At 45.5% G+C, this 144,179-nt stretch overlaps 1 protein-coding gene across 4 annotated transcripts; it reads left to right on the top strand.

Moving 5' to 3' along the window:
* Window positions 1-79,822: 79,822 nt before the first annotated feature.
* Window positions 79,823-143,691, top strand: LOC106593032 (transducin-like enhancer protein 4). Of its 4 annotated transcripts, none has more exons than XM_045707022.2 (18): window positions 79,823-79,883; window positions 82,315-82,359; window positions 98,973-99,035; window positions 101,506-101,580; window positions 108,105-108,357; window positions 116,619-116,635; window positions 122,052-122,171; window positions 122,419-122,472; window positions 124,472-124,627; window positions 124,804-124,861; window positions 130,041-130,231; window positions 133,238-133,314; window positions 133,422-133,671; window positions 138,825-139,072; window positions 140,971-141,118; window positions 141,256-141,406; window positions 142,052-142,128; window positions 143,418-143,691. In XM_045707022.2, the coding sequence occupies exons 1-18, from the start codon at window positions 79,863-79,865 to the stop codon at window positions 143,523-143,525; spliced, it is 2,112 nt and encodes a 703-aa protein (XP_045562978.2). In that variant the 5' UTR covers window positions 79,823-79,862; the 3' UTR covers window positions 143,526-143,691. The 4 variants fall into 4 exon arrangements, with proteins under 4 accessions (XP_045562978.2, XP_045562977.2, XP_045562981.2 ...); XM_045707021.2 differs by having other exon boundaries at window positions 108,102-108,357; XM_045707025.2 differs by lacking the exons at window positions 79,823-79,883; window positions 82,315-82,359 and adding an exon at window positions 94,440-94,739.
* Window positions 143,692-144,179: the final 488 nt, after the last annotated feature.

Raw genomic sequence — 144,179 nt, 5'->3', positions numbered from 1 at the left:
AGGTAACTGACTTATTAAATTAGTGTATGTACAGGTAACTGTTCAGGTTACTGACTAATTAAATTAGTGTATGTACAGGTAACTGTTCAGGTAACTGACTAAATAAATTAGTGTATGTACAGGTAACTGACTAATTAAATTAGTGTATGTACAGGTAACTGTTCAGGTTACTGACTAATTAAATTAGTGTATGTACAGGTAACTGTTCAGGTAACTGACTGAATAAATTAGTGTATGTACAGGTAACTGACTAAATAAATTAGTGTATGTACAGGTAACTGACTAATTAAATTAGTGTATGTACAGGTAACTGACTAAATAAATTAGTGTATGTACAGGTAACTGTTCAGGTAACTGACTGAATAAATTAGTGTATGTACAGTTAACTGACTGAATAAATTAGTGTATGTACAGGTAACTGACTAAATAAATTAGTGTATGTACAGATAACTGACTAAATAAATGAGTGTATGTACAGGTAATTGACTAAATAAATGAGTGTATGTACAGGTAACTGACTAAATAAATTAGTGTATGTACAGGTAACTGTACAGCTAACTGACTAAATAAATTTGTGTATGTACAGGTAACTGTTCAGGTAACTGACTAAATAAATTAGTGTATGTACAGTTAACTGACTGAATAAATTAGTGTATGTACAGGTAACTGTTCAGGTAACTGACTAAATAAATTAGTGTATGTACAGGTACCTGACTAAATAAATTAGTGTATGTAACTGTTCTGTTAACTGACAGTATAAATTAGTGTATGTACAGGTAACTGACTAATTAAATTAGTGTATGTACAGTTTACTGACTGAATAAATTAGTGTATGTACAGGTAACTGTTCAGGTAACTGACTAATTAAATTAGTGTAAGTACAGGTAACTGACTAAATAAATTAGTGTATGTACAGTTAACTGACTGAATAAATTAGTGTATGTACAGGTAACTGACTAAATAAATTAGTGTATGTACAGGTAACTGACTAAATAAATTAGTGTATGTACAGGTAACTGACTGAATAAATTAGTGTATGTACAGGTAACTGACTGAATAAATTAGTGTATGTACAGATAACTGACTAAATAAATGAGTGTATGTACAGGTAACTGGCTAAATACATTAGTGTATGTACAGGTAACTGACTAAATAAATTAGTGTATGTACAGGTAACTGTTCAGGTAACTGACTAATTAAATTAGTGTATGTACAGGTAACTGACTAAATAAATTAGTGTATGTACAGGTAACTGACTGAATAAATTAGTGTATGTACAGATAACTGACTAAATAAATGAGTGTATGTACAGGTAACTGGCTAAATACATTAGTGTATGTACAGGTAACTGACTAAATAAATTAGTGTATGTACAGGTAACTGTTCAGGTAACTGACTAATTAAATTAGTGTATGTACAGGTAACTGACTAAATAAATTAGTGTATGTACAGGTAACTGACTAAATAAATTAGTGTATGTACAGGTAACTGTACAGGTAACTGACTAAATAAATTAGTGTATGTACAGGTAACTGTTCAGGTAACTGACTAAATAAATTAGTGTATGTACAGTTTACTGACTGAATAAATTAGTGTATGTACAGGTAACTGTTCAGGTAACTGACTAATTAAATTAGTGTATGTACAGGTAACTGACTAAATAAATGAGTGTATGTACAGGTAACTGACTAAATAAAATAGTGTATGTACAGGTAACTGTACAGGTAACTGACTAAATAAATTACTGTATGTACAAGTAACTGTTCAAGTTAACTGACTGATTAAATGATTGTATGTACAGGTAACTGACTAATTAAATGAGTGTATGTACAGGTAACTGACTAAATAAATGTGTGTATGTACAGGTAACTGACTAAATAAATTAGTGTATGTACAGGTAACTGACTGACTAAATTAGTGTATGTACAGGTAACTGACTAAATAAATTAGTGTATGTACAGGTAACTGACTAAATAAATTAGTGTATGTACAGGTAACTGTTCAGGTAACTGACTAAATAAATTAGTGTATGTACAGGTAACTGACTAAATAAATTAGTGTATGTACAGGTAACTGACTAAATAAATTAGTGTATGTACAGGTAACTGACTAAATAAATTAGTGTATGTACAGGTAACTGTTCAGGTAACTGACTAAATAAATTAGTGTATGTACAGGTAACTGACTAAATAAATTAGTGTATGTACAGTTTACTGACTAAAAAAATTAGTGTATGTACAGGTAACTGTTCAGGTAACTGACTAAATAAATTAGTGTATGTACAGGTAACTGACTAAATAAATTAGTGTATGTACAGGTAACTGACTAAATAAATTAGTGTATGTACAGGTAACTGACTGAATAAATTAGTGTATGTACAGTTTACTGACTAAATAAATTAGTGTATGTACAGGTTACTGTTCGAGTAACTGACTAAATTAATTAGTGTATGTACAGGTAACTGTACAGGTAACTGACTAAATAAATTAGTGTATGTACAGGTAACTGTTCAGGTAACTGACTAAATAAATTAGTGTATGTACAGGTAACTGACTAAATAAATTAGTGTATGTACAGGTAACTGACTAATTAAATTAGTGTATGTACAGGTAACTGACTAAATAAATGTGTGTATGTACAGGTAACTGACTAAATAAATTTGTGTATGTACAGGTAACTGACTAAATAAATTAGTGTATGTACAGGTAACTGACTGACTAAATTAGTGTATGTACAGGTAACTGACTAAATAAATTAGTGTATGTACAGGTAACTGACTAAATAAATTAGTGTATGTACAGGTAACTGTTCAGGTAACTGACTAAATAAATTAGTGTATGTACAGGTAACTGACTAAATAAATTAGTGTATGTACAGTTTACTGACTAAATAAATTAGTGTATGTACAGGTAACTGTTCAGGTAACTCACTAAATAAATTAGTGTATGTACAGGTAACTGACTAAATAAATTAGTGTATGTACAGGTAACTGACTAAATAAATTAGTGTATGTACAGGTAACTGACTGAATAAATTAGTGTATGTACAGTTTACTGACTAAATAAATTAGTGTATGTACAGGTTACTGTTCAGGTAACTGACTAAATTAATTAGTGTATGTACAGGTAACTGTACAGGTAACTGACTAAATAAATTAGTGTATGTACAGGTAACTGTTCAGGTAACTGACTAAATAAATTAGTGTATGTACAGGTAACTGACTAAATAAATTAGTGTATGTACAGGTAACTGACTAATTAAATTAGTGTATGTACAGGTAACTGACTAAATAAATTAGTGTATGTACAGGTAACTGACTAAATAAATTTGTGTATGTACAGGTAACTGACTAAATAAATTAGTGTATGTACAGGTAACTGACTGACTAAATTAGTGTATGTACAGGTAACTGACTAAATAAATTAGTGTATGTACAGGTAACTGACTAAATAAATTAGTGTATGTACAGGTAACTGTTCAGGTAACTGACAAAATAAATTAGTGTATGTACAGGTAACTGACTAAATAAATTAGTGTATGTACAGTTAACTGACTAAATAAATTAGTGTATGTACAGGTAACTGTTCAGGTAACTGACTAAATAAATTAGTGTATGTACAGGTAACTGACTAAATAAATTAGTGTATGTACAGGTAACTGACTAAATAAATTAGTGTATGTACAGGTAACTGACTGAATAAATTAGTGTATGTACAGTTTACTGACTAAATAAATTAGTGTATGTACAGGTTACTGTTCAGGTAACTGACTAAATTAATTAGTGTATGTACAGGTAACTGTTCAGGTAACTGACTAAATAAATTAGTGTATGTACAGGTAACTGACTAAATAAATTAGTGTATGTACAGGTAACTGACTAATTAAATTAGTGTATGTACAGGTAACTTTTCAGGTAACTGACTAAATAAATTAGTGTATGTACAGGTAACTGACTAATTAAATTAGTGTATGTACAGGTAACTTTTCAGGTAACTGACTAAATAAATTAGTGTATGTACAGGTAACTGACTTATTAAATTAGTGTATGTACAGGTAACTGTTCAGGTTACTGACTAATTAAATTAGTGTATGTACAGGTAACTGTTCAGGTAACTGACTGAATAAATTAGTGTATTTACAGGTAACTGACTAAATAAATTAGTGTATGTACAGGTAACTGACTGACTAAATTAGTGTATGTACAGGTAACTGACTAAATAAATTAGTGTATGTACAGGTAACTGACTAAATAAATTAGTGTATGTACAGGTAACTGTTCAGGTAACTGACTAAATAAATTAGTGTATGTACAGGTAACTGACTAAATAAATTAGTGTATGTACAGTTTACTGACTAAATAAATTAGTGTATGTACAGGTAACTGTTCAGGTAACTGACTAAATAAATTAGTGTATGTACAGGTAACTGACTAAATAAATTAGTGTATGTACAGGTAACTGACTAAATAAATTAGTGTATGTACAGGTAACTGACTGAATAAATTAGTGTATGTACAGTTTACTGACTAAATAAATTAGTGTATGTACAGGTTACTGTTCGAGTAACTGACTAAATTAATTAGTGTATGTACAGGTAACTGTACAGGTAACTGACTAAATAAATTAGTGTATGTACAGGTAACTGACTAATTAAATTAGTGTATGTACAGGTAACTGACTAAATAAATGTGTGTATGTACAGGTAACTGACTAAATAAATTTGTGTATGTACAGGTAACTGACTAAATAAATTAGTGTATGTACAGGTAACTGACTGACTAAATTAGTGTATGTACAGGTAACTGACTAAATAAATTAGTGTATGTACAGGTAACTGACTAAATAAATTAGTGTATGTACAGGTAACTGTTCAGGTAACTGACTAAATAAATTAGTGTATGTACAGGTAACTGACTAAATAAATTAGTGTATGTACAGTTTACTGACTAAATAAATTAGTGTATGTACAGGTAACTGTTCAGGTAACTCACTAAATAAATTAGTGTATGTACAGGTAACTGACTAAATAAATTAGTGTATGTACAGGTAACTGACTAAATAAATTAGTGTATGTACAGGTAACTGACTGAATAAATTAGTGTATGTACAGTTTACTGACTAAATAAATTAGTGTATGTACAGGTTACTGTTCAGGTAACTGACTAAATTAATTAGTGTATGTACAGGTAACTGTACAGGTAACTGACTAAATAAATTAGTGTATGTACAGGTAACTGTTCAGGTAACTGACTAAATAAATTAGTGTATGTACAGGTAACTGACTAAATAAATTAGTGTATGTACAAGGTAACTGACTAAATAAATTAGTGTATGTACAGGTAACTGACTAAATAAATTTGTGTATGTACAGGTAACTGACTAAATAAATTAGTGTATGTACAGGTAACTGACTGACTAAATTAGTGTATGTACAGGTAACTGACTAAATAAATTAGTGTATGTACAGGTAACTGACTAAATAAATTAGTGTATGTACAGGTAACTGTTCAGGTAACTGACTAAATAAATTAGTGTATGTACAGGTAACTGACTAAATAAATTAGTGTATGTACAGTTAACTGACTAAATAAATTAGTGTATGTACAGGTAACTGTTCAGGTAACTGACTAAATAAATTAGTGTATGTACAGGTAACTGACTAAATAAATTAGTGTATGTACAGGTAACTGACTAAATAAATTAGTGTATGTACAGGTAACTGACTGAATAAATTAGTGTATGTACAGTTTACTGACTAAATAAATTAGTGTATGTACAGGTTACTGTTCAGGTAACTGACTAAATTAATTAGTGTATGTACAGGTAACTGTTCAGGTAACTGACTAAATAAATTAGTGTATGTACAGGTAACTGACTAAATAAATTAGTGTATGTACAGGTAACTGACTAATTAAATTAGTGTATGTACAGGTAACTTTTCAGGTAACTGACTAAATAAATTAGTGTATGTACAGGTAACTGACTAATTAAATTAGTGTATGTACAGGTAACTTTTCAGGTAACTGACTAAATAAATTAGTGTATGTACAGGTAACTGACTTATTAAATTAGTGTATGTACAGGTAACTGTTCAGGTTACTGACTAATTAAATTAGTGTATGTACAGGTAACTGTTCAGGTAACTGACTGAATAAATTAGTGTATTTACAGGTAACTGACTAAATAAATTAGTGTATGTACAGGTAACTGACTGACTAAATTAGTGTATGTACAGGTAACTGACTAAATAAATTAGTGTATGTACAGGTAACTGACTAAATAAATTAGTGTATGTACAGGTAACTGTTCAGGTAACTGACTAAATAAATTAGTGTATGTACAGGTAACTGACTAAATAAATTAGTGTATGTACAGTTAACTGACTAAATAAATTAGTGTATGTACAGGTAACTGTTCAGGTAACTGACTAAATAAATGAGTGTATGTACAGGTAACTGACTAAATAAATTAGTGTATGTACAGGTAACTGACTAAATAAATTAGTGTATGTACAGGTAACTGACTGAATAAATTAGTGTATATACAGTTTACTGACTAAATAAATTAGTGTATGTACAGGTTACTGTTCAGGTAACTGACTAAATTAATTAGTGTATGTACAGGTAACTGTTCAGGTAACTGACTAAATAAATTAGTGTATGTACAGGTAACTGACTAAATAAATTAGTGTATGTACAGGTAACTGACTAATTAAATTAGTGTATGTACAGGTAACTTTTCAGGTAACTGACTAAATAAATTAGTGTATGTACAGGTAACTGACTAATTAAATTAGTGTATGTACAGGTAACTTTTCAGGTAACTGACTAAATAAATTAGTGTATGTACAGGTAACTGACTTATTAAATTAGTGTATGTACAGGTAACTGTTCAGGTTACTGACTAATTAAATTAGTGTATGTACAGGTAACTGTTCAGGTAACTGACTGAATAAATTAGTGTATTTACAGGTAACTGACTAAATAAATTAGTGTATGTACAGGTAACTGACTGACTAAATTAGTGTATGTACAGGTAACTGACTAAATAAATTAGTGTATGTACAGGTAACTGACTAAATAAATTAGTGTATGTACAGGTAACTGTTCAGGTAACTGACTAAATAAATTAGTGTATGTACAGGTAACTGACTAAATAAATTAGTGTATGTACAGTTAACTGACTAAATAAATTAGTGTATGTACAGGTAACTGTTCAGGTAACTGACTAAATAAATGAGTGTATGTACAGGTAACTGACTAAATAAATTAGTGTATGTACAGGTAACTGACTAAATAAATTAGTGTATGTACAGGTAACTGACTGAATAAATTAGTGTATATATACAGTTTACTGACTAAATAAATTAGTGTATGTACAGGTTACTGTTCAGGTAACTGACTAAATTAATTAGTGTATGTACAGGTAACTGTTCAGGTAACTGACTAAATAAATTAGTGTATGTACAGGTAACTGACTAAATAAATTAGTGTATGTACAGGTAACTGACTAATTAAATTAGTGTATGTACAGGTAACTGTTCCGGTAACTGACTAAATAAATTAGTGTATGTACAGGTAACTGACTTATTAAATTAGTGTATGTACAGGTAACTGTTCAGGTTACTGACTAATTAAATTAGTGTATGTACAGGTAACTGTTCAGGTAACTGACTGAATAAATTAGTGTATGTACAGGTAACTGACTGACTAAATTAGTGTATGTACAGGTAACTGACTAAATAAATGAGTGTATGTACAGGTAACTGACTAAATAAATTAGTGTATGTACAGGTAACTGTTCAGGTAACTGACTAAATAAATGAGTGTATGTACAGGTAACTGACTAAATAAATTAGTGTATGTACAGGTAACTGACTAAATAAATTAGTGTATGTACAGGTAACTGTTCAGGTAACTGACTAAATAAATTAGTGTATGTACAGGTAACTGACTAAATAAATTAGTGTATGTACAGGTAACTGACTAAATAAATTAGTGTATGTACAGGTAACTGACTGAATAAATTAGTGTATGTACAGTTTACTGACTAAATAAATTAGTGTATGTACAGGTAACTGACTAATTAAATTAGTGTATGTACAGGTAACAGTTCAGATTACTGACTAATTAAATTAGTGTATGTACAGGTAACTGTTCAGGTAACTGACTGAATAAATTAGTGTATGTACAGGTAACTGACTAAATAAATTAGTGTATGTACAGGTAACTGACTAATTAAATTAGTGTATGTACAGGTAACTGACTAAGTAAATTAGTGTATGTACAGGTAACTGTTCAGGTAACTGACTGAATAAATTAGTGTATGTACAGGTAACTGACTGAATAAATTAGTGTATGTACAGGTAACTGACTAAATAAATGAGTGTATGTACAGGTAATTGACTAAATAAATGAGTGTATGTACAGGTAACTGACTAAATAAATTAGTGTATGTACAGGTAACTGACTAAATAAATTAGTGTATGTACAGTTATCTGTACAGCTAACTGACTAAATAAAAGTGTGTATGTACAGGTAACTGTTCAGGTAACTGACTAAATAAATTAGTGTATGTACAGGTAACTGATAAATAAATTAGTGTATGTACAGGTAACTGTACAGGTAACTGACTAAATAAATTAGTGTATGTACAGGTAACTGTACAGGTAACTGACTAAATAAATTAGTGTATGTACATGTAACTGTTCAGGTAACTGACTAAATAAATTAGTGCATGTACAGGTAACTGACTAATTAAATTAGTGTATGTACAGGTAACTGACTAAATAAATGTGTGTATGTACAGGTAACTGACTAAATAAATTAGTGTATGTACAGGTAACTGACTGACTAAATTAGTGTATGTACAGGTAACTGACTAAATAAATTAGTGTATGTACAGGTAACTGACTCATTAAATTAGTGTATGTACAGGTAACTGTTCAGGTAACTGACTAAATAAATTAGTGTATGTACAGGTAACTGACTAAATAAATTAGTGTATGTACAGGTAACTGACTAATTAAATTAGTGTATGTACAGGTAACTGACTAAATAAATTAGCGTATGTACAGTTAACTGACTAAATAAATTAGTGTATGTACAGGTAACTGTTCAGGTAACTGACTGAATAAATTAGTGTATGTACAGGTAACTGTTCAGGTAACTGACTGAATAAATTACTGTATGTACAGATAACTGACTAAATAAATTAGTGTATGTACAGGTAACTGACTAAATAAATTAGTGTATGTACAGGTAACTGTTCAGGGAACTGACTGAATAAATTAGTGTATGTACAGGTAACTGTACAGGTAAGTGATTAAATACATTAGTGTATGTACAGGTAACTGACTAAATAAATTAGTGTATGTAAAGGTAACTGACTAAATAAATTAGTGTATGTTCCGGTTAACTGACTAAATAAATTAATGTATGTACAGGTAACTGTTCAGGTAACTGACTGAATAAATTAGTGTATGTACAGGTAACTGTACAGGTAACTGACTAAATAAATTAGTGTATGTACAGGTAACTGTACAGGTAACTGACTGAATAAATTAGTGTATGTACAGGTAACTGCACAGGTAACTGACTAATTAAATTAGTGTATGTACAGGTAACTGACTAGGGTATGTAAACATTATATACGGTGGAATTGTTTAAATTGACTAGTGATACATTTATTACATCCAATTTTTAAATATTAAAGTGGATAGAGATTGAGTCAGTATGTTTGCAGCAGCCTCTCTGTGTTAGTGATGGCTGTTTAACAGTCTGATGGCCTTGAGATAGAAGAATAGAAGAAATAGATAGAAGCTGTTTTTCAGTCTCTCGGTTCCAGCTTTGATGCACCTGTACTGACCTCGCCTTCTGGATGATAGCGGGGTGAACAGGCAGTGGCTCGGGTGGTTGATGTCCTTGATGATCTTGTTGGCCTTCCTGTGACATCAGGTGGTGTAGGTGTCCTGGAGGGCAGGTAGTTTGCACCCGGTGATGCGTTTTGCAGACCTCACTACCCTCTGGAGAGCCTTACGGTTATGGGCGGAGCAGTTGCCGTACCAGGTGGTGATACAGCCCGACAGGATGCTCTCGATTGTGCATCTGTAAAAGTTTGTGAGCGTTTTTGGTGACAAGCCAAATTTCTTCAGCCTCCTGAGGTTGAAGAGGCGCTGTTGCGCCTTCTTCACCACACTGTCTGTGTGGGTGGACCATTTCAGTTTGTCCATGATGTGTGCGCCAAGGAACTTATAACTTTCCACCCTCTCCACTACTGTCCCGTCAATGTAGATAGGGGGCTGCTCCCTCTGCTGTTTCCTGAAGTCCACGATCATCTCCTTTGTTTTGTTGACATTGAGTGTGAAGTTATTTTCCTGACACCACCCTCCGAGGGCCCTCACCTCCTTCCTGTAGGCCGTCTCGTCGTTGTTGGTAATCAAGACTACCACTGTAGTATCGTCTGCAAACTTGATGATTGAGTTGGAGGCGTGCATGGCCACACAGTCATTGGTGAACAGGGAGTACAGGAGAGGGCTGAGAACGCACCCTTGTGGGGCCCCAGTGTTGAGGATCAGCGGGGTGGAGATGTTGTTTCCTACCCTCACCACCTGGGGGCGGCCCGTCAGGACGTCCAGGACCCAGTTGCACAGGGCGGGGTTGAGACCCAGGGTCTCGAGCTTAATGACGAGTTTGGAGGGTACTATGGTGTTAAATGCTGAGCTGTAGTCGATGAACAGCATTCTTACATAGGTATTCCTCTTGTCAAAGGTGGGTTAGGGCAGTGTGATTGCGATTGCGTCGTCTGTGGACCTATTGGGTCATGTTACCGGTCGCCTTGCCCTGATTAAAAGCTGTGGTTCGCGCTTTCAGTTTTGCACGAATGCTGCCATCAATCCACGGTTTCTGGTTGGGGAAGGTTTTAATGCAACCGCTGTGTCAGATTTCAAAATAGCTTTTTACGGCGAAAGCACATTGTTCAATATTCTGAGAACAGAGCTCAGCCATCAAAGCAAGCTATACAGTTACCCGCCAAGTTCTGGAGTCAACAAAACTCAGAAATAGTATTATAAATCTTCACTTACCTTTGCTGATCTTCGTCGGAATGCACTCCCAGGCTTCCCACTTCCACAAGAAATGTTAGATAAACTCCATATTTATGTCCAAATACCTCCCTTTTGTTTGCGCGTTCAGATCACTATTCCAAAGGCACAATGCGCGAGCGCAAAACCCTAGACGAAAAGTCAAAGTTCCATTACCGTTTGTAGAAACATGTCAAACGATGTTTACAATCAATCCTTAGGGTTTTTTTAATCATAAATCTTCGATAATATTCCAACCGGACAATAGCGTATTCATTACAGAGGAAAAAGAAGGAACGGCACGCCTGTGTGACTGCGGAGTAAACAACTCATTGGCCTCAGGCAGTCCACTGCTCTTATTCTCTCCCCAGTAACAGTAGAAGCATGAAACAACGTTCTAAGACTGTTGACTTCTAGTGGAAGCCTTAACCTCTCTAGGGTATGTGGGACGAAATCGTCCCACCTACTCAACAGCCAGTGGAATCCCGTGGCGCGTTATTCAAATACCTTAGAAATGCTATTACTTCAATTTCTCAAACATATGACTATTTTACAGCATTTTAAAGACAAGACTCTCGTTAATCTAACCACACTGTCCGATTTCAAAAAGGCTTTACAGCGAAAGCAAAACATTAGATTATGTCAGCAGAGTACCCAGCCAGAAATAATCAGACACCCATTTTTCAAGCTAGCATATAATGTCACAAAAAACAAAACCACAGCTAAATGCAGTACTAACCTTTGATGATCTTCATCAGATGACACGCCTAGGACATTATGTTATACAATACATGCATGTTTTGTTCAATCAAGTTCATATTTATATCAAAAACCAGCTTTTTACATTAGCATGTGACGTTCAGAACTAGCATTCCCACCGAACACTTCCGGTGAATTTACTAAATTACTCACGATAAACGTTGACAAAAAACATAACAATTATTTTAAGAATTATAGATTCAGAACTCCTTTGTGCAATCGAGGTGTCCGATTTTAAAATAGCTTTTCGGTGAAAGCACATTTTGCAATATTCTGAGTAGATAGCCCAGCCATCACGGCTAGCTATTTTGACACCCACCAAGTTTAGCCCTGACCAAACTCCGATTTACTATTAGAAAAGTTTGATTACCTTTGGTGTTCTTCATCAGAATGCACTCCCAGGACTTCTACTTCAATAACAAATGTTGGTTTGGTTCAAAATAATCCATAGTTATATCCAAATAGCGGTGTTTTGTTTGTGCGTTCAAGACACTATCCAAGGGTGACGAAGGTTCACGCGCACGACGCATTTTGTGACAAGAAAATTCTAAATATTCCATTACCGTACTTCGAAGCATGTCAAATGCTGTTTAAAATAAATTTTTATGCAATTTTTCTCGTAAAAAAGCGATAAAATTCCGACCGGGAGTGGTGGTTTTTGTTCACAGACGAAAGAATAAAAACATGGAGTCGACTCGTGCATGAGCCTGAGTCTCATAGTTCTGTGACCGGCCACTATCCAAACGCGCTACTGTTTTTCAGCCAGAGCCTGCAAAGCCACGATTCAGCTTTTTGCCGCCGTCTGAGAGCCCATGGGAGCCGTAGGAAGTGTCACGTAACAGCAGAGATCCCCTGTATTGGATAGAGATAAGAAGGCCAAGAAATGGTCAGACAGGGCACTTCCTGCATGGAATCTTCTCAGGTTTTGGCCTGTTATACTCACAGACACCATTCAAACAGTTTTAGAAACTTGAGTGTTTTCTATCCAAAGCTAATAATTATATGCATATTCTAGTTTCTGGGCAGGAGTAATAATCAGATTAAATCGGGTACGTTTTTTATCCGGCCGTGAAAATACTGCCCCCTAGCCATAACAGGTTAACAAACTCCATCCCTCCTGGTTGATCTTCCATCAATCTTGTTAGGAATTTCACCAGGCGGGCCTGGGGTATTCTCTTTGACCACTGCCTCCATAGCTCACCCAAGGTGGTGCCTTCCTTTTAAAGACCAAGAGCCTGGTCAATCATGACCTCCTCATCTTCATCTTCCATGACCAGCTCAGTGATAACATCTTCTTTTTGGCCCGTCTGGCTCATTATCCAGAACTTCCTCTTCAGATGCTCCCACTTTTCTTAGTGTACTTCCTAATCTCACCAAGCACTCGGCTGCGCTTTCTCCAATTCTCTTTTGCGGGGTAAGCATGTCTTCAAAAATGTAATTTTGCTCATACCAGTTCCCGTTACTGGCCAGTCCTGGGTTATTTTCTCCATTCGGCCCTGAAAAAGAGTGCCACCTACTGGTGGTGGACTCTGATAGAGGGGCTGGTTTAGATATAGGTGCAACTGTCCCGGCAAGAGGACGGAATTTACCGGTAGAAGACAGGGATACAATTCACACTTTATTGCTACACTCAAGACAGGCACACACACACACACACACAGCAAACAGGAAGTGGACTAGGTGGAAGTGTTGTAGTGATAATGATATTAGTTGTCCAGAACAGACAAGAGAGCAGCATTTATTAAATCATGGCATTACATAATGACAATGTAATAGCAATGAGAATGACAACAGTCTACTATAATGGTTAGGTATTAGCATAGGCTAATGTGGTGCACATTAGGACACAATAGTACACCTATGGACATAGCTACTAGCATGAATTAACAGCTAAGCTAACAGTACGGTTTACACAGAGAAGCTAGGAGCAACCAACTAATGTAGCACACAAAATGACAGCATATACAGTACGGCTAGCATAGCATAGGGTAATACACAGGATACAATTAGCGGCTAGCAAGATAAACAACATATACAAAAGAAGCTAGCATGCTACGCTAGCAAGGCACAGCCTGTGGGTAGTAGCACAAAGTATATACAGTGGAGGCTAGAGTTCTAGGCTAGTAGCTCTCAGGCTATAGGTAATAGCATACAGTATATGCAGTACAATAGTGACCAACAAACTAGGCTAGTAGGCCAGGGCTAGTAGGCCATAGGCTAGCAAAGAGAGCTGTGGAACCCCATGCGCAGTACAGATAGCAGTAGGTGGCTAGTGGGGCTAATGGTTAGCGGTAGCATGCTCGAATGCTAAGATGTAAACTGGCCAAAGTAAAGTGGCCATTTTGGATGTGGCTAGAAAGTGACTGGGATGTGATGACATCATAGGCTGGCCATTTTGGTTGAGTGTGTCCAATGACTGGCTGGCAGCCATCTTGACCCATAGTAACTAATGGGAAGAGATTTTACCTAATGACCTGAATAGCTATGAGGGCCAGATAAACAGGAGTAAATAAAATGACTAATACCCAGGCATGAATACCAACATGCTAACATCAATAAAGCATGCAGAAACATGCAGTTATAGTAATATGGAGCTTATAACGTACAGACAGATAAAATATACACATGAACCCTCACAACGTCCTCTTACATGTTCAGTGACGCACTAACACACAGGTAGGACATCCAGGGTGGAGGATTGTCAAGGAAGAAATGTCCAGCTGATTAGTTGGTGTAGAGCCAGGGGTTTACAGAGGCTGTGCTCAACCTAGGCTCCAAAATGCAACTGAAGATTTCAGAGATTGTGTTTGGGGCTTCTCCTGCCCACGGCTAGGCCACTGATTGACTGACCAGGTTACATGACACGGGTTAGGAGAGAGTTGCTACTAGCAACAGAGTTTCCAAGGGCCAGAGGTGTGAATCCAGGAGATAGTAGCCTCTGCTGGGCTGGATAGTTTCTTTTTAAAGTTTGTGCATCTGTGTCCCTGGGCCAGAGAGAGGGTTTTTAATACTGCCTTACTTGTGTAGTCCTGGATTGGTTAGAGCTGTCACAACTATCGCCAAAATTGGTCCCTCTCCTTGTTCGGGCGGTGTTCGGCAGTCGACGTCACCGACCTTCTAGCCATCGCAGATCCACTTTTCATTTTCCATTTGTTTTGTCTTTGTTTTACACACCTGGTTTCAATTCCCCAATTACATGTTCATTATTTAACCCTCAATTACCACCCCATCGACGGGGGATTGTGGGATAAATCTCCTGGTAGACGCAGCACTTCCCAGGAGTCACGTGTATCCCCTGCCACAGGAGGAGACGGCGGCTATGGAAACATGTCTCCGAATCCCTGGGGCAGGGATACATTCGGCCCTCCACTTCACCTGCCTCTTCGAGTTTCTTTTTTGTGAAGAAGGATGGAGGTCTGTGTCTGTGCCTGTGCATTGACTATTGAGGTATCAACCAAATCACTGTGAGGTACAGCTACCAGCTGCCTCTCATAGCCAGTGCGACAGAGTCAATGCACGGGGCGCGCTTCTTCACAAAATTGGATCTCAGGAGCGCTTACAACCTGGTGCGCATCCGGGAGGGGGACGAGTGGAAGAAAGCATTTAGTACCACCTCAGGGCACTATGAATACCTCGTCATGCCGTACGGTTTGATGAATGCTCCATCAGTCTTCCAGGCCTTTGTAGATGACATTTTACGGGACCTGCACATGCAGGGTGTAGATGTGTATATCGACAACATTCTGATATACTCCGCTACACGCGACGAGCATGTGTCCCTGGTGCGCAGGGTGCGACTGTTTGAACATGACCTGTACATCAAGGCTGAGAAATGCCTGTTCTTCCTACAGTCCATCTCCTTCCTAGGGTACCGCATTTCCACCTCAGGGGTGGAGATGGAGAGTGACCGCATTTCAGCCGTGTGTAATTGGCCGACCTGTCACGTCCTGACCAGTTTAGGTATTATTTGTATTGTAGTTTGGTCAGGACGTGGCAGAGGGTATTTGTTTTGGTTGGTTTGGGGTGGTTGGTTGTGTTTAGGGTGTGTGATTTGTTAGTTCTGGGTGTTGGGTATGTTCTAGGTTTTATTTTCTATGTTCTGTTTAGTTTTTCTATGTTTAGGTTTGGGTGTGGACTCTCAATTGGAGGCAGGTGTTTCTATATATAGGTATGTGTTTGGGGTTGTTAATTGTGGGTAGTTGTATTTCGCACTGCTGTTATTATTGTAGCCTGTGAAACTGTCGGTCTGTCGTCCTTTGTTTTCTTGTTTTCCGTGTTCACGTTTATTTAATAAATTATAATGATGAGCACGCAACCAGCTGCGCCTTGGTCCTCTCTCTCCTACGACAGCCGTTACACGACTCCCACCACGGTAAAGGAAGTGCAGCGGTTTCTAGGGTTTGCCAACTACTACCGGAGGTTTATCCAGGGCTTTGGTCAGGTAGCGGCTCCCATTACCTCACTGCTGAAGGGGGGACCGGTGCGACTGCAGTGGTCGGCTGAGGCGGACAGGGCTTTTGGTCACCTGAAGGCTCTGTTTACCTCGGTTCCTGTGTTGGCTCATCCGGATCCCTCTTTGGTGTTCATAGTGGAGGTGGACGTGTCCGAGGCTGGGATAGGAGCCGTGCTCTCTCAGCGCTCGGGTACGCCACCCAAACTCCGCCCCTGTGCTTTCTTTTTGAAGAAGCTCAGCCCGGCGGGGCAAAACTATGAAGTGCTCTCACCACTGGTGTCCCCCAGGGCTCTGTTCTTGGCCCACTCCTATTCTCGCTATACACCAAGTCACTTGGCTCTGTCATATCCTCACATGGTCTCTCATATCATTGCTATGCAGATGACACACAATTAATCTTCTCCTTTCCCCCTTCTGACAACCAGGTGGCGAATCGCATCTCTGCATGTCTGGCAGACATATCAGTGTGGATGACGGATCACCACCTCAAGCTGAACCTCGGCAAGACGGAGCTGCTCTTCCTCCCGGGGAAGGACTGCCCGTTCCATGATCTCGCCATCACGGTTGACAACTCCCTTGTGTCCTCCTCCCAGAGTGCTAAGAGCCTTGGCGTGACCCTGGACAACACCCTGTCGTTCTCCACCAACATCAAGGCGGTGACCCGATCCTGTAGCTTCATGCTCTACAACATTCGCAGAGTACGACCCTGCCTCACACAGGAAGCGGCGCAGGTCCTAATCCAGGCACTTGTCATCTCCCGTCTGGATTATTGCAACTCGCTGTTGGCTGGGCTCCCTGCCTGTGCCATTAAACCCCTACAACTCATCCAGAACGCCGCAGCCCGTCTGGTGTTCAACCTTCCCAAGTTCTCTCACGTCACCCCGCTCCTCCGCTCTCTCCACTGGCTTCCAGTCGAAGCTCGCATCCGCTACAAGACCATGGTGCTTGCCTACGGAGCTGTGAGGGGAACGGCACCTCCGTACCTTCAGGCTCTGATCAGGCCCTACACCCAAACAAGGGCACTCTGTTCATCCACCTCTGGCCTCTGGCCTGCTCGCCTCCCTACCTCTGAGGAAGCACAGTTCCCGCTCAGCCCAGTCAAAACTGTTCGCTGCTCTGGCACCCCAATGGTGGAACAAGCTCCCTCACGACGCCAGGACAGCGGAGTCAATCACCACCTTCCGGAGACACCTGAAACCCCACCTCTTCAAGGAATACCTGGGATAGGATAAAGTAATCCTTCTAACCCCCCCCTTAAAAGATTTAGATGCACTATTGTAAAGTGGTTGTTCCACTGGATATTATAGGTGAATGCACCAATTTGTAAGTCGCTCTGGATAAGAGCGTCTGCTAAATGACTAAAATGTAAATGTAAAATGTAAGTGGGGGACCAGGAGCTGTTGGCTGTTGTCAAGGCTCTGAAGGCGTGGAGACATTGGCTTGAGGGGGCTAAACACCCTTTTCTCATCTGGACTGACCACCGAAATCTGGAGTACATCCGGGCGGCAAGGAGACTGAACCCTCACCAGGCAAGGTGGGCCATGTTCTTTACCCGTTTTGTTTTCACCCTGTCCTACAGACTAGGATCCCAGAACGCTAAGGCAGATGCACTGTCCCGGCTGTATGACACAGAGGAGCGGTCCATGGATCAGACTCCCATACTTCCGGCTTCTTGCCTGGTGGCACCGGTTGTGTGGGAGCTGGATGCGGACATGAGCTCCTCTCCAGTGTCCAGCTGGGCGTCTGTACGTTCCACGACCGTTTGATCTATTGGACCACAACACGTCACCCTTCTCTGGTCATCCAGGCATCGGTCGGACGGTGCGCTGTCTTAGTGGGAAGTACTGGTGGTCCACCTTGGCCAGGGACGTGAGGGTTTATGTCTCCTCCTGCTCGGTGTGCGCCCAGTGCAAGGCCCCTTAACCCTGACCTGTTGCACCCTCGATTACCACTGTGATTATTATTATTATTTGACCCTGCTGGTCACCTATGAACATCTTGGCCATGTTCTGTTATAATCTCCACCCGGCACAGCCAGAAGAGGACTGGCCACCCCTCATAGCCTGGTTCCTCTCTAGGTTTCTTCCTAGATTCTGGCCTTTCTAGGGAGTTTTTCCTTGCCACCGTGCTTCTACACCTGCATTGCTTGCTGTTTGGGGTTTTAGGCTGGGTTTCTGTACAGCACTTTGTGACATCAGCTGATGTAAGAAGGGCTTTATAAATACATTTGATTGATTGGTGAGACAAAACCGCGTCTCGTCAGTGAAGAACACTTTTTGCCCGTCCTGTCTGGTCCAGTGACGGTGGGTTTGTGCCAATAGGTGACGTTGTTGCCGGTGATGTCTGGTGAGGACCTGCCTTACAACAGGCCTACAAGCCCTCAGCCTATTGCGGACAGTCTGAGCACTGATGGAGGGATTGTGCCTTCCTGATGTAACTCAGGCAGTTGTTGTTGCCATCCTGTACCTGTCCCGCCGGTGTGATGTTCAGATGTACCGATCCTGTGCAGGTGTTGTTACACATGGTCTGCCACTGCGAGGACAATCAGCTGTCCGTCCTGTCTCCCTGTAGCGCTGTCTTAGGCGTCTCACAGTACGGACATTGCAATTTATTGCCCTGGCCACATCTGCAGTCCTCATGCCTCCTTGCAGCATGCCTATATTTAGATTTTTTTCAAGTCTGGTGAATCAGGAGAATCTTCTCTTTGTAATTATGTAAGGCTGGGCAGCGAGCTCATTTGTCATCGATCGCTAGACCAGAAATGTAAGTTTGACATAAGCACAGTTAACACCGTCGAAGTGCGGATGTTTACTTTCTACACAAGTAGTTTTTTTCCAGTTTCGTCCGACGAACAGATTGTAGTGGTAAAATAAAAACGGATACATTCTTTTGTGCCATTTAGGCGAAATGGAATTCTAAGCATCCCTCCAGTGAAAACAGGCTCTGCGAACGTTTGATTCCATTCATTTGCTATGGGCTCGCTTAGCCAATGCTCTTATTAAGCCGTTTTTCAGCCTTGGGTGAATTTTGACTCGTTCTATTGTCCTGCCTGCCTATAGATAGCCAGAGTGAATTTACGAAAGAACCCGAATGTCCATTGAGAAAGCACAACGACTATACCATTTAGCTAAGCTAAGAATGACTGGAATAATCAAGTCAATAAACGTTGGGTAGTTAGACAGCCTATAGTTAATATACTGGCAAGTTTGATGTATAACTACTAACGTTAGGTAGCTAGCTAGCATACCGGTCCATACAGCTGTAATGATATGCTATGTGGTTCATTAGGACAGCGTAGCTAGCTAACATACCGGTCCATACTGCTGTAATGATATGCTATGTGGTTCATTAGGACAGCGTAGCTAACATACCGGTCCATACTGCTGTAATGATATGCTATGTGGTTCGTAAGGACAGCATAGCTAACAAATTATCAGCCAACATAACGTGTAAGGTAACTTATTTGAAAAGTCATTACTTTATTACATTGGGTAGGAAGCTACCCCTTGGTCATTAGGGTAAATCTGGTCTGTGATAGGAGGGAGGGCTTTCACACCTAGCTCGGCTAGTAGACTATTCTTTAGTAAAGGTTGAATAATCTATTGTTCAGCTATTAGCCCCCCTCTCCAACTTGCAACACATTGTTGTTGTTCCTTTCCCTCTTCCACGTGTCATCATTCTGCGCCTGAGTGGCTCGCTTGTGGGCGTGCTGGCAGGATATGGCAGCATCATGTTGTTGTTCCTTTCCCTCTTCCACATGTCATCATTCTGCGCCTGAGTGGCTCGCTTGTGGGCGTGCTGGCAGGATATGGCAGCATCATGTTGTTGTTCCTTTCCCTCTTCCACGTGTCATCATTCTGCGCCTGAGTGGCTTGCTTGTGGGAGATATGGCAGCATCTTCGGTTGTGCGTCTAGAATTCTGCATTCAGTAGCACGTTTGTATGAAGGTGTGGTTATTGACAGGCAAATTGTCATATGCTATGGAGATACATTTGTGTCTTTTTGTCGAGAGAAAAACGTTTTTGTTATTTTCAATCAAAAATAATTGTTCTGAAAGCAACTTTTTCCGACACAAAGGCAGTCATAGCGGACACCTACGAAGAAGGACTGTGTGATGACGACATCTCAGGTAAGCAGCACTTTTCTGTCCAACTTTTACATAGCTAGTAGTTAGCGCCTACAATACAGTGTCGTTCATAACATTCTACTATATTACACCTGTTCTCGCCAGAGGAAGCCTAGCATGATTTTTAGCCGTTTACAAAGTTCGTCAATATGCATTTTAAAAGACAGTTTATCATCCAACCATATCCCTAAGTATTTATATGCAGAGAAAATGTGTTTTCTTTGCATTTAAAACAAGTTTCAGCTGTATAAAAGACCCTTGTAATATCTTAAAATCTGTCTCCTATAGTGATAATGCTTGGTCAGCCATTGAAACGAATGAGTACATGACAGTGTCATCAGCATATAAATGAATTTGACACTTTCTTATCTCATCACCGTTATTGTTTATGTAGAAAGTGAACAGTAATGGACCAAGTATAGAACCTTGTGGGACCCCTTTAACCAACTCCAATGGCTCCGACTGGATGCTGTCGACTCTAACAGCCTGACTTCTATCCTTTAGATAGTCATGAAACCAACGACAGGCATCCAATCCCAGTCCTACTGACGACAGCTTACCCAGAAGTATCGCATGGTCTACAGTGTCAAAAGCTTTAGATAAATCTATGAACAAGGCTGCACAGTACTTTCTATTATCTAGGGCATTAGTAATATCATTTACCACACGTACAGTGGCCGTAATAGTACTGTGTTTAGGTCTGAAGCCAGATTGATTACTAGAAAGAGTATTGTTAACAGTTAAAAAAGATTGTAGTTGCCTATTCACCAATGACTCTAGAATTTTAGCCAAACAGGAGAGCTTAGAGATGGGCCGATAATTATCCAATTCACTACTATCACCTCCCCTGAGGAGTGGTAAAACAAAAGCTGTTTTCCAGGATTTAGGAATCTTTTCTAAGACAAATGTTTGATTAAAGATATTCGTCACTGCACCAGCAACAATAGGTGCCGCACACTTGAGTAAATATGGATCCAGATTGTCAGCGCCTAGTGATTTCTTAGAATCTATAGCAGATAGTGCAGATAAGACCTCAGCTTCTGTGACTTTTTGAAAATGAAAAACCGGTTTACTGTTTTCCACATCAGCTGAAGGCCGAGGGGCTGAAACAATATGTCATAATCCGTGTATGTAGGCGGCAGGGAAGTCAGGCGCAGGAGAAACCAGAGTGGTTAAAAAAATGGTGTATTTATTAACAAAACTAACTCCAAAACCAACGTAGAAAAATAATCCGGGTAAAACAATAAACCGTCGCACACGGATACATCAACAACACGTACATAACATAACAAACAATCGCCGACAAGGATATGAGGGGAAACAGAGGGTTAAATACACAACATGTAATTACTGGGATAAGAAACAGGTGTGTAAGGAGACCAGACAAAACCAATGGAAAATGAAAAACTGATCAATGGTGGCTAGAAGACCGGTGACGTCGATCGCCGAGCACCACCCGAACAAGGAGGGGCATCGACTTCAGTAGAAGTCGTGACACAATAGACCGGTCAGGATCATGAGGAACTGAAACAATAGACCGGTCAGGATCATGAGGGACTGAAACAATAGACCGGTCAGGATCATGAGGGACTGAAACAATAGACCGGTCAGGATCATGAGGGGCTGAAACAATAGACCGGTCAGGATCATGAGGGACTGAAACAATAGACCGGTCAGGATCATGAGGGACTGAAACAATAGACCGGTCAGGATCATGAGGGGCTGAAACAATAGACCGGTCAGGATCATGAGGGGCTGAAACAATAGACCGGTCAGGATCATGAGGGGCTGAAACAATAGACCGGTCAGGATCATGAGGGGCTGAAACAATAGACCGGTCAGGATCATGAGGGGCTGAAACAATAGACCGGTCAGGATCATGAGGGGCTGAAACAATAGACCGGTCAGGATCATGAGGGGCTGAAACAATAGACCGGTCAGGATCATGAGGGGCTGAAACAATAGACCGGTCAGGATCATGAGGGGCTGAAACAATAGACCGGTCAGGATCATGAGGGGCTGAAACAATAGACCGGTCAGGATCATGAGGGGCTGAAACAATAGACCGGTCAGGATCATGAGGGGCTGAAACAATAGACCGGTCAGGATCATGAGGGGCTGAAACAATAGACCGGTCAGGATCATGAGGGGCTGAAACAATAGACCGGTCAGGATCATGAGGGGCTGAAACAATAGACTGGTCAGGATCATGAGGGGCTGAAACAATAGACTGGTCAGGATCATGAGGGGCTGAAACAATAGACCGGTCAGGATCATGAGGGGCTGAAACAATAGACCGGTCAGGATCATGAGGGGCTGAAACAATAGACTGGTCAGGATCATGAGGGGCTGAAACAATAGACCGGTCAGGATCATGAGGGGCTGAAACAATAGACCGGTCAGGATCATGAGGAACTGAAACAATAGACTGGTCAGGATCATGAGGGGCTGAAACAATAGACCGGTCAGGATCATGAGGGGCTGAAACAATAGACCGGTCAGGATCATGAGGGGCTGAAACAATAGACCGGTCAGGATCATGAGGGGCTGAAACAATAGACCGGTCAGGATCATGAGGGGCTGAAACAATAGACCGGTCAGGATCATGAGGGACTGAAACAATAGACCGGTCAGGATCATGAGGGGCTGAAACAATAGACCGGTCAGGATCATGAGGGGCTGAAACAATAGACCGGTCAGGATCATGAGGGGCTGAAACAATAGACCGGTCAGGATCATGAGGGGCTGAAACAATAGACCGGTCAGGATCATGAGGGGCTGAAACAATAGACCGGTCAGGATCATGAGGGGCTGAAACAATAGACCGGTCAGGATCATGAGGGGCTGAAACAATAGACCGGTCAGGATCATGAGGGGCTGAAACAATAGACCGGTCAGGATCATGAGGGGCTGAAACAATAGACCGGTCAGGATCATGAGGGGCTGAAACAATAGACTGGTCAGGATCATGAGGGGCTGAAACAATAGACTGGTCAGGATCATGAGGGGCTGAAACAATAGACCGGTCAGGATCATGAGGGGCTGAAACAATAGACTGGTCAGGATCATGAGGGACTGAAACAATAGACCGGTCAGGATCATGAGGGGCTGAAACAATAGACTGGTCAGGATCATGTTGGGCATTTTTTCTTTCAAAAAGAAAACCAGCAGAAATAAAATGCTTATTAAAAACATCACAAATTTCTGTTTGGTCAGTGATGATCCCAGATTAGGATGTAATTTGCTTCGGCAGGGAAGTCAAGGAGTTTCCTCGTTTAAGTGAGTTGACAGTCTTCCAGAATGTAGAGGGATCACCAGCAGACTCTGTCATAGCATCAAGAAAATACCTAGATTTTGCCTTTTTTATTCCTCCGGTCCATTTATTTCTCAATTGTCTAAAAAGCAGCCAATCAGCTGTTTCACCAGTTTTCCTCGCCAAGGCCCATGCTTGATTCTTTTGCAGAAAAAGGATTTTCAAATCACAGGAGAACCAAGGATTAGTTCGATTTTTTTTAACCCTAAGTCGCTTTAACGGGGCGTGTTTATCATCCATGAAGGTAAAAATTTATGAAAAGAAAGGGAACGCTGAAACTGGGTCCATTATGCAGTTTACGGATAAAAGCTCGGAATAATAAAGGTCTTGGATAAAGGCTCTGAGAAGTGTTTCTAGTTTCTCTTTAGAATTATACGGGGGTCAGGGTGTTTTAGCCTAGTGTCTCTGATACATGCAATAGGGCAGTGGTTACTGATGTCATTAGCCAATAACCCACTAGCTATATATTTGAGAGGTGTATTTGTTAAGATAAGGTCTATTAATGTAGATTTTTTGGGGGGGTCTTTTAGATTAGGACGGGTAGGTATAGTTATTAGTTGAGTAAAATTTTGTTCGTTACAAATGTCTGTTAATTTAAACGATGATGGCATCAGCCAGTCCAGATTGAGATCTCCGATAATCAATAATTCAGAGTTCGCATAATTAGACATTAACTCAAACAATTTGCATAGAGCAGATACCAGAGCTGAGGGCGGGCGATAGAGCAGATACCGGAGCTGAGGGCGGGCGATAGAGCAGATACCGGAGCTGAGGGTGGGCGATAGAGCAGATACCGGAGCTGAGGGTGGGCGATAGAGCAGATACCGGAGCTGAGGGTGGGCGATAGAGCAGATACCGGAGCTGAGGGTGGGCGATAGAGCAGATACCGGAGCTGAGGGTGGGCGATAGAACAGATACCGGAGCTGAGGGTGGGCGATAGAGCAGATACCGGAGCTGAGGGTGGGCGATAGAGCAGATACCGGAGCTGAGGGTGGGCGATAGAGCAGATACCGGAGCTGAGGGTGGGCGATAGAGCAGATAAACTCCCACTAGCGTTAATACTGCATTATGACCAAGGACCACATTTAGAACTAAACATTCATACTGTTTAGGAACAGCAGTTGAAATGGACACAGTGACATCTAGGTTGCATTTAACATATATGGCAATACCTCCACCTCTAGCCACTATGTCTGCTCTGTAGACATTATACCCAGCTAACAGATCATCTGAGTCTGGAACAGAGCCAGGATTCAGATATCCACCTCTAGCCACTCTGTCTGCTCTGTAGACATTATACCCAGCTAACAGAACATCTGAGTCTGGAACAGAGCCAGGATTCAGATATCCACCTCTAGCCACTCTGTCTGCTCTGTAGACATTATACCCAGATAACAGAACATCTGAGTCTGGAACAGAGACACAGAGCCAGGATTCAGATATCCACCTCTAGCCACTCTGTCTGCTCTGTAGACATTATACCCAGCTAACAGATCATCTGAGTCTGGAACAGAGCCAGGATTCACATATAATCAGTATGTCAGCATGTGATTGTAAGACCAGTATTTCAATCAAATCTAGCTTTTGGATCAAGCTTCTAGCATTCAAATGAATAATTCCAAGGCCACTATTTCGAGAGCTCATATCAGATGGAGCATTAAAGGTAATATTAGATGAGCGATGCTTCCTCGTGTAGCTACTGTGTCACGATTCCCACCGACGGTGGCGCCCCTCCTGCTCAGGTGGTGCTCGGTGGTCGTCGTCACCGGCCTATTAGCTGCCACCGATTCCCTTTTGCTTTTCCCTTTTTTTAGTTTTGGACACCTGTGGTCAATTAGCCATTAGAGGGGCTATTTAGTTTAGCTGGCCCGCTCCTTGTTGTGCGGGATTGATTATTGTATGTCGACTTCTTGTTCGTGTCGGCTTTGCATTGTCGCTCATTGTGTTTATTCTCCTGTGCTTGGGAACTTTGTTTTTGCTTCAGTGTTATTAAAAACACCACTCCCTGTGTCCGTTGCTTCCTGCGCCTCATTCCTGCAACGCGACTACCAAAGCCCTTACAGAATCCCGCACCCCACTGAAAAGGCATGGAATCAGCGGGAGCAGTGGGCACTCCTCTGCCCTCGATGGAGGAACGCGTGCTCCACCACACGACGGTCCTACACCGCATCGGATCGGCCATGGACCAGATGATGGAGAGGATGGACCGATGGGAGAGAAGTGGTATCCTCTCTCCACCTCCCCCGATACAGCCATCTTCGCCTCCCACGACGTCTGGCTCTGGCGCGCTTCGTTTGGCGCTCCCGAGGGAGTACGATGGGGCGCCGGCTGGGTGCCAGGGGTTTTTGCTCCAGCTTGAGCTGTACCTGGCCACCGTCAGACCTGCTCCCACGGGAGAGGAGAGCGTGAGTGCCCTCGTTTCCTGCCTGACGGGCCGAGCTCTGGAGTGGGCTAATGTGGTCTGGAACGGCCCAGACTCGGCGAGGGACCACTACCCAGAGTTCACCCGCCGCTTCCGGGCCGTGTTCGACCACCCTCCGGAAGGAAGAGTTCAGGACCTTGGCTGCTGGGGCGGGGTGGAACGACAGGGCCCTCATAGACCACTACCGCTGCAGTCTCCGGGCGGACGTCCGCAGGGAGCTGGCCTGTCGGGACACAGCTCTGTCCCTGGACGAGCTGATAGACATGTCCATACGTCTGGACAATTTGCTGGCTGCCCGCGGGTGTTCGGAGAGGGTCCTGCCCGTTCCACCCCCGTGCACCCCCGCCCCTACCCCTATGGAGGTAGGGGGGGCCGTGCCAAGGGGCACCGGAGGAGGTGGCTCCTCCTGCACCAGCTGTGGTCGGAGAGGACACACGGCCGACCGGTGCTGGAGGAGCCAGTCTGGGAGTCGAGAGGGCAGGCAGAACACTTCTCGGTCACCTCAGGTGAGTCAGCACCAGATTCACCCAGAACCCCCTGTTGGTCACGTGTTTTTACCTGTTTTGTTTACAAAATTTTTTCCCTCTTCCCAGCATAGGGCGCTAGTCGATTCAGGCGCAGCTGGGAACTTTATGGAACGTGGACTTGCCATTAAGCTGGGCATTCCGCGGGTGCCGATAGATTCCCCCTTCCCCGTGCACTCCCTAGATAGCCGACCATTAGGGTCAGGGCTAGTCAGGGAGTCTACGGTGCCACTGGACATGGTAACGCAGGGGAATCATAAGGATCGCATTAGTTTTTTCCTTATTGATTCGCCTGCGTTTCCGGTGGTGCTGGGGGTCCCCTGGCTGGCTGGTCACAATCCCCGTATTTCGTGGAAACAGGGGGTTCTCCAGGGGTGGTCAGAGGAGTGTTCAGGGAGGTGTCTAGGAGTTTCCATAGGTGCCACGTTGGTGGAAAGTCCAGACCAGGTGTCCACCGTGCGCATTCCCCCTGAATACGCCGATTTGGCGATCGCTTTTTGTAAAAAGAGGGCGACTAAATTACCACCTCATCGACAGGGGGATTGTGCGATAGATCTCCAGGTTAACGCTGCGCTTCCCAGGAGTCACGTGTACCCCTTGTCACAGGAGGAGATGGCGGCTATGGAGACATATGTCACCGAATCCCTGGGACAGGGGTACATTCGGCCCTCCATCTCAACCGCTTCCTCGAGTTTCTTTTTTGTGAAGAAACAGGAGGGAGGTCTGCGTCTGTGCATTGATTAGAGGTCTAAACGCTATCACGGTGGGGTTTAGTTACCCACTACCTCTCATCGCTACGGCGGTGGAATCATTTCACGGAGCACAGTTCTTCATAAAACTGGATCTCAGGAGCGCGTATAACCTGGTGCGTATCAAGAAGGGAGACGAGTGGAAAACCGCCTTTAGTACCACATCAGGCCATTATGAGTACCTCGTCATGCCGTATGGGTTGAAAAATGCTCCAGCCGTCTTTCAATCCTTTGTTGACGAAATTCTCAGGGACCTGCACGGGCAGGGTGTGATTGTCTTTATCGATGACATTCTGATATATTCCGCCACCCGCTCCGCGCATGTGTCCCTGGTGCGCAAGGTGCTTGGTAGACTGCCGGAGCATGACCTATACGTTAAGGCTGAGAAGTGTGAGTTTTCCAAACGAGCCGTCTCCTTTCTGGGTTATCGCATTTCCACCACGGGGTGGTGATGGAGTGTGACCGCGTTAAGGCCGTGCGTAATTGGCCGACTCCAACCACGGTGAAGGAAGTGCAGCGGTTCTTAGGCTTTGCCAATTAATACCGGAGGTTTATCCGGGGTTTTGGCCAGGTAGCGGCTCCCATTACCTCGCTGCTGAAGGGGGGGCCGGTGCGTTTGCGATGGTCGACGGAGGCGGACGGAGCCTTCAAGAAATTGAAGACGCTGTTCACCGACGCACCCGTGTTGGCGCACCCGGACCCGTCTTTAGCGTTCGTAGTGGAGGTGGACGCATCCGAGGCTGGGGTGGGTGCCGTGCTATTACAGCGCTCGGGTACGCCATCGAAACTCCGCCCCTGCGCTTTCTCTTCGAAGAAGCTCAGTTCGGCGGCGCGTAACTACGATGTGGGGGACAGGGAGTTGCTAGCGGTGGTTAAAGCCCTGAGAGTGTGGCAGCACTGGCTTGAGGGGGCAAAGCACCCCTTTCTCATCTGGACCGACCACTGAAACCTGGAGTACATCCGGGCAGCGAGGAGACTGAATCCACGTCAGGCAAGGTGGAACATGTTCTTCTCCCGGTTTAGGTTTACCATCTCCTATAGACCGGGTTCCCTGAATACTAAAGCCGACGCGCTGTCCCGTCTCTATGACACGGAGGACCGGCCCATCGATCCAACTCCCATCATTCCAGCGTCTAGGCTGGTGGCACCGGTGGTGTGGGAGGTGGACGCGGACATCAAGCGGGCATTAATGTTGGAACCTGCGTCTGCGCAGGTGCCCGTGGGGCGCATGTATGTGCCGCTCGGTGTTTGTGATCGTTTGATTCGGTGGGCGCACACGCTACCTACAGCGGGTCATCCTGGTGTGGCGAGGACAGTGCGGAGTCTAAGGGGGAAGTACTGGTGGCCCACCTTGGCTAAGGACGTGAGGTCCTATGTCTCTTCCTGTTCGGTGTGTGCCCAGAGTAAGGCTCCTAGGCATCTACTGAGAGGGAAGTTACAGCCCCTCCCCGTTCCACAACGACCATGGTCGCACCTGTCCATCGACTTCTTCTTGATAGATCTTCCCCCCTCTCAGGGGAACACTGCGATTCTGGTGGTTGTGGATCGGTTCTCTAAGTCCTGCCGTCTCCTCCCATTGCCCGGTCTCCCTATGGCCCTGCAGACTGCGGAGGCCCTATTTACCCACGTCTTCCGGCACTACGGGGTGCCGGAGGACATTGTCTCTGATCGAGGTTCCCAGTTCACATCCAGGGTCTGGAGAGCGTTTATGGAGCGGCTGGGGGTCTCGGTCAGTTTGACCTCCGGTTATCACCCTGAGAGCAATGGGCAGGCGGAGAGGGTGAACCAGGAAGTGGGCAGGTTCCTGAGGTCGTATTGCCAGGACCGGCCAGGGGAGTGGGCGAGGTATATTCCCTGGGCTGAATTAGCCCAGAACTCACTTCGCCACTCCTCTACTAACATGTCACCCTTTCAGTGTGTGTTAGGTTACCAGCCGGTCTTGGCACCATGGCACCGGAGCCAGACCGAGGCTCCTGCGGTGGAGGACTGGGTCCAGCACTCCAAGGAGACCTGGAGAGCCGTCCAGGACTCACTAAAGGAGGCCAGTGCGCGGCAGAAGAGGAGTGCTGACCGCCACCGCAGTGAGGCGCCCGTGTTCGCACCGGGAGACAGGGTCTGGCTCTCGACCCGGAACCTGCCCCTCCGCGTGCCCTGCCGGAAGCTGGGGCCGCAGTGTGTGGGGCCCTTTAAAGTCCTGAGGAGGATAAACGAGGTGTGTTATCGGTTGCAACTCCCTTCCTATTACCGTATTAACCCCTCGTTTCATGTGTCTCTCCTCAGGCCAGTAGTAGCTGGTCCCCTTCAAGAAGATGAGGTGCCGGAGGTCCCTCTGGACATCGGGGGGTCCCCGGCGTACAGCATACGGGCCATTCTGGACTTGAGACGCCGGGCGAGGGGCCTGCAGTACCTCGTGGACTGGGAGGGGTACGGCCCGGAGGAGAGGTGCTGGGTGCCGGCGGAGGACGTCTTGGACCCATTTATGTTGAGGGATTTCCACCACCTCCGTCCGGATCGCCCTGCGCCTCGCCCTCCGGGTCGACCTCGAAGCCGGTGTCGGCACGCTGCGGGAGCCGTGCGTCAGGAGGGGGGTACTGTCACGATTCCCACCGACGGTGGCGCCCCTCCTGCTCAGGTGGCGCTCGGCGGTCGTCGTCACCGGCCTACTAGCTGCCACCGATTCCCTTTTGCTTTTCCCTTTTTTGTGGTTTTGGACACCTGTGGTCAATTAGCCATTAGAGGGGCTATTTAGTTTAGCTGGCCCGCTTCTTGTTGTGCGGGATTGATTATTGTATGTCGACTTCTTGTTCGTGTCGGCTTTGCAATGTCGCTCATTGTGTTTATTCCCCTGTGCTTGGGAACTTTGTTTTTGCTTCAGTGTTATTAAAAACACCACTCCCTGTGTTCGTTGCTTCCTGCGCCTCATTCCTGCAACGCGACTACCAAAGCCCTTACATACTGACAGGCCTGAGTTGGACGGAGACGAGATTACTTCTAACAATACCCCTCTGCCTGTACGAGGAAGTGGCAACACGGGTACCTTGACAGTAGTGTAACAATAAAATAAAGTCCATCAAAAGTTTCATCCATGTTAGCAGAACCTGTAGAGAAATTTAAAGCTGTGGGGGGAGCAGTGAGTATAGTCTGATGGGGAAATCAACCAATCCCGAGTATCAACCCCCATGGCTATATATTGTCAGTTCTGACATGCCCTGTATGAGGCTATAGTGAGAACCAGGTTTGAGGAGAGAAGGCTTGTACCATACCTGTTCAGATGCAATCCATCCCGGAGAAATACATTTGGTCGATGAAGTAAAGCAGGAAAATTGTCCACATATATTGTATGCTTATTGAACAACAATAACCTTTAAGCCAGATGTGTAGCTGGCGTATACGACTGAAATGATTATCCGTAGAGCGTAGAGACGGGAATGGACCTGAAATAATGCATTGTTTAACCTGATTTAAGTACAGTATGAATCAGTGATTTAAAGTCCTTTTTTAAGTTGCTCAGATTCCTGTAGTTTAATATCGTTTGATCCTACATGGACAGTGATAGCTAAAGCAGTCGGGTGTTTACTAATAAATAGCAGGATCATACAGTCAAAGTCCTGGATCCGGGCGCACCCGGGAAACAGATGGTCTCTGCTTTCCTAATAGAAACATTTTTGGATCATAGATGAGCCCACAATAAGGACAGTGGGACTACTGCTTGGTAAACATTTTTTAAAGTTGCGTCTCTCTTGAGTTATCTTCCTCCTAGAAAGTTGTTTGGGGCTATAGAGCTGTTTCGTTGTAAATTGTTTAGATGGGTTCACTTGCTTCCGGGCAAAGTTGTTTGTTCCTTTGGGGCCAGCGGCAGAAATCGCCGACTCTTCCAATACCCGGTATCTGTTTCCCAGGCATCAATTTGCTTTGGCGTTTTCCTGCCAAGGTTTTTTGGTTTCCGTTCAGTAATCCATGGCTCCTGAGGTAGAGCAGAGGGAGTGGAGCAGACCGGGTGCTCGAGCACAGCTCCTGGTAATGGCCAAGGCTCTTCCTGCGGGACCAAAGCACATCTCACAGCCTCCTCCGAGGCCGCGGTGACAAGCCAAGGGCAAGTGGCTTCGTTCACCACATTTTCGGCGGACTCAAGCAAAAAGTCAATCAGCTGTTCATCTTCTTTAATCTGATTAATCCAATTAAGCGATTTTTCTGGGTCAGTTGTTGACAATTGACATATGCAGGGGTGAGTTTGGTCATTATTCTGAGTTGTTAGCTAGCAACGCTAACTAGCTTTGGTGTGGGGGTAGGCCCAAAGTCGAGCTAACACGCTAGCAAGCGTTATGACGCTACCGCGAATCCAATGCGATTTTCTTTGCAGATAGTCTGTTTGTAACTCCACTCACTACTTGTTATAGCTAATACTTATGAAAATGTTGAGATTTTTGGTTCCAATCGCCGTGTCTTTGTGAGATGCAGAGTAGGTGACTATACATCTAACTATAGACCATTAGCATGTAGGGATGAGCACATAGATCTCATAGAGATTAGTCTGGGTATCTACCAGCTTTTTACATTAGCATGTGATGTTCAGAACTAGCATACCCACCGCAAACTTCCGGTGAATTTACTAAATTACTCACGATTAACGTTCACAAAATACATAACAATTATTTTAAGAATTATAGATACAGAACTCCTTTATGCAATCGCGGTGTCAGATTTTAAAATAGCTTTTCGGCGAAAGCACATTTTGCAATATTCTGAGTACATAGCCCGGCCATCATGGCTAGCTAATTTGACACCCACCAAGTTTGGCCCTCACCAAACTCAGATTTACCATAAGAAAAATTGGATTACTTTTGCTGTTCTTCGTCAGAATGCACTCCCAGGACTTCTACTTCAACAACAAATGTTGTTTTGGTTCCAAATAATCCATAGTTATATCCAAATAGCTCCGTTTTGTTCGTGCGTTCAGGTCAGTATCCGAAGGGTGACGCGCGAGCGCATTTCGTGACAAAAAAATGCAAAATATTCCATTACCGTAATTCGAAGCATGTCAAACGCTGTTTAAAATCAATTTTTATGCTATTTTTCTAAAATAGCGATAATATTCCAACCAGGCGACGTTGTATTCATTCAAAGGATGCAAGAAAAAAATTGAGAATTCACATGAACGCGCATCTCCACTGTTCTCAGCCTGACCACTCACAAAATCTCCTGCTGTTTTTTGCCCAGAGACTGGAGAGACGTCATTCCACTTTCTGGCACCTTCTGAGAGCCAATGGAAGCCTTAGAAAATGTCACGTTACAGCAGAGATGCTGTATTTTCGATAGAGATGCCACAGAAGGAGAACAAATTGTCAAACAGGGCACTTCCTGTATGGAATCTTCTCAGGTTTTGGCCTGCCATATCAAATCAAAATCAAATCAAATTTATTTTTATATAGCCCTTCGTACATCAGCTGATATTCTCAAAGTGCTGTACAGAAACCCAGCCTAAAACCCCAAACAGCAAGCAAAGCATGTGAAAGAAGCACGGTGGCTAGGAAAAACTCCCTAGGAAAAACTCCCTAGAAAGGCCAAAAACCTAGGAAGAAACCTAGAGAGGAACCAGGCTATGAGGGGTGGCCAGTCCTCCTCTGGCTGTGCAGGGTGGATATTAAAACAGAACATGGTCAAAATGTTAAAATGTTAAAATGTTCATAAATGACCAGCATGGTCAAATAATAATAATCATAGTAGTTGTCGAGGGTGCAACAAGCACGTCCGGTGAACAGGTCAGGGTTCCATAGCCGCAGGCAGAACAGTTGAAACTGGAGCAGCAGCACGGCCAGGTGGACTGGGGACAGCAAGGAGTCATCATACCAGGTAGTCCTGAGGCATGGTCCTAGGGCTCAGGTCCTCCGAGAGAAAGACAGAAAGAGAGAAAGAGAGAATTAGAGAGAGCATATTTAAATACACACAGGACACCGGATAAGACAAGAGAAATACTCCAGATGTAACAGACTGACCCTAGCCCCCCGACACATAAACTACTGCAGCATAAATACTGGAGGCTGAGACAGGAGGGATCAGAAGACACTGTGGCCCCATCCGATGATACCCCCGGACAGGGCCAAACAGGCAGGATATAACCCCACCCACTTTGCCAAAGCACAGCCCCCACACCACTAGAGGGATGTCTCCAACCACCAACTTACCGTCCTAAGACAAGGCCGAGTATAGCCCACAACGATCTCCGCCATGGCACAACCCAAGGGGGGGGGGGGGCGCCAACCCAGACAGGAAGACCACGTCAGTGACTCAACCCACTCAAGTGACGCACCCCTCCCATGGACGGCATGGAAGAACACCAGTAGGCCAGTGACTCAGCCTCTGTAAAAGGGTTAGAGGCAGAGAATCCCAGTGGAAAGAGGGGAACCGGCAAGGCAGAGACAGCAAGGGCGGTTCGTTGCTCCAGCCTTTCCGTTCACCTTCACACTCCTGGGCCAGACTATACTTAATCATAGGACCTACTGAAGAGATAAGTCTTCAGTAAAGACTTAAAGGTTGAGACTGAGTCTGCGTCTCTCACATTGGTAGGCAGACCATTCCATAAAAATGGAGCTCTATAGGAGAAAGCCCTACCTCCAGCCGTTTGCTTAGAAATTCTAGGGACAATTAGGAGGCCTGCGTCTTGTGACCGTAGCGTACGTGTAGGTATGTACGGCAGGACCAAATCGGAAAGATAGGTAGGAGCAAGCCCATGTAATGCTTTGTAGGTTAGCAGTAAAACCTTGAAATCAGCCCTTGCCTTAACAGGAAGCCAGTGTAGGCAGGCTAACACTGGAGTAATATGATCAAATTTTTTGGTTCTAGTCAGGATTCTAGCAGCCGTATTTAGCACTAACTGAAGTTTATTTAGTGCTTTATCCGGGTAGCCGGAAAGTAGAGCATTGCAGTAGTCCAACCTAGAAGTAACAAAAGCATGGATTAATTTTTCTGCGTCATTTTTGGACAGAAAATTTCTGATTTTTGCAATGTTACGTAGATGGAAAAAAGCTGTCCTTGAAACAGTCTTGATATGTTCTTCAAAAGAGAGATCAGGGTCCAGAGTAACGCCGAGGTCCTTCACAGTTTTATTTGAGACGACTGTACAACCATCCAGATTAATTGTCAGATTCAACAGAAGATCTCTTTGTTTCTTGGGACCTAGAACAAGCATCTCTGTTTTGTCCGAGTTTAAAAGTAGAAAGTTTGCAGCCATCCACTTCTTTATGTCTGAAACACAGGCTTCTAGCGAGAACAATTTTGGGGCTTCACCATGTTTCATTGAAATGTACAGCTGTGTGTCGTCTGCATAGCAGTGAAATTTAACATTATGTTTTCGAATGACATCCCCAAGAGGTAAAATATATAGTGAAAACAATAGTGGTCCTAAAACGGAACCTTGAGGAACACCGAAATTTACAATTGATTTGTCAGAGGACAAACCATTCACAGAGACAAACTGATATCTTTCCGACAGATAAGATCTAAACCAGGCCAGAACTTGTCCATGTAGACCAATTTGGGTTTCCAATCTCTCCAAAAGAATGTGGTGATCGATGGTATCAAAAGCGGCACTAAGATCTAGGAGCACGAGGACAGATGCAGAGCCTCGGTCTGACGTCATTAAAAGGTCATTTACCACCTTCACAAGTGCAGTCTCAGTGCTATGATGGGGTCTAAAACCAGACTGAAGCGTTTCGTATACATTGTTTGTCTTCAGGAAGGCAGTCAGTTGCTGTGCAACAGCTTTTTCTAAAATTTTGGAGAGGAATGGAAGATTCGATATAGGCCGATAGTTTTTTATAATTTCTGGATCAAGATTCGGCTTTTTCAAGAGAGGCTTTATTACTGCCACTTTTAGTGAGCTTGGTACACATCCGGTGGATAAAGAGCCGTTTATTATGTTCAACATAGGAGGGCCAAGCACAGGAAGCAGCTCTTTCAGTAGTTTAGTTGGAATAGGGTCCAGTATGCAGCTTGAGGGTTTGGAGGCCATGATTATTTTCATCATTGCGTCAAGAGATATAGTACTAAAACACTTTAGTATCTCCCTTGATCCTAGGTCCTGGCAGAGTTGTGCAGACTCAGGACAATGGAGCTTTGGAGGAATACCCAGATTTAAAGAGGAGTCTGTAATTTGCTTTCTAATGATCATGATCTTTTCCTCAAAGAAGTTCATAAATTTATTACTGCTGAAGTGAAAGCCATCCTCCATTTGCGAAGGCTGCTTTTTAGTTAGCTTTGCGACAGTATCAAAAAGAAATTTCGGATTGTTCTTATTTTCCTCAATTAAGTTGGAAAAATAGGATGATCGAGCAGCAGTAAGGGCTCTTCGATACTGCACGGTACTGTCTTTCCAAGCTAGTCGGAAGACTTCCAGTTTGGTGTGGCGCCATTTCCGTTCCAATTTTCTGGAAGCTTGCTTCAGAGCTTGTGTATTTTCTGTATACCAGGGAGCTAGTTTCTTATGACAGATGTTTTTAGTTTTTAGGGGTGCAACTGCATCTAGGGTATTGCGCAAGGTTAAATTGAGTTCCTCGGTTAGGTGGTTAACTGATTTTTGTCCTCTGACGTCCTTGGGTAGGCAGAGGCAGTCTGGAAGGGCATCAAGGAATCTTTGGGTTGTCTGAGAATTTATAGCACGACTTTTAATGCTCCTTGGTTGGGGTCTGAGCAGATTATTTGTTGCAATTGCAAACGTAATAAAATGGTGGTCCGATAGTCCAGGATTATGAGGAAAAACATTTAGATCCACAACATTTATTCCATGGGACAAAACTAGGTCCAGAGTATGACTGTGGCAGTGAGTAGGTCCAGAGACATGTTGGACAAAACCCACTGAGTCGATGATGGCTCCGAAAGCCTTTTGGAGTGGGTCTGTGGACTTTTCCATGTGAATGTTAAAGTCACCAAAAATTAGAATATTATCTGCTATGACTACAAGATCCGATAGGAATTCAGGGAACTCAGTGAGGAACACTGCATATGGCCCAGGAGGCCTATAAACAGTAGCTATAAAAAGTGAGTGAGTAGGCTGCATAGATTTCATGACTAGAAGCTCAAAAGACGAAAACGTCATTGTTGTTTTTTTTTTTGTAAATTGAAATTTGCTATCGTAAATGTTAGCAACACCTCCGCCTTTGCCGGATGCACGGGGGGTATGGTCACTAATGTAACCTGGGGGTGAGGCCTCATTTAACACAGTAAATTCATCAGGCTTAAGCCATGTTTCAGTCAGGCCAATCACATCAAGATTATTATCAGTGATTAGTTCATTGACTATAACTGCCTTGGAAGTGAGGGATCTAACATTAAGTAACCCAATTTTGAGATGTGAGGTATCACAATCTCTTTCAATAATGGCAGGAATGGAGGAGGTCTTTATACTAGTGAGATTGCTAAAGCGAATACCGCCATTTTTAATTTTGCCCAACCTAGATCGAGGCACAGACACGGTCTCAATGGGGGAAGCTGAGCTGACTACACTGACTGTGCTAGTGGCAGACTCCACTAAGCTGGCAGGCTGGCTAACAGCCTGCTGCCTGGCCTGCACCCTATTTCATTGTGGAGCTAGAGGAGTTAGAGCCCTGTCTATGTTCGTAGATAAGATGAGAGCACCCCTCCAGCTAGGATGGAGTCCGTCACTCCTCAACAGGCCAGGCTTGGTCCTGTTTGTGGGTGAGTCCCAGAAAGAGGGCCAATTATCTACAAATTCTATCTTTTGGGAGGGGCAGAAAACAGTTTTCAACCAGCGATTGAGTTGTGAGACTCTGCTGTAGAGCTCATCACTCCCCCTAACTGGGAGGGGGCCAGAGACAATTAATCGATGCCGACACATCTTTCTAGCTGATTTACACGCTGAAGCTATGTTGCGCTTGGTGACCTCTGACTGTTTCATCCTAACATCGTTGGTGCCGACGTGGATAACAATATCTCTATACTCTCTACACTCGCCAGTTTTAGCTTTAGCCAGCACCGTCTTTAGATTAGCCTTAACGTCGGTAGCCCTGCCCCCTGGTAAACAGTGTATGATCGCTGGATGATTAGTTTTAAGTCTAATACTGCGGGTAATGGAGTCGCCAATGACTAGGGTTTTCAATTTGTCAGAGCTAATGGTGGGAGCCGTCGGCGTCTCAGACCCCACAACGGGAGGAGTAGAGACCAGAGAAGTCTCGGCCTCCGACTCCGACTCGCTTAATGGGGAGAACCGGTTGAAAGTTTCTGTCGGCTGAATAAGCGACACCGGTTGAGCATTCCTACAGCGTTTCCCTCCAGAAGCCATGAGAAAGATGTCCGGCTGCGGGGACCGTGCGAGGGGGTTTATACTAACGTTACTATCTGTACTTACTGGTGGCACAGACGCTGTTTCATCCTTTCCTACACTGAAATTACCCTTGCCTAACGATCGCGTCTGAAGCTGGGCTTGCAGCACAGCTATCCTTGCCGTAAGGCGATCGTTCTCCTGTATATTATAAGTACAACGACTGCAATTAGAAGGCATCATGTTAATGTTACTTAGCTTCGGCTGTTTGAAGTCCTGACGAACCATGTCCAGATAAAACCTCCGGGGATGAATGAAAAAAGTTGAGTGAGGAAAAAAGTTGAGTGAGGGAAAAAGTAAAAATATACGGTAATGAAAAAGTAAAAAACCGTCAGGTACCAAAGTAAGATCGGCAACAAAAACGCACAGCAGCGTAAACAAGTCTGCAAGTTGTGACCGGAAACTCACAGACACCATTCAAACAGTTTTAGAAACTTTAGAGTGTTTTCTATCCAAATCTACTAATTATATGCATATTCTCATTTCTGGGCAAGAGTATTAACCAGTTTAAATCAGGTACGTTTTTTATCCGGCAGTGCAAATACTGCCCCCTAGCCCCAACAGGTTTTAAAGAGATGCTTTACATTGAAATACAGACAGAGATGTAGTTAGTCCCAGAGTTAATGATCCCAGGTCAGTTTATATTATACAGGAAGTATTATTAAAGAGATGCTTTACATTGAAATACAGATAGAGATGTAGTTAGTCCCAGAGTTAATGATCCCAGGTCAGTTTTGCATTTCACCTCCTGATGATTATGATGACTGACCGTGTTAGAATAATAAAAAACAAGGCTTAATCATGCTCTCTCTCTATCCATCTGTCTCTCGTCTGCAGATATGTTTTGATGTGAGAGAGGAAGCCAGTCTCATCATCGCCACCTCAACCGCTCTTAAGATAACCTTCGGTCCAACTGGGGGCTCAAGGCTGGTTTGAAGACACCGCTAGTGTAGGGCCATGCTACTCCCTCTCTCTCTCTGTCTCTCAATTCAATTCAATTTTCTTTATTGGCATGATGTAACAATGTACATATTGCCAAAGCTTACTTTGGATGTTTACAATATTAATATAATAAGAATCTAAATGATCAACGGGACAACAGTAACAACAGTAACCAAGGGTCAAAATAACCATACATTCAACAATAACAATAAGCATACTGTAAGCATACTGTAACGGCGGTCGTCTGGAATGGAACAAGGCGCAGCGGGTTGAGTGCTCATAATTAACTTTAATGAAAACACTTACACAAACAAAACAAAACGATGGACGACGAATACAGTCTTGAAGGCAAACGACAGCAATTCAAGAGACAACCTCCCACAATTTACAAACACACCCTAATATATAGGACTCTCAATCAAAGGCAACTAGACAACACCTGCCTTCAATTGAGAGTCCACACCCCAATAAACTAAACATAGAAACAGACTAACTAGAAAGAACATAGAAATAGACTAACATAGAGACATAGAGCAAAAAAATACATAAATCAACTACCCTCTACATAATACACACACCCCGAACCACATAAACCAAATACCCTCTGCCACGTCCTGACCAGCCTACACTAACAAAATAACCCTCATGCTGGTCAGAACGTGACACATACACTAGAGGAACCTTGAATAAGGGTTTCAAATTTGGGGAAATGACACTCTCTAATTGTTTTATATTTTTTGACATTTTGTCAGGAAATGCAGCTCCGTCTCAGGTTCTGCTGTGGTGCAGTGGTTGCACAGCCTTTCCTCTACAGGGAGCCAGGTTTTCCTGTGTCTACCCTTCTCAATGGCAAGGCTGTGCTCACTGAGCCTGTACTTTGTCAAGGTTTTTCTAAGGTTTTGATCAGTAACCATGGTCAAATATTTAGCCAGGGTGTACTGTCGATTTAGGGCCAGATAGCACTGCATTTTGCTTTGTGTTTGTGTTTCCCAAAACATAATGTAGTTTTGTTTTGACTGTGTTGTAATTTGGTTTATTCTGATATATTGGATGTTCTGGTCCTGAGGCTTCAGTGTGTTAGTAGAACAGGTTAGTGAACTCAGCCCCAGGACCAGCTGGATGAGAGGACCAGCTGGATGAGGGGACGAGCTGGATAAGGGGACCAGCTGGATGAGGGGACCAGCTGGATAAGTGGACCAGCTGGATGAGGGGACGAGCTGGATGAGGGGACCAGCTGGATGAGGGGACCAGCTGGATAAGTGGACCAGCTGGATGAGGGGACGAGCTGGATGAGGGGACTCTTTTCTTTGTTCAGCTCTTGGCATTGCAGGGGTACGGGCCTTGTAATCACTGCAAATCAGATTGTCTCAGGGTTCACACACCAAATAATCTCGTAACATCCCATCTGGGTTCACACACACACCAAATAACCTCGTAACAGCCCATCTGGGTTCACACACACACCAAATAACCTCGTAACAGCCCATCTGGGTTCACACACACACCAAATAACCTCGTAACAGCCCATCTGGGTTCACACACACACACCAAATAACCTCGTAACATCCCATCTGGGTTCACACACACACCAAATAACCTCGTAACAGCCCATCTGGGTTCACACACACACACCAAATAACCTCGTAACATCCCATCTGGGTTCACACACACACCAAATAACCTCGTAACAGCCCATCTGGGTTCACACACACACCAAATAACCTCGTAACAGCTCATCTGGGTTCACACACACACCAAATAACCTCGTAACAGCTCATCTGGGTTGTCTATCATCTCCCACTGACTACTGCACTCTGCTGTTGTTTCCTGTGTTAGCCTGCTGAGCTAAAGCCTGGGACTAGGCATGCAAACCCTCGGGTCTCAGACAAACATCGGAGTCTGCGTTGAGTGAAAGCACGGAGGAGGAAAACTAAGCTTCGGACTTGAAAGATAATGTTGTTCGAGGTGTATGTGTGCGTACTGGCCTTGTGAGAGATGTGTGCCTTTTTTAATAATAATAAAATACATTTGAGATGGGATCCAGGCGTTGGGGATGAAGATGAGATGAAATTTGAAATATGTAGTGATGCAGTCTGGGTGAAACGGAGTGTGTGGGGGCATGAGGTGATGTGTGTGTGGCTGGCTGGCTGAGATTAGGAGATATGTGTAAAGGTGTCGATAGCTGAGATTAGGAGACATGTTAACACACAAATGTAATCAAAATGTATTTGTCACCTGCTTCATTAACAACAGGTGTAGACGGACAGTGAAATGCTTCATGAACAACAGGTGTAGACGGACAGTGAAATGCTTCATGAACAACAGGTGTAGACGGACAGTGAAATGCTTCATTAACAACAGGTGTAGACGAACAGTGAAATGCTTCATGAACAACAGGTGTAGACGGACAGTGAAATGCTTCATTAACAACAGGTGTAGACTAACAGTGAAATGCTTCATGAACAACAGGTGTAGACGAACAGTGAAATGCTTCATGAACAACAGGTGTAGACGAACAGTGAAATGATTCATTAACAACAGGTGTAGACGGACAGTGAAATGCTTCATGAACAACAGGTGTAGACGGACAGTGAAATGCTTCATGAACAACAGGTGTAGACGGACAGTGAAATGATTCATGAACAACAGGTGTAGACGGACAGTGAAATGCTTCATGAACAACAGGTGTAGACGGACAGTGAAATGATTCATGAACAACAGGTGTAGACGAACAGTGAAATGCTTCATGAACAACAGGTGTAGACGAACAGTGAAATGCTTCATGAACAACAGGTGTAGACTAACAGTGAAATGCTTCATGAACAACAGGTGTAGATGGACAGTGAAATGCTTCATTAACAACAAGTGTAGACTAACAGTGAAATGCTTCATTAACAACAGGTGTAGACTAACAGTGAAATGCTTCATGAACAACAGGTGTAGACGGACAGTGAAATGCTTCATTAACAACAGGTGTAGACGGACAGTGAAATGCTTCATTAACAACAGGTGTAGACGAACAGTGAAATGCTTCATGAACAACAGGTGTAGACGGACAGTGAAATGCTTCATTAACAACAAGTGTAGACTAACAGTGAAATGCTTACTTACAGGCCCTTCCCAACAATGTAGAGAGAAATATTGGTTTTTTAAATAATAGAAAATGTAAACATTACAACCCCCTTCCCACCCTACTGTCCTAATCCCTCCTAGAAAGCTCATCTCCATCCTCAATCTCCCTGACATCACACAACAAACCAAATTCCTCCATTGAACCTGCCGGGAACTGGTGGAGGGAGACAACGTGGAGAAGCTGTGTGTCTCTCTGTGTGTGTCTCTGTGTGTCTCGCTCTCTGTGTGTCTCTCTGTGTGTGTCTCTGTGTGTCTCGCTCTCTGTGTGTCTCTCTGTGTGTGTGTCTCTGTGTGCGTGTGTGTGTGTGTGTGTGTTTGTGTGTGTGTGTGTCTCGCGCTCTGTGTGTCTCACTCTCTGTGTGTCTCTGTGTGTTTCTCTCTCTGTGTGTCTCTGTGTGTCTCGCTCTCTGTGTGTCTCTGTGTGTCTCGCTCTCTGTGTGTCTCTGTGTGTCTCGCTCTCTGTGTGTGTGTCTCTGTGTGTGTGTGTGTGTGTCTCACGCTCTGTGTGTGTGTGTGTGTCTCTCTGTGTGTGTGTGTGTGTCTCTGTGTGTGTGTGTGTCTCGCTCTCTGTGTGTGTGTCTCTGTGTGTGTGTGTGTGTCTCACGCTCTGTGTGTGTGTGTGTGTGTGTGTGTGTCTCTCTGTGTGTGTGTCTCTGTGTGCGTGTGTGTCTCTGTGTGCGTGTGTGTCTCTGTGTGCGTGTGTCTCTGTGTGCGTGTGTGTCTCTGTGTGCGTGTGTCTCTGTGTGTGTGTGTCTCTGTGTATGTGTGTGTCTCTCTGTGTGTGTGTGTGTGTGTGTGTGTGTGTGTGTGTGTTTGGCTCTGTGTGTGTGTCTCTCTCGCTCTGTGTGTGTGTGTGTGTCTCTCTGTGTGTATCTCTCTGTCTGTGTGTGTCTTTCTATGTGTGTGTGTGTGTGTGTGTGTCTCTCTGTGTGTCTCTGTGTGTGTAGCCCTCATCTACTCCATCTTGTCGTAGAGAGAAGCCAATAATCCGTGGTCAAGGCTTGAGCGGCGAGCGCAGCAGAGAGAGGTTGATTGACAGCTGGTGATATGGCGCTTCGCCTCACTTGACATTTCATCTTCATAAAGACCAGGAACAAGGAAGAAGGGATGAACTAATCACAGAGTGGAGCAGATCTGTGTATTCCTCCCTCTTTCACAAACCCCCCTCTCCATTCCTCCATTCCTCCCTTCCGCTCCGTACACCTCGTCGAAGCCTTGGGGGTCCCGGGCTGCGATATTACCTCGGAATGAAATCATAGAACGACACACGGAGACAGAGGGTCACTGAAGTCCCAACGTCTGCATGCCTCTGGCTTTACCAATATTAACCCGAGAGGGGAGGGGGAGGGAGGGGGAGGAGGGGGGGAGGTGGGGTGAGGGGGAGGTGGGAGAGGGAGGGGGAGATGGGGGGGACTTCTGCAGAGGCCATATCCCTGTCAATGATGCACTGCCAATGCAGACGTCGGATTGGCCGTGCAACATATTTTACCCCAATAGTTGTACTTCACCTCTTCAGGCGGACAGCTCCTAACAAGCGAGAGAGACAGAGAGAGACTCCACCGTGCTTGAACCTAACATCATCCTCTGTGCCCAGTGTACCAGTCTACCAGTGTACCAGTCTACCAGTGTACCAGTGTACCAGTGTGCAGTGTACCAGTCTACCAGTGTGCAGTGTACCAGTCTACCAGTGTGCAGTGTACCAGTCTACCAGTGTGCATTGTACCAGTCTACCAGTCTACAAGTCCACTAGTGTACCAGTCTACCAGTCTCCCTGTCTACCAGTGTACCAGTCTACCTGTGTACCAGTGTACCAGTGTACCAGTCTACCTGTGTACCAGTGTACCAGTCTACCAGTCTCCCTGTCTACCAGTGTACCAGTCTACCTGTCTACCAGTGTACCAGTCTTCCAGTCTAGCAGTGTACCAGTCTACCAGTGTATCAGTCTACCAGTGTACCGATCTACTAGTGTAGCAGTCTATAAGTCCAGTAGTCTACCAGTGTACCAGTCTACCAGTGTGCCAGTCACCAGTCTACCAGTGTGCCAGTCACCAGTCTACCAGTCTGCCAGTGTACCAGTCCACCAGTCTGCCAGTGTACCAGTCCACCAGTCTGCCAGTGTACCAGTCTACCAGTGTGCCAGTCACCTGTCTACCAGTGTGCCAGTCACCAGTCTACCAGTGTGCCAGTCACCAGTCTACCAGTGTGCCAGTCACCAGTCTACCAGTCACCAGTCTACCAGTGTGCCAGTCACCAGTCTACCAGTGTGCCAGTCACCAGTCTACCAGTGTGCCAGTCACCAGTCTACCAGTGTGCCAGTCACCAGTTTACCAGTCTGCCAGTGTACCAGTCCACCGGTCTACCAGTGTACCAGTCTACCAGTGTACTAGTGTACCAGTCTACCAGTCATTTCCCCCTGTGGACTGATTGACAGATTGATATGATGACAGGCTGTTCTGCACTTTCACTCTCTGTCTCTCGGCCAAGGGATAGGACAGGACAGTGCCTAGAGGGATAGGACAGTGCCTAGAGGGATAGGACAGTGCCTAGAGGGACAGGGATAGGACAGTGCCTAGAGGGATAGGACAGGACAGTGCCTAGAGGGACAGGACAGGACAGTGTCTAGAGGGATAGGACAGGACAGTGTCTAGAGGGATAGGACAGGACAGTGCCTAGAGGGACAGGGACAGGACAGTGCCTAGAGGGATAGGACAGGACAGTGCCTAGAGGGATAGGACAGGACAGTGCCTAGAGGGACAGGACAGGACAGTGCCTAGAGGGATAGGGACAGGACAGTGCCTAGAGGGATAGGACAGGACAGTGCCTAGAGGGATAGGACAGGACAGTGCCTAGAGGGATAGGGATAGGACAGTGCCTAGAGGGACAGGACAGTGCCTAGAGGGACAGGACAGGACAGTGCCTAGAGGGACAGGACAGTGCCTAGAGGGATAGGGACAGGACAGTGCATAGAGGGATAGGGATAGGACAGTGCATAGAGGGATAGGGATAGGACAGTGCCTAGAGGGATAGGGACAGGACAGTGCATAGAGGGATAGGGACAGGACAGTGCATAGAGGGATAGGGATAGGACAGTGCCTAGAGGGACAGGACAGGACAGTGCCTAGAGGGACAGGGACAGGACAGTGCCTAGAGGGATAGGACAGGACAGTGCCTAGAGGGATAGGGATAGGACAGTGCCTAGAGGGACAGGACAGTGCCTAGTGGGACAGGACAGTGCCTAGAGGGATAGGACAGTGCCTAGAGGGACAGGGACAGGACAGTGCCTAGAGGGATAGGACAGGACAGTGCCTAGAGGGACAGGGATAGGACAGTGCCTAGAGGGATAGGACAGGACAGTGCCTAGAGGGATAGGGACAGGACAGTGCCTAGAGGGACAGGGACAGGACAGTGCCTAGAGGGATAGGGATAGGACAGTGCCTAGAGGGACAGGACAGGACAGTGCCTAGAGGGACAGGGATAGGACAGTGCCTAGAGGGATAGGACAGTGCCTAGAGGGACAGGACAGTGCCTAGAGGGATAGGACAGGACAGTGCCTAGAGGGACAGGGATAGGACAGTGCCTAGAGGGATAGGACAGGACAGTGCCTAGAGGGACAGGACAGGACAGTGTCTAGAGGGATAGGACAGGACAGTGCCTAGAGGGACAGGGACAGGACAGTGCCTAGAGGGATAGGACAGGACAGTGTGTAGAGGGATAGGACAGGACAGTGCCTAGAGGGACAGGACAGGACAGTGCCTAGAGGGACAGGGATAGGACAGTGCCTAGAGGGACAGGGATAGGACAGTGCCTAGAGGGATAGGACAGGACAGTGCCTAGAGGGACAGGACAGGACAGTGCCTTGAGGGATAGGACAGTGCCTAGAGGGATAGGGATAGGACAGTGCCTAGAGGGATAGGGATAAGACAGTGCCTAGAGGGATAGGGATAGGACAGTGCCTAGAGGGACAGGACAGTGCCTAGAGGGATAGGACAGTGCTAGAGGGATAGGGACAGGACAGTGCCTAGAGGGACAGGGATAGGACAGTGCCTAGAGGGATAGGACAGGACAGTGCCTAGAGGGACAGGACAGTGCCTAGAGGGATAGGGATAGGACAGTGCCTAGAGGGACAGGACAGTGCCTAGAGGGACAGGACTGTGCCTAGAGGGATAGGGATAGGACAGTGCCTAGAGGGATAGGGACAGGACAGTGCCTAGAGGGATAGGACAGGACAGTGCCTAGAGGGACAGGACAGTGCCTAGAGGGATAGGGACAGGACAGTGCCTAGAGGGACAGGGATAGGACAGTGCCTAGAGGGATAGGACAGGACAGTGCCTAGAGGGATAGGGATAGGACAGTGCCTAGAGGGACAGGGACAAGACAGTGCCTAGAGGGATAGAGATAGGACAGTGCCTAGAGGGACAGGGACAGGACAGTGCCTAGAGGGACAGGACAGTGCCTAGCGGGACAGGACAGTGCCTAGAGGGATAGGGATAGGACAGTGCCTAGAGGGATAGGGACAGGACAGTGCCTAGAGGGACAGGACAGTGCCTAGAGGGATAGGGACAGGACAGTGCCTAGAGGGATAGGGACAGGACAGTGCCTAGAGGGATAGGGACAGGACAGTGCCTAGAGGGACAGGGACAGGACAGTGCCTAGAGGGATAGGACAGTGCCTAGAGGGACAGGGACAGGACAGTGCCTAGAGGGATACGGATAGGACAGTGCCTAGAGGGATAGGACAGGACAGTGCCTTGAGGGATAGGACAGTGCCTAGAGGGATAGGACAGTGCCTAGAGGGACAGGACAGGACAGTGCCTAGAGGGATAGGGACAGGACAGTGCCTAGAGGGACAGGACAGGACAGTGCCTAGAGGGACAAGACAGTGCCTAGAGGGATAGGGAAAGGACAGTGGCTAGAGGGATAGGGACAGGACAGTGCCTAGAGGGATAGGACAGTGCTAGAGGGATAGGGACAGGACAGTGCCTAGAGGGATAGGGACAGGACAGTGCCTAGAGGGATAGGACAGGACAGTGCCTAGAGGGACAGGACAGTGCCTAGAGGGATAGGGACAGGACAGTGCCTAGAGGGATAGGACAGGACAGTGCCTAGAGGGACAGGGACAGGACAGTGCCTAGAGGGACAGGACAGGACAGTGCCTAGAGGTATAGGACAGGACAGTGCCTAGAGGGATAGGGACAGGACAGTGCCTAGAGGGACAGGACAGTGCCTAGAGGGATAGGACAGTGCCTAGAGGGACAGGACAGTGCCTAGAGGGATAGGACAGGACAGTGCCTAGAGGGACAGGGACAGGACAGTGCCTAGAGGGATAGGGATAGGACAGTGCCTAGAGGGATAGGGATAGGACAGTGCCTAGAGGGACAGGACAGGACAGTGCCTAGAGGGATAGGACAGGACAGTGCCTAGAGGGACAGGGACAGGACAGTGCCTAGAGGGATAGGGATAGGACAGTGCTTAGAGGGACAGGACAGGACAGTGCCTAGAGGTATAGGACAGGACAGTGCCTAGAGGGATAGGGACAAGACAGTGCCTAGAGGGACAGGACAGTGCCTAGAGGGATAGGACAGGACAGTGCCTAGAGGGATAGGGATAGGACAGTGCCTAGAGGGACAGGACAGTGCCTAGAGGGACAGGGATAGGACAGTGCCTAGAAGGACAGGACAGTGCATAGAGGGATAGGGATAGGACAGTGCCTAGAGGGATAGGGATAGGACAGTGCCTAGAGGGACAGGACAGTGCCTAGAGGGACAGGGATAGGACAGTGCCTAGAAGGACAGGACAGTGCATAGAGGGATAGGGATAGGACAGTGCTAGAGGGATAGGGATAGGACAGTGCCTAGAGGGACAGGACAGTGCCTAGAGGGACAGGGACAGGACAGTGCCTAGAGGGATAGGACAGTGCTAGAGGGATAGGGACAGGACAGTGCCTAGAGGGATAGGGACAGGACAGTGCCTAGAGGGATAGGGACAGGACAGTGCCTAGAGGGACAGGGATAGGACAGTGCCTAGAGGGATAGGACAGGACAGTGCCTAGAGGGATAGGACAGTGCCTAGAGGGACAGGGATAGGACAGTGCCTAGAGGGATAGGACAGTGCCTAGAGGGACAGGGATAGGACAGTGCCTAGAGGGACAGGGATAGGACAGTGCCTAGAAGGACAGGACAGTGCCTAGAGGGATAGGACAGTGCCTAGAGGGATAGGACAGTGCCTAGAGGGATAGGACAGTGCCTAGAGGGATAGGACAGGACAGTGCCTAGAGGGACAGGACAGTGCCTAGAGGGATAGGGATAGGACAGTGCCTAGAGGGACAGGGACAGGACAGTGCCTAGAGGGACAGGACAGGACAGTGCCTAGAGGGACAGGACAGTGCCTAGAGGGATAGGGATAGGACAGTGCCTAGAGGGACAGGGACAGGACAGTGCCTAGAGGGACAGGATAGGACAGTGCCTAGAGGGACAGGGACAGGACAGTGCCTAGAGGGATAGAGATAGGACAGTGCCTAGAGGGACAGGGACAGGACAGTGCCTAGAGGGACAGGGACAGGACAGTGCCTAGAGGGATAGGGATAGGACAGTGCCTAGAGGGACAGGACAGGACAGTGCCTAGAGGGACAGGGACAGGACAGTGCCTAGAGGGATAGGGACAGGACAGTGCCTAGAGGGATAGGGACAGGACAGTGCCTAGAGGGACAAGACAGTGCCTAGAGGGACAGGACAGGACAGTGCCTAGAGGGATAGGGACAGGACAGTGCCTAGAGGGATAGGACAGGACAGTGCCTAGAGGGATAGGGACAGGACAGTGCCTAGAGGGACAGGACAGTGCCTAGAGGGATAGGGACAGGACAGTGCCTAGAGGGATAGGACAGTGCCTAGAGGGATAGGGACAGGACAGTGCCTAGAGGGATAGGGACAGGACAGTGCCTAGAGGGATAGGGACAGGACAGTGCCTAGAGGGACAGGACAGTGCCTAGAGGGATAGGGACAGGACAGTGCCTAGAGGGATAGGACAGTGCCTAGAGGGTTTGGACAGGACAGTGCCTAGAGGGATAGGACAGTGCCTAGAGGGATAGGACAGGACAGTGCCTAGAGGGATAGGACAGGACAGTGCCTAGAGGGACAGGACAGGACAGTGCCTAGAGGGACAGGACAGGACAGTGCCTAGAGGGATAGGACAGGACAGTGCCTAGAGGGATAGGGACAGGACAGTGCCTAGAGGGACAAGACAGTGCCTAGAGGGATAGGACAGGACAGTGCCTAGAGGGATAGGGATAGGACAGTGCCTAGAGGGATATTAACTACCATGTTAATAACCAGGTATAACACTGTACCTCCCTAACTACCATGTTAATAACCAGGTATAACGTCGTACCTGCCTAACTACCATGTTAATAACCAGGTATAACACTGTACCTCCCTAACTACCATGTTAATAACCAGGTATAACACTGTACCTCCCTAACTACCATGTTAATAACCAGGTATAACACTGTACCTGCCTAACTACCATGTTAATAACCAGGTATAACGGACAAGAATCCATCAATCATATCCGTCCGTCACTAGCCGTCATTCAGCACTGCAATTATTCTGCAATTACTGTGTCCAAAATACTACAGTCTTCTGCAGTTACTGCACTTTCACTGCAATTTCAAAACTTCTATCTTATTTTTGCAAGGGCCCAGCTGCTCAGTCAGAAAGTCATTATCACAGCGGCTAGTTGGAGCAAAACAACAGGCATCTCTGTCATCATTACGCACAGGTGTGTCTCTCTCTGTGTGCGTGTGTGTATGCGTGTGTGTGTGCGTGTATGCGTGTGTGTGTGTGTGTGTGTGTATGTGTGTGTGCGTGTGTGTGTGTGTGTGTGTGTCAAAGAGGGTGAAGTCATCTAAAGCAGACATCTAGCAGTAATTAGCGGTGATTCTGCAGCACGCAGACAAGCAGAACAAAGCGGAAGATAATCCACTTAACGTGTTCACCAGCAGCCTGCAACACACCACCACGTTATTTTGATTGACAACTAAACTAACCTTTCCCTTGTCTCCTCGTTCCTCCGCAACACGTCAGACGGGAAGGGCGTTTCTTCTCCGGGAGGGGCGTGCCCATCGAGAGATCATTGGATGCGTCTTGACGTCAAGCTACGTTACCCACGTGGGGCGCAAGACGTAAAACTCATTCTTCTAGATGGCGATTGGATAAGATGATGCTGATTGACATCATAATGGGACGCGCTCAGTGCTCTTCAATAATCTTATTGGTTGCTTATAACGGCTACTGCTGCTTGTGACCATCTACTCCTTCCTCGGGTCTGAGGTGCGCCGAGACGCATCAAGAAACTGTAGTTTTTTTTTTTATACATAACCTAAAGTATTCATCACTGGGTTGCTGTGTATTTTGGAACTACATATCCCAGACACACGAGATATCGCTTTTCCTTGTTCTGAATATATAATAAGAGTTCTTACGACTGGTTGTTTCTGAATGTGTTATCCGAAGGTGGTACCAAGACAGGGCTGGTCAGCGGGACTTGGAGCGGATGTACGGAAGGGATTTAAACTAAACGGACATAACGTTTCTGACAGGATGCGCTCATAACCACATCTTCTGCAGCTGTATTCAAAGAAAGACGGAGCATCCTCCCAAGACATGCAGTATAGGAAACTGCAAATGAATTAAGCTGCGTGATTGAACAGGATGTAGGATCCAGGATATAAGGTAGAGAAAGTGATTATGGAAACCTGATGAAGGTGAAAGAAAATACATCTTAAAAGAAAGCAGAGAGAGAATAGGCTACATTAATCCGAAACAAAATATATTCTTAGGACAGGAGAAGAGCCAACGTTATTGTTGCCTATCCAAGCTTCAGCATCTGAACACATTCTACGTTGGTTGCTCATCTTCTACACATGGAAGAGAGGCGAGAAACCCCGGAGCTTGTCACTTGAAGGGAGGAGTTGTATCCTATTTGACTGGTTAATTAATAGAATGTCTTTTTTTTTTTTGGTTTCAGCGGAGGTTTCCCGGCGGTTGTCTGCAGAGATAGTGGCTCTCACCCCCCCTCTACCTGCCCGCAGGTAGCTCCTAAAGCCGGGGTGGATCTGTCCGTGTTCCCCGTTTGTTGGTGGATGAACTTCAACATCTATTATTAAATGATTCGGGACCTGAGCAAGATGTATCCGCAGTCACGGCACCCGGTGAGTCTCTCTGTCAGAACAACAACACCAACAACAGACCCGCAGCCAAAGACAGGGGGCTGTGCGGGGCGTGATGCCGCCCTACCCGGGCCAAGTATAATCACTTTGGATACGTTTCCGTGCCATCGCGCGGAAACTGGACAAATCGCTGGCATTGTCAAATTGTCAAGCCGCTGAAAATGAGAGAAGCAATGTGGGTGAATGTCTTGTGTGTATTTGAGAGTGACAGAGGGGGGCAGAGAGAGAGAGAGAAAGAGGAGAGCGAAATATAGAACATATTTCTTCATCCCGCTTCCCACCTGCAGCTTTTCATACCACACCTGTCCGCCCGCCAACTTCTTGTCCGACTTTTGCACCCTAGGCAATATCAAAATGGGCATAAATAACCTTAGAGATAGGTTCAATAACCAGATATTCTCACTTGTTATATTAAAATATCGGTATTACTGTGCTATATCAGCCAATAGGATAGACGGAGTTTGAAAATAGCAGAATTAGAGAGAGAGAGAGCGGAACCTTGCGCTTTCTCTTGAGCTACGTTTTTTCATATAGCCCATCTTTTAGGAGCGGGACGATTTTCAGACGGGAGAGAAATATGGGTGATCAATATTTATTTCCAGGCAAAGTAGTAGAAGCATTTACAGTGACATGGCCTCTGCAGAAGTCAGGGCGTTCAAACGTCTTGCGCGTTGCAGAGCAGCGTAGACCTGTGGTGAAGGAAGTTTTTGGAGCGCTCCGCATTGTTGCAAAATTTGGGAGGCACACGGCGATGCAATACAGAGCTCAATTTGGCCTCCATATGGTGTCTCCGACCACATGTCGGATCAAGTATAAATTGTCTTTAAAGCTTACCCTACGCTTCCCAGTCAAAACAGTTGGTGCATATATTATGACAGAATTTACACTGTTTGGCAGAATTGTTTTCGGCTGTTCTAGTCGAAGTTCTGTAGCTGAAGTCTGTGATTGGTCAACAGTAGGGATTCTTTAATGAAGTGTTTGTTGTTATTAAACGAGAGAGGAATTGTTTCCATTCCCACGTTTTTTCACTTGAGAAATACGGCACCAAACATTTTAATTAGATGTGAAATTGCGGGAATATGACATCCTCAGCAAAATGTTTTAAATTGATTACAGATTTCTTAATTTATCTTAGATTAATTCAGACTATATGAGGCTATTTGTTGCTGCAGATAATAATTTATTTAAATAGATAATATTTGTTACAAACAGTAAGGGGGCTGCTTTTTTTTCTTGTTTTTCAACCGAAAGTCTTTTAAGATATTCACTTCACCAAGCGAGTTCTGCTAGGAGAAAACCGAACCTTGCATACAGACGCCATAAAGTTTGGTTTGCTCCTAGTACAGTCGTGGTCAAACGTTTTAAGAATGACACAAATGTTAATTTCCACAAAGTTTGCTGTTTCAGTGTCTTTAGATATTTTTGTCAGATGTTACTATGGAATACTGAAGTAGAATTATAAGCATTTCATTGTATTTCCAATGTCCTGTCGTGTCCCTTATATATATCTTTTTACATCTTTTTCTTCGCATATCTTTTAAAAATATTTTCCTAAACCTTAACCTCTAAATACTCTCCTGCAACCAGCTTCACCCAATGTGGCATGGATCTTTTTTTGTTTGTTTCTAAAGTATTTCTATTTACTTCGGATCTGGAATCCCTCAGCTGAAGCTAGCCAGCTAACTAGCTACCAGCTATCAGTCAGCAAACCATTGCTAGCGGTCATCAGCTAACCTTTAGCTCGGAAAGCTCTCGCCAGTTTGAATAACGTGACTCAAACCAGAACATAACGGACCTATTATTATTTTATATATTTTTTCCCCCCCATATCCCCGGATTCCTATCGTAAACTCTGAACATTTTCATCTGGATCGCAACTAGCTAACCGCAATCCCGGGTGACTACACCTGGCTAGCGTTTCCATCCCGGAGCAAGCACCAATTAGCCTGAAGCTAGCCCGGCCAGGGCTCCTGTGCTACCCACTACTGGGCTACAATATCCGGACCCCTTCTACTGCCGGTACAGGGCACGGAACCCCGCCGATCCTCTACGACTGAAATACCGACATAATCTGCCCGAAGATTCTAACAGGCCCCTCAGGCGCGACGTCTGCTGAAGGCCCATTCTGCTAACCGGCCTTCTAGCTATCTAGAGCTACTTGGAACCCTACTAATTCCACGACTGGTCTATCGACGACACCGCACGAAGAGGCAAAAACAGACTTACCCCCATCGCGACGTCCCCCGAAAGCTAACTTGCTAGCCCAGGTCTGTTAACTTGCTAGCCCCTGTCTGTTAACTTGCTAGCCCCGGTCTGCTAACTGCTATCTTGCCTGCCCCGGTCTGCTAACTGCTAGCCCCGGTCTGCCAACTGCTTGCTTGCTAACCCGGTCTGCTAATTGCTAGCTTGTTTAGTTAACTTGTTTAGCCCCGGCCTACTAACTGTTAGCTTGTTAGCATCGGCCTGCTAACTGTCTGAATCGCCGTGTCCCCAGTCAGCCCAACCAATCACTGGACCCATATGTTCACTTGGCTACGCATGCCTCTCTCTAATATCAATATGCCTCGTCCATTACTGTCCTGGTTAGTGATTACTGTCTTATTTCACTGTAGAGCCTCTAGCCCTGCTCAATATGCCTTAACAAACCATGTTGTTCCTACATATGCGATGACATCACCTGGTTTAAATGTCTCTAGAGACTAAATCTCTCTCATCATTACTCAATGCCTAGATTTACCTCCAATGTACTCACATCCTACCTTACCTTTGTCTGTACACTATGCCTTGAATCTATGCTATCGTGCCCAGAAACCTGCTCCTTTTCCTCTCTGTTCTGAACGTGCTAGACGGCCAGTTCGTATAGCATTTAGCCGTACCCTTATCCTACTTCTCCTTTGTTCCTCTGGTGATGTGGAGGTTAATCCAGGTCCTGCAGTGCCTAGCTCCACTCCCACTCCCCAGGTGCTCTCATTTGTTGACTTCTGTAACCGTAAAAGCCTTGGTTTCATGCATGTTAACATTAGAAGCCTACTCCCTAAGTTTGTTTTACTCACTGCTTTAGCACACTCTGCCAACCCGGATGTCTTAGCCATGTCTGAATCCTGGCTTAGGAAAACCACCAAAAACCCTGAAATTGTTAACTATAACATTTTCCGCCAAGATAGAACTGCCAAAGGGGGCGGTGTTGCAATCTACTGCAAAGATAGCCTGCAGAGTTCTGTATTACTATTCAAGTCTGTACCCAAACAATTCGAGCTTTTACTTCTAAAAATTCACCTTTCCAGAAACAAGTCTCTCACTGTTGCCGCTTGCTATAGACCTCCCTCTGCCCCCAGCTGTGCCCTCGATACATATGTGAATTGATTGCCCCCCACCTATCTTCAGAGCTCGTGCTACTAGGTGACCTAAACTGGGACATGTTTAACACCCCGGCCATCCTACAATCTAAGCTTGATGCCCTCAAACTCACACAAATTATCAATGAACCTACCAGGTACAACCCCAAATCCGTAAACATGGGCACCCTCATAGATGTCATCCTAACTAACCCGCCCTCCAAATACACCTCTACTGTTTTCAATCAGGATCTCAGCGATCACTGCCTCATTGCCTGCATCCGTAATGGGTCTGCGACCAAACGACCACCCTTCATCACTGTCAAACGCTCCCTAAAACACTTCTGCGAGCAGGCCTTTCTAATCGACCTGGCCAGGGTATCCTGGAATGACATTGACCTCATCCCGTCAGTAGATGATGCCTGGCTATTCTTTAAAAGTGCCTTCCTCACCATCTTAAATAAGCATGCCCCACTCAAAAAATGTAGAACTAGGAATAGATATAGTCCTTGGTTCACTCCAGACCTGTCTGCCCTTGACCAGCACAAAAACATCCTGTGGCGTTCTGCATTAGCATCGAATACCCCTGTGATATGCAACTTTTCATGGAAGTTAGGAACGAATATAGACAGGCAGTTAGAAGAGCTAAGGCTAGCTTTTTCAAACAGAAATTTGCATCCTGTAGTACTAACTCAAAAAAGTTCTGGGACACTGTAAAGTCCATGGAGAATAAGAGAATAATAACCTCCTCCCAGCTGCCCACTGCTCTGAGGCAAGGAAACACTGTTACCACCGATAAATCCACTATAATTGAGAATTTCAATAAGCATTTCTCTACGGCTGGCCATGCTTTCCACCTGGCTACTCCTACCCCGGTCAACTCCCTGGCACCCTCCACAGCAACCCGCCAAAGCCCCCACCATTTCTCCTTCACCCAAATCCAGATAGCTGATGTTCTGAAATAGCTGCAAAATCTGAACCCATACAAATCAGCCGGGCTAGACAATCTGGACCCTCTCTTTCTAAAATTATCTGCCGAAATTGTTGCAACCCCTATTACTAGCCTGTTCAACCTCTCTTTCGTATCGTCTAAGAGTTCCAAAGACTGGAAAGCTGCCGCGGTCATCCCCCTCTTCAAAGGGGGTGACACTCTAGACCCAAACTGCTTCAGACCTATATCTATCCTACCCTGTCTTTGTAAGGTCTTCGAAAGGCAAGTTAACAATCAGATTACCGACCATTTCGAATCCCACCGTACCTTCTCCGCTATGCAATCTGGTTTCTGAGCTGGTCATGGGTGCACCTCAGCCACGCTCAAGATCCTAAACGACATCATAACCGCCATCGATAAGAGACATTACTGTGCAGCCGTATTCATCGACCTGGCCAAGGCTTTCGACTCTGTCAATCACCACATTCTTATTGGCAGACTCAACAGCCTTGGTTTCTCAAATGATTGCCTCGCCTGGTTTACCAACTACTTCTCTGACAGAGTTCAGTGTGTCAAATCGGAGGGCCTGTTGTCCGGACCTCTGGCAGTCTCTATGGGTGTGCCACAGGGTTCAATTCTCGGGCCGACTCTCTTCTCTGTATACATCAATGATGTTGCTCTTGCTGCTGGTGATTCTCTGATCCACCTCTACGCTGACGACACCATTCTGTATACTTCTGGCCCCTCTTTGGACACTGTGTTAACTAACCTCCAGACATGCTTCAATGCCATACAACTCTCCTTCTGTGGCCTCCAACTGCTCTTAAACGCAGGTAAAACTAAATGCATGCTATTCAATCGATCACTGCCCGCACCTGCTCGCCCGTCCAGCATCACTACTCTGGACGGCTCTGACTTAGAATACGTGGACAACTACAAATACCTGGGTGTCTGGTTAGACTGTAAACTCTCCTTCCAGACTCACATTAAGCATCTCCAATCCAAAATGAAATCTAAAATTGGCTTCCTATATCGCAACAAAGCATCCTTCACTCATGTTGCCAAACACACGCTCGTAAAACTGACCATCCTACCGATCCTCGACTTCGGTGATGTCATCTATAACATAGCCTCCAACACTCTACTCAACAAACTGGATGCAGTCTATCACAGTGCCATCTGTTTTGTCACCAAAGCCCCATACACTACCCACCATTGCGACCTGTACGCTCTCGTTGGTTGGCCCTCGCTTCCTACTCGTCGCCAAACCCACTGGCTACAGGTTATCTACAAGTCTCTGCTAGGTAAAGCCCCGCCTTATCTCAGCTCACTGGTCACCATAGCACCACCCACTCGTAGCATGCGCTCCAGCAGGTATATCTCACTGTTCACCCCCAAAGCCAATTCCTCCTTTGGCCGCCTCTCCTTCCAGTTCTCTGGTGCCAATGACTGGAACGAACTGCAAAAATCTCTGAAGCTGGATACTCATATCTCCCTCACTAGCTTTAAGCACCAGTTGTCAGAGCAGCTCACAGATCACTGCACCTGTACATAGCCCATCTGAGCCCTCTCACCTACCTCATCCCCATACCGTATTTATTTATTTATTTATCTTGCTCCTTTGCACCCCAGTATCTCTACTTGCACATTCATCTTCTGGACATCTACCATTCCAGTGTTTAATTGCTATGTTGTAATTATTTCGCCACCATGGCCTATTTATTGCCTTAACTTACCTCATTTGCACTCACTGTATATAGACTTTTTGTTTTCTTTTGTTCTACTGTATTATTGACTGTATGTTTTGTTTATTCCATGTGTAACTCTGTGTTGTTGTATGTGTCGAATTGCTACACTTTATCTTGGCCAGGTCGCAGTTGCAAATGAGAACTTGTTCTCAACTAGTCTACCTGGCTAAATAAAGGTGAAATAAATAAAAAATAAGTGTCAAAGGCTTTTATTGACAATTACATGAAGTTGATGCAAAGAGTCAATATTTGCAGTGTTGACCTCTGCAATCCGCCCTGGCATGCTGTCAATTAACTTCTGGGCCACATCCTGACTGATGGCAGCCCATTCTTGCATAATCAATGCTTGGAGTTTGTCAGAATTTGTGGGGTTTTGTTTGTCCACCCGCCTCTTGAGGGTTGACCACAAGTTCTCAATGGGATTAAGGTCTGGGGAGTTTCCTGGCCATGGACGCAAAATATCGATGTTTTGTTCCTCCGAGCCACTTAGTTATCACTTTTGCCTTATGGCAAGGTGCTCCATCATGCTGGAAAAGGCATTGTTCGTTACCAAACTGTTCCTGGATGGTTGGGAGAAGTTGCTCTCGGAGGATGTGTTGGTACCATTCTTTATTCATGGCTGTGTTCTTAGGCAAAATTGTGAGTGAGCCCACTCCCCTGGCTGAGAAGCAACCCCACACATGAATTGTCTCAGGATGCTTTACTGTTGGCATGACACAGGACTGATGGTAGCGCTCACCTTGTCTTCTCCGGACAAGCTTTTTTCCAGATGCCCCAAACAATCGGAAAGGGGATTCATCAGAGAAAATGTCTTTACCCCAGTACTCAGCAGTCCAATCCCTATATCTTTTGCAGAATATCAGTCTGTCCCCAATGTTTTTCCTGGAGAGAAGTGGCTTCTTTGCTGCCCTTCTTGACACCAGGCCATTCTCCAAAAGTCTTTGCCTCACTGTGCATGCAGATGCACTCACACCTGCCTGCTGCCATTCCTGAGCAAGCTCTGTACTGGTGGTGCCCTGATCCCGCAGCTGAATCAACTTTAGGAGACGGTCCTGGCGCTTGCTGGACTTTCTTGGGCGCCCTGAAGCCTTCTTCACAAGAATTGAACCGCTCTCCTTGAAGTTCTTGATGATCCGATAAATGGTTGATTTAGGTGCAATCTTACTGGCAGCAATATCCTTGCCTGTGAAGCCATTTTTGTGCAAAGCAATGATGACGGCACGTGTTTCCTTGCAGGTAACCATGTTTGACAGAGGAAGAACAATGATTCCAAGCACCACCCTCTTTTTGAAGCTTCCAGTCTGTTATTCAAACTCAATCAGCATGACAGAGTGATCTCAAGCCTTGTCCTCGTCAGCACTCACACCTGTGTTAACGAGAGAATCACTGACATGATGTCAGCTGGTCCTTTTGTGGCAGGGCTGAAATACAGTGGAAATGTTTTGGGGGGGATTCAGTTCATTTGCATGGCAAAGAGGGACTTTACAATTAATTGCAATTCATCTGACCACTCTTCATAACATTCTGGAGTATATGCAACTTGCCATCATACAAACTGAGGCAGCAGACTTTGTGAAAATGTATATTTGTGTCATTCTCAAAACTTTTGGCCACGACTGTAAAACTCGGCTAGGCGAAGTGAAAATCTGTGCTTGCATACCCCCTTAAAAAAACTTTGCTGAAAAATGCTACTGTCCCACCTGGCCAACATCCAGTAAAATTGCAGAGCGCCAAATTCAAAAACAGAAATACTAATTATAAAAATTCTGAATACAATTGTTATACATAGGTTTAATTAAAGATTAACTTCTTGTGAATCCAACCACGGTGTCAGATTTCAAAAACGCTTTACGGCGAAAGCATACCATGCGATTATTTGAGAACATTGCCCAGCAGACAAATCATTACAAACAGTAACCAGCCAAGTGGAAGAGTTACACAAGTCAGAAATAGAGATAAAATTAATCATTTACCTTTGATGATCTTCATATGGTTGCACTCAGAAGACATTCATTTACTCAATAAATGTTTGTTTTGTTCGATAAAGTCCCTCTTTATATCCAAAAACCTCCGTTTTGTTCTTCAGTAATCCACAGGCTCAAACGCATTCACAACAGGCAGGCAAAAAAATCCAAATTGTATCTGTAAAGTTTATAGAAACATGTCAAACGATGTTTATATTCAAGCCTCAGGTTGTTTTTAGCCTAAATAATCGATAATATATCAACCGGACAATAACATTGTCAATATAAAAGGTAAACAAGAAAGGTGTTAATCCCTTCCAAGAAAGGTGCGCTCTCGGGATTGCTCTGTGACACTTTAGGGTCCAGTCATTCAGACTGGTCTTACTCCCTAATTTTTCAGAATACAAGCCTGAAACAATTTCTAAAGACTGTTGACATCGAGTGGAATGCATAGGAACTGCAATTTGAGTCTTAAGTAAATGGACACTGTGTGATGGCATTGAATAGAAAACTACAAACATAAAAAAATCCCACTTCCTGGATGGATTTTTCTCAGGTTTTCGCCTGCCATATCAGTTCTGTTATACTCACAGACATTATTTTAACAGTTTTGGAAACTTTAGAGTGTTTTCAATCCAAATCTACCAATTATATGCATATCCTAGCTTCTGGGCCTGAGTAACAGGCAGTTTAATTTGGGCACGCTTTTCATCCAAAATTCAGAACGCTACCCCTACCCTAGTGAAGTTAAGTCGCGCAATTTTACATCTAACTAAAATGTTTGGTGCAGTATTTTTCAAGTGAAAAAATTTGGATGTCTGTCATCTGTCATTGAATGACAACACTAACTTCGTTGAAGAATCAATACTGTTGACCAATCACCAACAAAGAGGCGTAGACTCTTTCAAACTTTGCCTAGCCTCAAGAGCACATAGGATAAAGCCTACCTTTTTAGGAGGAAAAATTAGCATATATAATCAAGCCTATCTATTAGGAGGACGATTTGCATATAGGATACAGTCTACCTTTTAGGAGTGGGACAATTTGCATAGAGGTTAAAGCCTTCCTTTTAGGAGTGAGGCGATTTGCATATAGGATAAATCCAACCTTTTTTTTTTTTTTTAGGTGTGGGATGATTTGCATATAGGATAAAGCCTCCCTTTTAGTTGCTGGACAATTTGCATATAGGATAATGCCTATTTTTTAGGAGTGGGATGATTTGCATAGAGGATAAACTCTACTTTTAAAGAGCTTGACGATTTGCATGTAGGATAAAGCCTGGCTTGTAGGTGGTATGATTTCCATAGAGGATAAAGCCTACCTTTTAGATGCTGGACAATTTGCATAGAGGTTATTTTAGCCTTCCTATAGGATTGGGGCGATTTCCATAGATGATAAAGGCTGGCTTTTAGGAGTGGGATGATTTTCATATAGGATAAAGCCTTCCATTTAGGAGTGGGACTATTTGCATATAGGATAAAGCCTACCTTTAAGGGCGGCGATTTGCTTATAGGATAAAGCCTACTTTTTAGGAGCAGGACGATTTGTACAGAGGATAAAGCCAACCTTTTAGGAGTGGGGCAATTTGCATATAGGATAAAGCCTACCTTTAAGAGCTGGATGATTTGCATAGAGTATAAAGCCTACCTTTTAGGAGTGGGGCAATTTGCAGGCAGACAAAACATTTGTCATCAATATTTATGGGAAATATAAAGGCTCTTCCACTGACATTCTGTTATATTCAGCTCATAGTGTTGCCTGTTAATCCCTTCCACTGACATTCTGTTATATTCAGCTCATAGTGTTGCCTGTTAATCCCTTCCACTGACATTCTGTTATATTCAGCTCATAGTGTTGCCTGTTAATCCCTTCCACTGACATTCTGTTATATTCAGCTCATAGTGTTGCCTGTTAATCCCTTCCACTGACATTCTGTTATATTCAGCTCATAGTGTTGCCTGTTAATCCCTTCCACTGACATTCTGTTATATTCAGCTCATAGTGTTGCCTGTTAATCCCTTCCACTGACATTCTGTTATATTCAGCTCATAGTGTTGCCTGTTAATCCCTTCCACTGACATTCTGTTATATTCAGCTCATAGTGTTGCCTGTTAATCCCTTCCACTGACATTCTGTTATATTCAGCTCATAGTGTTGCCTGTTAATCCCTTCCACTGACATTCTGTTATATTCAGCTCATAGTGTTGCCTGTTAATCCCTTCCACTGACATTCTGTTATATTCAGCTCATAGTGTTGCCTGTTAATCCCTTCCACTGACATTCTGTTATATTCAGCTCATAGTGTTGCCTGTTAATCCCTTCCACTGACATTCTGTTATATTCAGCTCATAGTGTTGCCTGTTAATCCCTTCCACTGACATTCTGTTATATTCAGCTCATAGTGTTGCCTGTTAATCCCTTCCACTGACATTCTGTTATATTCAGCTCATAGTGTTGCCTGTTAATCCCTTCCACTGACATTCTGTTATATTCAGCTCATAGTGTTGCCTGTTAATCCCTTCCACTGACATTCTGTTATATTCAGCTCATAGTGTTGCCTGTTAATCCCTTCCACTGACATTCTGTTATATTCAGCTCATAGTGTTGCCTGTTAATCCCTTCCACTGACATTCTGTTATATTCAGCTCATAGTGTTGCCTGTTAATCCCTTCCACTGACATTCTGTTATATTCAGCTCATAGTGTTGCCTGTTAATCCCTTCCACTGACATTCTGTTATATTCAGCTCATAGTGTTGCCTGTTAATCCCTTCCACTGACATTCTGTTATATTCAGCTCATAGTGTTGCCTGTTAATCCCTTCCACTGACATTCTGTTATATTCAGCTCATAGTGTTGCCTGTTAATCCCTTCCACTGACATTCTGTTATATTCAGCTCATAGTGTTGCCTGTTAATCCCTTCCACTGACATTCTGTTATATTCAGCTCATAGTGTTGCCTGTTAATCCCTTCCACTGACATTCTGTTATATTCAGCTCATAGTGTTGCCTGTTAATCCCTTCCACTGACATTCTGTTATATTCAGCTCATAGTGTTGCCTGTTAATCCCTTCCACTGACATTCTGTTATATTCAGCTCATAGTGTTGCCTGTTAATCCCTTCCACTGACATTCTGTTATATTCAGCTCATAGTGTTGCCTGTTAATCCCTTCCACTGACATTCTGTTATATTCAGCTCATAGTGTTGCCTGTTAATCCCTTCCACTGACATTCTGTTATATTCAGCTCATAGTGTTGCCTGTTAATCCCTTCCACTGACATTCTGTTATATTCAGCTCATAGTGTTGCCTGTTAATCCCTTCCACTGACATTCTGTTATATTCAGCTCATAGTGTTGCCTGTTAATCCCTTCCACTGACATTCTGTTATATTCAGCTCATAGTGTTGCCTGTTAATCCCTTCCACTGACATTCTGTTATATTCAGCTCATAGTGTTGCCTGTTAATCCCTTCCACTGACATTCTGTTATATTCAGCTCATAGTGTTGCCTGTTAATCCCTTCCACTGACATTCTGTTATATTCAGCTCATAGTGTTGCCTGTTAATCCCTTCCACTGACATTCTGTTATATTCAGCTCATAGTGTTGCCTGTTAATCCCTTCCACTGACATTCTGTTATATTCAGCTCATAGTGTTGCCTGTTAATCCCTTCCACTGACATTCTGTTATATTCAGCTCATAGTGTTGCCTGTTAATCCCTTCCACTGACATTCTGTTATATTCAGCTCATAGTGTTGCCTGTTAATCCCTTCCACTGACATTCTGTTATATTCAGCTCATAGTGTTGCCTGTTAATCCCTTCCACTGACATTCTGTTATATTCAGCTCATAGTGTTGCCTGTTAATCCCTTCCACTGACATTCTGTTATATTCAGCTCATAGTGTTGCCTGTTAATCCCTTCCACTGACATTCTGTTATATTCAGCTCATAGTGTTGCCTGTTAATCCCTTCCACTGACATTCTGTTATATTCAGCTCATAGTGTTGCCTGTTAATCCCTTCCACTGACATTCTGTTATATTCAGCTCATAGTGTTGCCTGTTAATCCCTTCCACTGACATTCTGTTATATTCAGCTCATAGTGTTGCCTGTTAATCCCTTCCACTGACATTCTGTTATATTCAGCTCATAGTGTTGCCTGTTAATCCCTTCCACTGACATTCTGTTATATTCAGCTCATAGTGTTGCCTGTTAATCCCTTCCACTGACATTCTGTTATATTCAGCTCATAGTGTTGCCTGTTAATCCCTTCCACTGACATTCTGTTATATTCAGCTCATAGTGTTGCCTGTTAATCCCTTCCACTGACATTCTGTTATATTCAGCTCATAGTGTTGCCTGTTAATCCCTTCCACTGACATTCTGTTATATTCAGCTCATAGTGTTGCCTGTTAATCCCTTCCACTGACATTCTGTTATATTCAGCTCATAGTGTTGCCTGTTAATCCCTTCCACTGACATTCTGTTATATTCAGCTCATTGTGTTTTCGACCCTTTCACTTTTCCCACATTTTGTTACGTTACAGCCTTGTTCTTAATTCCCCCAAAAATATTCTCATCAATCTACACACAATTTCCAATAATGACACGGAGAAAACAGCTTTTTACACATTTTTTGAAATGTGCTCAAAAAAATAAAGGGAACACTTAAACAACACAATGTAACTGCAAGTCAATCACACTTCTGTGAAATCAAACTGTCCACTTAGGAAGCAACACTGATTGACAATAAATTTCACATGCTGTTGTGCAAATGGAATAGACAACAGGTGGAAATTATAGGCAATTAGCAAGACACCCCCAATAAAGGAGTGGTTCTGTAGGTGGTGACCTTCAGACCACTTCTCAGTTCCTATGCTTCCTGGCTGATGTTTTGGTCACTTTTGAATGCTGGCGGTGCTTTCACTCTAGTGGTAGCATGAGACGGAGTCTACAACCCACACAAGTGGCTCAGGTAGTGCAGCTCATCCAGGATGGCACATCAATGCGAGCTGTGGCAAGAAGGTTTGCTGTGTCTGTCAGCGTAGTGTCCAGAGCATGGAGGCACTACCAGGAGACAGGCCAGTACATCAGGAGACGTGGAGGAGGCCGTAGGAGGGCAACAACCCAGCAGCAGGACCACTACCTCCGCCTTTGTGCAAGGAGGAGCACTGCCAGAGCCCTGCAAAATGACCTCCAGCAGGCCACAAATGTGCATGTGTCTGCTCAAACGGTCAGAAACAGACTCCATGAGGGTGGTATGAAGGCCCGACGTCCACAGGTGGGGGTTGTGCTTACAGCCCAACACCGTGCAAGACGTTTGGCATTTGCCAGAGAACACCAAGATTGGCATATTCGCTACTGGCGCTATCAGACCCCTATTCGCTATCAGACCCCTTGTGAGACCATATGCTGGTGCGGTTGGCCCTGGGTTCCTCCTAATGCAAGACAATGCTAGACCTCATGTGGCTGGAGTGTGTCAGCAGTTCCTGCAAGAGGAAGGCATTGATGCTATGGACCGCCCGTTTCCCAGACCTGAATCCAATTGAGCACATCTGGGACATCATGTCTCGCTCCATCCACCAACGCCACGTTGCACCACAGACTGTCCAGGAGTTGGCGGATGCTTTAGTCCAGGTCTGGGAGGAGATCCCTCAGGAGACCATCCGCCACCTCATCAGGAGCATGCCCAGGCATTGTAGGGAGGTCATACAGGCACGTGGAGGCCACACACACTACTGAGCCTCATTTTGACTTGTTTTAAGGACATTACATCAAAGTTGGATCAGCCTGTAGTGTGGTTTTCCACTTTAATTTTGAGTGTGACTCCAAATCCAGACCTCCATGGGTTGATCAATTGGATTTCCATTGATTATTTTTGTGTGATTTTGTTGTCAGCACATTCAGCTATGTAAAGAAAAAAGTATTTAATAAGATGATTTCTTTCATTCAGATCTAGGATGTGCTGTTTAAGTGTTCCCTTTATTTTTTTGAGCAGTATATTTCACAGTGGTTCAGATGGTACAATGATTCTCTACACCAGGGTTTCCCAAACTCGGTCCTGGGGCACCCCATTGGATGCACGTTTTGGGTTTTTCCCCCATAGCACTACACAGCTGATTCACATAACCAACTCATCATCAAGCTTTGGACAAAAACCAAAACGTGCACCCTGGGGGGCGAGGGGCCCAGCACTCGCTTTGGGAAACCCTGCTCTACACTATACTTGCTTGTTTTGTCACAAACTTAAATTACGCAAACTATTAGAATTTTAGTAACTAGAAAATGGTGGAGCGATTTCTGCGTAGTGCAACTTTACGTTAATTTCCTTGGAAAGAAAACTGCCATGTGATTCTCTGTCCATTGTATAGGCAGCCTAGTCTATTTCAATGAGACTAGAGATATTGGTACAGTTGATCTCACACGCCCAACTAGGAGAGGAGAGGTAGGCTACTGAACGTGAAGCAGCGAATGCTGAGAGTGTGAATAATGAACCAAAGAGTTTTAAAAACCCCTAGAGATGCTGTCCCCCCTCGTTCAAATCCTAGTAGCATAATACAAATTCCCCAGATAAATCTGTCTGTTTAAGCCAGTTTTTTTTTTGGCATGGGCTGTCTCTCAATCCACCGTAACCCGCCTATGTCGGCCTTCAGCATCTGCGGTAAAAGGTGGCAGAGCTACAGCGCTGTTTTGTCAGACCAGGAAACATCCTGAAAATCGGACTTCTCTGTAGTGGAAAGATGAGACTCTCACAAACGCGGTGGTTTTCTACGTTTTGCGTCAAGCGTCATGGGACTCGTTCTGAAGTCGGCACCGCCGAGTCCGATTATGATCCCTCCGTGGAAAGATGAGACTCTCATTTGGTGTTCTGTGTGATGTACTCTTATCAGGAGGGGCCTGTTGACATGTTGTTATTGTTGTTGACCCCCCCCCAGGTACCTCACCAGCCGGGCCAGCCCTTCAAGTTCACTGTGTCAGAGTCATGTGACCGCATCAAGGAGGAGTTTCAGTTCCTACAGGCTCAGTTTCACAGGTAACACACACCCCCCAGGGGGGGCTATATAGAGCAATACACACACACCCCAGGGGGGGCTATATAGAGCAATACACACACACCCCAGGGGGGGCTATATAGAGCAATACACACACACCCCAGGGGGGGCTATATAGAGCAATACACACACCCCAGGGGGGGGCTATATAGAGCAATACACACACCCCAGGGGGGGCTATATAGAGCAATACACACACCCCAGGGGGGGCTATATAGAGCAATACACACACCCCCCAGGGGGGGCTATATAGAGCAATACACACCCCCCAGGGGGGGCTATATAGAGCAATACACACACCCCAGGGGGGGCTATATAGAGCAATACACACACACCCCAGGGGGGGCTATATAGAGCAATACACACACACCCCAGGGGGGGGCTATATAGAGCAATACACACACCCCAGGGGGGGCTATATAGAGCAATACACACACCCCAGGGGGGGCTATATAGAGCAATACACACACCCCCCAGGGGGGGCTATATAGAGCAATACACCCCCCCCAGGGGGGGCTATATAGAGCAATACACACACCCCAGGGGGGGCTATATAGAGCAATACACACACACCCCAGGGGGGGCTATATAGAGCAATACACACACACCCCAGGGGGGGCTATATAGAGCAATACACACACCCCCCAGGGGGGGCTATATAGAGCAATACACACTCCCCAGGGGGGTCTATATAGAGCAATACACACACCCCAGGGGGGGCTATATAGAGCAATACACACACCCCCCAGGGGGGGCTATATAGAGCAATACACACACCCCGGGGGGGGCTATTTAGAGCAATACACACACACCCCAGGGGGGGCTATATAGAGCAATACACACACCCCCCAGGGGGGGCTATATAGAGCAATACACACACCCCAGGGGGGCTATAGAGCAATACACACACCCCAGGGGGGGCTATATAGAGCAATACACACACACCCCAGGGGGGGCTATAGAGCAATACACACACACCCCAGGGAGGGCTATATAGAGCAATACACACACCCCAGGGGGGGCTATATAGAGCAATACACACCCCCCAGGGGGGGCTATAGAGCAATACACAAACACCAGGGGGGGCTATATAGAGCAATACACACACACCCCCCAGGGGGGGCTATATAGAGCAATACACACACCCCAGGGGGGGCTATATAGAGCAATACACACACCCCCAAGGGGGGGTATATAGAGCAATACACACACCCCAGGGGGGGCTATATAGAGCAATACACACACCACCCAGGGGGGGGCTATATAGAGCAATACACACACCCCAGGGGGGGCTATATAGAGCAATACACACACCCCAGGGGGGGCTATATATAGAGCAATACACACACTACAGGGGGGGCTATATAGAGCAATACACACACACACCAGGGGGGGCTATATAGAGCAATACACACACACCCCAGGGGGGGCTATATAGAGCAATTCACACACACCCCAGGGGGGGATATATAGCGCAATACACACACACCCCAGGGGGGGCTATATAGAGCAATACACACACACCCCAGGGGGGGCTATATAGAGCAATACACACACACCCCAGGGGGGGGCTATAGAGCAATACACACACACCCCATTGGGGGCTATATAGAGCAATACACACACACCCCAGGGGGGGCTATATAGAGCAATACACACACCCCAGGGGGGGCTATATAGAGCAATACACACACCCCCCAGGGGGGCTATATAGAGCAATACACACACCCCAGGGGGGGCTATATAGAGCAATACACACACACCCCAGGGGGGGCTATATAGAGCAATACACACACACACCAGGGGGGCTATATAGAGCAATACACACACACCCCAGGGGGGGCTATATAGAGCAATACACACACACCCAGGGGGGGCTATATAGAGCAATACACACACACCCCAGGGGGGGCTATATAGAGCAATACACACACACCCCAGGGGGGGCTATATAGAGCAATACACACACACCCAGGGGGGGCTATATAGAGCAATACACACACACCCCAGGGGGGGCTATATAGAGCAATACACACACCCCAGGGGGGCTATAGAGCATACACACACCCCAGGGGGGGCTATATAGAGCAATACACACACACCCCAGGGGGGGCTATATAGAGCAATACACACACACCCCAGGGGGGGCTATATAGAGCAATACACACACACCCCAGGGGGGGCTATATAGAGCAATACACACACACCCCAGGGGGGGCTATATAGAGCAATACACACACCCCAGGGGGGGCTATATAGAGCAATACACACACACCCCAGGGGGGGCTATATAGAGCAATACACACACACCCCAGGGGGGGCTATATAGAGCAATACACACACACCCCAGGGGGGGCTATATAGAGCAATACACACACACCCCAGGGGGGGCTATATAGAGCAATACACACACACCCAGGGGGGGCTATATAGAGCAATACACACACACCCCAGGGGGGCTATATAGAGCAATACACACACACCCCAGGGGGGGCTATATAGAGCAATACACACACACCCCAGGGGGGGCTATATAGAGCAATACACACACACCCCAGGGGGGGCTATATAGAGCAATACACACACACCCCAGGGGGGGCTATATAGAGCAATACACACACACCCCAGGGGGGGCTATATAGAGCAATACACACACACCCCAGGGGGGGCTATATAGAGCAATACACACACACCCCAGGGGGGGCTATATAGAGCAATACACACACACCCCAGGGGGGGCTATATAGAGCAATACACACACACCCCAGGGGGGGCTATATAGAGCAATACACACACACCCCAGGGGGGGCTATATAGAGCAATACACACACACCCCAGGGGGGGCTATATAGAGCAATACACACACACCCCAGGGGGGGCTATATAGAGCAATACACACACCCCCAGGGGGGGCTATATAGAGCAATACACACACACCCCAGGGGGGGCTATATAGAGCAATACACACACACCCCAGGGGGGGCTATATAGAGCAATACACACACACCCCAGGGGGGGCTATATAGAGCAATACACACCCCCGGGGGGGCTAGGCACCCCAGGGGGGGCTATATAGAGCAATACACACACACCCCAGGGGGGGCTATATAGAGCAATACACACACCCCCCAGGGGGGGCTATATAGAGCAATACACACACCCCAGGGGGGGCTATATAGAGCAATACACACACACCCCAGGGGGGGCTATATAGAGCAATACACACACCCCCCAGGGGGGGCTATATAGAGCAATACACACACCCCAGGGGGGGCACCCCAGGGGGGCTATATAGAGCAATACACACACACCCCAGGGGGGGCTATATAGAGCAATACACACACCCCAGGGGGGCTATAGAGCAATACACACACCCCAGGGGGGGCTATATAGAGCAATACACACACACCCCAGGGGGGGCTATATAGAGCAATACACACACCCCAGGGGGGGCTATATAGAGCAATACACACCCCCCAGGGGGGGCTATATAGAGCAATACACACACACCCCAGGGGGGGCTATATAGAGCAATACACACACACCCCAGGGGGGGCTATATAGAGCAATACACACACACCCCAGGGGGGGCTATATAGAGCAATACACACACACCCCAGGGGGGGCTATATAGAGCAATACACACACCCCAGGGGGGGCTATATAGAGCAATACACACACCCCCAGGGGGGGCTATATAGAGCAATACACACACCCCAGGGGGGCTATATAGAGCAATACACACACCCCAGGGGGGGCTATATAGAGCAATACACACACCCCAGGGGGGGCTATATAGAGCAATACACACACCCCAGGGGGGGCTATATAGAGCAATACACACACCCCAGGGGGGGCTATATAGAGCAATACACACACACACCAGGGGGGGCTATATAGAGCAATACACACACACCCCAGGGGGGGCTATATAGAGCAATACACACACACCCCAGGGGGGGCTATATAGAGCAATACACACACACCCCAGGGGGGGCTATATAGAGCAATACACACACACCCCAGGGGGGGCTATATAGAGCAATACACACACACCCCAGGGGGGGCTATATAGAGCAATACACACACACCCCAGGGGGGGCTATATAGAGCAATACACACACCCCAGGGGGGGCTATATAGAGCAATACACACACCCCAGGGGGGGCTATATAGAGCAATACACACACACCCCAGGGGGGGCTATATAGAGCAATACACACACACCCCAGGGGGGGCTATATAGAGCAATACACACACACCCCAGGGGGGGCTATATAGAGCAATACACACACACCCCAGGGGGGGCTATATAGAGCAATACACACACACCCCAGGGGGGGCTATATAGAGCAATACACACACACCCCAGGGGGGGCTATATAGAGCAATACACACACACCCCAGGGGGGGCTATATAGAGCAATACACACACACCCCAGGGGGGGCTATATAGAGCAATACACACACACCCAGGGGGGGCTATATAGAGCAATACACACACACCCCAGGGGGGGCTATATAGAGCAATACACACACACCCCAGGGGGGGCTATATAGAGCAATACACACACACCCCAGGGGGGGCTATATAGAGCAATACACACACACCCCAGGGGGGGCTATATAGAGCAATACACACACCCCAGGGGGGGCTATATAGAGCAATACACACACCCCAGGGGGGGCTATATAGAGCAATACACACACACCCCAGGGGGGGCTATATAGAGCACCCCAGGGGGGGCTATATAGAGCAATACACACACACCCCAGGGGGGGCTATATAGAGCAATACACACACACCCCAGGGGGGGCTATATAGAGCAATACACACACACCCCAGGGGGGGCTATATAGAGCAATACACACACACCCCAGGGGGGGCTATATAGAGCAATACACACACCCCAGGGGGGGCTATATAGAGCAATACACACACACCCCAGGGGGGGCTATATAGAGCAATACACACACACCCCAGGGGGGGCTATATAGAGCAATACACACACACCCCAGGGGGGGCTATATAGAGCAATACACACACACCCCAGGGGGGGCTATATAGAGCAATACACACACACCCCAGGGGGGGCTATATAGAGCAATACACACACACCCCAGGGGGGGCTATATAGAGCAATACACACACACCCCAGGGGGGGCTATATAGAGCAATACACACACACCCCAGGGGGGGCTATATAGAGCAATACACACACACCCCAGGGGGGGCTATATAGAGCAATACACACACACCCCAGGGGGGGCTATATAGAGCAATACACACACACCCCAGGGGGGGCTATATAGAGCAATACACACACACCCCAGGGGGGGCTATATAGAGCAATACACACACACCCCAGGGGGGGCTATATAGAGCAATACACACACCCCAGGGGGGGCTATATAGAGCAATACACACACCCCAGGGGGGGCTATATAGAGCAATACACACACACCCCAGGGGGGGCTATATAGAGCAATACACACACACCCCAGGGGGGGCTATATAGAGCAATACACACACACCCCAGGGGGGGCTATATAGAGCAATACACACACACCCCAGGGGGGGCTATATAGAGCAATACACACCCCCCAGGGGGGGCTATATAGAGCAATACACACACACCCCAGGGAGGGCTATATAGAGCAATACACACACACCCCAGGGGGGGCTATATAGAGCAATACACACACACCCCAGGGGGGGCTATATAGAGCAATACACACACACCCCAGGGGGGGCTATATAGAGCAATACACACACACCCCAGGGGGGGCTATATAGAGCAATACACACACCCCAGGGGGGGCTATAGAGCAATACACACACACCCCAGGGGGGGCTATATAGAGCAATACACACCCCCCAGGGGGGGCTATATAGAGCAATACACACACACCCCAGGGGGGGCTATATAGAGCAATACACACACACCCCAGGGGGGGCTATATAGAGCAATACACACACACCCCAGGGGGGGCTATATAGAGCAATACACACACACCCCAGGGGGGGCTATATAGAGCAATACACACACCCCAGGGGGGGCTATATAGAGCAATACACACACCCCAGGGGGGGCTATAGAGCAATACACACACCCCCAGGGGGGGCTATATAGAGCAATACACACACACCCCAGGGGGGGCTATATAGAGCAATACACACACACCCCAGGGGGGGCTATATAGAGCAATACACACACACCCCAGGGGGGGCTATATAGAGCAATACACACACACCCCAGGGGGGGCTATATAGAGCAATACACACACACCCCAGGGGGGGCTATATAGAGCAATACACACACACCCCAGGGGGGGCTATATAGAGCAATACACCCACACCCCAGGGGGGGCTATATAGAGCAATACACACACACCCCAGGGGGGGCTATATAGAGCAATACACACACACCCCAGGGGGGGCTATATAGAGCAATACACACACACCCCAGGGGGGGCTATATAGAGCAATACACACACCCCCCAGGGGGGGCTATATAGAGCAATACACACACACCCCAGGGGGGGCTATATAGAGCAATACACACACACCCCAGGGGGGGCTATATAGAGCAATACACACACACCCCAGGGGGGGCTATATAGAGCAATACACACACCCCCCAGGGGGGGCTATATAGAGCAATACACACACACCCCAGGGGGGGCTATATAGAGCAATACACACACACCCCAGGGGGGGCTATATAGAGCAATACACACACACCCCAGGGGGGGCTATATAGAGCAATACACACACACCCCAGGGGGGGCTATATAGAGCAATACACACACACCCCAGGGGGGGCTATATAGAGCAATACACACACACCCCAGGGGGGGCTATATAGAGCAATACACACACACCCCAGGGGGGGCTATATAGAGCAATACACACACACCCCAGGGGGGGCTATATAGAGCAATACACACACACCCCCAGGGGGGGCTATATAGAGCAATACACACACACCCCAGGGGGGGCTATATAGAGCAATACACACACACCCCAGGGGGGGCTATATAGAGCAATACACACACCCCAGGGGGGGCTATATAGAGCAATACACACACACCCCAGGGGGGGCTATATAGAGCAATACACACACACCCCAGGGGGGGCTATATAGAGCAATACACACACACCCCAGGGGGGGCTATATAGAGCAATACACACACACCCCAGGGGGGGCTATATAGAGCAATACACACACACCCCAGGGGGGGCTATATAGAGCAATACACACACACCCCAGGGGGGGCTATATAGAGCAATACACACACACCCCAGGGGGGGCTATATAGAGCAATACACACACACCCCAGGGGGGGCTATATAGAGCAATACACACACACCCCAGGGGGGGCTATATAGAGCAATACACACACCCCCAGGGGGGGCTATATAGAGCAATACACACACACCCCAGGGGGGGCTATATAGAGCAATACACACACACCCCAGGGGGGGCTATATAGAGCAATACACACACACCCCAGGGGGGGCTATATAGAGCAATACACACACACCCCAGGGGGGGCTATATAGAGCAATACACACACACCCCAGGGGGGGCTATATAGAGCAATACACACACACCCCAGGGGGGGCTATATAGAGCAATACACACACACCCCAGGGGGGGCTATATAGAGCAATACACACACACCCCAGGGGGGGCTATATAGAGCAATACACACACACCCCAGGGGGGGCTATATAGAGCAATACACACACACCCCAGGGGGGGCTATATAGAGCAATACACACACACCCCAGGGGGGGCTATATAGAGCAATACACACACACCCCAGGGGGGGCTATATAGAGCAATACACACACACCCCAGGGGGGGCTATATAGAGCAATACACACACACCCCAGGGGGGGCTATATAGAGCAATACACACACACCCCAGGGGGGGCTATATAGAGCAATACACACACCCCCAGGGGGGGCTATATAGAGCAATACACACACACCCCAGGGGGGGCTATATAGAGCAATACACACACACCCCAGGGGGGGCTATATAGAGCAATACACACACCCCCAGGGGGGGCTATATAGAGCAATACACACACACCCCAGGGGGGGCTATATAGAGCAATACACACACACCCCAGGGGGGGCTATATAGAGCAATACACACACACCCCAGGGGGGGCTATATAGAGCAATACACACACACCCCAGGGGGGGCTATATAGAGCAATACACACACACCCCAGGGGGGGCTATATAGAGCAATACACACACACCCCAGGGGGGGCTATATAGAGCAATACACACACACCCCAGGGGGGGCTATATAGAGCAATACACACACACCCCAGGGGGGGCTATATAGAGCAATACACACACACCCCAGGGGGGGCTATATAGAGCAATACACACACACCCCAGGGGGGGCTATATAGAGCAATACACACACACCCCAGGGGGGGCTATATAGAGCAATACACACACACCCCAGGGGGGGCTATATAGAGCAATACACACACACCCCAGGGGGGGCTATATAGAGCAATACACACACACCCCAGGGGGGGCTATATAGAGCAATACACACACACCCCAGGGGGGGCTATATAGAGCAATACACACACACCCCAGGGGGGGCTATATAGAGCAATACACACACACCCCAGGGGGGGCTATATAGAGCAATACACACACACCCCAGGGGGGGCTATATAGAGCAATACACACACACCCCAGGGGGGGCTATATAGAGCAATACACACACCCCAGGGGGGGCTATATAGAGCAATACACACACCCCAGGGGGGGCTATATAGAGCAATACACACACACCCCAGGGGGGGCTATATAGAGCAATACACACACACCCCAGGGGGGGCTATATAGAGCAATACACACACCCCAGGGGGGGCTATATAGAGCAATACACACACCCCAGGGGGGGCTATATAGAGCAATACACACACACCCCAGGGGGGGCTATATAGAGCAATACACACACACCCCAGGGGGGGCTATATAGAGCAATACACACACCCCAGGGGGGGCTATATAGAGCAATACACACACACCCCAGGGGGGGCTATATAGAGCAATACACACACACCCCAGGGGGGGCTATATAGAGCAATACACACACACCCCAGGGGGGGCTATATAGAGCAATACACACACACCCCAGGGGGGGCTATATAGAGCAATACACACACACCCCAGGGGGGGCTATATAGAGCAATACACACACCCCAGGGGGGCTATATAGAGCAATACACACACACCCCAGGGGGGGCTATATAGAGCAATACACACACCCCAGGGGGGCTATATAGAGCAATACACACACACCCCAGGGGGGGCTATATAGAGCAATACACACACACCCCAGGGGGGGCTATATAGAGCAATACACACACACCCCAGGGGGGGCTATATAGAGCAATACACACACACCCCAGGGGGGGCTATATAGAGCAATACACACACACCCCAGGGGGGGCTATATAGAGCAATACACACACACCCCAGGGGGGGCTATATAGAGCAATACACACACACCCCAGGGGGGGCTATATAGAGCAATACACACACACCCCAGGGGGGGCTATATAGAGCAATACACACACACCCCAGGGGGGGCTATATAGAGCAATACACACACACCCCAGGGGGGGCTATATAGAGCAATACACACACACCCCAGGGGGGGCTATATAGAGCAATACACACACACCCCAGGGGGGGCTATATAGAGCAATACACACACCCCAGGGGGGGCTATATAGAGCAATACACACACACCCCAGGGGGGGCTATATAGAGCAATACACACACCCCAGGGGGGCATATAGAGCAACACACACCCCAGGGGGGGCTATATAGAGCAATACACACACACCCCAGGGGGGGCTATATAGAGCAATACACACACCCCAGGGGGGGCTATATAGAGCAATACACACACCCCAGGGGGGGCTATATAGAGCAATACACACACACCCCAGGGGGGGCTATATAGAGCAATACACACCCCCCAGGGGGGGATATAGAGCAATACACACACACCCCAGGGGGGGCTATATAGAGCAATACACACACACCCCAGGGGGGGCTATATAGAGCAATACACACACACCCCAGGGGGGGCTATATAGAGCAATACACACACCCCAGGGGGGGCTATATAGAGCAATACACACACACCCCAGGGGGGGCTATATAGAGCAATACACACACACCCCAGGGGGGGCTATATAGAGCAATACACACACACCCCAGGGGGGGCTATATAGAGCAATACACACACACCCCAGGGGGGGCTATATAGAGCAATACACACACACCCCAGGGGGGGCTATATAGAGCAATACACACACACCCCAGGGGGGGCTATATAGAGCAATACACACACACCCCAGGGGGGGCTATATAGAGCAATACACACACACCCCAGGGGGGGCTATATAGAGCAATACACACACACCCCAGGGGGGGCTATATAGAGCAATACACACCCCCGGGGGGCTAGGCACCCCCCAGGGGGGGCTATATAGAGCAATACACACACCCCAGGTGGGGCTATATAGAGCAATACACACACCCCGGGGGGGGCTATATAGAGCAATACACACACCCCAGGGGGGGCTATATAGAGCAATACACACACCCCAGGGGGGGCTATATAGAGCAATACACACACACCCCAGGGGGGGCTATATAGAGCAATACACACACACCCCAGGGGGGGCTATATAGAGCGACACACACACCCCAGGGGGGTCTATATAGAGCAATACACACACACCCCAGGGGGGGCTATATAGAGCGATACACACACCCCAGGGGGGGCTATATAGAGCAATACACACACACCCCAGGGGGGGCTATATAGAGCAATACACACACCCCAGGGGGGCTATATAGAGCAATACACACACACCCCAGTGGGGGGCTATATAGAGCAATACACACCCCCCAGGGGGGGCTATATAGAGCAATACACACACACCCAGGGGGGGCTATATAGAGCAATACACACACACCCCAGGGGGGTCTATATAGAGCAATACACACACACCCCAGGGGGGTCTATATAGAGCAATACACACACACCCCAGGGGGGTCTATATAGAGCAATACACACACACCCCAGGGGGGGCTATATAGAGCAATACACACACACCCCAGGGGGGGCTATATAGAGCAATACACACACCCCAGGGGGGGCTATATAGAGCAATACACACACACCCCAGGGGGGGCTATATAGTGCAATACACACACACCCCAGGGGGGGCTATATAGAGCAATACACACACACCCCAGGGGGGGCTATATAGAGCAATACACACACCCCAGGGGGGGCTATATAGAGCAATACACACACACCCCAGGGGGGGCTATATAGTGCAATACACACACACCCCAGGGGGGGCTATATAGAGCAATACACACACCCCAGGGGGGGCTATATAGAGCAATACACACACACCCCAGGGGGGGCTATATAGAGCAATACACACACCCCAGGGGGAGCTATATAGAGCAATACACACACACCCCAGGGGGGGGCTATATAGAGCAATACACACACCCCAGGGGGGCTATATAGAGCAATACACACACACCCCAGGGGGGGCTATATAGAGCAATACACACACCCCAGGGGGGGCTATATAGAGCAATACACACACACCCCAGGGGGGGCTATATAGAGCAATACACACACCCCAGGGGGGGCTATATAGAGCAATACACACACACCCCAGGGGGGGCTATATAGAGCAATACACACACCCCAGGGGGAGCTATATAGAGCAATACACACACACCCCAGGGGGGGGCTATATAGAGCAATACACACACCCCAGGGGGGCTATATAGAGCAATACACACACACCCCAGGGGGGGCTATATAGAGCAATACACACACCCCAGGGGGGGCTATATAGAGCAATACACACACACCCCAGGGGGGGCTATATAGAGCAATACACACACACCCCAGGGTGGGTCTATATAGAGCAATACACACACACCCCAGGGGGGGCTATATAGAGCAATACACACACCCCGGGGGGGCTATATAGAGCAATACACACACACCCCAGGGGGGGCTATATAGAGCAATACACACACACCCCAGGGGGGGCTATATAGAGCAATACACACACACCCCAGGGGGGGCTATATAGAGCAATACACACACACCCCAGGGGGGGGCTATATAGAGCAATACACACACCCCAGGGGGGGCTATATAGAGCAATACACACACACCCCAGGGGGGGCTATATAAAGCAATACACACACCCCAGGGGGGGCTATATAGAGCAATACACACACACCCCAGGGGGGGCTATATAGAGCAATACACACACACCCCAGGGGGGGCTATATAGAGCAATACACACACACCCCAGGGGGGGCTATATAGAGCAATACACACACACCCCAGGGGGGGGCTATATAGAGCAATACACACACCCCAGGGGGGGCTATATAGAGCAATACACACACACCCCAGGGGGGGCTATATAGAGCAATACACACACACCCCAGGGGGGGCTATATAGAGCAATACACACACACCCCAGGGGGGGCTATATAGAGCAATACACACACACCCCAGGGGGGGCTATATAGAGCAATACACACACCCCAGGGGGGGGCTATATAGAGCAATACACACACCCCAGGGGGGGCTATATAGAGCAATACACACACACCCCAGGGGGGGCTATATAAAGCAATACACACACCCCAGGGGGGGCTATATAGAGCAATACACACACACCCCAGGGGGGGCTATATAGAGCAATACACACACACACCAGGGGGGCTATATAGAGCAATACACACACACCCCAGGGTGGGCTATATAGAGCAATACACACACACCCCAGGGGGGGCTATATAGAGCAATACACACACACCCCAGGGGGGGCTATATAGAGCAATACACACACACCCCAGGGGGGGCTATATAGAGCAATACACACACACCCCAGGGGGGGCTATATAGAGCAATACACACACACCCCAGGGGGGGCTATATAGAGCAATACACACACACCCCAGGGGGGGCTATATAGAGCAATACACACACACCCCAGGGGGGGCTATATAGAGCAATACACATACACCCCAGGGGGGCTATATAGAGCAATACACACACACCCCAGGGGGGGCTATATAGAGCAATACACACACACCCCAGGGGGGGCTATATAGAGCAATACACACACACCCCAGGGGGGGCTATATAGAGCAATACACACACACCCCAGGGGGGGCTATATAGAGCAATACACACACACCCCAGGGGGGGCTATATAGAGCAATACACACACCCCAGGGGGGGCTATATAGAGCAGTCCAGTCCAGTCCAGGCCAGATCAGACCTAACCAGACCAGTCCAGTCCAGAGCTAACCAGTCCAGTCCAGAGCTAACCAGTCCAGTCCAGAGCTAACCAGACCAGACCAGTCCAGAGCTAACCAGTCCAGTCCAGAGCTAACCAGACCAGTCCAGAGCTAACCAGACCAGTCCAGAGCTAACCAGACCAGTCCAGAGCTAACCAGACCAGTCCAGAGCTAACCAGACCAGTCCAGAGCTAACCAGACCAGTCCAGAGCTAACCAGTCCTAACCAGTCCTGTCCAGAGCTAACCAGTCCTAACCAGTCCAGTCCAGACCTAACTGGATAGTTTGTGATGATGTCTCTCTCTGTCCTCAGTCTGAAACTGGAGTGTGAGAAACTGTCCAGTGAGAAGACAGAGATGCAGAGACACTATGTTATGGTGAGCTTCGTGTGTGTGTGAGTGTGTGAGTGTGTGTGTGTGTGTGTGTGTGTGTGTGTGTGTGTGTGTGTGTGTGTGTGTGTGTGTGTGTGTGTGTGTGTGTGTGTACGACCAATTTTATTCAATAATCCCTATTTCTACTATGATAACATATTGTAGAAGGAATTTTATTTTTGTCAACCTAAAATCCAATGACAAGGTGTGGTGACCAGAAGTTAAGTTGGTTCTACTGTCTGTGAGATTCTACTGCGTGGTTCTATTGTCTGTGTGGTTCTACTGTGAGATTCTACTGTCTGTGAGATTCTACTGTGTGTTCTACTGTCTGTGAGATTCTACTGTCTGTGAGATTCTACTGTCTGTGAGATTCAACTGTGTGGTTCTACTGTCTGAGATTCTGCTCTCTGTGTGATTCTACTGTCTGAGAGTCTACTGTGTGGTTCTACTGTCTGTGAGATTCTACTGTGTGGTTCTACTGTCTGTGAGATTCTACTGTCTGTGTGGTTCTACTGTCTGTGTGGTTCTACTGTCTGTGTGGTTCTACTGTCTGTGTGGTTCTACTGTCTGTGAGATTCTACAGTGTGGTTCTACTGTCTGTGAGATTCTACTGTCTGTGTGGTTCTACTGTCTGTGAGATTCTACTGTCTGTGTGGTTCTACTGTCTGTGTGGTTCTACTGTCTGTGTGGTTCTACTGTCTGTGTTGTTCTACTGTCTGTGAGAATCTACAGTGTGGTTCTACTGTCTGTGAGATTCTGCTGTGTGGTTCTATTGTCTGTGAGATTCTACTGTGTGGTTCTACTGTCTGTGAGATTCTACAGTAAGGTTCTACTGTCTGTGAGATTCTACAGTGTGGTTCTACTGTCTGTGAGATTCAACTGTCTGTGAGATTCTACTGTGTGTTTCTACTGTCTGTGAGATTCTACAGTGTGGTTCTATTGTATGTGAGATTCTATTGTCTGTGAGATTCTATTGTCTGTGAGATTCTACTGTCTGTGAGATTCTACAGTGTGGTTCTACTGTCTGTGAGATTCTACAGTGTGGTTCTACTGTCTGTGAGATTCTACAATGTGGTTCTACTGTGTGGTTCTACTGTCTGTGTGAATCTACTGTGTGGTTCTACTGTCTGTGAGATTCTACTCTGTGGTTCTACTGTCTGTGAGATTCTACTGTCTGAGATTCTACTGTCTGTGAGATTCTACTATTTGTGAGATTCTACTGTGTGGTTCTACTGTCTGTGAGATTCTACTGTGTGGTTCTACTGTCTGTGAGATTCTACTGTCTGTGAGATTCTACTGTGTGGTTCTACTGTCTGTGTGGTTCTACTGTGTGGTTCTACTGTGAGATTCTACAGTGTGGTTCTACTGTCTGAGATTCTACTGTCTGTGAGATTCTACTGTGTGGTTCTACTGTCTGTGAGATTCTACAGTGTGGTTCTACTGTCTGTGAGATTCTACTGTGTGGTTCTACTGTTTGTGAGATTCTACTGTGTGGTTCTACTGTCTGTGAGATTCTACTGTGTGGTTCTACTGTCTGTGAGATTCTACTGTCTGTGTGGTTCTACTGTCTGTGTGGTTTTACTGTGTGGTTCTACTGTCTGTGAGATTCTACTGTGTGGTTCTACTATCTGTGAGATTCTACTGTGTGGTTCTACTGTCTGTGAGATTCTACTGTCTGTGAGATTCTACTGTCTGTGAGATTCTACTGTGTGGTTCTACTGTCTGTGTGGTTCTACTGTGTGGTTCTACTGTCTGTGAGATTCTACAGTGTGGTTCTACTGTCTGAGATTCTACTGTCTGTGAGATTCTACTGTGTGGTTCTACTCTCTGTGAGATTCTACAGTGTGGTTCTACTGTCTGTGAGATTCTACTGTCTGTGAGATTCTACTGTGTGGTTCTACTGTCTGTGAGATTCTACTGTCTGTGTGGTTCTACTGTCTGTGTGGTTCTACTGTGTGGTTCTACTGTCTGTGTGGTTCTACTGTGTGGTTCTACTGTCTGTGAGATTCTACAGTGGGGTTCTACTGTCTGTGAGATTCTACAGTGTGGTTCTACTGTGTGTGAGATTCTTCAGTGGGGTTCTACTGTGTGGTTATACTGTCTGTGAGATTCTACTGTGTGGTTCTACTGTCTGTGAGATTCTACAGTGGGGTTCTACTGTGTGGTTATACTGTCTGTGAGATTCTACTGTGTGGTTCTACTGTCTGAGATTCTACTGTCTGAGATTCTACTGTCTGAGATTCTACTGTCTGTGAGATTCTCCTGTCTGTGAGATTCTCCTGTCTGTGAGATTCTACTGACTGAGATTCTACTGTGTGGTTCTACTGTCTGTGAGATTCTACTGTGTGGTTCTACTGTCTGTGAGATTCTACTGTGTGAGAAAAAGAAAGTAGAAAATGATAGACACTGAAGATAAATGTTTGTCTTTGTCTTTCAGTACTATGAGATGTCTTATGGACTCAACATTGAGATGCACAAACAGGTAGGAAATTAGACTGAGTGAGTCTTAAAATGAATGCGTGTGTGTGTGTGTGTGTGTGTGTGTGTGTGTGTGTGTCTGTGTCTCGGCTGCAGTGTTTAAAATGTAAGTGTATGGAGATAGATTAGATAGATAGATAGATAGATAGATAGATAGATAGATAGATAGATAGATAGATAGATAGATAGATAGATAGATAGATAGATAGATAGATAGATAGATAGATAGATAGATAGATAGATAGATAGATAGATAGGGAGGTTAGATAGGGAGGTTAGATAGGGAGGTTAGATTAGATGGGGAGATTAGATTATATAGGGAGGTTAGATAGGGAGGTTAGATTGGATAGGGAGATTAGATTATATAGAGAGGTTAGATAGGGAGATAGATTAGATAGGGAGAGAGATAGATTTTCATCATGTTTAAAACATAGAAGCAGTGAGTCCTAAACAAAAGATGTGTTGTGCACATATAGAACAAAACTTTTAATAAAAAATAACAATCTGTAAATATGCCCTTATCATTTACACCAACATACAGTATGGCAAGATCCAAAAGCAAATGAGTCATCATTAACCAAAACAAATGATGACTACCAAAGAAATGCAAGGCAGGTTTTTTCTGGTTACCACGGCACATTTTACAAACATATTATTTACTTTGCAAACACAGCAGTGGTCAGATGGCGGGGTTTGTGAATGTGACAACATGTGGCTCCACAGATTACGTTTTTTTACATGCATTTGACATGTTTGTGACTGCTCTCCTGTTGTTGTGAGTCGGCTCGTATATTGTTGTGAGTCGGCTCGTATATTGTTGTGAGTCGGCTCGTATATTGTTGTGAGTCGGCTCGTATATTGTTGTGAGTCGGCTCGTATGTTTGTGAGTCGGCTCGTATGTTGTCGTGAGTCGGCTCGTATGTTTGTGAGTCGGCTCGTATGTTGTCGTGAGTCGGCTTGTATGTTGTCGTGAGTCGGCTCGTATGTTTGTGAGTCGGCTCGTATATTGTCGTGAGTCGGCTCGTATGTTTGTGAGTCGGCTCGTATGTTGTCGTGAGTCGGCTCGTATATTGTCGTGAGTCGGCTCGTATATTGTCGTGAGTCGGCTCGTATATTGTCGTGAGTCGGCTCGTATATTGTCGTGAGTCGGCTCGTATACTGTCGTGAGCCGGCTCGTATATTGTCGTGAGTCGCGTTTTACAGATCAGTACGCAAATCTTAATCATGGCATCCATATTAGGACTTCCTCAGTTCTCATGTTCCCATTTAGGCTGAATTATTATGTATAAAAACAAATATATGACATAGTTAGTTTTAGGAATGCGCGTGTTTGATCACCCATATAAAAATGTGTTCCATTTTTATGATATCCGACGATTGTTATGATAATATTAATTTACACAGTTTACAGAAAAGTACTTTTATTTTGAAGGATTCATGACTTCCTGATCTTGCTGGTATCTATCAGTCGTTTTTTTAGACTAGTAGCTTGTTCTTTCTGCATGGGATTGAGCATGGAGGAGTAAAACGATCAAGGGTGACTCTCAAGTAAATTTGATTAACATAAAGTTTGGATTGACTGAACAAACTGTCCAATCAAACAAAATTAGCTGATGCTAGCTAGTTAGCATCGGCCTGCTAAGCTTCCGTAAATTCGGCTAGCTAAACTAGCATAGCTAAGTTATCTTGCCTAGTTACAACAAGGTTGATATGAACGTTCAGTAAGTGTTAATCTTATTATTATTTTTCTCAGCCAGGGAGAATATGCTACCGTCATTGAGTCATGTTAACTAGCTAATATTAGCTAAATAGCTAGCTAGCTAGCTCACTTGCAGATAATTTATTTAGCTAGCTAGCTTGCTTGCTAATGCGTTGCTTGCTAGGGAGTACCAGAGATCATTTTTAAGCCTATTCATCTTCTAGCTAGCTAGCTAACTAGCTAGGCTTCATCTAGCTAGCTAGCCATGATGCTTACAAAACAGTTCAAATCTAACATTGGCTGACATTGCACACATACATTGCACACATACAGCAACCCCACATACACAACGCTCCAAAAGCGTTCTCTACCAAGGGATAGGATTCTACCAAGAACCATTTTCATCACATTTTGGATGATGAGGGTTCTTTATAAGGCAAATGGTTCAACCTAAAACCATTTTTCATCCTAAGAACAGTTTCTGGAAGATAGGGTTCTTGATGATTCTTTGGAAGGCCAGAAGGTTCTAACTAGGTTCTAAATTGAACCTTTCTGATTCTGAATCAGATTTTTATTGTATTTTCTGTTCTTTCTTTTAATTAGTGCCTTAAATGTTAGTGTTTACATCAGTGTTTAAACTTTAACCCTCTAGAGTTAAAAAATATAGGTGTGAGAATGTTTTAAACTGTACCTGTATGAGAATATTTGTATCCAGCAAATTGTTACCTAGTGTTGATTTTTCATTGTAATATTTTAGTGTAACAAAGAGGTAAATGTGACACTCTTTGGTGGTGTAAAAGAACCCCAGTGTTGGAGTGTGTCATTTTTACTCTGTGTAGAGTAAAATACTCAAAACCACACCCATCAATGTCATATTTCCCAGCATGCTCTATAGCAGGTTGATTTTCTTAATTGTTTCAATATCTGTGTTTTTGCATGTGCATTGATTGATTGATCAGATGCTACATCAGATCTAGGGGCTGTAGGTAGCCTAGTGGTTAATAAGGATCCAACACTTTTTTCAATTTTCTCCTAAAATGACATACCCAAATCTATCTGCCTGTAGCTCAGGACCTGAAGCAAGGATATGCATATTCTTGATACCATTTGAAAGGAAACACTTTGAAGTTTGTGGAAATGTTAAATCAATGTAGGAGAGCATAACACATTAGATCTGATAAAAGATAATACAAAGAAAAAAAACATGCATTTTTTTTGTATTTTCTTTGTACCGTCATTTTTTAAATGCAAGAGAAAGGCCATAATGTATTATTCCAGCCCAGGCGCAATTTAGATTTTGGCCACTAGATGGCAGCAGTGTATGTGCAAAATTTTAAACTGACCCAATGAACCATTGCATTTCTGTTGAACTTTTGTATCAATACTGCCCAAATGTGCCTAATTGGTTTATTAATACATTTTCAAGTTCATAACTGTGCACTCTCCTCAAACAATAGCATGGTATTATTTCACTGTAATAGCTACTGTAAATTGGAAAGTGCAGTTAGATTAACAAGAATTTAAGCTTTCTGACCATATCAGATATGTCTATGTCCTGAGAAATGTTCCTGTTACTTACAACCTCATGCTAATCACATTAGCCTACCTTAGCTCAACCGGGACACCGATCCTGTAGAGGTTTTAATTCAACGTTTTAAAGTAGGGGCTGCGGGGTAGGGTTGTTATACTGCTCTAATCACCATACTGTAGGGACGGCCAACTACAACCATTTCCTGATGTTGATTAGTAGGATCAGGAGGAGGGTTGGCCCTGCTGTAAGTCAATCTGCCATAACACTAAACAGGAGGAGGGTTGGCCCTGCTGTAAGTCAATCTGCCATAACATTAAACAGGAGGAGGGTTGGCCCTGCTGTAAGTCAATCTGCCATAACACTAAACAGGAGGAGGGTTGGCCCTGCTGTAAGTCAATCTGCCATAACATTAAACAGGAGGAGGGTTGGCCCTGCTGTAAATCAATCTGCCATAACATTAAACAGGAGGAGGATTGGCCCTGCTGTAAGTCAATCTGCCATAACACTAAACAGGAGGAGGGTTGGCCCTGCTGTAAGTCAATCTGCCATAACACTAAACAGGAGGAGGGTTGGCCCTGCTGTAAGTCAATCTGCCATAACATTAAACAGGAGGAGGATTGGCCCTGCTGTAAGTCAATCTGCCATAACATTAAACAGGAGGAGGATTGGCCCTGCTGTAAGTCAATCTGCCATAACATTAAACAGGAGGAGGATTGGCCCTGCTGTAAGTCAATCTGCCATAACATTAAACAGGAGGAGGATTGGCCCTGCTGTAAGTCAATCTGCCATAACATTAAACAGGAGGAGGATTGGCCCTGCTGTAAGTCAATCTGCCATAACATTAAACAGGAGGAGGATTGGCCCTGCTGTAAGTCAATCTGCCACAACACTAGTTTGACAGGTGCTTAGAAGACTACACGGGTTGGGACTTGGAGAAGACTATATGGGGTGGGACTTGGAGAAGACTACACGGGTTGGGACTTGGAGAAGACTACACGGGTTGGGACTTGGAGAAGACTATATGGGGTGGGACTTGGAGAAGACTACACGGGTTGGGACTTGGAGAAGACTATATGGGTTGGGACTTGGAGAAGACTACATGGGTTAGGACTTGGAGAAGACTACATGGGTTGGGACTTGGAGAAGACTACATGGGTTGGGACTTGGAGAAGACTACACGGGTTAGGACTTGGAGAAGACTACACGGGTTGGGACTTGGAGAAGACTACATGGGTTGGGACTTGGAGAAGACTACATGGGTTGGGATTTGGAGAAGATTACAATCATTTAGGACTCATGGGACAATCACACCATCTTTGCATTATCATTTGCAGATTGTGCTTATTTTAGTCTTTAAAAAAAATATTTTATTATGCAGCTTATTGATCTCAAATTCATTGTTCTCCTAAAATGCATGTCTTCCATGTTTCCGACAGCTTTGGTATTTTATATGACTTTGGCTTCATATGAACTGTGACAGAGATTAATTTCCCTTCCTGTTATTATAAAATGTTTTCAAGACTGTTCCTGTGCTTCCTGTATAGGCTATTCATATTAGTATTTTGACATTTTAATTTACATTTCTGATGTCGGTAATTCGTACTCGTATGAGCCAGTATCAAGCCAGCTATGAATTCAATGGAGGTGTGAGCATAGCATACAGCTACCAGATTCTAAATGGTTGGTAAGCCATTGGATCACCCACATTGTACTGCCAGACAAAATGGCATCGAACCATTTATAACTGATGCTACACTGAGATGCCAATGCCCAACAACTGAGCATTTTTTATTGCAACTGTGAATAGAGAGAGGAATCAGTCAGCCCTCAAGCGCAGAGCCAGACTCCAGTATCGGCGTCAAATTCAAAATCAGACGCACAATCAATATACCTGTTTCTATAGTCGCTGCTGCTGCTACTGTTATAAGTAGGTAGGTAAATAAGGCTTAAAAATAAATAACAAGTTAGCCTAGTCCGATCCAGAATGGCCCGTAGGGGCAGGAGCCCATCTCCTGATTCTGTAGTGCGAGGCATGTACAAGTACACCGTCTGGACAGGACACTAGTCTGTTGACCTGGCCAAGGCTTTCGACTCTGTCAATCACCACATTCTTATCGGCAGACTCAACAGCCTTGGTTTCTCAAATGACTGCCTCGCCTTGTTCACCAACTACTTCTCAGAGTTCAGTGTGTCAAATCGGAGGGCCTACAGTCCGGACCTCTGGCAGTCTCTATGGGGGTGCCACAGGGTTCAATTCTCGGGCCGACTCTCATCTCTGAATACATCAATGATGTCGCTCTTGCTCCTGGTGATTCTCTGATCCACCTCTACGCAGATGACACCATTCTGTATACTTCTGGCCCTTCTTTGGACACTGTGTTAACTAACCTCCAGACGAGCTTCAATGCCATACAACTCTCCTTCCGTGGCCTCCAACGGCTCTTAAATGCAAGTAAAACTAAATGCATGCTCTTCAACCGATCGCTGCCCGCACCTGCCCGCCCGACTAGCATCACTACTCTGGATGGTTCTGACTTAGAATACGTGGACAACTACAAATACCTGGGTGTCTGGTTAGACTGTAAACTCTCCTTCCAGACTCACATTAAGCATCTCCTAATCCAAAATGAAATCTAGAATCGGCTTCCTATTTCGCAACAAAGCATCATTCACTCATGCTGCCAAACATACCCTAGTAAAACTGACTATCCTACCAATCCTTGACTTCAGCGATGTCATTTACAAAATAGCCTCCAACACTCTACTCAACAAATTGGATGCAGTCTATCACAGTGCCATCCGTTTTGACACTAAAGCCCCATATACTACCCACCACTGCGACCTCTACGCTCTCGTTGACCGGCCTTCGCTTCATATTCGTCGCCAGACCCACTGGCTTCAGGTTATCTATAAGTCTTTGCTTGGTAAAGCCCCGCCTTATCTCAGCTCGCTGGTCACCATAGCAGCACCCACATGTAGCCCGCGCTCCAGCAGGTATATCTCTCTGGTCACCCCCAAATCCAATTCCTACTTTGGCCGCCTTTCCTTCCAGTTATCTGCTGCCAATGACTGGAACGAATTGCAAAAATCTCTGAAGCTGGAGACTCATATCTCCCTCACTAACTTTAAGCACCAGCTGTCAGAGCAGCTCACAGATCACTGCACCTGTACATAGCCCATCTGTAAATAGCCCATCCAATCTACCTCATCCCCATATTGTATTTATTTATTTTTGCTCCTTTGCACCACAGTATCTCTACTTACACATTCATTTTCTGCACATCTATCACCCCAGTGTTTAATTGCTATATTGGAATTATTTTGCCAATATGGCCTATTTATTGCCTTACCTCCATTATCCTACCTCATTTGCATACACTGTATAGACTTTTTCTATTGTATTATTGACTGTATGTTTGTTTATTCCATGTGTAACTCTGTGTTGTTGTATGTTGTCGAACTGCTTTGCTTTATCTTGGCCAGGTCGCAGTTGTAAATGAGAATTTGTTCTCAACTAGCCTACCTGGTTAAATAAAGGACTTGTTCTCAACTAGCCTACCTGGTTAAATAAAGGACTTGTTCTCAACTAGCCTACCTGGCTAAATAAAGGACTTGTTCTCAACTGGCCTACCTGGTTAAATAAAGGACTTGTTCTCAACTAGCCTAACCTGGTTAAATAAAGGACTTGTTCTCAACTAGCCTACCTGGTTAAATAAAGGACTTGTTCTCAACTAGCCTACCTGGTTAAATAAAGGACTTGTTCTCAACTAGCCTACCTGGTTAAATAAAGGACTTGTTCTCAACTAGCCTACCTGGTTAAATAAAGGACTTGTTCTCAACTAGCCTACCTGGTTAAATTAAATAAAGGACTTGTTCTCAACTAGCCTACCTGGTTAAATAAAGGACTTGTTCTCAACTAGCCTACCTGGTTAAATAAAGGACTTGTTCTCAACTAGCCTACCTGGTTAAATAAAGGACTTGTTCTCAACTAGCCTAACCTGGTTAAATAAAGGACTTCTTCTCAACTAGCCTACCTGGTTAAATAAAGGACTTGTTCTCAACTAGCCTAACCTGGTTAAATAAAGGACTTGTTCTCAACTAGCCTACCTGGTTAAATAAAGGACTTGTTCTCAACTAGCCTACCTGGTTAAATAAAGGACTTGTTCTCAACTAGCCTACCTGGTTAAATAAAGGACTTGTTCTCAACTAGCCTACCTGGTTAAATAAAGGACTTGTTCTCAACTAGCCTACCTGGTTAAATAAAGGACTTGTTCTCAACTAGCCTACCTGGTTAAATAAAGGACTTGTTCTCAACTAGCCTACCTGGTTAAATAAAGGACTTGTTCTCAACTAGCCTAACCTGGTTAAATAAAGGACTTGTTCTCAACTAGCCTACCTGGTTAAATAAAGGACTTGTTCTCAACTAGCCTACCTGGTTAAATAAAGGACTTGTTCTCAACTAGCCTACCTGGTTAAATAAAGGACTTGTTCTCAACTAGCCTACCTGGTTAAATAAAGGACTTGTTCTCAACTAGCCTACCTGGTTAAATAAAGGACTTGTTCTCAACTAGCCTACCTGGTTAAATAAAGGACTTGTTCTCAACTAGCCTACCTGGTTAAATAAAGGGGAAATAAAATACATTTTAATAAAGTAAGGCCTTACCCCCAATCCATCTCCTTAATGCTGAGTGCCAAGCAAAGCGGAATCAAGTCATATTTTTTGTGGTCTTGAATGAATCGACCAGGGATCTAACCCTTCCGATCTCGATCCCGAACCATCCTGATCTCGCAAGCTTACATTCTGTTTTGCTTCACGGATACAGCACAGAGTTTCTAAACCCAGAGGCGCAACATTGCGAGACTTCTGGGAAGACTTGTGAAACAGACCAGAAAGACCAGGCAGACCAGCACCGCAGACCAAGCAGCAGACGGTTTACTGAAGAACGGTGTGTGGAAGGACAACAGTGTTGTAATTGTGGTGGGAATCATTATCCCGAGTTCCTGGAGTGCCCTGTAAGGGTGTAAGGGGGAAGGAGATTGAGGTGGCAAAAGTTTGAAAGGTAAATCAAAGTCTCCTATGCGGAGGCCGTTAAAATCATTGAGAAACAAGTGATGCTAGTGAAGATATGATAGTGGACGCACCACAGCCTGTAATGAATGTTTGCTGCCAGGCAAAAGATACCCTGTGTGTTAAAAAGGTGGATTTTGTTTTGTTCATTGCCACAGTTATAAACTGTACAGCACAAGTCTCAAAGAAATCTAAGAAACTGGACATTATTGTGGCTGCAGCAGACATGTTTTTGAGACTGAAGTGGTACTGTCACCGGAAGACCTATCCTCCCAGGTTCCCCTGTTTTTTTTAACCTTTATTTAACCAGGCAAGTCAGTTAAAAACAAATTCTTATTTTCAATGACAGCCTAGGAACAGTGGATTAACTGCCTTGTTCAGGGGCAGAACGACAGACTTTTACCTTGTCAGCTCGGGGGATCCGATCTTGCCGACCTTTCGGTTACTACTCCAACGCTCTAACCACTAGGCTACGTGAGCCTGTGTAGGGATCAGATCTGTTTTATTAGATATTTTACAGAATAGTCATTTTGATTTAGTTTAGTTTTGGTATTTTGTATTCCATTTTCGGGAATCCTGTTTCCCATCCCCCACAGTAGGGGGAGAAGCACAAGCATTTTGCTACACTCGCATTAACATCTGCTAACCATCTGTATATGACCATGTGTATGTGAGAAATAACATTTGATTTGATTTGCACATTAAATATACCATAGAAGAAGAAGAATCATAAAAAATTGCTGCTCTCTCGAGAAAGTTGGTACTGCTGTAGCAGCAGCTATATCAGAACTGGAGGGCAGAACTTCACTGAAAGAACAGCAAATAATAAATAAATAAATAAATAAACAAATAACTGCAGAACGCTTTTCTCTGTGGAGAAGATGTTTTCGCTTTTCTCCCGACTGGGTTCGGCGAGATTTACCAGCTAGCTTCGCTCGTAGTCAAGAAAATGGGATCAAGAACCCAATTCTTATTTTTCTGTCGCCATTGGTCACCCTCCTGGAGGTTCACGTCACATACAAATGGTAAATATAAGTAAATAAATTGATATCAAACTGAATACAACAGGTGTAGTAGACCTTACAGTGAAAATGCTGAATACAACAGGTGTAGTAGACCTCACAGTGAAATGCTGAATACAACAGGTGTAGTAGACCTCACAGTGAAATGCTGAATACAACAGGTGTAGTAGACCTCACAGTGAAATGCTGAATACAACAGGTGTAGTAGACCTCACAGTGAAATGCTGAATACAACAGGTGTAGTAGACCTCACAGTGAAATGCTGAATACAACAGGTGTAGTAGACCTCACAGTGAAATGCTGAATACAACAGGTGTAGTAGACCTCACAGTGAAATGCTGAATACAACAGGTGTAGTAGACCTCACAGTGAAATGCTGAATACAACAGGTGTAGTAGACCTCACAGTGAAATGCTGAATACAACAGGTGTAGGACCTTACAGTGAAATGCTGAATACAACAGGTGTAGTAGACCTCACAGTGAAATGCTGAATACAACAGGTGTAGTAGACCTCACAGTGAAATGCTGAATACAACAGGTGTAGTAGACCTCACAGTGAAATGCTGAATACAACAGGTGTAGTAGACCTCACAGTGAAATGCTGAATACAACAGGTGTAGGACCTTACAGTGAAATGCTGAATACAACAGGTGTAGTAGACCTCACAGTGAAATGCTGAATACAACAGGTGTAGTAGACCTCACAGTGAAATGCTGAATACAACAGGTGTAGTAGACCTCACAGTGAAATGCTGAATACAACAGGTGTAGTAGACCTCACAGTGAAATGCTGAATACAACAGGTGTAGTAGACCTCACAGTGAAATGCTGAATACAACAGGTGTAGTAGACCTCACAGTGAAATGCTGAATACAACAGGTGTAGTAGACCTCACAGTGAAATGCTGAATACAACAGGTGTAGGACCTTACAGTGAAATGCTGAATACAACAGGTGTAGTAGACCTCACAGTGAAATGCTGAATACAACAGGTGTAGTAGACCTCACAGTGAAATGCTGAATACAACAGGTGTAGTAGACCTTACAGTGAAATGCTGAATACAACAGGTGTAGGACCTTACAGTGAAATGCTAACTTAAAGGCTCTATCCAATAGTGCAAAAAAGGTATTGGGTGAACAATAGGTAGGTAAAGAAATAAAACAACAGTAAAAAGACAGGCTATATACAGTAGAGAGGCTACATACAGTAGAGAGGCTATATACAGTAGAGAGGCTATATACAGTAGAGAGGCTATATACAGTAGAGAGGCTATATACAGTAGAGGCTATATACAGTAGAGAGGTTATATACAGTAGAGAGGCTATATACAGTAGAGAGGCTATATACAGTAGAGAGGCTATAAACAGTAGAGAGGCTATATACAGTAGAGAGGCTATATACAGTAGAGAGGCTATATACAGTAGAGGCTATGTACAGTAGAGAGGCTATATACAGTAGAGAGGCTATATACAGTAGAGAGGCTATATACAGTAGAGAGGCTATAAACAGTAGAGAGGCTATATACAGTAGAGAGGCTATATACAGTAGAGGGGCTACATACAGGCACCGGTTAGTCAGGCTTATTGAGGTAGTATGTTCATGTAGATATGGTTAAAGTGACTATTCATATATAGTAAACAGAGAAGCAGCAGCGTAAAAGAGGGGTTGGGGGGGCACACAATGCAAATATTCCAGGTAGCCATTTGATTACCTGTTCAGGAGTCTTATGGCTTGGGGGTAAAAACTGTTGAGAAGCCTTTTTGTCCTAGACTTGGCACTCTGGTACCGCTTGCCGTGCGGTAGTAGAGAGAACAGTCTATGACTGGGGTGGCTGGGGTCTTTGACAATTTTTAGGGCCTTCCTCTGACACCGCCTGGTGTAGAGGTCCTGGATGGCAGGAAGCTTGGCCCCAGTGATGTACTGGGCCGTACGCACTACCCTCTGTAGTGCCTTGCGGTCGGAGACTAAGCAGTTGCCGTACCAGGCAGTGATGCAACCAGTCAGGATGCTCTCGATGGTGCAGCTGTAGAACCTTTTGAGGATCGCAGGACCCATGACAAATCTTTTTAGTCTCCTGAGGGGGAATAGGCTTTGTCGTGCCCTCTTCAAGACTGTCTTGGTGTGTTTGGACCATTCTAGTTTGTTGGTGATGTGGACACCAAGGAACTTGAAGCTCTCAACCTGCTCCACTACAGCCCCGTCGATGAGAATGGGGGCGCGCTCGGTCCTCCTTTTCCTGCAGTCCACAGTCATCTCCTTAGTCTTGGTTACGTTGAGGGAGAGGTTGTTATCCTGGCAGCCATCTCTCTCTCTGTCTCGCTAGCCAGTCATCTTGACACAACTGTGGGAAGCATTGGAGTCAACGTGGGCCAGCATTCCTGTGTTATGCTTTAGCCCCCTTGTAGAGTCCATTACCCTAGCGAATTGAGGCTTTTCTGTGGGCATAAAGGGGGTGCAACTCAATACTGTTCTCAGTGTTGCTTTGTTAGCCATCAGCGAAGTGCTCTTTCAGAGGAGGTGGTGTTTCACTGTGTTAAGGTTGGATGTTTTAATTTATATGTTAAAGTATGTCTCTCAATTCAATTTGCTTTATTGGCATGACGTAACAATGTACATATTGCCCAAAGCTTACTTTGGATGTTTACAATATGAAAATAATGAGAATCAAAATTGTCAACTGGACAACAGTCTCTCTCTCTCTCTCTCTCTCTCTCTCTCTCTCTCTCTCTCTGCATGCTGGGAGTGTTTGGTGCATGCATGTGAGTGAGTGGTGTGTAGCGTTAGATATCTTGGTTTTTCTTTTATGTTTCCCTTTCCACCTTTCTTGGTGATATCTCTTTTTTTTTCTCTTCCTATGAATGATTAAGGTTATCGTTATTTTTATTTATTTGTTGTGGTAGAATTAAGTATATAGTTGTTTTTTTGTTGTGTTGAAATCACCCTGTTTTTGGCGGGGATGGCAGCCCGAATGGGGATGCCGTCCCTGTCACTTCGGCACGGCTTTAGGTGTGTTACTGAATCTACTGTCACCGTGGAGGAGTTTCTGGTCGCCGTGGGAGAGAAGGTAGGATATGAGAATGTTGCTTATGCGTCACGGATGAATAAAGCGGTGGTGTTTTTTCTTAAAGAAGAGAAGAAGAGCGTCTTGTTGATTGTATGGTTGAGCATGGTGTACTTCTTAAAGAAGAGCGTCTTGTTGATTGGATGGTTGAGCAAGGCGTACTTCTTAAAGAAGAGCGTCTTGTTGATTGGATGGTTGAGCACGGCGTACTTCTTAAAGGAATGTTTATTCAAGTTACGCCGCTTTTTTCTCCGTCAACAAGGGTAACGATTTCAAATGTACCGCCGTTTATTCCCAATGAGCTATTGGAGAGCGAGTTATTGCGGTTTGGGAAGTTTGCAAGTTCAATTAAGGTTGTCCCGTTGGGTTGCAAACACCCGGGCTCTGAAACAGGTTATGTCGTTTCAAACACCCGGGCTCTGAAACAGGTCATGTCGTTTCAAACACCCGGCTCTGAAACAGGTTATGTCGTTTCAAACACCCGGGCTCTGAAACAGGTCATGTCGTTTCAAACACCCGGGCTCTGAAACAGGTCATGTTGTTTCAAACACCGGGCTCTGAAACAGGTCATGTCGTTTCAAACACCCGGCTCTGAAACAGGTCATGTCGTTTCAAACACCGGGCTCTGAAACAGGTCATGTCGTTTCAAACACCCGGCTCTGAAACAGGTCATGTCGTTTCAAACACCCGGCTCTGAAACAGGTCATGTCGTTTCAAACACCCGGCTCTGAAACAGGTCATGTCGTTTCAAACACCCGGCTCTGAAACAGGTCATGTCGTTTCAAACACCCGGCTCTGAAACAGGTCATATCGTTTCAAACACCCGGCTCTGAAACAGGTCATGTCGTTTCAAACACCCGGCTCTGAAACAGGTCATGTCGTTTCAAACACCCGGCTCTGAAACAGGTTATGTCGTTTCGGCGACAGGTGTTTATGTTTTTGGATTCACCGGAACAGACTTTGGAGTTATCGTTTAAAGTCAAAGTATGACGACAGACTGTATATAGATTATGATAGTACGGGTAGTCAACTGTGTTTTGGGTGTGGGGATGTTGGTCATAAGCGACATGCTGCCTGAAAAGGGTAAGGCGGAGGGAGGAGCGCAGGTGGTCCTCGTAATGCCTGGGCCCACTGATGTAGGGAGAGGTGGTCCTCGTAAAGCCTGGGCCCACTGATGTAGGGAGAGGTGGTCCTGTAACGCCTCACTGATGTAGGGAGAGGTGGTCCTCGTAGCTCCTCACTGATGTAGGGAGAGGTGGTCCTCGTAGCTCCTCACTGATGTAGGGAAAGGTGGGCCTCGTAACTCCTGGGCCCACTGATGTAGGGAGAGGTGGTCCTGTAAAGCCTGGGCCCACTGATGTAGGGAGAGGTGGTCCTGTAAAGCCTGGGCCCACTGATGTAGGGAGAGGTGGTCCTGTAAAGCCTGGGCCCACTGATGTAGGGAGAGGTGGTCCTCAACGCCTGGGCCCACTGATGTAGGGAGAGGTGGGCTCTGTCGCTCTCTCTCTCTCTCTGTCTCTCTGTCTCTCTCTGTTTCTGTCTGTCTCTCTCTCTCTCTGTCTCTCTCTCTCTCTCTCTCTCTCTCTCTCTCTCTCTCTCTCTCTCTCTCTCTCTCGCTCTGTCTCGCTCTCTCTCTCTCTGTTTTTCCCTCTGTCTCTCTCGCTCTGTCTCGCTCTCTCTCTCTCTGCCTCTCTTTCTCTCTCTCTCTCTCTGTTTCTCTCTCTGTCTTTCTATCATATTATGTCTATATACAGTGTTGTTGTCACAGTATCTAACGAAGGTGGCGCCCCTCCTCGGTCGGGCGGCGCTCGGCGGTCGTCGTCGCCGGCCTATTAGCTGCCACCGATCGTTGTTTCTGTGTCTTTTGGTTTTGTCTGTCTATCCCGCACCTGTTTTGTGTTTGTCATTAGTGGGGGGTTATTTTGTGTGTATTTTCAGTTGGGGTTCTCGTGCGGGATTGTTTATTGTCCACTCAGGACAGTTGCGAGTGTAAGCTGTTATTATCCATTATATTGCCGGGCTGCGCCCCTTGCGCTTTTTTTTTCAGTGCGCTTATTTTGGGAATGTGTTTTTCCCCTGGCGGACTTCGCCACGCGCCCTGTGCCCTACGGCTATTGCGTTTGCAATTATTATTATTAAAACACAGTTGCTCCGGCCCTCTGCCTCCTGCTCCTGATTCCACATCTCCACTGGTCCTAGACAGCCGTGACAGTTGTAATGATGTGCAGATAGTTAAAGTACAAAAGGGAAAATAAATAAACATAAATATGGGTTGTATTTACAATGGTGTTTGTTCTTCACTGGTTGACCTTTTCTTGTGACAACAGGTCACACATCTTGCTGCTGTGATGGAACACTGTGGTATTTCACCCAGTAGATATGGGAGTTTTATCACAATTGGATTTGTTTTTGAATTCTTTGTGGATCTGTGTAATCTGAGGGAAATATGTCTCTCTAATATGGTCATACATTTGGCAGGAGGTTAGGAAGTGCAGCTCAGTTTCCACCTCATTTTGTGGGCAGTGTTGCACATAGCCTGTCTTCTCTTGAGAGCCAGGTCTGCCTTTCCGTGGCCTTTCTCAATAGCAAGGCTATGCTCACTGAATCTGTACATAGTCAAAGATTTCCTTTAAAATTCTTTCCAAAGTGTCAAGTAATTATCTTTTAGTTTTCTAATGATTTGGTTGGGTCTAATTGTGTTGCTGTCCTGGGGCTCTGTGGGGAGTGTTTGTGAACAGAGCCCCAGGACCAGCTTGCTTAGGGGACTGTTCTCCAGGTTCATCTCTCTGTGGGTGATGGCTTTGTTATGGAAGGTTTGGGAGTCGCTTTCTTTTAATGGGTTCTATAACCGATTCAAGTATTTTTAGCCAGATCCTAATTGGTATGTCAAATTTTATGTTCCTTTTGATGGCATAGAAGGCCCTTCTTGCCTTGTCTCTCAGATCGTTCACAGCTTTGTGGAAGTTACCTGTGGTGCTGATGTTTAAGCCGAGGTTTGTATAGTTGTCAACTGGACCTTTTTTGGAACACCATTATTTTTGTCTTACTGAGATTTACTGTCAGGGCCCAGGTCTGTCAGGGCCCAGGTCTGTCAGGGCCCGCCCAGGTCTGACAGAATCTGTGCAGAAGATCTAGGTGCTGCTGTAGGCCCTCCTTGGTTGGGGACAGAAGCACCAAATCATCAGCAAACAGTAGACATCTGACTTCAGATTCTAGTCAGGGTGAGGGCCGGGTGCTGCAGACTGTTCTAGTGTCCTCGCCAATTCATTGATATATATGTTGAAGAGGGTGGGGCTTAAGCTGCATCCCTGTCTCACCCCACGGCCTTGTGGGAAGAAATGTGTTTTTTTTGCCAATTTTAACCGCACACTTGTTGTTTGTGTACATGGATTTTATAATGTCGTATGTTTTTCCCCCAACACCACTTTCCATCAATTTGTATAGCAGACCCTCAGGCCAAATTCAATGAATTTTTTGGGGGGGAAATCAACAAAGTATGAGAAGACTTTGCCTTTGTTTTGGTTTGTTTATTTTTCATTTAGTGTTGTTTCTATCTCCCTCCCTCCCTCTCTCTGTCTCTCTCTCTCTCAATTCAATTTAAGGGCTTTATTGTCATGGGAAACATATTTTTACATTGCCAAAGCAAGTGAAATAGATAATAAACAAAAGTGAAATAAACAATACAAAATTAACAGTAAACATTGCACTTAACAAAAGTTTGAAAAGAATAAAGACATTTCAAATGTCATTATGTATATATACAGTATTGTAATGATGTGCAAGTAGATAAAGTACAAAAGGGAAAATAAATAAACATAAATATAGGTTGTATTTACAATGTTCTTTTCTTGTGGCAACAGGTCGCATCTTGCTGCTGTGATGGAACATTGGTATTCACCCAATATGGGATTTGTTCTCTCTCTCTGTCTCTCTCTCACTCTCTCTGTCTCTGTCTCTCTCTGTCTCTCTCTGTCTCGCTCTCTCACTCTCTGGCTCTCGCTCTCTCTGTCTCTCGCTCTCTCTGTCTCTCGCTCTCGCTCTCTCTGTCACTCTCTCTCACTCTCTGTCTCTCACTCTCTTTCTCTCACTCTCTGGCTCTCGCTCTCTCTGGCTCTCGCTCTCTCTGGCTCTCGCTCTCACTCTCTGTCTCTCGCTCTCACTCTCACTCTCTGTCTCTCGCTCTCACTCTCTGTCTCTCGCTCTCTGTCTCTCTCTCTGTGTCTCTCTCTCTCTCAGGTGGAGATGGTGAAGCGACTGAATGCTATCTGTGCCCAAGTCATCCCCTTCCTTTCACTAGAGGTTAGTGTTGATCTCCAGTCTGTCTCCTGTTCTCTCAGATACTCAGACAACTGTCTTCTGATCCATTCCAAAGAAAGGGTTGAGGAGAGGGAGGAGGGGTGAGGAGAGGGAGGACGGGTGAGGAGAGGGAGGACGGGTGAGGAGAGGGAGGACGGGTGAGGAGAGGGAGGACGGGTGAGGAGAGGGAGGAGGGTGAGGAGAGGGAGGAGGGTGAGGAGAGGGAGGAGGGTGAGGAGAGGGAGGAGGGGTGAGGAGAGGGAGGAGGGGTGAGGAGAGGGAGGAGGGGTGAGGAGAGGGAGGAGGGGTGAGGAGAAGGAGGAGGGGTGAGGAGAAGGAGGAGGGGTAAGGAGGAGGGGTGAGGAGAAGGAGGAGGGGTAAGGAGGAGGGGTGAGGAGAGGGAGGAAGGTGGGGAGAGGGAGGACGGTGAGGAGAGGAAGGAGGGGTGAGGAGAGGAAGGAGGGGTGAGGAGAGGAAGGAGGGGTGAGGAGAGGGAGGAGGGGTGAGGAGAGGGAGGAGGGGTGAGGAGAGGGAGGAGGGGTGAGGAGGGGTGAGGAGAGGGAGGAGGGGTGAGGAGGGGTGAGGAGAGGGAGGAGGGGTGAGGAGAGGGAGGAGGGGTGAGGAGAGGGAGAGAGCTACATGTTTTATTGTTTATTGTATAGTGTAAAGTTTACTGTTAATTTTTATTATTCATTTCACTTTTGTTTATTATCTATTTCACTTGCTTTGGCAACATTAACATATGTTTCCCATGACAATAAAACCCATGAATTGAAGAGAGAGAGAGCCCAGCTGGTCCCCTCATCCAGCTGGTCCCCTCATCCAGCTGGTCCCCTCATCCAGCTGGTCCCCTCATCCAGCTGGTCCCCTCATCCAGCTCGTCCCCTCATCCAGCTGGTCCACTTATCCAGCTGGTCCCCTCATCCAGCTGGTCCCCTCATCCAGCTGGTCCCCTCATCCAGCTGGTCCCCTCATCCAGCTGGTCCCCTCATCCAGCTGGTCCCCTCATCCAGCTGGTCCCCTCATCCAGCTCGTCCCCTCATCCAGCTCGTCCCCTCATCCAGCTGGAACCCTCATCCAGCTGGTCCCCTCATCCAGCTGGTCCCCTCATCCAGCTGGTCCGGGGGCTGAGTTCACTAACCTGTTCTACTAACACACTGAATCCTCAGGACCCTCATCCAGCTGGTCCCCTTATCCAGCTGGTCCTCTCATCCAGCTGGTCCTCTCATCCAGCTGGTCCGGGGGCTGAGTTCACAAACCTGTTCTACTAACACACTGAAGCCTCAGGACCAGAACATCCAATCAATCAGAATAAACCAAATTACAACACAGTCAAAACAAAACTACATTTCGTTTTGGGAAACACAAACACAAAGCAAAATGCAGTGCTATCTGGCCCTAAATCGACAGTACACCCTGGCTAACTATTTGACCATGGTTACTGATCAAAACCTTAGAACAGGCTCAGTGAGCACAGCCTTGCTATTGAGAAGGGTAGACACAGGAAAACCTGGCTCCCTGTAGAGGAAAGGCTGTGCAACCACTGCACCACAGCAGAACGTGAGACGGAGCTGCATTTCCTGACAAAAATGTTTAAAATATTTAACAATTAGAGAGTGTCATATCCCTGAAACCCTTATTGTTAAATGTGTGGTTGTTTTTAGCCTTGATTATTGTTGTTGCTGATTGTCCTGTTGACAATATTGATTATTATTATTATTTTAATTAAATTGATCACTTCATCTCCAGAGTAAGCTTTGGCAATATATTGTTACAAAGCAAATTGAAGTGAATTGAGAGGGAGATGGAGAGAGCTTTGTCTCTCCCAGGGTGTTGTATTTCCTGTCACAACTACATTACCCACAATCCTCTGGGCTCTCTCCACTCAAGGTTATTAAAGTGTTAAGCAGGAACCTGTCTGTTTAATCTGGAGGAAGTGATAGTGTCTCTGCTGGGTGGGAGTGAAGGCAAGGCTCCAAACCTCTCCTCAGATTACACCTGGATTAGAAATGGACGAGCTGGATAATGGGATGGATTAGCTGAGATTAGACGACTGCAGTCAGACAGAGGTACTGCTGCAGGAGAACTGAGGATGCATGGATTTGCATAATATTTGCTTTTCTGTATACATATTATTCATATACTACGCTGTCTCTCTCTCCCTGTCTCTCTCTCTCCCTGTCTCTCTCTCTCCCTGTCTCTCTCTCTCCCGTGTCTCTCTCTCTCTCCCGTGTCTCTCTCTCTCCCTGTCTCTCTCTCTCCCTGTCTCTCTCTCTCTCCCTGTCTCTCTCTCTCCCTGTCTCTCTCTCCCCCTGTCTCTCTCTCTCCCTGTCTCTCTCTCTCCCTGTCTCTCTCTCTCCCTGTGTCTCTCTCTCTCCCCCTGTCTCTCTCTCTCCCTCTGTCTCCCTGTCTCTCTCTCTGTCTCCCTGTCTCTCTCTCTGTCTCCCTGTCTCTCTGTTTCTGTGTGTATCAGCACCAGCAGCAGGTAGTCCAGGCGGTGGAAAGAGCTAAACAGGTCTCCATGGCTGAACTCAACTCTATCATCGGGGTACATCTACACACACACACACACACACACACACACACACACACACACACACACACACACACACACACACACACACACACACACACACACACACACACACACACACACACACACACACACACACACACACACACACACACACACACACACACACACCACACACACACACACACCACACACACACACACACACACACCACAACACACACACAAAACACACACACACACACGTTTGTTTTACTAACCTTGTTGGGACCAAACTATTGATTCCCATTCAAACCCTTAACGGCAACCTTACCACCAAACCCATAACCCAAATTGTTACCACTAAGCCTAAAATAGCATTTTTCCATGTGGGGACCGGTGCAATGTCCCCACCTTGTCCAAATGTTCCTTGTTTTACTACGATACAGTATTATATATGGTGCTGTAGATTACATACACTACATGATCAAAAGTATGTGGACACCTGCTTGTCGAACATCTAATGCTAAAATCATGGGTATTAATATTTACATTTACATAGCAGACGCTCTTATCCAGAGCGACTTACAGATTGGTGCATTCACCTTATAATATCCAGTGGAACAACCACTTTACAATAGTGCATCTAAATCTTTTAGGGGGGGGGTGGTTAGAAGGATTACTTTATCCTATCCCAGGTATTCCTTAAAGAGGTGGGGTTTCAGGTGTCTCCGGAAGGTGGTGATTGACTCCGCTGTCCTGGCGTCGTGAGGGAGCTTGTTCCACCATTGGGGTGCCAGAGCAGCGAACAGTTTTGACTGGGCTGAGCGGGAACTGTGCTTCCTCAGAGGTAGGGAGGCGAGCAGGCCAGAGGTGGATGAACGCAGTGCCCTTGTTTGGGTGTAGGGCCTGATCAGAGCCTGAAGGTACGGAGGTGCCGTTCCCCTCACAGCTCCGTAGGCAAGCACCATGGTCTTGTAGCGGATGCGAGCTTCAACTGGAAGCCAGTGGAGAGAGCGGAGGAGCGGGGTGACGTGAGAGAACTTGGGAAGGTTGAACACCAGACGGGCTGCGGCGTTCTGGAAGAGTTGTAGGGGTTTAATGGCACAGGCAGGGAGCCCAGCCAACAGCGAGTTGCAGTAATCCAGACGGGAGATGACAAGTGCCTGGATTAGGAAGAGCAGCTCCGTCTTGCCGAGGTTCAGCTTGAGGTGGTGATCCGTCATGCACACTGATATGTCTGCCAGACATGCAGAGATGCGATTCGCCACCTGGTTGTCAGAAGGGGGAAAGGAGAAGATGAATTGTGTGTCGTCTGCATAGCAATGATATGAGAGACCATGTGAGGATATGACAGAGCCAAGTGACTTGGTGTATAGCGAGAATAGGAGAGGGCCTAGAACAGAGCCCTGGGGGACACCAGTGGTGAGAGCACGTGGTGCGGAGACAGATTCTCGCCACGCCACCTGGTAGGAGCGACCTGTCAGGTAGGACGCAATCCAAGCGTGGGCCGCGCCGGAGATGCCCAGCTCGGAGAGGGTGGAGAGGAGGATCTGATGGTTCACAGTATCAAAGGCAGAAGATAGGTCTAGAAGGATGAGAGCAGAGGAGAGAGAGTTAGCTTTAGCAGTGCGGAGAGCCTCCGTGACACAGAGAAGAGCAGTCTCAGTTGAATGCCCAGTCTTGAAACCTGACTGATTAGGATCAAGAAGGTCATTCTGAGAGAGATAGCAAGAGAGCTGGCCAAGGACGGCACGTTCAAGAGTTTTGGAGAGAAAAGAAAGAAGGGATACTGGTCTGTAGTTGTTGACATCGGAGGGATCGAGTGTAGGTTTTTTCAGAAGGGGTGCAACTCTCGCTCTCTTGAAGACGGAAGGGACGTAGCCAGCGGTCAAGGATGAGTTGATGAGCGAGGTGAGGTAGGGGAGAAGGTCTCCGGAAATGGTCTGGAGAAGAGAGGAGGGGATAGGGTCAAGTGGGCAGGTTGTTGGGCGGCCGGCCGTCACAAGACACGAGATTTCATCTGGAGAGAGAGGGGAGAAAGAGGTCAAAGCACAGGGTAGGGCAGTGTGAGCAGGACCAGCGGTGTCGATTGACTTAGCAAACGAGGATCGGATGTCGTCAACCTTCTTTTCAAAATGGTTGACGAAGTCATCCGCAGAGAGGGAGGAGGGGGAGGAGGATTCAGGAGGGAGGAGAAGGTAGCAAAGAGCTTCCTAGGGTTAGAGGCAGATGCTTGGAATTTAGAGTGTTAGAAAGTGGCTTTAGCAGCAGAGACAGAAGAGGAAAATGTAGAGAGGAGGGAGTGAAAGGATGCCAGGTCCGCAGGGAGGCGAGTTTTCCTCAATTTCCGCTCGGCTGCCCGGAGCCCTGTTCTGTGAGCTCGCAGTGAGTCGTCGAGCCACGGAGCAGGAGGGGAGGACCGAGCCGGCCTGGAGGATAGGGGACAGAGGAAATCAAAGGATGCAGAGAGGGAGGAGAGGAGGGTTGAGGAGGCAGAATCAGGAGATAGGTTGGAGAAGGTTTGAGCAGAGGGAAGAGATGATAGGATGGAAGAGGAGAGAGTAGCGGGAGAGAGAGAGCGAAGGTTGGGACGGCGCAATACCATCCGAGTAGGGGCAGAGTGAGAAGTGTTGGATGAGAGCGAGAGGGAAAAGGATACAAGGTAGTGGTCGGAGACTTGGAGGGGAGTTGCAATGAGATTAGTGGAAGAACAGCATCTAGTAAAGATGAGGTCAAGCGTATTGCCTGCCTTGTGAGTAGGGGGGAAGGTGAGAGGGTGAGGTCAAACGAGGAGAGGAGTGGAAAGAAGGAGGCAGAGAGGAATGAGTCAAAGGTAGACGTGGGGAGGTTAAAGTCACCCAGAACTGTGAGAGGTGAGCCATCCTCAGGAAAGGAACTTATCAAGGCGTCAAGCTCATTGATGAACTCTCCAAGGGAACCTGGAGGGCGATAAATGATAAGGATGTTAAGCTTGAAAGGGCTGGTAACTGTGACAGCATGGAATTCAAATGAGGAGATAGACAGATGGGTCAGGGGAGAAAGAGAGAATGTCCACTTGGGAGAGATGAGGATTCCAGTGCCACCACCCCGCTGGCTCGATGCTCTAGGGGTATGCGAGAACACGTGGGCAGACGAGGAGAGAGCAGTAGGAGTAGCAGTGTTATCTGTGGTAATCCATGTTTCCGTCAGCGCCAGGAAGTCTAGGGACTGGAGGGTAGCATAGGCTGAGATGAACTCAGCCTTGTTGGCCGCAGACCGGCAGTTCCAGAGGCTGCCGGAGACCTGGAACTCCACGTGGGTCGTGCGCGCTGGGACCACCAGGTTAGAGTGGCAGCGGCCACGCGGTGTGGAGCGTTTGTATGGCCTGTGCAGAGGGGAGAGAACAGGGATAGACAGACACATAGTTGACAGGCTACAGAAGAGGCTACGCTAATGCAAAGGAGATTGGAATGACAAGTGGACTACACGTCTCGAATGTTCAGAAAGTTAACCTCCCTGGGCTAGGCGGGACGAATTCGTCCCACCTACGTAACAGCCACTTTCAGCCTGTGGCGCGATTTTCAAAACCTTAAAAATCCTATTACTTCAATTTCTCAAACATATGACTATTTTACAGCTATTTAAAGACAAGACTCTCGTTAATCTAACCACACTGTCCGATTTCAAAAAGGCTTTACAACGAAAGCAAAACATTAGATTATGTCAGCAGAGTACCAAGCCAGAAATAATCAGACACCCATTTTTCAAGCCAGCATATAATGTCACCAAAACCCAGAAGACAGCTAAATGCAGCACTCACCTTTGATGATCTTCATCAGATGACAACCCTAGGACATTATGTTATACAATACATGCATGTTTTGTTCAATCAAGTTCATATTTATATCAAAAAACAGCTTTTTACATTAGCATGTGACGTTCAGAACTAGCATACCCCCCGCAAACTTCCGGGGAATTCGCTAACATTTTACTAAATTACTCACGATAAACGTTCACAAAAGGCATAACAATTATTTTAAGAATTATAGATACAGACCTCCTCTATGCACTCGATATGTCCGATTTTAAAATAGCTTTTTGGTGAAAGCACATTTTGCAATATTCTAAGTACATAGCCCAGGCATCACGGGCTCGCTATTTAGACACCCGGCAAGTTTAGCACTCACCATAATCATATTTACTATTATAAAAGTTTGATTACCTTTTGTTGTCTTCGTCAGAATGCACACCCAGGACTGCTACTTCAATAACAAATGTTGGTTTGGTCCAAAATAATCCATCGTTATATCCGAATAGCGGCGTTTTGTTCGTGCGTTCAAGACACTATCCGAAATAGTAAAGAAGTGTCGCGCGCATGGCGCAATTCGTGACAATAAAATTCTAAATATTCCATTACCGTACTTCGAAGCATGTCAACCGCTGTTTAAAATCAATTTTTACGCCATTTTTCTCGTAGAAAAGCGATAATATTCCGACAGGGAATCTCCTTTTCGGCAAACAGAGGAAAAAATCCCAAAGGCGGGGGCGGTCGGGTCACGCGCATAAGCCCAGTGTCCCTTGATCGGCCACTTGAGAAAGGCGATAATGTGTTTCAGCCTGGGGCTGGAATGACGACATTCTGTTTTTTCCCGGGCTCTGAGCGCCTATGGACGACGTGGGAAGTGTCACGTTAGAGCAGAGATCCTTAGTAAATGATAGAGATGGAAAAGAAGTTCAAGAAATGGTCAGACAGGCCACTTCCTGTAAAGGAATCTCTCAGGTTTTGACCTGCCATTTGAGTTCTGTTATACTCACAGACACCATTCAAACAGTTTTAGAAAATTTAGGGTGTTTTCTATCCATATGTAATAAGTATATGCATATTCTAGTTACTGGGTAGGAGTGGTAACCAGATTAAATCGGGTATGTTTTTTATCCAGCCGTGTCAATACTGCCCCCTAGCCCTAACAGGTTAAGCTTACGTTGCAAAAAATCTTATTGACTAAAATGACACAGTACTGCTGGCTGGTGGAGTAGGCTAGCTAGCAGTTCCTGCGTTGTTGACTTTGAACGTGTAGCTGGCTAGGTAACCTCGATAGTTTCAGTACTACACCTTATCATGATACAAAGCAACTTTGTAGCTAGCTAGCTAACATAACACTAATCAAGACATTCCTTTGTAATGTATTTAGTTTCTACAATGCTGCTCGTCGGTAATAGTTGGCTGGGTTTGGAAAAAATGGCGTCGCGGGGGACGGAAATAGCTGGCTAGCTAACCTCGATAATTACTAAACTACACAATTAACAAGCTATGACAAAGACAACTATGTAGCTAGCTAGCTAACGCTGCACTAGTCAAATCGTTCCGTTGTAAAGTATTAGTATCTACAGCGCTGCTAGTCGGTAACGGTTGGCTAGCTAGCAGTGGGTTAATGATGACTAGGTGTGTTGACTAAGTCTGGCGTCGCGTCGCGGCTGGCTAGCTCACCTCGATAATTACTCTAAAACTACACAATTATCTTAGATACAGAGACAGCAATGACAACTATGTAGCTGGTTCACTAGCACTACACTAATCAAGTCGTTACGTTGTAATGTAATAGTTTCTACAGTGCTGCTAGTCGGTAGAAGTTGGCTAGCTAGCAGTGTTGACTAGCTAGCTAGCAGTGTTGACTACGTTAGGAGGACGAAGATAGCTAGCCTCGATAATTACTCTAATTACTCTAAACTACACAATTATCTTTGATACAAAGACAGCTATGTAGCTAGCTAAGAAGAATTGCTCAGATCAAACAAATCAAACCGTTGTAATGTAGTGAAGTGTAACATTACCTGTGGAGCAAAGCGTAGTGCGACTGCTCGCTCCAAACCGGAAGTACTGTACTGGAGTTGGTCCCCCCCTTTGCTGCTATAACAGCCTCCACTCTACTGGGAAGGCATTAATATGGAGTTGGTCCCCCCTTTGCTGCTATAACAGCCTCCACTCTACTGGGAAGTCATTAATATGGAGTTGGTCCCCCCCTTTGCTGGCTCACAGTCTGCGTTCCAATTCATCCTAAAGGTGTTTGATGGGGTTGAGGTCAGGGCTCTGTGCAGGCCAGTCAAGTTCCTCCACACCGATCTTGACAAACCATTTCTTTATGGACCTCGCTTTGTGGCATTGTCATGCTGAAACAGGAAAGGGCCTTCCCCAAACTGTTACCATAAAGTTGTAACTACAGAATTGTATGATGTAGTGTTAAGATTTCCCTTCACTGGAACTAAAGGGCCTGAGCTATGAAAAACAGCCCCAGACCATAATTCCTCCTCCACCAAACTTTACAGTTGGCACTATGTAGAGTGTCTCTCATTCTTAGTGTCTCTCTCTCTCTCTCTTAGTGTCTCTCTCCCTCTTGGTGTCTCTCGCTCTCTCTCTTATTGTCTCTCTCTCTCTCTTAGTGTCTCTCTCTCTTTCTTAGTGTCTCTCTCTCTCTGTCTTTCTCTTTCCCTCCCTCTCCTATTTCTCTCCTCTGTCTCTCTCTGCCTGTGTCTAGTGTAGAGTGGTAATGACAATGTTATGTGTGTGTGTGTATTTAGCAGCAGCTCCATGTCCAGCACCTGTGTCATGGCCCTGCTCTCCCGGTGCCCCTCACCACCCAACCTTCTGGGCACCAACTCCCTCAACCGCCTCTGCCCACCGCAGGCAGCGCCAGCCTCGTGGCACTCTCCTCTGCCCTCCTGCCCACCGCAGGCGGCAGCAGCCTCCTGGCCCTCTCCTCCGCCCTCGCTGTGCATCAGATGCCCCTAAAGGAGGACAAAAAACACAAGGACAACAACACCGACACCGACAGAGGTAAACACTGAAACTCTACTTGCTTCATTATCAAATCAAATGTATTTATAAAGCCCTTCTTACATCAGCTGATATCTCAATGTGCTGTACAGAAACCCAGCCTAAAACCCCAAACAGCAAGCAATGCAGGTGTAGAAGCACGGTGGCTAGGAAAAACTCCCTAGAAAGGCCAAAACCTAGGAAGAAACCTAGAGAGGAACCAGGCTCTGAGGGGTGGCCAGTCCTCTTCTGGCTGTGCCGGGTGGAGATTATAACAGAACATGGCCAAGATGTTCAAATGTTCATAAATGACCAGCAGGGTCAAATAATAATAATCATAGTGGTTGTCGAGGGTGCAACAAGTCAGTAACACAAGAGTAAGTGTCAGTTGGCTTTTTCACAGACGATCTTTGAGAGTATCTCTACCGCTCCTGCTGTCTCTAGAGAGTTGAAAACAGCAGGTCTGGGACAGGTAAGCACGTCCGGTGAATAGGTCAGGGTTCCAGCAGGTCTGGGACAGGTAGCACGTCCGGTGAACAGGTCATGGTTCCATAGCTGCAGGCAGAACAGTTGGAACTGGAGCAGCAGCACGGCCAGGTGAACTGGGGACAGCAAAGAGTCATCAAGCCAGGTTGTCCTGAGGCATGGTCCTACGGCTCAGGTCCTCCGAGAGAGAGAAAGAAAGAAAGAGAGAATTAGAGAGAGCATATTTAAATTCACACAGGACACCGGAAAAGACAAGAGAAATACCCCAGATGTGATGGACTGACCCAAGCCCCCCCGACACATAAACTACTGCAGCATAAATACTGGAGGCTGAGACAGGAGGGGTCAGGAGACACTGTGGCCCCATCCGATGAAACCCCCGGACAGGGCCAAACAGGTAGGATATAACAGGTTTACAGAGACAGGTTTCAGTAGTACTCTCTAGTACAGTCTATAACAGGTTTCAGTAGTACTCTCTAGTCTAGCCAGATGGTCTATATACAGGTTTCAGTAGTACTCTCTAGTACAGTCTAGTACAGTCTATAACAGGTTTCAGCAGTACTCTCTAGTCTCTAGTACAGTCAGATGGTCTATAACAGGTTTCAGTAGTACTCACTAGTCGCTCCAATGCCTTTCCGTTCACCTGGGCCAGACTACACTCAATCATAGGACCTACTGAAGAGATGAGTCTTCAATTAAGACTTAGAAGTTGAGACTGAGTCTGCGTCTCTCACGTGGATCGGCAGATCGTTCCATAAAATTGAAAATCTACCGGTAGAAAGCCCTGCCTTCAGCTGTTTGCTTAGAAATTCTAGGGACAGTAAGGAGGCCTGCGTCTTGTGACCGTAGCGTACGTGTAGGTATGTACGGCAGGACCAAATCGGAAAGATAGGTAGGAGCAAGCCCATGTAATGCTTTGTAGGTTAGCAGTAAAACCTTGAAATCACTCCTAGCCTTAACAGGAAGCCAGTGTAGGGAGGCTAGCACTGGAGTAATATGATCAAAGTTGTTGGTTCTAGTCAAGATTCTAGCAGCCGTGTTTAGCACTAACTGAAGTTTATTTAGTGCTTTATCTGGGTAGCCCGGAAAGTAGAGCATTGCAGTAGTCTAACCTAGAAGTGACAAAATAATGGAAACATTTTTTCAGAATTTTTTAACAATGTTACGTATTTTACGTAGATGGAAAAAAGCTGTCCTTGAGACAGTCTTGATATGTTCGTCAAAAGAGAGATCAGGGTCCAGAGTAACGCCGAGGTCCTTCACAGTTTTATTTGAGACGACTGTACAACCATCAAGATTAATTGTCAGATTTAACAGAAGATCTCTTTGTTTCTTGGGACCTAGAACAAGCATCTCTGTTTTGTCGGAGTTAAAAACTAGAAAGTTTGCGGCCATCCACTTCCTTATGTCTGAAACACAGGCTTCTAGCGAGGGCAATTATGGGGCTTCACCATGTTTCATTGAAATGTACAGCTGTGTGTCATCCGCATAGCAGTGAAATTTAACATTATGTTTTCGAATGACATCACCAAGAGGTAAAATATATAGTGAAAACAATAGTGGTCCTAAAACGGAACCTTGAGGATCACTGAAATTTACAGTTGATTTGTCAGAGGACAAACCATTCACAGAGACAAACTGATATCTTTCCGACAGATAAGATCTAAACCAGGCCAGAACTTGCCCGTGTAGACCAATTTGGGTTTCCAATCTCTCCAAGAGAATGTGGTGATCAATGGTGTCAAAAGCAGCACTAAGGTCTAGGAGCATGAGGACAGATGCAGAGCCTCGGTCTGCCATGACTACAAGGTCCGATAGGAATTCAGGGAACTCAGTGAGGAACGCTGTATATGGCCCAGGAGGCCTGTAAACAGTAGCTATAAAAAGTGATTTAGTAGGCTGCATAGATTTCATGACTAAAAGCTCAAAATTCAAAAATGCAGTCCATTTTTTTTGTAAAGTGAAATTTGCTAACGTAAATGTTAGCAACACCTCCGCCCTTGCGGGATGCGCGGGGGATATGGTCGCTAGTGTAACCAGGGGGTGAGGCCTCATTTAACACAGTAAATTCATCAGGCTTAAGCCATGTTTCAGTCAGGCCAATCACATCAAGATTATGATCAGTGATTAGTTCATTGACTATAACTGCCTAGGAAGTGAGGGATCTAACATTAAGTAGCCCTATTTTGAGATGTGAGGTATCACGATCTCTTTCAATAATGGCAGGAATGGAGGAGGTCTTTATTCCAGTGAGATTGCTAAGGCGAACACCGCCATGTTTAGTTTTGCCCAACCTGGGTCGAGGCACAGACACGGTCTCAATGGGGACAGCTGAGCTGACTACACTGACTGTGCTAGTGGCAGACTCCACTAAGCTGGCAGGCTGGCTAACAGCCTGCTGCCTGGCCTGCACCCTATTTCATTGTGGAGCTAGGGGAGTTAGAGCCCTGTCTATGTTCGTAGATAAGATGAGAGCACCCCTCCAGCTAGGATGGAGTCCGTCACTCCTCAGCAGGCCAGGCTTGGTCCTGTTTGTGGGTGAGTCCCAGAAAGAGGGCCAATTATCTACAAATTCTATCTTTTGGGAGGGGCAGAAAACAGTTTTCAACCAGCGATTGAGTTGTGAGACTCTGCTGTAGAACTCATCACTCCCCCTAACTAGGAGGGGGCCAGAGACAATTACTCGATGCCGACACATCTTTCTAGCTGATTTACACGCTGAAGCTATGTTGCGCTTGGTGACCTCTGACTGTTTCATCCTAACATCGTTGGTGCCGACGTGGATAACAATATCCCTATACTCTCTACACTCGCCAGTTTTAGCTTTAGCCAGCACCGTCTTCAGATTAGCCTTAACGTCGGTAGCCCTGCACTCCTCAGCAGGCCAGGCTTGGTTCTGTTTGTGGGGGAGTCCCATCTGTTGGGAGGCAGAAAACAGTTTTCAACCAGCGATTTAGCTGTGAGACTTTTTTTTTTTTACCGGAAGCCAACTAGTCAACTATCTAGTAAACACTTCAAATATGAGGTTGGTGTCTCTTTTTTGAACAGAATTAAACGGATATATCTTGTAATTCAACAAAATAGTAAGGTGGCCAATAACTGGGGACCGTATGCCGATAATACGGGACATATTTATTATGCTAAAAAAGCTGATCGTAGTAGTATTTCCACTGAAATGTCAAACATGCTAATTGCTAACCCGTTAGCTAACATTTTTATGACACCAATAATCACAAAACATTGATGGCTTGATCACAAGATGACACTGTTGAAGGTAATATATATAAGTTTGGTGAATTTTGGCCCATTCCTCCTGACAGAGCTCGTGTAACTGGGTCAGGTTTGTAGGCCTCCTTGCTCGCACATGCTTTTTCAGTTCTGCCCACAAATCTTCAGTAGGATTGAGGTCATGGCTTTGTGATGGCCACTCCAATACCTTGACTTTGTTGTCCTTAAGCCATTTTGCCACAACTTTGCTTGGGGTCATTGTCCATTTGGAAGACCCATTTGCGACCAAGCTTTAACCTCTCTAGGGGGTGTGGGACGCTACTGTCCCACCTGGCCAACATCCGGTGAAATTGCAGAGCGCCAAATTCAAATTAAATTACTATAAATATTTAACTTTCATGAAATCACAAGTGTAATACATCAACATAAAGCTTAACGTGTTGTTAATCCAGCCGCAGTGTCAGATTTCAAAAAGGCTTTACGGAGAAAGCACACCATGCGATTATCTGAGGACAGCGCTCAGCACACAAAACATTACATACATGTACCAGCCAAGTGGATTAGTCACGAAAGTCAGAAATAGCAATAAAATGAATCACTTACCTTTGATGATCTTCGTATGGTTGCACTCACAAGACTCCCAGTTAGACAATAAATGTTTGTTTTGTTTGATAAAGTCCCTCTTTATATCTAAAAACCTCCATTTCGTTGGCGCGTTTTGTTCAGTAATCCAATGGCTTAAATGCGGTCACAAGAGGCAGACGAAAATTCCAAATAGCATCCGTAAAGTTCATAGAAACATGTCAAACGATGTTTATAATCAATCAGGTTGTTTTTAGCCTAAATAATCGATAATATTTCAAACGGACAAAAGCGTCGTCAACATAAAATAAAAACAAGAAAGGCGTGCTCTCGGTGAAACAGCTCTGGGGACATCCCACTATCCACTGACTCAAAGTTGTCGTTCTCCCTCATTTTTCAGAATAAAAGCCTGAAACGATGTCTAATGACTGTTCACAACTAGTGGAAGCCATAGGGAACGGAATCTGGGTCCTATCCCTTTAAATGGTGGATAGGCTTTCATTGTTAAAACAGCCATTTCAAAATAATGGCACTTCCTGGATGGATTTTCCTCAGGGGTTCCCCTGCTATATCAGTTCTGTTATACTCACAGATTATTATCACATTATTCTAACAGTTTTAGAAACTTTAGAGTGTTTTCTATCCAAATCTACTAATTATATGCCTATCCTAGCTTCTGGGCCTGAGTAGCAGGCAGTTTACTTTGGGCACGCTGTTCATCTGGAGGTGAAAATTCTGCCCCCTACCCTAGTGAGGTTAACTTCCTGACTGATGTCTTCAGATGTTGCTTCAATATATCCACATAATTTTCCCTCCTCGTGATGCCATCTATTTTGTGAAGTACACCAGTTCGTCCTGCAGCAAAGCATCCCACAACATGATGCTGCCACCACCGTGCTTCACAGTTGGGATGGTGTTCTTCGGCTTGCAAGCATCCCCCTTTTTCCTCCAAACATAACGATGGTTATTATGGCCAAACAGTTATATTTTTGTTTCATCAGACCAGAGGATATTTCTCCAAAAAGTACGATCTTTGTTCCCATGTGCAGTTGTAAACCGTTGTCTGGCTTTTTTATGGCGGTTTTGGAGCAGTGGCTTCTTCCTTGCTGAGCGGCTTTTCAGGTTATGACAATATAGGACTCGTTTTACTGTGGATATAGATACTTTTGTACCTGTTTCCTCCAGCATCTTCACAAGGTCCTTTTGCTGTTGTACTGGGATTGATTTGCACTTTTCGCACACCAAAGTACGTTAATCTCTAGGAGACAGAACGCGTCTCCTTCCTGAGCGGTATGACGGCTGCGTGGTCCCATGGTGTTTATACTTGCGTACTATTGTTTGTACAGATGAACGTGGTACCTTCAGGCATTTGGAAATTGCTCCCAAGGATGAACCAGACCTGTGGAGGTCTACAATTTTGGCTGATTTCTTTTGATTTTCCCATGATGTCAAGCATAGAATTTGATGGTAGGCCTTGAAGTATATTAACCTCTCTGGGACATGTGGGACGCTAGCATTCCATCCGCTGGACACACTATTCAACAGCCAGTGAAATAGCAGGGTGCCAAATTCAAAACAACAAAAATCTCATCATTCAAATTTCTCAAACATACAACTATTATATCCCATTTTAAAGATACACTTCTCGTTAATCCAACCACATTGTCCGATTTAAAAAAGGCTTTACCCCGCGAAAACATAACATTAGATTATGTTAGGACAGTGCCGTGACAAGAAAAACCACACAGCCATTTTCCAAGCAAGGAGAGGCGTCACAAAAAACAGAAATACAGCTAAAATGAATTACTAACCTTTGATCTTCATCAGATGACACTCCCAGGACTCAATGTTACACAATACATGTATGTTTTGTTCGATAAAGTTCATATTTATATCCAAAAACCCCATTTTACATTGGCGCGTGATGTTCAGAAAATATTTAGCCTCCCAAAACCTCCGGTGAATGAGCACATCAATTTACAAAAATACTCATCATAAACGTTGATAAAATTGATATTTACAACAGTTATTGAAAGAATTATAGATACACTTCTCCTTAATGCTGTGTCAGATTTCAAAATAGCGTTACGGCGAAAGCACATTGTTCAATATTCTGAGAGCTCAGCCATCAAAGCAAGCTATACAGTTACCCGCCAAGTTCAACAAAACTCAGAAAGAGTATTATAAATCTTAATTTACCTTTGCTGATCTTTGTCGGAATGCACTCCCAGGACTCCCACTTCCACAAGAAATGTTCATTTTGTTCGATAAACTCCATATTGTGTTCAGATCACTATTGCAAAGGCATAATGCATGAGCGCAAAACCCGAGACGAAAAGTCAAAAAGTTCCATTACCGTTCGTAGAAACATGTCAAACGATGTTTACAATCAATCCTTAAGGTCTTTTTATCATAAATATTCGATAATATTCCAACCGGACAATAGCGTATTCATTACAGAGGAAAAAGAAGAAACGGCGCGCCTGTGTGACAGCGCAGAGAACAACTCATTGGCCTCAGGCAGTCCACAGCTCTTATTCTCTCCCCAGTAACAGTAGAAGCATGAAACAAGGTTCTAAAGACTGTTGACATCTAGTGGAAGCCTTAGGAAGTGCAAAATGACCCCACAGACATTGTAGTTTGGATAGGCAATCACTTGAAAAACTACAAACCACTTCCTGGTTGGATTCTTTCTCAGGTTTTTGCCTGCCATATGAGTTCTGTTATATTCACAGACATCGTTCAAACAGTTTTAGAAACGTCAGAGTGTTTTCTATCCAAATCTACTAATAATATGCATATCCTACCTTCTGGGCCCGAGTAGCAGGCAGTTTCATTTGGGCACGTTATTCATCTGAATTTCCGAATACTGCACCCTGTCACCAAGAAGTTTTAACAGGTACACCTCCAATTGACTCATATGATGTCAATTAGCCTATCAGAAGCTTCTAAAGCCATGACATCATTTTATGGAATTTTCCAAGCTGTTTAAAGGCACAGTCAACTTAGTGTATGGAAACTTCTGACCCACTGGAATTGTGATACAGTGAATTATAAGTGAAATAATCTGTCTGTAAACAATTGTTGGAAAAATTACTTGTGTCATGCACAAAGTAGATGTCCTAACCGACTTGCCAAAACTATAGTTTGTTAACAAGCTCTATCTCTCTCCTTAAACCCCAATGGTGGAACCAGCTTCCCCCTGAATCTAGGACAGCAGAGTCTCTGCCTATCTTCAGAAAACATCTGAAACCCTACCTCCTCAAAAAGTATTTTAAATAATCCCATAGCACACCCCTCGCACCACCACCTCAACCCCCCCCCCCCAGAAAAAGCCTTTAATGAACTAACACTAACACTCGCACTTGACTTCCCTCTACTAGCTTTGACCTTTCTACTTTGAGGAAAATTGACTTACTATGACTGTGATATGTGGTTGTCCCACCTAGCTATCTTAAGATGAATGCAAGTCGCTCTGTATAAGACCATCTGATAAATGACTATAATGGAAAATGAAGTAGTGCTATGCTAAGCGCTAGTCTAACTGTGGGGTAGCAGTGCTATGCTAATCACTAGTCTAACTCTAGAGTAGCAGTGCTATGCTAATCACTAGTCTAACTGTGGAGTAGCAGTGCTATGCTAATCACTAGTCTAACTCCAGAGTAGCAGTGCAATGCTAATCACTAGTCTAACTCTAGAGTAGCAGTGCTATGCTAATCACTAGTCTAACTCTAGATTAGCAGCCCCAGTATCATAGCTAATCCATTGTTAGCCTGTCAGAGTTTAACAGCTCTCCCTGCACTAATTTGAGTGAGCAAGCCCAATAAACACATTTTTGCAGCATATGTGTTTTACAGTGACCTGTATGTAAGACTGTGTGCAGTTATTTGTCTGTATGTGAAATGTTATGGCTTTGGTTTTCTCTCTCTTTCTCACCCATTTTTTTCTCTCTCTCTCGCTCTCTCTCTCTCTCGACAATCCTTCAGAAAGAGACTCAGTCAAGGTAAGACGTATTTTCCTTCTAATTATTCTGGTGTCTTGTTAGCAAGAGCGAGGGAACGAAGGGAGAGAGAGAGAGTTCAGTGTTTAGGTTAATTTGTCTCTAAGCGGTCTGCTCTGTTCCTGCAGTCGAAGATTTGGTTTGTTGAATACGCAATGAGATGATTAGCATGGCTTTCTTCACAGACTGAGCACTGTGGGCGTACGCACACACACACACAGACACACGCACACACACACAGACACACAGACACAAACACACACACACACAGACACAGACACAAACACACACACACACACACACACACACACACACACACACACACACACACACACACACACACACAGACACACAGACACAAACACACACACAGAGACACAAACACACACACACACACACAGACACACAGAGACACAAACACACACACACACACACAGACACACAGACACAAACACACACACACACACACACACACACACAAACACAAACACACACACAGAGACACAAACACACACACACACAGACACACACACAGACACAAACACAAACACACACACACACACACACACACACAGAGACACAAACACACACACACACACACAGAGACACAAACACACACACACACACACACACACAGAGACACAAACACACACACACACACACACACACAGACACAGACACACAGATAGAGATAGAGACACAAACACACAGATAGACACAAACACAAACACACACACAGACACAAACACACAGAGACACACTTTTTCTCTCTCACACACGCAGTGTAGTCACTAGTCACTTTAATAATGTTTACATTCTGCTTTACTCATTTCATATGTTAATACTGTATTCTATTCTACTGTATTTTAGTCAACGACACTCCGACATTGCTCGTCCTAATATTTATATATTTCTTTGTTTCGTTATTTTACTTTAGATTTGTGTGTATAACATATGTTAAATATGTGTATGGACCAATAACATCTGTTAAATATGGACCAATAACATCTGTTAAATATGGACCAATAACATATGTTAAATATGGACCAATAACATCTGTTAAATATGTGTATGGACCAATAACATCTGTTAAATATGGACCAATAACATCTGTTAAATATGGACCAATAACATCTGTTAAATATGGACCAATAACATCTGTTAAATATGTGACCAATAACATCTGTTAAATATGTGACCAATAACATCTGTTAAATATGGACCAATAACATCTGTTAAATATGGACCAATAACATCTGTTAAATATGGACCAATAACATCTGTTAAATATGGACCAATAACATCTGTTAAATATGGACCAATAACATCTGTTAAATATGGACCAATAACATCTGTTAAATATGGACCAATAACATCTGTTAAATATGGACCAATAACATCTGTTAAATATGTGTATGGACCAATAACATCTGTTAAATATGTGTATGGACCAATAACATCTGTTAAATATGGACCAATAACATCTGTTAAATATGGACCAATAACATCTGTTAAATATGTGACCAATAACATCTGTTAAATATGTGACCAATAACATCTGTTAAATATGGACCAATAACATCTGTTAAATATGGACCAATAACATCTGTTAAATATGTGTATGGACCAATAACATCTGTTAAATTTGTGACCAATAACATCTGTTAAATATGTGTATGGACCAATAACATCTGTTAAATTTGTGACCAATAACATCTGTTAAATATGTGTATGGACCAATAACATCTGTTAAATATGTGTATGGACCAATAACATCTGTTAAATATGGACCAATAACGTCTGTTAAATATGTGTATGGACCAATAACATCTGTTAAATATGGACCAATAACGTCTGTTAAATATGTGTATGGACCAATAACATCTGTTAAATATGGACCAATAACATCTGTTAAATTTGTGACCAATAACATCTGTTAAATTTGTGACCAATAACATCTGTTAAATATGTGTATGGACCAATAACATCTGTTAAATATGTGTATGGACCAATAACATCTGTTAAATATGGACCAATAACATCTGTTAAATATGTGACCAATAACATCTGTTAAATATGGACCAATAACATCTGTTAAAAATGGACCAATAACGTCTGTTAAATATGGACCAATAACATCTGTTAAATATGGACCAATAACATCTGTTAAATATGGACCAATAACATCTGTTAAATATGTGACCAATAACATCTGTTAAATATGGACCAATAACATGTGTTAAATATGGACCAATAACATGTGTTAAATATGGACCAATAACATCTGTTAAATATGGACCAATAACATGTGTTAAATATGGACCAATAACATGTGTTAAATATGGACCAATAACATGTGTTAAATATGGACCAATAACATCTTTTAAATATGGACCAATAACATCTGTTAAATATGGACCAATAACATCTGTTAAATATGTGTATGGACCAATAACATCTGTTAAATATGTGTATGGACCAATAACATCTGTTAAATATGGACCAATAACATTTGATTTGAATTAGATTAGGACAGGACAGAGAGGTGTGTTTAATATGTTACCTCAGATACCGTTACCTCAGATACCGCTACCTCGGATACCGCTACCTCGGATACCGCTACCTCGGATACCGCTACCTCGGATACCGCTACCTCGGATACCGCTACCTCGGATACCGCTACCTCGGATACCGCTACCTCGGATACCGCTACCTCGGATACCGCTACCTCGGATACCGCTACCTCGGATACCGCTACCTCAGATACCGCTACCTCAGATACCGCTACCTCAGATACCGCTACCTCAGATACCGCTACCTCAGATACCGCTACCTCAGACACTGTGTGTGCGTGTGTGTGTGTGCGCTGTTTTGAAATGTTTGAATCTTGTTTGTGGTGCTGGTTTGATTGAACGGTTGTTACAATGTTGTTGACTTTTGTAGTGATGTAGTGTTTGTTGTCAGGTCTTTGTAGTTTTGGCAGGTCTGTAGTTCTTTGTCAGGTCTTTGTTGGGTCTTTGTAGTTGTTTGTCAGGTCTTTGTAGGTCTTTGTCAGGTCTTTGTAGGTCTTTGTCAGGTCTTTGTCAGGTCTTTGTCAGGTCTTTGTCAGGTCTTTGTAGGTCTTTGTCATTTCTTTGTAGGTCTTTGTCAGGTCTTTGTAGGTCTTTGTCATTTCTTTGTAGGTCTTTGTCAGGTCTTTGTCAGGTCTTTGTAGGTCTTTGTCATTTCTTTGTAGGTCTTTGTCATTTCTTTGTAGGTCTTTGTCAGGTCTTTGTAGGTCTTTGTCAGGTCTTTGTAGGTCTTTGTCAGGTCTTTGTCTGGTCTTTGTAGGTCTTTGTCATTTCTTTGTAGGTCTTTGTCATTTCTTTGTAGGTCTTTGTCAGGTCTTTGTAGGTCTTTGTCATTTCTTTGTAGGTCTTTGTCAGGTCTTTGTAGGTCTTTGTCAGGTCTTTGTAGGTCTTTGTCAGGTCTTTGTAGGTCTTTGTCAGGTCTTTGTAGGTCTTTGTCAGGTCTTTGTAGGTCTTTGTCAGGTCTTTGTAGGTCTTTGTCAGGTCTTTGTAGGTCTTTGTCAGGTCTTTGTAGGTCTTTGTCAGGTCTTTGTCAGGTCTTTGTCAGGTCTTGTAGTTGTTTGTCAGGTCTTGTAGTGGTCTTGTAGTGGTCTTATCAGTGGTGTGTTATACAGTAGCTAGTCTAAATATTTAGAAAAAACATTGAATGTGTGTGAAAGCACAGTTTGCAGTATGTGCTGTCATCTGTACTGTCTAATACTGCTCTGATCTGTCATCTATACTGTCTAATACTGCTCTAATCTGTCATCCTTACTGTCTAATACTGCTATGATCTGTCATCTGTACTGTCTAATACTGCTCTGATCTGTCATCTGTACTGTCTAATACTGCTCTGATCTGTCATCTATAGTGTCTAATACTGCTCTGATCTGTCATCTGTACTGTCTAATATTGCTCTGATCTGTCATCTGTACTGTCTAATACTGCTCTTATCTGTCATCTATACTGTCTAATACTGCTCTGATCTGTCATCCTTACTGTCTAATACTGCTATGATCTGTCTAATACTGCTTTGATCAGTCATCCTTACTGTCTAATACTGCTCTGATCTGTCATCTGTACTGTCTAATACTGCTATGATCTGTCTAATACTGCTCTGATCTGTCATCTGTACTGTCTGATACTGCTCTGATCTGTTATCTGTACTGTCTGATACTGCTCCGATCTGTCATCTGTACTGTGTAATACTGCTCTGATCTGTCATCTGTACTGTCTAATACTGCTCTGATCTGTCATCTGTACTGTCTGATACTGCTCTGATCTGTCATCTGTACTGTCTAATACTGCTCTGATCTGTCATCTGTACTGTCTAATACTGCTCTTATCTGTCATCTATACTGTCTAATACTGCTCTGATCTGTCATCCTTACTGTCTAATACTGCTATGATCTGTCTAATACTGCTCTGATCTGTCATCTGTACTGTCTAATGCTGCTCTGATCTGTCATCTATGCTGTCTAATACTGCTCTGATCTGTCATCTATGCTGTCTAATGCTGCTCTGATCTGTCATCTATGCTGTCTAATGCTGCTCTGATCTGTCATCTATGCTGTCTAATGCTGCTCTGATCTGTCATCTATGCTGTCTAATGCTGCTCTTATCTGTCATCTGTACTGTCTAATGCTGCTCTGATCTGTCATCTGTGCTGTCTAATACTGCTATGATCTGTCTAATACTGCTTTGATCAGTCATCCTTACTGTCTAATGCTGCTCTGATCTGTCATCTATGCTGTCTGGCTGTAGAAAATGATAAACATTGAAGGGTTAGTGCCAAGGGGAAGGAAGCAAATTGGGACTGTTTTCATCTAGTCACTGACACACACACACACACACACACACACACACACACACACACACACACACACACACACACACACACACACACACACACACACACACACACACACACACACACACACTGTTTGCCAGTCATCAACGCTAGCAGCACGGTAAAGGGCAGGATGAGTTAGTGGAAAGGCCAAGGCCATGCTGCATTCTCCTCTCATCCTTTTTCTCTCTCCCTTCTTCCCCTCTTCCTCCTCTCCTCTTCCTCTTCTCCTCTCCTTTGTCTCCTCTTCCTCCTCTCCTCTTCCTCGTCTCCTCTCCTCTTCTCCTTTGTCTCCTCTTCTTTCCCTCCTCTCCTCTTCCTCTTCCTCTTCTCCTTTCCTTTGTCTCCTCTCCTCTTCTACTCTTCATCCTCTCCTCTCCTACTCTTCATCCTCTCCTCTCCTCTCCATTCCTTTTTATCCTGTGCTCACCTCTAAGAGGAGGGGTAGTTGAGCTCTTACAAAATCAGACTTGTAAACTAACATTAACACTCACACCCCCCTCTCTCTCTCTCTCTCGCTCAGAGTCCGTCTGTGTCCCCCTCCTCCAGTTTCCGAGCAGTAGAGAAGCACAGGAGTTCAGGTGACTCCTCAGACAGCAAGAAACCGAAAATGTCTGAAAAGGAGCTGAGCGCAACACGTTACGTGAGTGAGGCAACTTTCAAACCAAAAAACCCAGAGGATGCACTTTTCAAAAGCACAGCGCTAACACAGCTGATTCAACTAACCAAACTCTTGCTGATTAGTCGATGAGGTCAGTCAGGCCTGTCAGGATGTTCTGATGATGCCCTGGTATGGGGAATCTAACTATGGTAAATTGTTGAGGAGGTCCAATGTGTTGTTGTGTTCGTTCTCGGGACAATAAAGTTGTATTATATTGTATCTGTTTCAGGACAGCGACGGGGAGAAGAGTGATGACAGCCTAGTGGTGGATGTCTCTAATGAGGTTATATTCTCTCTCTCTCTCTCTCTCTCTCTCTCTCTCTCTCTCTCTCTCTCTCTCTCTCTCTCCTCTCTCTCTCTCTCTCTCTCTCTCTCTCTCTCTCTCTCTCTCCTCTCTCTCTCTCTCTCTCTCTCTCTCTCTCTCTCTCTCTCTCTCTCTCCTCTCTCTCTCCTCTCTCTCTCTCTCTCTCTCTCTCTCTCTCTCTCTCTCTCTCTCTCTCTCTCTCTCTCTCTCTCTCTCTCTCCTCTCTCTCTCTCTCTCTCTCTCTCTCTCTCTCTCATATAAACACTGAATAAATGTAACAATTTCAAATATGTTACAGTTTATATAATGAAATCAGTCAATTGAAATAAATTAATTTGGCCTTAATCTATGGATTTCACATTACTAGGAATACAGATATGCATCTGTTGGTCACAGATACCTTTAAAAACAAGTTAAGGGTGTGGATCAGAAAACCAGTCAGTATCTGGTGTGACCATTTGCCTCACGCAGCGCGACACGTCTCCTTCACATAGAGTTGATCAGGCTGTTGATTGTGGCCTGTGGAATGTTGTCCCACTCCTCTTCAATGGCTGTGTGAAGTTTCTGGATATTGGTGGGAACTGGAACAGGCTGTCGATCCAGAGCATCCCAAACATGCTCAATGGGTGACATGTCTGTTGAGTATGCAGGCCATGGAGGAACTGGGACATTTTCAGCATCCAGGAATTGTGTACAGATCCTTGCAACATGGGTCGGTGCATTATCATGCTGAACCATGAGGTGATGGTGGCGGATGAATGGCACGACAACGGGCCTCAGGATCTCGTCACGGTATCTCTGTGCATTCAAATTGCCATTGATACAATGCAATGGTGTTCGTTGTCCGTAGCTTATGCCTATAACCCCACCTCCACCATGGGGCCCATACCATAACCCCACCTCCACCATGGGGCCCATACCATAACCCCACCTCCACCATGGGGCCCATACCATAACCCCACCTCCACCATGGGGCCCATACCATAACCCCACCTCCACCATGGGGCCCATACCATAACCCCACTGCCACCATGGGGCCCATACCATAACCCCACCTCCACCATGGGGCCCATACCATAACCCCACCTCCACCATGGGGCCCTCTGTTCACAACGTTGACATCAGCAAACCACTCCCCCACACGACGCCATACACGCCATCTACCATCTGCCCGGTACAGTTGAAACCAGGATTCATCCGTGAAGAGCAGACATCTCCCAGAGTGCCAGTGTTCATCGTGTTAAAGCATTCGCCCACTGAAGTCCGGTTACGACGCCGAACTGCAGTCAGGTCAAGACCCTGGTGAGGACGACGAGCACGCAGATGAGATTCCCTGAGACGGTTTCTGACAGTTTGTGCAGAAATTCTTTGGTTGTGCAAACCCACATTTTCATCAGCTGTCTGGGTGTCTGGTCTCAGACGATCCCGCAGGTGAAGAAGCCGGATGTGGAGGTCCTGGGTTGGCGTGGTTACACGTGGTCTGCGGTTGTGAGGCCGGTTGGACGTATTGCCAAGTTCTCTAAAACGATGTTGGAGGCGGCTTATGGTAGAGAAATTAACATTACATTTTCCGTCAACAGCTCTAGTGGACATTCCTGCAGTCAGAATGCCAATTCCACTCTCCCTCAAAACTTAAGACATCTGTGGCATTGTGTTGTGTGACAAAACTGCAAATTTTTTTAAAAATGACCTTATGTCCCCAGCACAAGGTGCACCTGTGTAGTGATCATGCTGTTTAATCATATTCTTGATATGCCACACCTGTCAGGTGGATGGATTATCTTGGCAAAGGAGAAATGCTCACTAACAGGGATGTAAACAAATTGGTGAACAACATTTGAGAGAAATAAGCTTTTAGTGAGTATAGAACAATATTTATTTTTTATTTTAGTTCATGAATCATGGAACCAATACTTTACCAATAGAAATGGAACGAAACCATACTCTTTTCTATTGTTCTCTTTCGCCGTTATTTTAGGATCCTGCCTCTCCTAGAGGAAGCCCAACTCAGTCCCCTCGTGAGAACCGATTGGATAAGAGCCGTCTGCTGAAGAAGGAAGTCCCTCCCCTCAGCCCCGCCTCTATGGCCTCGTCTAGTAGTACGCCCTCCAACAAGTCCAAAGACGTCATCACGGTCTGATCTCTCATGGCTTTCCCCCCCCCCCCCCCCCTTTAATCTTTATTGACAACATATTTCTACCTTTACCCCAAGTCTGGAAAATTTGGATTTAATCATCTCTCATATACCAGAGCTCAGTGGTTAAAATATGTATTGTTATAAGTGGATTATGAGCCTCTTTTTATCTCCAGAATGAGAAGTCCAGCACCTCCACCCCCGGCCTGAGAGGGAAAACATCAGGACTAGAGGGTGAGACACACAACTTTAAACGTGTTTACATTCTTTACATTTCATTCAACCTTTTTAACCAGGCAGGTCAGTTGAACCTTCCTTTAACCTTTTTAACCAGGCAGGTCAGATGAACCTTCCTTTAACCTTTTTAACCAGGCAGGTCAGATGAATCTTCCTTTAACCTTTTTAACCAGGTAGGTCAGTTGAACCTTCCTTTAACCTTTTTAACCAGGCAGGTCAGTTGAACCTTCCTTTAACCTTTTTAACCAGGCAGGTCAGTTGAACCTTCCTTTAACCTTTTTAACCAGGTAGGTCAGTTGAACCTTCCTTTAACCTTTTTAACCAGGCAGGTCAGTTGAACCTTCCTTTAACCTTTTTAACCAGGCAGGTCAGATGAACCTTCCTTTAACCTTTTTAACCAGGCAGGTCAGATGAACCTTCCTTTAACCTTTTTAACCAGGCAGGTCAGTTGAACCTTCCTTTAACCTTTTTAACCAGGCAGGTCAGTTGAACCTTCCTTTAACCTTTTTAACCAGGCAGGTCAGTTGAACCTTCCTTTAACCTTTTTAACCAGGCAGGTCAGATGAACCTTCCTTTAACCTTTTTAACCAGGCAGGTCAGTTGAACCTTCCTTTAACCTTTTTAACCAGGCAGGTCAGATGAATCTTCCTTTAACCTTTTTAACCAGGTAGGTCAGTTGAACCTTCCTTTAACCTTTTTAACCAGGCAGGTCAGTTGAACCTTCCTTTAACCTTTTTAACCAGGCAGGTCAGTTGAACCTTCCTTTAACCTTTTTAACCAGGTAGGTCAGTTGAACCTTCCTTTAACCTTTTTAACCAGGCAGGTCAGATGAACCTTCCTTTAACCTTTTTAACCAGGCAGGTCAGTTGAACCTTCCTTTAACCTTTTTAACCAGGCAGGTCAGATGAACCTTCCTTTAACCTTTTTAACCAGGCAGGTCAGTTGAACCTTGCTTTAACCTTTTTAACCAGGCAGGTCAGTTGAACCTTCCTTTAACCTTTTTAACCAGGCAGGTCAGATGAACCTTCCTTTAACCTTTTTAACCAGACAGGTCAGTTGATTCTTATTCAGCAGAGATCTAATAAACGTAACAGAAAAATCCCGAAATCGAAAAGGTGTCTGTCTAAGAGATATCTGCTTTTCCATCCTCCTATGTCACGAACCTCATAAGCATCACAGGACTAGTCTGATTGGTACACACCGATGTGGCAACTTCGGTCTGCAGCGCCCAACCAGTTTGGGCTACACACTAATATGACCCCGCCATCGAATTCTCTACGACGCCCACAAGACTCTTCTGAGCACTTTAAAATATATTTAAGTGTGCACTGAGTGTACAAAACGTCCTTTGACCTCAGAACAGCCTCAATTCGTAGGCTTGCATTCTACTGGGGTTGAATATTTTACAAAAGGTTGAATAAATTACATTTTTCCAAGGTAACCTAATATTTCCCACAAAAACCGGAAGCGTCATTGAAAAGCATTATAAAGCATATAAATGGGCCTATATCTGGATTTGATTAGAGCTTTGATAGAATATTCAAGCCTGATAACACACACATTAAATACATTTTATTTAAAAAATATATACAATTCCAAGCCCCAAAAAGCTCAAATGTGCAGTTATGATATAATCTACTGCACCTTTTTACATGACAGAAAAACATGAAAGCCCATAGACGTAGTTAGCTACAGTTGAAGTCGGACGTTTACATACACCTCAGCCAAATACATTTAAACTCAGTTTTTCACAATTCCTGACATTTAATCCTAGTAAAAATTCCCTGTTACAGGTCGATTAGGATCATTCATATATATATATATATATATATATGCACATCACTTTCCTTCCTCATGATGCCATCTATTTTGTGAAGTGCACCAGTCCCTCCTGCAGCAAAGCACCACCACAACATGATGCTGCCGCCCCCGTGCTTCACGGTTGGGATGGTGTTCTTCGGCTTGCAAGCATCCCCCGTTTTCCTCCAAACATAACGATGGTTATTATGGCCAAACAGTTATATTTTTGTTTCATCAGACCAGAGGACATTTCTCCAAAAAGTACGATCTTTGTCCCCATGTGCAGTTGCAAACCGTTGTCTGACTTTTTTATGGCGGTTTTGGAGCAGTGGCTTCTTCCTTGCTGAGCGGCCTTTCAGGCATATGTCGATATAGGACTCGTTTTACTGTGGATATAGATACTTTTCTACTTGTTTCCTCCAGCATCTTCACAAGGTCCTTTGCTGTTGTTCTGGTATTGATTTGCACTTTTCGCACCAAAGTATGTTCATCTCTAGGAGACAGAACGCATCTCCTTCCTGAGCGGTATGATGGCTGCGTGGTCCCATGGTGTTTATACTTGCGTACTATTGTTTGTACAGATGAACGTGGTACCTTCAGGCGTTTGGAAATTGCTCCCAAGGATGAACCAGACTTGTTCTACAATTTTTTTCCTGAGGTCTTGGCTGATTTCTTTAGATTTTCCCATGATGTCAAGCAAAGAGGCACTGAGTTTGAAGGTAGGCCTTGAAATACATCCACAGGTACACCTCCAATTGACTCAAATCATGTCAATTAGCCTATCAGTAGCTTCTAAAGCCATGACATAATTTTCTGGAATTTTCCAAGCTGTTTAAAGGCACAGTCAACTTAGTGTATGTAAACTTCTGATCCACTGGAATTGTGATACAGTGAATTATAAGTGAAATAATCTGTCTCTAAACAATTGTTGGAAAAATGACTTGTGTCATGCACAAAGTAGATGTCCTAACCGACTTGCCAAAACTATAGTTTGTTAACAAGACATTTGTGGAGTGGTTGAAAAACGAGTTTTAATGACTCCAACCTAAGTGTATGTAAACTTCAGACTTCAACTGTATGTAAATGCTCTCTTGGGTAAATAAATGAAACTAGCTCCAGTAGGCTAATCTGTTTGAGTGTGAACTGTATTACTGTACTGTATTGTATTACATGGACTGGAATTACCCATTAACCAGCTCGGGGCGGCAGGTAGCCTAGTGGTTAGAGTGTTGGACTTGTAACCGAAAGGTTGCAAGATTGAATACAAAATACAAAACCTCCAACCCAAAAAGGCCTGTGGTGTTGATGGTATCCTATATGAAATGATAAAATATACAGACCACACATTCCACTTGGCTATACTTATTAAACTCTTAAACATCATACAGGAAACTGAAAGACCCAGTAGCGTTGCAGTTCTTGACTCAAACCGGTGCTCCTGGTACCTACTACCATACCCCGTTCAATGCCCGTTCACCCTCTGAATGGCACACATACACAATCCATGTCTCAATTGTCTCAAGGCTTAAAAATCCTTCTTTAAACTGTCTCCTCACCTTCAATCAAATGTATTTATAAAGCCCTTCTTACATCAGCTGATGTCACAAAGTGCTGTACAGAAACCCAGCCTAAAACCCCAAACAGCAAGCAATGCAGGTGTAGAAGCAAAGTGGCTAGGAAAAACTCCCTAGAAAGGCAGGAACATAGGAAGAAACCTAGAGAGGAACCAGGCTATGAGGGGTGGCCAGTCCTCTTCTGGCTGTGCCGGGTGGAGATTATAACAGAACATGGCCAAGATGTTCAAATGTTCATAAATGACCAGTAGGGTCAAATAATAATAATCACAGTAGTTGTCGAGGGTGCAACAAGTCAGCACCTCAAGAGTAAATGTCAGTTGGCTTTTCATAGCCGATCATTGAGAGTATCTCTACCGCTCCTGCTGTCTCTAGAGAGTTGAAAACAGCAGGTCTGGATTCATCTATACTGATTGAAGTGGATTTAACTAGTGACATCATTAAGGGATCATAGCTTTTACCTGGATTCACCAGGTCAATCTGTCATGGAAAGAGCAGGTGTTCATAATGTTTTGTACACTCAGTGTATATGGAAGTACTTTAGTGCCCCCCCAAAAAAGTGGTAAACATTTTTTTTAATGTAATTTCCTGAGCTTTCTCATATTTTATCTGTTGGATAGGACAGACACTTGAAAATATATTTCCTTTTTCATGAATTCTTTGACTACCTGTTTTGTATGAATGTTATTCAATGCGTTTCTATGGGCAGTAAGGCCAAATTCAATGTTTCCTCAAAAAGTCAGTCATCAAAAATATTTTTCATACTTACAGGGGTCATAAAATGCTAAATCAAATAGCTAAATTATCCTTGGAATGACCATCTGAAAGCAATCCCATATGTTAGCTTAGTAGAACCCAGGCCCTTAGACCTTAGAGGGTTGGTTTGTAGCTTAGTAGAACCCAGGCCCTTAGACCTTAGAGGGTTGGTTTGTAGCTTAGTAGAACCCAGGCCCTTAGACCTTAGAGGGTTGGTTTGTAGCTTAGTAGAACCCAGGCCCTTAGACCTTAGAGGGTTGGTTTGTAGCTTAGTAGAACCCAGGCCCTTAGACCTTAGAGGGTTGGTTTGTAGTTTAGTAGAACCCAGGCCCTTAGACCTTAGAGGGTTGGTTTGTAGCTTAGTAGAACCCAGGCCCTTAGACCTTAGAGGGTTGGTTTGTAGTTTAGTAGAACCCAGGCCCTTAGACCTTAGAGGGTTGGTTTGTAGCTTAGTAGAACCCAGGCCCTTAGACCTTAGAGGGTTGGTTTGTAGTTTAGTAGAACCCAGGTCCTTAGACCTTAGAGGGTTGGTTTGTAGCTTAGTAGAACCCAGGCCCTTAGACCTTAGAGGGTTGGTTTGTAGCTTAGTAGAACCCAGGCCCTTAGACCTTAGAGGGTTGGTTTGTAGCTTAGTAGAACCCAGGCCCTTAGACCTTAGAGGGTTGGTTTGTAGCTTAGTAGAACCCAGGCCCTTAGACCTTAGAGGGTTGGTTTGTAGCTTAGTAGAACCCAGGCCCTTAGACCTTAGAGGGTTGGTTTGTAGCTTAGTAGAACCCAGGCCCTTAGACCTTAGAGGGTTGGTTTGTAGCTTAGTAGAACCCAGGCCCTTAGACCTTAGAGGGTTGGTTTGTAGCTTAGTAGAACCCAGGCCCTTAGACCTTAGAGGGTTGGTTTGTAGTTTAGTAGAACCCAGGCCCTTAGACCTTAGAGGGTTGGTTTGTAGTTTAGTAGAACCCAGGCCCTTAGACCTTAGAGGGTTGGTTTGTAGTTTAGTAGAACCCAGGCCCTTAGACCTTTAGGGGGTTGACTTATGTTGTTTGTTCCAGGCCCTGGTCTGCGTCCCCTGGGGTTGCCGTGTCCTTACCCGGGTGCGTTTGGCATGATGCCTCACCCAAGTCTCAACGGGCTGAACGGCGACCTGGGCGGAGCCAGCGCCTACGCCTCCCTTCACAACCTGTCTCCTCAGATAAGTGCGGCTGCTGCGGCTGCAGTTGCGGCCTACGGACGATCACAAGTGGTACGCTATTCTCCTAAACTCGACTCACAACAAATCATTCACATATCCACCGTCTCATTCATGTCACTCAATCTTCTTTCACTGACACAAATTATAAAAGGGGTTTTGGGGCAGTGTTTGAGCGATAACAAAATCAAATCACATGTTATTTTTGTCACGTGCTCCGTAAACAACAGGTGTAGAGTAACAGTGAAATGCTGACTTGCAGATCCTTCCCAACAACGCAGAGAGAATTTTATAGAAAAGTAAAGATAACGAGGTATAAATACACAGTGAGTAACTTGGCTGTATACACTGGTTACTGTGGTGGAAATTCAACACCAAGGACACCTGAGGTCAATATTAAATGAATCACTTTTTATTCTCAGTTAAATGGAGAGGTTACAACAAACACTGCACACTCAGAACAGGTCGGTCAAAAGACACTCATGGGGGGGGGGGGGGTCCACTGAAAGATGACTAGCACCAACAACTGGGACCTAAATGACACCCACCATGAGAGCCCAAGAAGAGGCAAAGGAAACCCCAAACCAAACTTAAAGACAGGAAGCAAACCAAAAAGGTAGAGCAAAACCAAATCAGATAAAGGACTGTTGGTCTAGAAATCTAAATAGGGAGCGCCAACTAAAGGTGTTAACCCTCCACATCTATCAAGACAACTAAAGGAGTTACCCTCCACATCTATCCAGACAACTAAAGGAGTTAAACCCTCCACATCTATCCAGACAACTAAAGGAGTTACCCTCCACATCTATCAAGACAACTAAAGGAGTTAAACCCTCCACATCTATCCAGACAACTAAAGGAGTTAAACCCTCCACATCTATCCAGACAACTAAAGGAGTTAAACCCTCCACATCTATCAAGACAACTAAAGGAGTTAAACCCTCCACATCTATCCAGACAACTAAAGGAGTTACCCTCCACATCTATCAAGACAACTAAAGGAGTTAAACCCTCCACATCTATCCAGACAACTAAAGGAGTTAAACCCTCCACATCTATCAAGACAACTAAAGGAGTTAAACCCTCCACATCTATCCAGACAACTAAAGGAGTTAAACCCTCCACATCTATCCAGACAACTAAAGGAGTTACCCTCCACATCTATCCAGACAACTAAAGGAGTTACCCTCCACATCTATCCAGACAACTAAAGGAGTTAAACCCTCCACATCTATCAAGACAACTAAAGGAGTTAAACCCTCCACATCTATCAAGACAACTAAAGGAGTTAAACCCTCCACATCTATCCAGACAACTAAAGGTGTTAAACCCTCCACATCTATCCAGACAACTAAAGGTGTTAAACCCTCCACATCTATCAAGACAACTAAAGGAGTTAAACCCTCCACATCTATCAACACAACTAAAGGAGTTAAACCCTCCACATCTATCAAGACAACTAAAGGAGTTAAACCCTCCACATCTATCCAGACAACTAAAGGTGTTAAACCCTCCACATCTATCCAGACAACTAAAGGAGTTAAACCCTCCACATCTATCCAGACAACTAAAGGAGTTAAACCCTCCACATCTATCCAGACAACTAAAGGAGTTAAACCCTCCACATCTATCAAGACAACTAAAGGTGTTACCCTCCACATCTATCCAGACAACTAAAGGAGTTAAACCCTCCACATCTATCAAGACAACTAAATGTGTTAAACTCTCCACATCTATCAAAACAAATGGATCACTGGGCCAGCCACTCTTAAATATCACCTGGGCCAGCACAGGTGAAACACCAGTCGGTGCCCCCTACGTGCTAAAGTCCAACCTCAAAACGTATGTGGACACCCCTTCAAATGAGTGGATTCGGCTAATTGCTGACTGGTGTACAGCACTCGCCCCAGTCAGCTGTTAGTGCTGTTATTGTGAAGTGGAAACGTCTAGGAGCAACAACGGCTCAGCCGCGAAATACGTAGCGCGTAAAAATCATCTGTCTCCGGTTACATCACCTACTACTGAGTTCCAAACTTCATCACCAGAACTGTTCGTCTGGGGCTTCATGAAATGGGTTTCCATGGCCGAGCAGCCTCACACAAGCCTAAGATCACTATGCGCAATGCCAAGCGTCGGCTGGAGTGGTGTAAAGCTCGCAGTCAATGGACTCTGGAGAAGAGGAAATGCGTTCTCTGGAGAGATGAATCACGCTTCAACATCTGGCAGTCCAACAGATTAATCTGGGTTTGGCGGATGCCAGGAGAACGCTACCTGCCCCAATGCATAGTGCCAACTGTAAAGTTTGGTGGAGGAGGAATAATGGTATGGGGCTGTTTTTCATGGTTTCGGCTATGCCCCTTAGTTCCAGTGAAGGGCAATCTTAACACAGCATGCAATTCTGTTTTTCCAACTTTATGGCAACAGTTTGGGAAAGGCCCTTTCCTGTTTCAGCATGACAGTGCCCCCGTGCAAAAAGCGAGGTCCATACAGAAAGGGTTTGTAAAGATCGATTCTGGAAGAACTTGACTGGCCTACACAGAGCCCTGACCTCAACCCAGACTAAGAGAAACATAGGATATTACGAGATTAGCATTTAGCTTTTCTGATGTCCAGAAGCCGTTTTTCATCATAGGAAACGATGAGCGAGACGTTATGTACAAAAAAAGGTTAAGATCAGCAACAACAACAAAAATATTCAAAAAATAGCAGAATAAGTCAGGGGTACATTTTTGATCATTTAGCAGACGCTCTTCCCTAGAGCGACTTACAGGAGCAATAAGGGTTAAGTGCCTTGCTCAAGGGGCGCATCGGCAGATTTTTCACCTAGTCTGCTCTAGGATTCGAACCAGCGACCATTCGGTTACTAGCCCAACATTCGTAACCGCTAGGCTACAGCCGCTATCTCATCACATCAATGGGCAATGTTTGAACAATATCAATTGTAAGTCACATAAAAGTGCAGCATTTAAACTTCATTTTGGTTTGAATGGTACAAGATGTTTTGAATGATTTCTTCAAAGAGATAATAAATGAATCTCTCTTCTGTTCTTCATCCTCCAGGTTGGTTTTGACCCCCACCACCACATGAGGGTCCCTGGTCTTCCTCCCAACCTCTCTGGCATTCCTGGAGGAAAACCGTACGTGTCCCTTTTTCATTTGGATGCTTTTGAAAAATAGATTCTCTAGATCAGAATATAAAATAAACCCTCCTCTTCATCACCTCTCCTCCTCCTCCTCCTCTAAGAGCCTATTCCTTCCACGTGAGTACTGAGGGCCAGATGCAGCCGGTGCCGTTCCCTCCGGACGCCCTGATAGGCCCGGGGATCCCACGTCACGCCCGTCAGATCAACACGCTGAGCCACGGCGAGGTGGTGTGTGCCGTCACTATCTCCAATCCAACCAGACACGTCTACACAGGAGGGAAGGGCTGTGTCAAGATCTGGGATATCAGCCAGCCCGGCAGCAAGAGTCCTGTCTCTCAACTAGACTGTCTGGTGAGGACAATATTATACAATATAATACTATATAATACTATGGAATATCTGGGACATCAGCCAGCCGGGCATCAAGAGCCCTGTGTCACAACTAGACTGCCTGGTGAGAATACTATACAGGAAATTCTTCTGCCATTTCAATCTTGGTTCTGTCACGTCCTGACCAGTAAAAGATGTTATTTGTTATTGTAGTTTGGTCAGGGTGTGGCAGGGGGTGTTTGTTTAGAGTGTTTCGGGGTTTGTTGGGCTATGTTCTATGTTAGAAATAAACTATGTTAGTTCTAGTATGTCTATTTCTATGTGGTGTTTTATTGGGTTGGACCTTCAATTGGAAGCAGCTGCTCCTCGTTGCTTCTAATTGAAGGTCCTATTTAAGAGGGGTGTTTTTTCTATGGGGTTTGTGGGTAGTTATTTCCTGTTTTGTGTTCGTGCAGCAGGAATGTTTAGTGCCGTTTGTTGTTTTATATACGTGTTTCTTTTGTTTTTCCTTTTTTAATAAAATAAGAAGATGAGTTTACACGTCCCGCTGCGTTTTGGTCCAATCCCGTGGCAAGTTTGGGCTGCCTGGGGGGCCTGGGGGGGGCTGCCTGGGGGGCCTGGGGGGGGCTGCCTGGGGGGGGGCTGCCTGGGGGGGCCTGGGGGGGGGGGCTGCCCTGGGGGGCCTGGGGGGGGGGGGCTGCCTGGGGGGCCTGGGGGGGGGGGGGCTGCCTGGGGGGCCTGGGGGGGGGCTGCCTGGGGGGGGATCCATTATCTTTTCCAATCTATATACTTTTAAATATAATCTTTGACAACGAGATAGTCGAGAATAATTGAAAATTAAACAATGAATTTATTACTATTGATTTTGTTATGTTTGAACATAAGACCACCGCATTAGGACTGCAAATTAATCGAACTAAGCTTTAAAACTAAAGAGAGGGAGGGAGGGAGGGAGGGAGGGAGGGAGGGAGAGATGGATGTAGAGATGGATGTAGAGATGGAGGGAGAGATGGATGTAGAGAGGGAGGTAGAGATGGAGGTAGAGAGGGAGGTAGAGAGGGAGGTAGAGATGGAGGTAGAGAGGGAGGTAGAGAGGGAGGTAGAGAGGGAGGGAGGGAGAGAGGGAGGGAGAGAGGGAGGAGAGGGAGGTAGAGATGGAGGTAGAGAGGGAGGTAGAGAGGGAGGTAGAGATGGAGGTAGAGAGGGAGGTAGAGAGGGAGGTAGAGAGGGAGGTAGGGAGGGAGGTAGGGAGGGAGGTAGGGAGGGAGGTAGGGAGAGAGGAGGTAGAGAGGGAGGTAGAGAGGGAGGTAGAGAGGGAGGTAGAGAGGGAGGTAGAGAGGGAGGTAGAGAGGGAGGTAGAGAGGGAGGGAGGGAGGTAGAGAGGGAGGAGGGAGAGAAGGAGGGAGAGAAGGAGGGAGGGAGGGAGGGAGAGAGGGAGGGAGAGAGGGAGGGAGAGAGGGAGGTAGAGAGGGAGGTAGAGAGGGAGGTAGAGAGGGGAGGTAGAGAGGGAGGTAGAGAGGGAGGTAGAGAGGGAGGTAGAGAGGGAGGTAGAGAGGGAGGTAGAGAGGGAGGTAGAGAGGGAGGTAGAGAGGGAGGGAGAGAGGGAGGGAGAGAGGGAGGTAGAGAGTGGAGAGAGGGAGGTAGAGAGGGAGGTAGAGAGGGAGGTAGAGAGGGAGGTAGAGAGGGAGGTAGAGAGGGAGGTAGAGGAGGGAGGGAGGGAGAGAGAGAGGGAGGGAGAGAGAGAGGGAGGGAGGGAGAGAGAGAGGGAGGGAGAGAGAGAGGGAGGGAGAGAGAGAGGGAGGGAGGGAGAGAGGGAGGGAGGGAGAGAGAGAGGGAGAGAGGGAGAGAGGGAGAGAGGGAGGGAGAGAGGGAGGGAGAGAAGGATGTAGGAAGGGAGGTAGAGAGGGAGGTAGAGAGGGAGGTAGAGAGGGAGGTAGAGAGGGAGGGAGAGAAGGAGGGAGAGAAGGAGGGAGAGAAGGAGGTAGAGAGGTAGGTAGAGAAGGAGGTAGAGAAGGAGGTAGAGAGGGAGGTAGAGAGGGAGGTAGAGAGGGAGGTAGAGAGGGAGGTAGAGAGGGAGGGAGGGAGAGAGGGAGGGAGAGAGGGAGGGAGGGAGGGAAGGAGGGAGAGATGGATGTAGGGAGGGAGGTCGAGAGGGAGGTAGAGAGGGAGGGAGAGAGGGAGGGAGAGAGGGAGGGAGAGAGGAGGTAGAGAGGGAGGTAGAGAGGGAGGTAGAGAGGGAGGGAGGGAGAGAGGGAGGGAGAGAGGGAGGGAGAGAGGGAGGTAGAGAGGGAGGTAGAGAGGGAGGTAGAGAGGGAGGTAGAGAAGGAGGTAGAGAAGGAGGTAGAGAAGGAGGTAGAGAGGGAGGTAGAGAGGGAGGTAGAGAGGGAGGTAGAGATGGAGGGAGAGAAGGATGTAGGGAGGGAGAGAGGGAGGGAGAGAGGGAGGGAGAGAGGGAGGTAGAGAAGGAGGGAGAGATGGATGTAGGAAGGGAGGTAGAGAGGGAGGCAGAGAGGGAGGGAGAGAAGGAGGGAGAGAAGGAGGGAGAGAAGGAGGGAGAGATGGATGTAGGAAGGGAGGTAGAGAGGGAGGGAGAGATGGATGTAGGAAGGGAGGCAGAGAGGGAGGGAGAGAAGGAGGGAGAGATGGATGTAGGAAGGGATGTAGGAAGGGAGGTAGAGAAGGAGGGAGAGAGATAGGGAGGACTGTCTGATGATTGAGTGTGTTTGTGTGTGTTGCATTACATCTTAGATAAGTGCTTCCTCTAAATGATTTGTCCAGGGTGTGTGTTGGCCCACCAAATAACTAATGTCTCCTGTTGTGTTTATAATAGTAGCTATATATATATATATATATATATATATATATATATATATATATATATATATATTGCTCAAAAAAATCAAGGGAACACTTAAACAACACAATGTAACTCCAAGTCAATCACACTTCTGTGAAATCAAACTGTCCACTTAGGAAGCAACACTGATTGACAATAAATGTCACATGCTGTTGTGCAAATGGAATAGACAACAGGTGGAAGTTATAGGCAATTAGCAAGACACCCCCAATAAAGGAGTGGTTCTGCAGGTGGGGACCACAGACCACTTCTCAGTTCCTATGCTTCCTGGCTGATGTTTTGGTCACTTTTGAATGCTGGCGGTGGTTTCACTCTAGTGGTAGCATGAGACGTGAGGGTGGTATGAGGGCCCGACGTCCACAGGTGGGGGTTGTGCTTACAGCCCAACACCGTGCAGGACGTTTGGCATTTGCCAGAGAACACCAAGATTAGCAAATTCGCCACTGGCGCCCTGTGCTCTTCACAGATGAAAGCAGGTTCACACTGAGCACGTGACAGACGTGACAGTCTGGAGACGCCGTGGAGAATGTTCTGCTGCCTGCAACATCCTCCAGCATGACCGGTTTGGCGGTGGGTCAGTCATGGTGTGGGGTGGCATTTCTTTGGGGGGGCCGCACAGCCCTCCATGTGCTCGCCAGAGGTAGTCTGACTGCCATTAGGTACCGAGATGAGATCCTCAGACCCCTTGTGAGACCATATGCTGGTGCGGTTGGCCCTGGGTTCCTCCTAATGCAAGACAATGCTAGACCTCATGTGGCTGGAGTGTGTCAGCAGTTCCTGCAAGAGGAAGGCATTGATGCTATGGACTGGCCCGCCCGTTCCCCAGACCTGAATCCAATTGAGCACATCTGGGACATCATGTCTCGCTCCATCCACCAACGCCACGTTGCACCACAGACTGTCCAGGAGTTGGCGGATGCTTTAGTCCAGGTCTGGGAGGAGATCCCTCAGGAGACCATCCGCCACCTCATCAGGAGCATGCCCAGGCGTTGTAGGGAGGTCATACAGGCACGTGGAGGCCACACACACTACTGAGCCTCATTTTGACTTGTTTTAAGGACATTACATCAAAGTTGGATCAGCCTGTAGTGTGGTTTTCCACTTTAATTTTGAGTGTGACTCCAAATCCAGACCTCCATGGGTTGATAAATTGGATTTCCATTGATTATTTTTGTGTGATTTTGTTGTCAGCACATTCAACTATGTAAAGAAAAAAGTATTTAATAAGATTATTTCTTTCATTCAGATCTAGGATGTGTTATTTTAGTGTTACCTTTATTTTTTTGAGCAGTATATATATCGACATATAGACATCCTGTTGTGTTTATAATAGTATATATATATATATAGGACATCCTGTTGTGTTTATGATAGTATATATATATATATATATATATATATATAGGACATCCTGTTGCGTTTATAATAGTATATATATATATATAGGACATCCTGTTGCGTTTATAATAGTATATATATATATATAGGACATCCTGTTGCGTTTATAATAGTATATATATATATATAGGACATCCTGTTGTGTTTATGATAGTATATATATATATATATATATATATATATATAGGACATCCTGTTGCGTTTATAATAGTATATATATATATATAGGACATCCTGTTGCGTTTATAATAGTATATATATATATATAGGACATCCTGTTGCGTTTATAATAGTATATATATATATATATAGGACATCCTGTTGTGTTTATGATAGTATATATATATATATATAGGACATCCTGTTGCGTTTATAATAGTATATATATATATATAGGACATCCTGTTGTGTTTATGATAGTATATATATATATATAGGACATCCTGTTGTGTTTATGATAGTATATATATATATATATATATATATATAGGACATCCTGTTGCGTTTATAATAGTATATATATATATATATATATAGGACATCCTGTTGCGTTTATAATAGTATATATATATATATAGGACATCCTGTTGCGTTTATAATAGTATATATATATATATAGGACATCCTGTTGTGTTTATGATAGTATATATATATATATATATATATATATATAGGACATCCTGTTGTGTTTATGATAGTATATATATATATATATATATAGGACATCCTGTTGTGTTTATGATAGTATATATATATATATATATATATATATAGGACATCCTGTTGTGTTTATGATAGTAGCTGTATATAGTATATACTTGTGTGTATCTGAACACAAATAACAATAACTCTGCGGGCGTGTGTGCGTGTGCGTGTGCGTGTGTGTGTGTGTGTGCGTGTGTGTGCGTGCGTCTATCAGAACAGAGACAGCTACATCCGTTCATGCCGGCTGCTGCATGATGGGAGGACTCTGATCATAGGGGGCGAGGCCTCCACACTTTCAATCTGGGACCTAGCCTCACCCACCCCGCGTATCAAGGCAGAGCTAACGTCTTCCGCCCCGGCCTGCTACGCCCTCGCCATCTCCCCCGACGCCAAAGTCTGCTTCTCCTGCTGCAGCGACGGGAACATCGCCGTCTGGGACCTCCACAACCAGACACTGGTCAGGTAGGTTCTGGTGTTGACGGACCTCCACACCCAGACACTGGTCAGGTAGGTTCTGGTGTTGACGGACCTCCACACCCAGACACTGGTCAGGTAGGTTCTGGTGTTGACGGACCTAAACACCCAGACACTGGTCAGGTAGGTTCTGGTGTTGACGGACCTCCACACCCAGACACTGGTCAGGTAGGTTCTGGTGTTGACGGACCTAAACACCCAGACACTGGTCAGGTAGGTTCTGGTGTTGACGGACCTCCACACCCAGACACTGGTCAGGTAGGTTCTGGTGTTGACGGACCTCCACACCCAGACACTGGTCAGGTAGGTTCTGGTGTTGACGGACCTAAACACCCAGACACTGGTCAGGTAGGTTCTGGTGTTGACGGACCTCCACAACCAGACACTGGTCAGGTAGGTTCTGGTGTTGACGGACCTAAACACCCAGACACTGGTCAGGTAGGTTCTGGTGTTGACGGACCTAAACACCCAGACACTGGTCAGGTAGGTTCTGGTGTTGACGGACCTCCACACCCAGACACTGGTCAGGTAGGTTCTGGTGTTGACGGACCTAAACACCCAGACACTGGTCAGGTAGGTTCTGGTGTTGACGGACCTCCACACCCAGACACTGGTCAGGTAGGTTCTGGTGTTGACGGACCTCCACAACCAGACACTGGTCAGGTAGGTTCTGGTGTTGACGGACCTAAACACCCAGACACTGGTCAGGTAGGTTCTGGTGTTGACGGACCTCCACACCCAGACACTGGTCAGGTAGGTTCTGGTGTTGACGGACCTCCACACCCAGACACTGGTCAGGTAGGTTCTGGTGTTGACGGACCTCCACAACCAGACACTGGTCAGGTAGGTTCTGGTGTTGACGGACCTAAACACCCAGACACTGGTCAGGTAGGTTCTGGTGTTGACGGACCTCCACACCCAGACACTGGTCAGGTAGGTTCTGGTGTTGACGGACCTCCACACCCAGACACTGGTCAGGTAGGTTCTGGTGTTGACGGACCTAAACACCCAGACACTGGTCAGGTAGGTTCTGGTGTTGACGGACCTCCACACCCAGACACTGGTCAGGTAGGTTCTGGTGTTGACGGACCTAAACACCCAGACACTGGTCAGGTAGGTTCTGGTGTTGACGGACCTCCACACCCAGACACTGGTCAGGTAGGTTCTGGTGTTGACGGACCTCCACACCCAGACACTGGTCAGGTAGGTGTGTATGTTATGTTACTTCCATATTGTGTGTTTTTTCAGTACTGATGTGTTGCTGTGTGTTGTGTTATTGTGTGTTGTGTTATTATTGTGTGTTGCTGTGTGTTGCTGTGTGTTGTGTTATTATTGTGTGTTGCTGTGTGTTGCTGTGTGTTGTGTTATTATTGTGTGTTGCTGTGTGTTGCTGTGTGTTGTGTTATTATTGTGTGTTGCTGTGTGTTGTGTTATTGTGTGTTGTTATTATTGTGTGTTATTGTGTGTTGTTATTATTGTGTGTTATTGTGTTGTTATTGTGTGTTATTGTGTGTTGTGTTATTATTGTGTGTTGCGGTGTGTTGTGTTATTATTGTGTTATTATTGTGTGTTGCGGTGTGTTGTGTTATTATTGTGTTATTATTGTGTGTTGCGGTGTGTTGTGTTATTATTGTGTTATTATTGTGTGTTGCGGTGTGTTGTGTTATTATTGTGTTATTATTGTGTGTTGCGGTGTGTTGTGTTATTATTGTGTTATTATTGTGTGTTGCGGTGTGTTGTGTTATTATTGTGTTATTATTGTGTGTTGCGGTGTGTTGTGTTATTATTGTGTGTTGCGGTGTGTTGTGTTATTATTGTGTTATTATTGTGTGTTGCGGTGTGTTGTGTTATTATTGTGTTATTATTGTGTGTTGCGGTGTGTGTAGGCAGTTCCAGGGCCATACAGACGGGGCTAGCTGTATAGATATCTCTCACGACGGAACCAAGCTGTGGACCGGAGGTCTGGACAACACCGTCCGCTCCTGGGACCTGAGAGAGGGACGGCAACTACGTCAACACGACTTCACCTCACAGGTACACCACACACACACACACACACACACACACACACACACACACACACACACACACACACACACACAGTTCCCCTGACTCCCCAACACTTTCACACACACACACACACTACCTGTTTTGTAATGTGTGTCCTCCAGATCTTCTCTCTAGGGTACTGTCCTACAGGGGAGTGGTTAGCTGTAGGGATGGAGAACAGTAATGTAGAAGTCCTCCACGTCACCAAGCCAGAGAAATACCAGCTACATCTCCACGAGAGCTGTGTCCTCTCCCTCAGGTTCGCTCACTGTGGTACGTAACAGGCCTGGCTGCCTGCTGTCTGACTGGCTGGCTGGCTGTCTGACTGCTTTCTGACTGTCTGGCTGCCTGCTGTCTGACTGGCTGGCTGTCTGCTGTTTGTTTGGCTGCCTGGCTGACTGGCTGTCTGGCTGTCTGACTGGCTGTCTGCCTGGCTGTCTGACTGTCTGCCTGGCTGACTGGCTGTCTGACTGTCTGCCTGGCTGACTGGCTGTCTGTCTGCCTGCCTGGCTGGCTGTCTATCTAGCTGTCTGCATATCTGTCTATCCATTCGTCTGTTTAGTCTCTATTCAATAGTGTGTTTCTGTCCAGAAACATATTGTATTTGACCTATTGCCATAGAAGCGTATTGTGTTTGATGTATTGCCATAGAAAAGTGTTGTGTTTGATGTGTTGCCATAGAAACGTGTTGTGTTTGATGTGTTGCCATAGAAACGTATTGTGTTTGATGTATTGCCATAGAAACGAATTGTGTTTGATCTGTTGCCTTAGAAATGTATTGTGTTTGGCCTATTGCCATAGAAACATATTGTGTTTGGCCTATTGCCATAGAAACGTATTGTGTTTGATGTATTACCATAGAAACATATTGTGTTTGACGTATTGCTGATTCCTGATTGGTCTCATCTCTCTCTGTAGGTAAATGGTTTGTGAGTACCGGGAAAGACAACCTGCTGAACGCTTGGAGAACACCTTACGGAGCCAGCATATTCCAGGTGAATAGTTCACACTGGTTGTAATGAGGACTGACATCAGTTCTGATACTGGTTGTAATGAGGACTGACATCAGTTCTGATACTGGTTGTAATGAGGACTGACATCAGTTCTGATACTGGTTGTAATGAGGACTGACATCAGTTCTGATACTGGTTGTAATGAGGACTGACATCAGTTCTGATACTGGTTGTAATGAGGACTGACATGAGTTCTGATACTGGTTGTAATGAGGACTGACATGAGTTCTGATACTGGTTGTAATGAGGACTGACATGAGTTCTGATACTGGTTGTAATGAGGACTGACATCAGTTCTGATACTGGTTGTAATGAGGACTGACATCAGTTCTGATACTGGTTGTAATGAGGACTGACATCAGTTCTGATACTGGTTGTAATGAGGACTGACATCAGTTCTGATACTGGTTGTAATGAGGACTGACATCAGTTCTGATACTGGTTGTAATGAGGACTGACATCAGTTCTGATACTGGTTGTAATGAGGACTGACATCAGTTCTGATACTGGTTGTAATGAGGACTGACATCAGTTCTGATACTGGTTGTAATGAGGACTGACATCAGTTCTGATACTGGTTGTAATGAGGACTGACATCAGTTCTGATACTGGTTGTAATGAGGACTGACATCAGTTCTGATACAAAGGAGTTTTTTTGGCATTTTCTTTTTGACAATCATTGTGTGGTTTTGCTTCTATCCCTCCTACCCCTCTCTCTCTCCCTCTATCCTCACCCTCTCTCTCCCTTTATCCTCCCTCTCTCTCTATCCCACCTCTCCCTCTATCCTCCCATTCTCTCTCTCTCTCCCTCCTCCCCCTCTCTCTCCCTCCCTCCTCCCCCCTCTCTCTCCCTCTATCCTCCCATTCTCTCTCTCTCCCTCCTTCCTCCCCCTCCCTCCCTCCTCTCTTTCTCCCTCTCTCTCCCTCTCTCTGTCCCTCTCCTCCCCATCTCTCTCCATCCCCTTCTCCCCCCTCTGTCTCTCTCCTCCCCATCTCTCTCCATCCCCTTCTCCCCCCTCTCCCTCTCTCCCTCTCCTCCTCCCCATCTCTCTCCTCCCCCCTCTCCCCCCTCTCCCTCTCTCTGTCCCTCTCCTCCCCATCTCTCTCCATCCCCTTCTCTCTCCTCCCCCCTCTCCCCCCTCTCCCTCTCTCTCTCCCTCTCCTCCTCCCCATCTCTCTCCATCCCCTTCTCCCCCCTCTCCCCCCTCTCCCTCTCTCTGTCTCTCTCCTCCCCATCTCTCTCCATCCCCTCCTCCCCCCTCTCCCTCCAGTCTAAGGAGTCATCCTCAGTGCTAAGCTGTGATATCTCTGGGGATGACAAGTACATTGTGACTGGTTCTGGAGACAAGAAGGCGACCGTCTATGAGGTCATCTACTAGACCCCTGACATTGACTGGTCACCCGACCAAAAAAACGACCCTGTCCGAGGGTATTTTGTCTGTCCTGTGATGTAGTTTTACCTGATAACGGACAACTTCCTAATATGGATTCCGTACACCATCCCCCCCCCACCCCAGGACTGATATGGATTCCGTACACCACCACCACCCCCCCCCCACCCCAGGACTAATATTGATTCCCTACACCATCCCCCCCCCCAGGACTAATATGGATTCCCTACACCATCCCCCCCCCCCAGGACTAATATGGATTCCGTACACCCCCCCCCCCCTCCCCCCCAGGACTAATATGGATTCCGTACACCATCCCCCCCCCCCACCCCAGGACTAATATGGATTCCCTACACCATCCCCCCCCCCAGGACTAATATGGATTCCGTACACCATCCCCCCCCCCCCCCAGGACTGATATGGATTCTGTACTGCACCCCTCACCTCTAACCCCTGCCCTGGCTGTGGACCAATCAAAATGCCTGAACAGAACAGAACCAAAGACCTGGAGACTTCTCTTCTTCTTCTGACTGTTTTGTTTTCTATCGAACCGATTCGAACACTTGTTTCCATGAAGACGAATGAAGCCTCATCTAGGAGTCCAGATAGAGGGGAACATTCTGGAATGATTAAATATTACGA

This window comes from Salmo salar, chromosome 24 (genome assembly GCF_965601325.2).
Source record: "Salmo salar chromosome 24, fSalSal1, whole genome shotgun sequence".
NCBI classification, from domain to species: domain Eukaryota; kingdom Metazoa; phylum Chordata; class Actinopteri; order Salmoniformes; family Salmonidae; genus Salmo; species Salmo salar.
The sequence above is the reverse complement of the archived record's forward strand: the minus strand, read 5'-3'. Positions and strand labels throughout refer to the sequence as shown.

Coding starts and splice junctions, on each gene's coding strand:
- LOC106593032 (XM_045707023.2), top strand. CDS start 94,632: ATGGCAGCCCGAATGGGGATGCCGTCCCTGTCACTTCGGCACGGCTTT. Junction 122,172..122,418: donor AGCTGAGCGCAACACGTTAC/GTGAGTGAGGCA, acceptor TATCTGTTTCAG/GACAGCGACGGGGAGAAGAG. Junction 139,073..140,970: donor CACAACCAGACACTGGTCAG/GTAGGTTCTGGT, acceptor CGGTGTGTGTAG/GCAGTTCCAGGGCCATACAG.